General features: G+C 36.9%; 3 protein-coding genes across 12 annotated transcripts; 1 reads left to right on the top strand and 2 right to left on the bottom strand.

Annotated features, from left to right (window-relative positions):
- Positions 1 to 367: 367 nt before the first annotated feature.
- On the bottom strand, positions 368 to 73,662 carry wdfy3 (WD repeat and FYVE domain containing 3). 6 transcript variants are annotated; one of them, XM_089130203.1, is made up of 65 exons: positions 73,441 to 73,662; positions 60,174 to 60,384; positions 58,468 to 58,591; positions 56,832 to 56,941; positions 51,830 to 51,991; positions 51,550 to 51,742; positions 50,977 to 51,163; positions 49,168 to 49,334; positions 46,990 to 47,457; positions 46,396 to 46,494; positions 44,790 to 44,983; positions 43,682 to 44,139; positions 42,451 to 42,534; positions 40,567 to 40,738; positions 39,137 to 39,351; positions 35,991 to 36,103; positions 34,381 to 34,615; positions 32,552 to 32,652; positions 30,242 to 30,460; positions 29,370 to 29,551; positions 28,438 to 28,669; positions 28,143 to 28,303; positions 27,125 to 27,236; positions 26,749 to 26,939; positions 26,097 to 26,249; positions 25,103 to 25,176; positions 24,062 to 24,223; positions 23,738 to 23,832; positions 23,375 to 23,495; positions 22,833 to 23,050; positions 22,462 to 22,658; positions 21,689 to 21,823; positions 21,199 to 21,378; positions 20,835 to 21,068; positions 20,539 to 20,638; positions 20,083 to 20,243; positions 19,326 to 19,555; positions 18,256 to 18,365; positions 17,924 to 18,106; positions 17,619 to 17,776; positions 17,444 to 17,521; positions 17,024 to 17,251; positions 15,209 to 15,377; positions 14,731 to 14,891; positions 14,349 to 14,497; positions 13,696 to 13,816; positions 13,501 to 13,586; positions 12,580 to 12,660; positions 12,429 to 12,483; positions 12,227 to 12,346; positions 11,930 to 12,047; positions 11,742 to 11,848; positions 10,764 to 10,917; positions 10,573 to 10,664; positions 10,182 to 10,394; positions 9,718 to 9,865; positions 7,898 to 8,052; positions 6,942 to 7,100; positions 6,595 to 6,774; positions 5,815 to 5,997; positions 5,643 to 5,733; positions 5,090 to 5,455; positions 4,622 to 4,733; positions 4,269 to 4,466; positions 368 to 2,784 (listed from the first exon to the last, which is right to left on the bottom strand). In XM_089130203.1, exons 2-65 carry the CDS (start codon positions 60,351 to 60,353, stop codon positions 2,664 to 2,666), a joined length of 10,515 nt encoding a protein of 3,504 aa, XP_088986329.1. In that variant the 5' UTR covers positions 60,354 to 60,384; positions 73,441 to 73,662; the 3' UTR covers positions 368 to 2,663. The 6 variants fall into 6 exon arrangements, with proteins under 6 accessions (XP_088986329.1, XP_088986326.1, XP_088986327.1 ...); XM_089130200.1 differs by lacking the exon at positions 73,441 to 73,662 and adding an exon at positions 68,183 to 68,325; XM_089130201.1 differs by lacking the exon at positions 73,441 to 73,662 and adding an exon at positions 68,183 to 68,325 and having other exon boundaries at positions 5,090 to 5,452.
- A 138-nt stretch (positions 73,663 to 73,800) lies between these two features.
- LOC120461654 (uncharacterized) lies at positions 73,801 to 79,876 on the bottom strand. 5 transcript variants are annotated; one of them, XM_039649866.2, is made up of 10 exons: positions 79,766 to 79,876; positions 79,310 to 79,432; positions 79,204 to 79,236; positions 78,475 to 78,624; positions 78,268 to 78,388; positions 77,045 to 77,257; positions 76,890 to 76,973; positions 76,037 to 76,178; positions 75,712 to 75,874; positions 73,801 to 74,957 (listed from the first exon to the last, which is right to left on the bottom strand). In XM_039649866.2, coding segments are annotated over exons 3-10 (1,104 nt in total). In that variant the 5' UTR covers positions 79,206 to 79,236; positions 79,310 to 79,432; positions 79,766 to 79,876; the 3' UTR covers positions 73,801 to 74,728. The 5 variants fall into 5 exon arrangements, with proteins under 5 accessions (XP_039505800.2, XP_088986332.1, XP_088986333.1 ...); XM_089130206.1 differs by having other exon boundaries at positions 78,475 to 78,583; XM_089130207.1 differs by lacking the exon at positions 79,204 to 79,236.
- Positions 79,877 to 80,845: 969 nt separating this feature from the next.
- On the top strand, positions 80,846 to 99,850 carry cspg4ba (chondroitin sulfate proteoglycan family member 4Ba). The gene is made up of 10 exons (XM_039650110.2): positions 80,846 to 81,057; positions 84,998 to 85,161; positions 86,945 to 90,517; positions 90,958 to 91,431; positions 91,597 to 91,773; positions 93,182 to 93,380; positions 93,829 to 93,960; positions 95,453 to 95,625; positions 95,964 to 96,147; positions 96,658 to 99,850. The coding sequence occupies exons 1-10, from the start codon at positions 81,000 to 81,002 to the stop codon at positions 98,691 to 98,693; spliced, it is 7,170 nt and encodes a 2,389-aa protein (XP_039506044.2). The 5' UTR covers positions 80,846 to 80,999; the 3' UTR covers positions 98,694 to 99,850.
- The last annotated feature ends 11,294 nt before the right edge of the window (positions 99,851 to 111,144 follow it).

The following is a 111,144-nucleotide window of genomic DNA, read 5'->3' as shown; positions in this document are numbered from 1 at the left end:
TCAGATAACAACAGTCTTTAACTTCCTTGCACTATCAGTGCAGTGGTTTACTGGACACCCAAATTTAAACATTCATGAATGATTCGTTTCTCAAACAAATGAGCATTCAGGAGTGTTCCCGGAAACCAGTGATCCCGGAACCTCAGTGCTTTCACCAGAGACTTTGTTGTAGTTGTTAGCGAGCAAGGCAAACATGAGTTTTACAATGAATGCAGTCCCGATTAAACCACTGTTATTAAATTTGTTCAATTTAGAGAGTGTGAAATCACATTTGTTCTAAAGTCTTCCTATTGAAAATTAGATTTATATTCATTCAATACACTGGAAGTTAATATGAAAAAAAAAAAAACTCATTCGAGGACATTGGTGGTGATAAACAGCAAGTATTTAATTGGAATTAAATTAAAAAGTATGAGTACCATATGTATTGCGTCATAATAACAGGTATAAGGGTTTTTATGGGGGGCGGGGGTTTCATATAATTGTTTCTCAACACAAATATACAATGAACATTCAGCTACCACAGTTTTGCACACTAGATACTGTAGTAATGCAGTCTATCACAAGACCACCAAACAGGGACAATCCGTGAGTTTCATCAGTTCTGAGATCAGTCCTCAACATCCATACCTATAATATAAAAGTCATTCCAGAGTCATGGGACATGTTCTCTGTATATCCACCTAAAACTGTACACAAAACCTTCAGGATTGACTCGTTAGATAATGCCATAAAAATGACCCAAAGAAAGAAAGAAAAACAAAAAAACAAAACAATGCCAAAACATGTACAATACACTGACACAGAAAGTCAGCCGTGTTAGACATGCAACAAGTAACCAAACTTGCTGAAAAATTACAAACAAAACAAATTCATAAAAAAGAAAACCTCATAATTGCATAAATACTTTGTACAGTTCATCTTACTGTAAAGAAATGCACTCTTTCAAAATAATAGCCCACAACATAAAAATGCATCTGATAAAACAATGATTACGCCATGTCTCTATATGTCAAGGTGCAAAAAATAATTTCAGATTAAGTCGTTTGATCTTTGAGCTGCTTGTCGACAGCAAAATCCCAACAGCTTTGTGATGTTATGATTGCACACTGAATTACAGTACATTAATTCAGAATAATTCAACTATAATGAGTGCATATTAGGTTGTACGGAAATCATACATAAAACTGCAACTGTAACAAATTTTTCATCTTTTAAAGTTGTAAGTGTCGGACAGTTTAAAGGAAGAAAGTGAAACATATTCTCTCAATTAATTAAAGCAGCACTTTTGATAGGTATTGCCCACAGTATCAAAAGAAAAGCAACAAAAAACACATACAAACAAAAAAAAAGAAAAGATGAAACAAACTTTTTAGTTCATAGTCCTGCCAAAGGTACAGAGAAAGTAAGCGTCCAGTCCATCAAAAACTGTTCAATCCCTTTTTCTTTAAACATGATAACTTTCAAGCTACAGTCTTTCGTCAAATGTATGTGGAGTGAAATAATCAGTAACTATTGCTTTCATAATCTACAGACGTTTAAACTGGTGCAACATCGCAAATGGTTAAACTTTTAAAGATTTTAAGAATAAGAATGGTGAAATAGTGAAAAAGTCAAAAAAGCTAGAGTTAAATTAACATTCAAGTTATCTAATTCATATTAGTTAGTAATAATAACAGATAAATAATTGCATTAAGGACTGTCAGAAAAGTCCCAAAGTAAAACATCCAATATGACTCTTGACACTTCAGAAACATATTTCATATTATAGTCTATCAACTGACTTTCTGTCTTTAAAACATATATATATAAAAAGGTAGTGGAATCATTTAAAGGTTGAATGAATCCTGTCATTAACAATGATTTACAGTGGTCAAAATCATCGTTTTTGATCTAAATTCAACAATTACATACTTTCACTGACCTACTCTTAAAATGTATAATAATAATTACAAATCAAGGCAGTTTGGCGACAAAATTTAAACCGAAAATCTGTTTATGGCAACTGGCTGATACTGTGGGCAAAACTTTAACAGAACATATAAAACAAACAAAATAATTAAGCATTTGCATAACTAGACAAGCTAGTAATGTCAACCCACAAACATTTATCAACATTCATAGTCCCTAATAATATTCCCCCTGGGATGCTGTGACTTGTGACATTGACTACACACACATACACACACACACTCACATTTTTGTTCTTTTAAAGCCAAGAGTGATTTTTAACATACTGTAATACTATATTACAAGCAAAGTGTTGTTTTCATTTCCTCTTTTATCTCTTAATAATGACTTTTGTTTCACCGTTTCAAGTTAAAAATGCCATTGTAAGTATTTACAATATAAACAAACGTCATCTCGTTTCATCAGGAAGCGTTTTATACGCATTGCTTTTTCTAAAATCGAAACATTGCCGACTTTGTGGATGATGCCAATGAGAAGACGGAGCAAACTGCAAAAGAAAATGCATGAATGGAAAAGTAACTCGTCTCTCTTTAATGTTGACACTTCTGCAATGTATGAAATTATGAGCATTAGTGATCCCATTTTGGTCTACGTCAGTGATTTACCGATGGGATTTTGCACGCGGAGCGGTGTTGTGGGTTTTTTTGAGGGTGGTTGGGTGTTTTGGGCACGTGAGGCGGGGTGAGGGTGATCTAGTTTCTTGGGCTTTCTTCAGAGCCCCGCTCATGCTGCAGGTTGTAGAAACAGTTCTGACACACACGCACAGGAGACGAGATTTTCAGCCGCTTGATCTCTGACTGAAAGCGACTGCACCTAAAGGGGACGAGCAACAAATTGTGAAACACAGAAAATCAGCTGAAAATGATTTAGTCACTGAAATGATAGATATTCTAATCATCAAGACATGTAAAAGATGTAAAAAACAAAACAAAAAAAAACAAAACCTAAAATAAAAAAACAGTGGCCTTTTCCCAATGGGTATAAAAATTAAAAATTATATATATATATATATATATATATATATATATATGTATGTGTGTGATGCGATCTGGGAAAACCCATCGGATGTCGCGCTGGTACGTTTTGAGTAAAGTCTAAATAGATTGAATGTCAGTTTTTTATCAAAATTGGGTTTTTATTAAATTATTATTCCTTTAACATCTTGTTTATCATCTCTGAATATATCTTGGGAAAATTCACTAGTTTAGTGCAGAAAAATAGCATAAAATAATGCTGTAAAGACCGTGTTTCTCTTTAAAGGGATACTCCACCTTTTTGGAAATAGGCTCATTTTACAACTCCCCCAGAGTTAAAACATTTGAGTTTTACCGTTTTCGAATCCATTCAGCCGATTTTCTGATATTTAGAAGAATATCAGTAACCAGACAGTGTCTGGTCTCATTGACTTCCATAGAAAAAATATACTATGGAAGTCAATGAGACCAGAAACTGTCTGGTTATTGATATTCTTCTAAATATCAGAAAATTGGCTGGAAAATTGAATGGATTCGAAAACTCAACTGTTAAAAACTCAACTCGGTAAAAATCAACTGTTTAACTCTGGGGGAGTTGTAAAATAAGCCTATTTCCAAAAAAAAAAAGTGGAGTATCCTTTTAAGAACACGCAGGCGGAGCGCAGGGGCAAAAAACTAAATCTCCTGATTAGCTTCTCTTAACACTACAAAGACAGTTGACCTATCAAAATAAACCACATAACAGAATAAAGTCCAGTCCTGGGTGAACTACAACAGCCCGCAAGTTATTTATTCATTTATTTTTATCCAGCGTTATGGTGTGGTGTGATGCAGAGCACAAGAGAGAGTCTGAAGCTGCTCGTTTAAGACCTTACGATTGAGAGACTTGCTCGCCTCTCAATCGTCCAATTTCAAAATGGTTTTCACAGGTTGAATTTTGAGTTCGTAAGCTTTCGAATGATACCTAATCTATTATGATTACTAAAATATGTGATATGAAAAAAGGCATTAAAAAGGGAGCACCAGTCGTCGTGCTAGCAGGACGTGACCGTTAATTAAACCTGTTTTTCTCAAAATTCCGTTTATGAAAATCATAGCGATCAGCCGACTTCAGATAACCAGAACTTTTGTTACAGACAAACGATAAAATAAATAAAAACAGATTTAGAAAGGGGGCTTGAACCCAGCTTTAATATGGTCTCAAAACCTGTAATATGTCAAATTTCACCATGTGGTGGTGGGTTTTCCCAGATCACATCACATATATATATAACTTCAAATTTAGTCCATATATTATAAATATTATCACAATTAATCTCTTACTTCTGGCAGAAGACCTGGCCACAGTTTCTGCAGTGGTGGCGTCTTTCAGTGAGGGAGAACCGCACTGTGCATCCGGAGCAGCTGTCCACCTGTTCGTCCTTCACCCAGTGATCTGCAGTGGACCGTCCTGGTTGATCACTTACAGACCAGCTGAACACGCGGCCACGGCTGTCGCCTACCAGGATCTTACTGTGGTCTCTGAGTACACAAGAACAGCTCGTTATCAACCGTTATCTTGTTAAGAAACAATTCATTTGATGCCCTCTGAGAAAACACTGGCATGCCAATGTTAAATCACATCCGAAACCAGTTTTTCTTTCATCCACATTCCAACACAAACACAGAGCACCTACTTTGAAATAGCAAGCGATGTGATTTCCGCAGGATGAGCGTTGTCCTTGCGGTCAAACGCTGTGTGCATGGTGAGCTTGCTCCGGAACTCCAGCTGTCTCTCCCATCTGTAGCCTGTTCAGGAGACAAAGTAAACAGCAAAGAACATGCCATTTGGTCACATAAAAATAAAAAAAAAACACTATCATAAAAATCCTCCAAAACAAGAGAACAGCACTTGTATGACGATGTTAATGCTCAACTGATTAAATAGCCACACTTCTGAAATCTATGAATTTAAATGCATTTTGATTACTGTACATAAAATGCAATTCAGTATGGTCTTTTCATGTAAATTGTTATGTCTATAACATAATTTGTAGTAAAACAGTATACAATTACAACTAAATATATTCGTTTTTAATTAAAAATTATATAATTATAAATATCACAAGTCATCAATTGAAACAGCTGGTTTTAATCTACTGCACCTGGTTTAAGTTTGTTGTAGGACCGAGCCTCCATATTACTGGGCTGAAGAGGCTGTGGCACGGGCCCGTGTGAGGGTGCTGAATGCGGTTGGGAATGTGGCTGTGAGGGAATTCCTGGTCTAATCTGGCCCTCTGAGTAGTTTACAAACACAAAGCCGTCTTTCTCGTCAATGCTGAGCGTGTCCGACCAGCGGCGGGAGTCGTCAGAGCCACTGTCCACCGACCAGGAGGCTCCGTTGCGAGGCTTGGGTCTGTGGACGGCACTGCTGGGCTGGCTGTTTGAGGTTCGAGGCTTGGGGTCCTGACTGAGGCTGGCTTCCTCTCCCTCAGACTCACTGGTGTCATCGTCTGGAGCCTCACGACCTTCTGGAAGAAAAAGATTTATTATGAAAAGATCGAATAAAAGCCCAAAGAAATTCATGTAATGCATTAGGCAAAAAAAGCGGTATAGCAAAGTTAATTAATTTTGTTCATTTGATCTAATACTTTGCAATATTACAGCACAAGTGACAATGAACAGATGTCATTTGTCAGATGTCAGATGTCGTTTTACCTATCTCTCCACAGCAGTCTGGAACCTCGGGGGGCTCTACAGGGTCTGGAGCAGGGGTTTCTGGGACTTGCAGAAATTCGGTTCTCCAGAACTACAACATAAAGTCACTTTTCAAGAACTGTTATCTGTTGAACACTTTTAAACAGACAGAATGCATAGAAAGAAGACTTACCCTGACAACACCATCTGAGTGTCCTGTAACGATAACGTTCTGCGTGTCCCACTCGTTCATCTCTGAGACGCAGCAGCAGAGGATTTGTTGGCTGCGGCCGGTGAAGGTGTTGGTGCTGGCGATGGGGCTTCCATTAATGCTCCACACATGGATGTAGGTGCCAGCACAGGACACTATATCACCCTAAACATATATTACATAGTATATTAGTCATCACCAAATCACAATACTTCAGTTAGTTCTTCTGAGGCATAATTTTATTACGATGAATCTTAAAAAAACAAGAAACTAAATCAGGGATCTCTCTCCATCTCTCTTTTTTAAATAACTTTAACAGCATTTCACTTATTCATTTGAAATTAATTCATACTCAGGCAATAAACTAATACTTTTCTAGTTAATAGTTATATTAATAACATCTTAATTAATCTCACAAATAAATTAATTTTCAGGATTTTTTCAAAGGAAGCACATTTTTAAACGCATTACAGCTTACAGAGAGTTTGATGACTACATCAAATTAACTCATCAAATTAATAATTTTGAATTCTGTATTAGCCAATAATAACAATACTGATAATAGATTATTATATTTTATATGATTTGTTTAATTACGATTATTTATCATTAAAAATGTAATAAAATATTTTATTGTCCCAATATCCCATAAAAATATATTTTTTCCCCCCATAGTTTTCTGTATTTGCTTATTAAATGTTTAAACTAAATGCAGTTTAAACAATATTTGTGACTTTTCAGAAAGCATTATTGTGGGCTCACAGTAAGCTCGTTGATGCAGAGAGCCGAGACTGGGGCCCGATGACCCCTTAGCTGGGTGACGAAAGACAGCTTATTCAGGTCCCAAATGATGCATGTACGGTCCCGAGAGCCGCTCACGACAATGTGGTAAGCTGATGACGCTGTGAGACATGTAACTACATCTGTGTGGCCCAGAAGAGCCTGGAAACATACATACATATATTAATCAACATACAAAACACAAGTAGGTTTAGCAAATGAGTCTAAAAGAAAGCTTAAATATATTATTTGGAGTAAAATTAATCAAACAAGCAAGCAGCATTAAATCAAATACAAAACAAAAGCTATCATTGGCTAATAACAGTTACCTGTTTGAGTGTGAGGGTCTTGGCTTTCTCTTTGGAGCTCCCGGTCTCCCAAACACAGATGGCTGTGCTGAATCCTCCAGTAATGACCAGTTTGGGATTGGGGCAGATAGAACACAAGATCTGTCCCCACTCAGACAGACACTCATATACTATCACTGCCTATGAGACGAACGCAACACACGAGCATTAGACAACTAAGCCTGAAAACTATACACACTGTATTGAATAAACCAACACCACAGGCAAGTGTAACCGAACACTACAACTAGTGGGCACTACTACACAGCTAGTGAAATGCAAAATCATCTGAACAACATTGAGAAGAATGTTTCCCACAGCAATACTGTATATCTCTACAGAAATTATTTGAGTAGATAAAGATAGAAAGAAAATACTGTAAAAATTGTCAAATGCTTCTTATAACTCAAAGAAACTGTTTATAAATGCTTCACAAAATATAGAAAATATGCAGTCTACCATTCAAGTCTGGGGTCAGTAAGAAATTGATCAAAAGTGACAAAGAAACATTTTATAATTTAACATTTATAAATGTTATAAATATTATTCAAAATAAACATTTAAAAAAAATACTGTTTTTTAAACTACCAATCAGTTTTCAACATTAATAATTTATGACAAATGTTTCTTAGCAACAAATAAGCCTATTAGAATGAATTCTGAAGGATCATGTGACACTGAATATTTCAATATTACAGTTTTTACTGTATTTTCAATCAAATAAATGCAGGCTTGGTGAGCATAAGACACTTCTTTCAAAAAATCGACCCCAAACTTTTCAATTGTAGTTACAATAAAAGTAAACCTAACATTTTTTTTTATGAATATGCACTGCTTTGCAGAAGCTCTTGCCCCAAATGCATTTTATGATCTGACAGCCATTCGCAACAGCTGCTGAAAGCACTGCAAGTAAACAGAACTTGTATGTAGCAAATGACCTTGTCAGACTCATAGTTGGAGAGGCGGCAGCTGAGGTCCGCGTAGCCCCAGGCGAAGGTTTTATTCCAGGCAGGAGGAACCAACACCTTGTTCTGCTCAACAGCCAGAATGCCCTTGTCAGTGCACACGATCTGACCCACTGGCTCTTTCAGCTCTGTACGACACAAATGACACACACAGAGCTCATTTAAATGCTCATCGTTGTATGGCCAGAATTGTTCTCTGTATGACCAGAACTGTTTCAATAAATAAAAATGAAATTTAATTATGAATAAATAGTTATTAAATTAAATAGTTGACACTATATATACAGTATATATATATATATATATATAAATATACACACACTGTATATATAGTGTCAACTATTTAATTATATATACATATATATATATATATATATATACATACACAAAATGTATATGACAGAATATAAAATTAGTAGTAACAACAAAAAATGTGGGCTGTTTGGATCTGACTTTTGATTGGTCATCACAGAGGATGTAATGCTACTGTACACTAAAGGTGTAACAATACATTGTTATACCGAGATACTCCTATCTAAAAATGTGACGATCGTTGATGTAAATGATAAGATCTACAATATAGAGTTAGTTTTATCCAAGACTCAGCTTACAGTTTTTATAAGGTATTATTCACCCAAAAATTTTAATTCTGTTATCATTTACTCACCCCCATTTCGTTTAAAACCTATAGACCTTATGTAGCCCCGCCCCTTTTCAGCATTGCGCTCGTTGTCTTTTGACTTCCGGTCTGTATTTCCACAGCGATCTTGCATAGGTATGAATCAACTGCTCGTAAAAAAAATTCCCGTTCGACATTTGTTAAGACATCTGCTTTAGAATGCTTATGATAAACATTACAATGCTCAAGATAACTTTTGTTAACTCTACAATAAGTAAATCCACTTCACCAGCTAATTGGCTTTATGCCCAGCTGCACTACTTCCTGAACTTCAGCCAGCTCCTTGTTTCCTGTCTGCCATTATTGGGCAAACTTGATTAATTCAGGTGTGTCTGATTATTGTTGCCGTGACTACTGAGGTCAGGCACACCTGAATTAATCAATTTGTCCAATAATGGCAGACAGGAAACAAGAAGCTGGCTGAAGTTCAGGAAGTAGTGCAGCTGGGCATAAAGCCAATTACTCCTCGACAGCGATGCCATAGAAATATACAGAACCGGAAGTTCAAAGACAATATTTTAAAGATGACCGCGCCCACGTTTCTCTGGTGCATAAGGTCTATAAGACTTTCAAACGAATTAAGAGATTTTTATAAAACCTGAGAGATTTCATCCCTCCATTTAAAGTACCCTCCATGCCTCTAAAACTAAAAATGTCATAAAGGCATGGTAAAAATAATCAGTCGAGCCATCTAATCCAAATCCAAGTCGTCTGAAGAGACACGATGGCTTTTTATGCTGAATAGATTTACAACGATGCGCACACTGTAGTAAACACAGACATTCAAATTCTTGCGCACATGCGAAAACATATAAAAGTGATTTAATGCAGAATTTGAATTTTTGGATGAACTAATCATTTACAGTTTAAGAATAGACATTTTCACATGCTTTCTTGCGATTAGATACGTGATTGATTGCATTTATCATCTGAAGCCAAATATGTGCTCCAAACGGCACTCCTCAAAGTGAAAGCGCAAACATCATTTAAATCACCACATCACATTTATTTTTAGTAGTATGATTATTTAAAGCAATAGTATCATATCGTATCGAATTGTGACATGAGTGTATCGTTACATCCCTACTGTACACCTCAATCCATTCTGCATCACCTTTGACAGGAGTGAGTGAGGGGCGCAAGTTGTCCAAATGATGGAAGAAGATCTTGTCTAAGGTGGAGTTGATCGTAACAGGCACACCAGGCACCTCTCCGTTTGACTTGCTGCGCACCCGCTTTGGAGGATGAGGCTTCTTAAACAGCTACAATAATAGAAAAACAGAGGGTAAACTTGATGCTGAATAAATCAAAAACAAAGATGTACTGTACAGTGGTACCAAAATGAATATGGACCCCTAAGTCACACATAATGTATGTATTTAATTACATTAAACACAGAATATCAAACCAAATGGCATCGGCAAACAAACAAGGATAGAACTCTTTCCTTTCCATGACTTTTAACCAACTTGTGTCACTGTGATTTTTACCAGATATATGAAGTCAAGTTTGCACAGGTGTCCAATCAGAATAACCACCAACGTCATTCATGACATTTTCGAAAAAATAATCACAAACCTGTTTTGGGATCTGGCCGAAGTTGTTGATGAATCCAATGGTAGCGGTTTCTTTAAGTGGGTCATTAATGTTGTAGATGTCCACCTGGCCCTCATAGAAGAGATGGTGGAAGACATTCACTGCCTCCACCGCTGGAGGACCCTGCTGCTTGTAACCAAAGATCAAGTCGATCCATTCATGCAGATGGGAGCTGACATAGTCACACTCCAAAGCCTGAAAAAAACACACACACAAGAACCTGTTTCTGGAGATGGCCTTCAGTTATTCTATGACATTTAGGTTAAAAGTGGGATTAGGAGAACAGTATTAAACATCTGTATTAGGAGCAGAAGAAACATTGACACACAGAGCTTCTTTCTAACCACAGGCCCCATCAGGGACAATGTATTACCTCTCTGTGAACCCTAATGAACTCTCTTGGGTCTCCTTTTGCCCACGGAGGCAGAAGAACGTCTCCAAGCCGAATGCCATTCTGTTTACTCCCTTTAGGAAAGATTAACCAAATTAAATAATTATAGTAAAATAAAAGAAAGAGACTGTATTTAGGGTAGAGATGAGGCTAGTTGTCCAGCTCGTCCTCACCCAGGTCGAAGTTGTTGGAGTTGAGCAGAAACTCAGGAAGGTAGAAGAACTCAGGGATGAGTTCCTTCACATCAGCCATGTTGTGTTTGGAAGCAGAGAGCCAACCCTCTCGTATACTGTGAAACATTCGGTCGGCCAAATCAAAATGCCCTCCCTAAAAACACAAATGAAACTAACATGTAACCAAAAGCTTTAACTTCTCATGTTCAATCTGTGATGGCACAGTGGATAAGACACATGCCTTTGGTGTGAGAGACCCAGATTCGAATCCACTGTGAGGCACCAATGTGTCCCTGAGCAAAACACTTAACCCCTAGTTGCTCCAGAGGCGTGCGACCTCTGACATATATAGCAATTGTAAGTCGCTTTGGATAAAAGAGTCAGCTAAATGAATAAATGTAAATCTGGATCAACTCTAAAAGTCTGTTTACAGGGAAGTCCACATCAGAAAGATTGTTTCCAGCTGATGAACAATAAAAACATTGGCAGCCAATCAGAATCCACATTAGCGATTAAAGGAGCAGGATACATAACTTAGAATAATTAGAATGTTTTCATCCATTGGTGAAGATGCTAATATAGTTGTCATTATAATGTGGATGCTAATATGTCTAATAATAAAATCCTGTCAGAAACAAAAGAATATCTTTATTTATGCTTATAAACTTGGCAAGGGAAAAAAAAACACTGTAAATATTTGTGAGTGCAGCGGATGCTACATTTATTGTGGAGACAGTCTATGCTGTGTGGAGGCTTTATTTAGAAACATTTATTACAAAATCTATTTCCACCTGCGTAACAATGGGTGTATAAGAATGGAAGAACAATGACAAGACTGTCCTGTCCCCAATCTAGCCTCATAAAAAAGGTTTCTTTAGTAGGTTACATTTTTTTTCCATCTTTGCCCCACAGTTGGTGAAAAAAACTCCCAACAAGAATAACTAAACACAAGGTAAAGAGAATAAAGCAAGGACGAACCTGAAGCCGGAGGAAGATCTGTGTGAACGGCTCCATTCTGACCAGATATGAGGCCACGATCATTGCAGATGAGTAATGGGTGCCGTAATGATACGCCGGAGTCTCACCTGTGAAGAAACAAAAACATGTTTTAAAAAAATTTGCATAATCAACAACTCACAGATCATTAGCAGGGGTCTTTGATTCACCATTAGGATCCTCCCAGTCTTTGAATCTTTTCTTGTACTGGATCAGTCTGTCATCTGTCTGTGCTCCCATTGGTTTGGATAAGTTTCGGAATGTCTTTGGATTGTTGAGGTCCAGTTCCTGTGAAATAATTAAACATCTTTAACTAGCTGAGGAAGATTTAAGCTCAGACTTCAGAAGAAAAAACACAAAACTGGTACTAATGCTCAAACAGAATATAAATGTACTGCTAACAGTGTGGCTCCCTACATATTTTTCTGTAGTACTTTTTACAAGGAATGATCAAGCACATCAAGTACCTCAGAATCAAAGTCTGCCAGGATCCATGGAAAGACTGGATACTGCATCAGGTCATTGTATGACCTACCGGCCAATGTGTTGAGATGCATTAGATACTGGAAATTGCTAATTTCTCCTCTCTGCAAATAAAGGGAGTTTTTTATGAGCAACACTGCAAAAACAAACAAACTGACAAAACATCTTAATGCGAAGATACCGCACCTCCCATCTTTGGGTCACTGACTTCTCTCCGACCAGCGTACTAAGAAGACCAGACCTATTAACAACACAAAAACCCACACATATAAAAATGTTTATTTGGTAAATAAACTCAAAATACACTTCATAATCTTATAATATGATGGTAACTTACCCTTGTTCCACACTAGTGTTGGGACGTTGCCCAGAGACAGATTCTGAGCTGTCAGCTAGTGAGGGAACAACTGCCAGGAACCTAGAAAACAAGATTTAACCGCTTTTTTTTAAATCAGATATTTCCTACTGGAATACACTCCCGTTTCAATCTTTTTTTTTTTACAAAGAAAGTAATACTTTAATTCATTAAGGCTATATTAAATTGAAAAAAATTGACAGACATTTATAAAGACATTTACAATGTTATAATTAGACACTGTTTCAATTAAACACTGTTCATTTGAACTGTATATATATCAATAGAAAAGTTTTCAGTTTTCATAAAAATATTAAGCAGCAAAAACTGTTTTCAACTTAAAATTTGACACTGAAGACTGAAGTAATGATGCTGAAAATTCAAAGGGATAAATTATATTTTAGAATCTATAAAAAGAGAAAACAGTTATTTTAAATTGTAAAAAGATTTCACAAATTACTTTTTTATTGTATATTATTGTATTGTATTTGTGATCAAATAAATGACGTGTCTGTGAGGATACGAGATGCGTTTAATCAACCCCAAAGTTTGGAAAGGTAGTATGCATTTCTCTCATTTTCTAAATCTCGGAAGGACAAAACACATTGACTGGGTAAAATCACTTCATGAATAGCATCTTAAATGTAGTCTATTACAGTTGTTTATGAATGCAGTACACCTGTTCTAATAAAGTCAAACTTCACAATGAATTGGTGCTAAAATGGGGAGCTGCAGTTTGTGACAGGGAACCTGAGAGAAATGTCTGTGGAAGACATTTAGTTTGTCACCTCTTTCTATTCTTAATAGCCGACTGTGACAACATCTGACAGGACAAGATAAGATTTCATCTAATATAATCAAAACCTGTGACACCCACATCTAAAATAGAGCTGTTTTCAATACCTCTGATACACTTTGTTCCGGACTCCTTTTTGAAAAGCCAACAAATAATTTCTTCCATCCCCAGAAAACACTTCGACTGCCATGGGCTGTGAGGAAGAAAGCAAAATGTAACTTCATTATCAGCCTTAACATGAAAGCAGCCCAATGTTATCTGGGTTCAAGCATCGAATTAAGCCAAATGGATCATTTGCACACCTGAAGCAGGTAGCGACGTTTGTGCACCTCTCTGATGTCTTCGTAAGCAAAGATGCTGCAGCTTCGTTTTAGCTGACTCTTGCTCTGCCGGGCCCCTCGGGGGATGATAGGCTCATGCATACTGCACATGTCACAAAAACAAAGTGCAAACACTAAAGCAGTGGTTCTCAACCAGGGTGCCTAAGCAAAGCTCCGAAGGGGCCACAGAATGACTAATATTAATAAATAATTACATAAATTAATCTAAACATGATAAAAGAATAGAATGACAGAATGAATCGTGGGGTAGTTTTTATTTTGCTTTGTCATTTTCTTCAAGAATGTTAATTTTTATCAAGCTTGTATATTTAAGTTCAGTAATTTCACTTAAATGGCAATGAAGATTGCCATTTAAGTGAAATTACTGAACTTAAATATACAAGCTTGATAAAAATGATTATTCTAGAAGAGAATTTCAAATGGCACTTAGAGGCTTTTGCATCTGAACTCTTCATATATATATAATATATGAAATATATATATATATATGAAATCTGCATTTTGGGCCAGTGGTGGGCCAGGAAAAAAATATTGAATTTTACCAGATTATCAGCTACAAGTGAGTTTTTGTTATTAGCTACAGTAAGAGCAGAAAACCAAACTTAAAAACTTACTTTGCAGGGAGTGTCTCAATGTCTCTAATCTCTCTGGTGACAGTCATAGTGAAGCCGTCGATCACATAAAAATGCTCTTTCCCAAATAAGAGCAGTCCTTCACTGGTGTCCAGACCCTGAACCCGAGCACACCGGTACATGTGCTGGATCTATCATCACAAACATAGGAAACACATTCTCAGTATCATTCATATCAATCCAAATTATCCATGAAGTAAAATAACAACCTGACCTGTTTTAATTATTACTTCCCTCAAGCCAATTGTAAAGACCAAAATAAAGCTTTATCCAAAGACCCACATTTTCTAAACAACAGAGACTGCCAGTGAAAACAAATTGCAGTTGTTAAGCAGTGTGAGTAGGATGTTGTAGCCGTGCAGACCTTCTCTCCCTCCTCCAGCAGGCGGAGCAGCGTGGTGTTGTCGGTTTTCTGTTCCTCGTCCATAGATCCTGACTCCAGCAACTCCTGCAGCTGGTCTTGACTGTCCTCATCAGCCCCATCTGCTGTGGAGCGGGACCGTTTCAAAGGGGCCTTCACCAACCCTAAAATATAACACAGCACACTGAGTCTATTCATACAACACAATTTTAATAGATAGACCATCATATCATTCGACAGACAGTTTCTCCCATTCAATTTAAAGAGTCGGCAGAATTACCTTTTACTAACAAGTTAGTAGTAGTTGTACAGTATGTCAAGTCTTTTGAAAAAGGAGAAGAATTCACTGTATTGAAAATGGTACTTCTTTTCTATATGCTACAAACATCGACAAGCAAAATGTATAATCAATAAGTGTAAAACTCAATGTAGAATGTATAGCATTGATCATTTAAGTAGTTTCACAGTAACATATATTGACCTTTGACCCTCGCGATGGTGTCCTCTCCATGCTCAGGCTCCTGCTGTGTGGTCTCTCCCTCGGTGTTCTGCTCTATGGAGTGCTGGTACATCCCCGGGTTCCCTGACAGCAGCCGCATGTAATACTCCTTACTGTCGTAGCTGATCGCTCGGCGGTAGCGCACTGGTTTCTGGGAGGATGGAAATTTAACTCTTTAACAGGATTAATTCACTTCTTTTGGGTTTATATCAACCTTGATGGTAAACCTTTATAATGAAAAATACGCTCTTGCAAGTCAGTGACAGCCAGAGGAATCCAGTCAGAGGCATGCAAACCCACTTTGGACTCGACACAGTCACATTAGCATCAGTCCTTAAGAAAATCCCACACTGACAATTTACATTTATTGTGTAATTTCATATTTAGAAACCATTTATATATTGACCCACATGGGATAACTCAAGTATTTAAACATCTTTAGATCAGCAAGTTTTCAAGATTCAAATTCAGTATGCAAATTTCAAAGATTGATTTTGGTGAAAAAAACAATCTGCATGGACATGCTGTTCATCAACCTCCACCTAAATACAATTCAAGGAAACTATAGTTAAAGGTGGAGTATGTAATTTCTGCACAACTAGCAGCACCAAACAGAACTGCGATTTGTCTGTTTGAGTGGTCCAAATGGGCCAAACATATCAACACTGGCTCAACCAATGAAGAGAGTTTAGGGTGGGGCTACAGTATCTGTTTGCTGAACAATGGAAGTATGTAAAACAGTCCTTGTTTCTGCAGTTTTGTTTGGTGCCAGTAATTACATAATTCAACATAAATACCAATTATTACGTTGTAACAGCACTATGCAACGTTCTTGTTTGAATATTGTTGAACTTCACAACACTATAATATGGATTAAAAAGGATTAGCAAACGAGGAAAGGAGCTTTCCTAAATCTATTTTCTTAAAGGTTTCTCTGTACTGTTTATAAAATATATTCAACAGGAATGAAAGCAGAGAAAACATCTCCAACCAGCATTTTAAAAGCTCTGCAGAGGCGTAAATTCACATACACCTCCCTGTCATGAGCCAGGCACATGTAGAAGGTCTGGGGGGGACATTTTATTTTACAGTTAAGCATTCAGCAGCATTCAATGCAGTTGTTTGAGAGCATACAGCAAGACTGTTTAGTAGTTTAGGCACACTTCAGTTTGTACCTGGACTGTTAAGTTAACCACAGCGGCCAATAATGGCACCTGAGAGTGATTCTAAAAAGGGAAAAACTGGTTAAGGCAAGAGGAGCATATGAAAGCATTTAAGGGTCCATTTGTGCATTCATTACCATCACATGGCTAATGCTGCTAATTCAAGTTTGAGAGTTCACAAAAGATCCATTCAGAGCATATTATCAGCCATTAGTGCTATATACACGCTAACTTTCACTGGAACTATAGGTACATTCAGCAGACTTGTTTCAGTTAATGGGGTAAAATAAGATTAAACCTAATTGCATAAGATTATTTTCTATTTCGGCCAGTCAGAATTACCTTCTTTTTAAGCAAGTCTCAAAATCATTGTAGATGACTATCTCTAATAATTTAAATATATAATAATAATAATATAATGACTCATGCACGTGAAAGCCACAATATCATCAACTTTGACAACGCAGTGATTAATTATTAAAAAAATAAACAAAATCCTAAAAAGTATCGTTTTTAAAAGGTACAAGGTTAGGGTATTGTCCGAAAACCTATCTGAGATAAAAAAAAATACACTACAGGTACCTCATTAATTAAAAACTACAACAAAAAAGTGGTAAGAAGGGCATAAACTAACCTGAGTACTTGCGTTGGGCTCAGGATCAGGCACGTAGGGATAATGAATGTAGAACATGTCATTCCGAACCATTTTCTTCCTCATTCTACAGGGTCCCTCGGTCATGTCCAACTGAAACTTATCCAGATGGGAGCCAATAGGAGGCCCCCACAGACCCCTTTCCCGAAGCAGCTCATATTCAATCCCTGCCCACTCATCCATCACATACTTCAGTGCATTCTGCTGCCTCTGTGAAAAAACAAATGCATATTTGGAACAAACATTTTTATTATTTTGATTTTTTTTATTAGTGATTCCACTACAACAGACTTGGGAAAACATTTATTTGACGACTACCCCATGTAAAACATGTAAAATTATTATTGTTCTAAAAATAATCTATGTGACCTTTCTATATATGTTTGAAATTGTGCAGATTACCTCTTGATGCTCCTTGTACTGCATTGCTACCAAGTCCCGAACCACAGCAATGTGCGTGAACATCCACTGGAAGGTTTCCTGTGGACAGTCAAAACTAAATGTGAGTACAAACTGCCTGTGCAAGTTCGAAAGATCAGCTCAGTTCCACATTTGTGAAAGTTGCTTTGTCAGTTACCAGTGCGGAAAGGTTGTTCTTGTTCATTCCACTTTCCTTCTTGCTGCGACGGGAGCCGGTCAGTTTGGACAGACCAAAGCCACTGCTGACTCGAGACAGTTTGGACTGATTCGCTGGGGCAACAGTCTCACCCCTGCTGATGCATTTCTTCTCATGGACTAGAAGGAAAACAGAAGTTGTTCAACAGATCGAGAAAAAAAAAAAAGCAAATATAGACACAGGAAAGAGTGTGAAAGCAACACGCTGCTAAAATTGAAAGAATCTGCACATGTGATGGAATTGATGGAGCTGGATGTTTCCCTCACCCAGATGGCTCTGCCAGCTTTTAGCAGCAGGTTCCTCTAGAGCAGATCGGGCGGTGGCGATGTCCACATGTCCTCTGTCATTGACAGGTAGAGACACTTTAAAAATGTCCTCCAGCATTTGTCGCTTACTGTGCATGAGCTCCGTCCACACACGATTCACTGCCTTGAGCAGCAACTGACGACCTAACGCAAACAAAACAAGAAGGACAGAATAAGCTAGATATTAATAATGGCTTTTATGAGGGTTTGTAAAAGTGTGTAAGATATTAAACTCTATGCTTTAACTCTATGCACATATTTTTTTTCCCCAGAAACTTCAGAAAAAGAACAACCTTCGCTAACATCCTGGCTCTGGACGCTGTCCGACTCGTTCTCGGAAGGAACTGCAACATGCCATGTGGTCATTCGGGCCTCCGCCTCCAGACCAAAGCCCTCCACACTACTGTAAAAGAACATGAAAGGTGATACAGCATTCGATTTTCATACTTTTAAAGACACCAGGGTCTTTTGGCCAATGATTTATCAGTGCTACATCATGTGACGCATTCATCCTGTCAGTCAATAATATGAGTTTGAATGCCAAATCACAAACAGTAAGAATAATGAACTATCATTTCAGCACATCAGACACTCGAAATCAAATCAGTTGAAGTTATTGATCTTCCTGCGTCAGCAGAGCTCAGAGTATCAGCACTGCACGCTAATGTAATTCTGCTCACTGTCTTTGAGCTGCTCTCCTTTCTCAGTCTCTCTGAAGCCAAACGTCTGAGTCAGCCTAGATGCAGAGCCATGACAACGTGAACCTCCCCCTCAAATCACTCACAGTGACTCACAACAGAAAAGCAGAGAGCTGGACAATCACAAACAATCCGGAGACTGAGAAGAGAAATGATTCATTTTCACAGCTCCTACAGGATGTCTACCCATTTATCTTTCCATCTAATTGTATTTTAATTATTTATTGCTAAATTAAATTATTAATTATTATTGTATTATTTTTATTAATTATTTAATTATTATTATTTATTAATTATTTACTTATTATTAACTACATTTATTTACTTATTTTTCAGATCTTATATAAAAAGTCAATCAATCAAAATGCATTTCATTTTGCTAATTTTATCTAAATGCATATGTTTGCTTCACAGCTTGCTTGTATTACACTCTCTATTAATCTAGTATTATTTCTTTTTATTATTACATTTGTTTTTGTCAGCACACATCGAACCATCAACCTGTTCATCTACATGAATTTTGAATGAAAATGACAAAAGTCTAGATTTGAACCAGAGACTCCTTGCATGTCAAAAGGAAAGAGACTAGCATGTCCATCCATACGCTCTAAATTCATAAACACTTGATTTCACATAAAGTGTCTAAAAATATCTCTCTCTCTCACCTCCCCGTGTGCAGGTTGATCAAGCAGTGGGCCAGACAGGCCACAAACTCCTGGTCGTGGTTGCCGGGTCCCAACACAAGGTTTCGGTTCACCGTCAGCACACGAAGTGAATCTAGCAGGGTGACCTGTTGCGGGACAGTCTTGTGTGGTCGTGAGAGTTGGTAAAGTATTGTTCGGTTTAGACAATGGTAGATTGAGTCCAGAGACAAACCCTGTGATCGACGTTTAGACTGTTGAGGGACAAAAAAAAAGGAAATATATATATATATAAATGACATCCCATCACAATTTGGGTCCTTTAGATTGTTCTTAAATGATTAAGGTAAGTGTTTTTGAGTCCCTGGTGCTACATACAAGTATTCATTTATTTCAAAAACATATTCTTATTGACCCCAAACTTTCGAAAGTATATATTTAAGACATGTCCATTGAAGTACTCATTTGTATGGAATGTATTTGTCCATATTGTATACTCTCTATAGCGTGCCTCTTCAGAAAATTTGGATTAAACCGCTAAATTCATATGATTAGTTTTACGATCTCTTTATCTTTTTGAAGTGAAAGTCCTATGGGTTTGGAACGACACAGTGGTCAATAAATGATGACAGAATTTTTATTTTTGGGTCAACTATCCTTAGCCAAAAAATGTTACAGCAAGACCATGCCTTTGTATAACCTAGTAATTTAGATTTTCCTTTCATAATTCCTTAGACCCATTTTGGCAATAGGGACAAGTCTGTCACAGGACTGCACTCACCTGGGTGACCAGCTGAACTATGAATTCCACCACTAGCTTGGACTCTTTATTGAACATGCCTTGCCACAGCTTATCCACCACACGCTGGGTGAAGTAGAAGACGTTGTTGACCAGAATCTGGTAACTTCCTCCTGTTGTTATGGGCAATGATGCCTCCTCACCTGTTGGTGGAAAGACCCACAAACATAAAAGATTTGCAATGAAGAAATGGTTAATATCATTTTTACTTAGGGAACATAAAAAAAGGGGAAATGTGATGGAGGTCAGGGGTCACAGAAGTCATCATCAGGTTCACGGGCACACTGGTAGCTAAACAAATACAATTAAATATCTATTTTCACTTCCTCACACTCATGACATTGCAAACCCTGAAAGTTTTTCTAACATGAAACAGACTAGACTTGTTTTCTTTTTACTGCCGAGTGCCAAAAATGAGACAAAAACGAATAAACTAACCCAACAGAACATCTGCTGCAAGAAGCTGCTCCATCACACTATCCAGGATGTAGGACTGAAACTCCTTCTGCTGGGTTCTGGTGGAGCGCTCGGGTGAGGCCTGAGGACAGAGAGCAAAGTTTGCGTTTCAGCCAAACAGATGGACACTCCCACATTAGCTTCTAATAAGCAGCATGCGAAGTGACAAGACGATACAAAATAAAGCCAAAAATGACATGCACTGAAATTCTGTAGCTTAACTGGCAACAAATCAAATGTTTACTTGTGATCGAGCCGATCATCTGAGATGATTTTACCTCTAGCAGAAGATCAATGATGGGGGTTTGTTTGCTGGCAGGTGTCATGCACAGGTTGTCCATGATGAGGACCCTCATGAAGTCAAAGACGTACTTCTTGGCTGGGTGGTTGGTCAGGTAGGTTTTATTGCCAACATTACAGTATTCTGACTGGCTGCGGTTCATGCCTGTATCCGTCACAAAGGCTTTGAACTCTTCAGTTGGGGAGCTGGCTTCATCATCCAAATCAGTCACCTGAGAGAAAACATGACACTTTTCAGCAACTACAATAACCTTTACTTGTACCTTGAACAGCAAACGGACAAATTCTCATAGGCCTTAATGTTCCAAAAGCCAGTTACAATGACAAAGCACAAGAGCATACCATCTCAGAGTAGGGCCGTATATTGAAGGGGAAAACTGTCGCAGCAAGTGTACACAGGAAGTCTGGGCTGTGCCACATGGGTGCCAGATCTGGGATGTTGTGATAGAGGTAACGGAAAAAGTGCATGAGAGTGATGGGATATTCTCTCAGCCAGGAACCCTCCTCCTCTGACTGCCAAGGCTGTGGGTTAGAAAAAGAGAAATATCCAAAACAATGTCAGCTTACTCTATGAGCTTATTTTAAGTGCGTGGTCATGTGAATCAATTATTTTAACAAACCATTTTGCCATTTCCTTAATTTTCTACTTTGAGCATCAGTTTGTTATTAATTTGCCAATTCATCCAGAATTCTTCATCAGCTGTAGCATAAAATCTTTGATAAACTACCAACTGACAATTCAACAAAATCCAACAAAACAACAACAATCATCACAATGACAACAGTTGCTCCTCGGACACATATTTCTGAGGCAGGCGAGTTGGAGACTCACTAGGTTTAGCATGCTGCGCAGCATGGCCAGGAGCAGGAACGCTGCTTCAGTGCACATGTTGTGAATGGAGCCCACCACTGTAGCGCTGGAGGCCGGGACGCCAAATATAAACGACCAGATGGAGTCCAGGTCAAACTGTGTGAGAAGATGGGATTATTCAATAATTATTGTTAAATATTTATATATAATATAAATGATTCAATTGCATAATATTTTTATGAAATATAATTAAATTATTATTAATTTAAAAAGACGAATCATGAACAGTGGTGACATTACGAAGCTCTAACACAGATAAAAAACAAGTGCAGATGGCTAACATTTTTATCAAGCATGCATGATTAAATGGATGATAAAGTCAAAATCTCAATTTTAAACACTAGTATATTTTATATATAGTATAGTAAATAGTAAACTATATATAGTAAAGATCTGAGGCTAAATCTGTAAATAAACAGTTTTAGGATTTTCATATGAAATTATTCAGCAATATTTCTGGGACATTAATGATCAAAGAAAATTGGTGACGTGTACAAAAGATAAAAAAGTTCAATGTTTACACAAATTGCAAATAATACACTCAAATGTAGATGTGTGAAGTGTATGAAAAATGTATGAAGTGAAATTTCAGTAGTGGTGTCAGACGTGTGATCCGCATATATAAATTTGGTAAATAAACGCTAAATACACTTCATAATCTTATAATATGATGGTAAGATATATATGAAGACATTAAGTTTGATTAGTAGGGAAAAAAAGGTTTGCATACTGACATGTACCTGAAGGCTGTCAGGCAGCTCTGTGATTGGCTGCTGGAGGAAGAGGGCCATGAGCATGAAGTAAATCTCCGGAACGTTGGTGTGTTTGGGCAGTAGAGTTTGCAACACGGGGAATCCTGGGAAATGGCAGGCATCTCGGTTGATTTCACGAAGCGTCGACCTGCCCCCTGCACTGCGGCCCACATTAAAACCTGAAAGGAGATAAGAATAAAAGAAATGGCTCACAAATTAAGTTATAATACTATATACTTAGTTATTGTTCTTATTATTATTGTTATCAAATATCATTACTGTATAATGATAGTTGTTTTTTTAACATCTATATAATCATTAAATATGATCATATCGGCTAGGTCTCTTCTCACCCAGAACGGTGCCGATCTTATTAGTGAGCACAGAGTCGGTGTGCTCCAGCCACCCTCCTCCAGACAGGCCCTCTTTAAACCGGCTCAGGATGGATTGGTTACTCAGCAACACCACCAAGATCAAGAGAGCTGCCGTCACTGTGCTAGAGTGAATGTGTTCTTCCATAAACATCAGCAACCAATCAAAACCTAAGGTGCGCACAAGCTCATCACATGCTCTGTGGGAGGGAGCAGAAAGAATTTAGGGGTAGGGTGATTAATATGAAGGCGAAACTTACAAAAGTATGTCATAATGTTTTATGTCAACAGGCTTAAATGATGTTTTCTGCTATTTTTTCAAACACAAAGTACATACATTAAGTGCACTGTTAAGCAATAATAAACACCAGGCCCACACTAAATAATTTTGGACACATATCCCCCCCAAGATATCATCCCTAAACCAGCAGGCTCAGGTAACAATGTTACAGATGCTGTAAAATGCAGTGCAGCTCTCTGAAGTCTAATAATCCCCTCATGATTTAATAAGGAGCATCACTCACTGTGCATTAACAGTGTTCTTCTCTTTGCAGCTGAAGAGTTGTTTGAGCAGGATATCCAGCAGTCTGTTCCGCAGAAGAATCAGGTTGGACGACAGGAGGCCTCCAAACTCATCATCAGCTCCTGGACAAACACCCAGGAAGAAGATTCAAGGTGTGGTCACATTTAATGCTGCTTGGTGAAATTTGTGTGGGTCTTCCCAATGCAGATTTTGCATTTTCTATTCCAGTTTTTTTTTTTTCACATAAATTTAATGTTGACCAAAGTAAAGCTACTTGGATTGAAAGGGACTGATTTGTTAAGAGAGTGATGTTAAGATGAAATGTTTGATACTAATCTTATTTGAAACTTAAAAGATGACCAACCTCTATCGATCTTCTCCTCATTGGTGTTCTCCATAATGACAAACTTCTCACAGACTGCAAATGTTGGTAATGTTGAAGAGATGAACTGCCCAAACCTTAGCCATAAACAAATAATTGAAGAGGTTTTTATTTTTTTAAAAGATAATTATGTTTTAAATGTATTTATTCTTGTAATATCTAACCAAATAATTCTCCTCAAGTCACCTCGGCTTCTAAACACAGTCTATTCTGTGGCAACTAAAACTGCCCAAAATCAAATGGATCTGATTCAGATTCAGTCTTCTCTTTTCATTCATTTAAAAATGTCCATATCTTTGTGTCTACCTGAGGAGGTCATATGAGTTGGGGAAGCCCTGCAGCAGGAGACTGAGGACATTGCCGATGGCAGCGATGGTGGGCTGAGACAGAGACTGATCCCTCAGAGTCAGCAGCAGTTTGGGAATCAGCTGGAACTCCCGCAATAGTTTGCCATTCTTAGCAGCTTCACTGAGAACAGAAACAATTAAACACAGTGTTAATGATAACAGTTTAATTAATGTCTATGAATTTTACAACATCACACCCTCTAAGGCACGAATAAAATCACATTACCTCTCACACTCTCTCTACCCTTCTCTATGATGTAAATATGGCAGAAGACCACAAAAATCCATTTGATACATTTCATATACCATGTGATTCATTCACTACCGTTCAAATGTTCAAGTCAGTAAGATTTCTTTTCTATATTTTGAAAGAAATGAATACTTGTATTCAGGATTCCTTGAATCGATCAACATGTGATCAACAACAAGTAACATGAAGACATTCATAATGTGAAAAACAATTAAATGATTCTTGAGCATCAAATCAAATCATATTGTAAATGATTTCTAAAGAATCATGTGACACTGAAGTAATGGCTGCTGAAAATTCAGCTTCTGTTATCAAATGAATAAATTAAATTATAATAAATGTAAATATATAAGATAGAAACCAATTCTTTTTCTTCTTTCACAATATTACTGTTTTTAATGTATTTTTGATCACATAAAAGCAGCCGTGGTGAGCATATGTAGTTCTGTAACTGCTTCTGGGTCTCCATCATAATGTTAATGCTTAATGTGCACTAACAACCTTTGAAACGGCTTTAAAGTTTAAAGTTGAAGGGCCCTATTTATAAGCCAGGATTTGGCTTCTGGGAGGTCATTTTTTTTACAGAATGGTTCTTCTTTAAATCTATAAACATGAATTTGTTGTGTCCTGTTTTGTGAAGTAATAAAGGAAATGAAAGCTTAAAAAAGTTACATTGCACTGCAGAAAGGTTTGAATAAATTGCCCTGAATCAAAGACTCAGTAAGGAATGTTGAAGCACAGATGGATTACCTGGATTCAGTCAGAAGTTCAATGAAGTGCTCGAAGAGAGAGAGGTGCAGTTCATAGGGAGCATGAAGCCAAACCTGAAAGAACACCAAATTATTTAGAAAAAAGTGAATATAATGAAAAACTAAATGTTCTTGATCTTTTGAAACAAAACCGTTTCAGAACTGAAGACCACTTACTGAGCCTTTTTACAACTGGTCATGTGGTCACTCACTTCATGTGTTTTTACTAATCAGATATTTATCCAATTTGTTAAAACGATTCCATTTACTGTACACTTGGCCACATAATTGTGTCTCAGCAAAATGAATATAAATCCGATTTTAAATTCCCAGGCTATATGCAAATTTAACAGAGATCACGTAAACGAAAACAACCGACATAAGCTGCAGTTTATTTATCGCCACTTAATTTCAAGACCAAAATAGAGAAAGCGGCATCAGTACTGGTGAGTTTATTCACATCTCTTTTAATGAAATCGATTATGTTTTGAGCTTCAGGATGAATTGGCAAACTTTCAGGTTTATTTGCGACGGTTTGTGATTTTACGGGGGGCCATATTTGGGGCGATGCGTGTTGCAGTAATTTGGGAGGAATAAAATTTACATATGCGGCTTTAACAACCAGACGCATTTGTCTAGTTACATCTGGAACGCCTCTCAAACCACCTCCTGAAGTGATTTTTGAGTGATCGAACTTAAACTCCATCTCAAAATCGTTTTGGAGGGCATTTATACCTGGATTTTCACAATCGGACAGCTATCACAGAGAATGCGTTTGAAGTAACCAGTGTAAAACAGGACCACTGAAACTAAGTTGCAACAGAAACAAGTGCCTCTAGTTCAATTTTCAACAAGATCACTGATCATGTCAGTCTGAGATATTCATAGATCTTGACTAGGTGTTTAAAAGAGGTCAGTTATTCTTTGTACATCTTCTGGATGAGAGTAACTGAAAAATCACAGCACCACTAAGGCTCCTTGTGTGAGCTTCGCACCTCAAAATCACACAGCAGGTCCTGGAAGGCTGTGGAGTTCGGAATGATGGAAGTCTCATGGCCACTATCGACAGTTCCAACCAGAGAAAAGGTCAAGTGCAGGATATGGCTGTTCAACAGAGGCCGTTTCTTCTTCAGCAACATAGCCAACAGCTATAACAGAAAACGCTCAGTTAAAGGAGATCTTTCAGGCAATGATCTAAACCTGACAGGAAAAAACAACAAAAACTGAAGGTCCATGCAAAAGAATGATCTGCTAGATTTTGGTTATTCTACTCATTTCAGGATTCAGTGAACCGATCAGTTTATAACAGGCTGCAACCCAACATTCCGCCATTAATTATCCTTACACAGTGACACCACAATCAACATTAGCTCTATGAAACATTGCATTCTCTATACAGAGCCCATTAAAGCAGCAGAGAAATAAAACAATGCACCATCTGTTATGCTTAAACCAGTGCATGTCCCACCCGTACGAACCCCCACTTATCACATCAGTTGGCTGTCACCAATCACAACAGCCCAGGCTGTTAGCTGTTAGCATTTAATTTGCCACCTCATTGGCTCATAAAATCCTACAGCTACAGCTGCAGAGAACAGAGGACACCCTCAGTTCAAAGTTCACCGAGTAATTGTTATTGCAGCCCACCTGGTAGCCTTTGATACGCTCCATCTCCTTGCTAGCTAGCGGGTTGCTCTTGACAACACAAACTAACGCTTTTACTGCAGCATAGAGACCCTCTACGTCTGATGCCATGGCAACCAGGCCCAGAATGGCAGCTGCTCCTCCGATGTACTGGAGGTTGGTGGCCACTGGTTTGGTTACGAAGGCGCGAACACCTACATGGAACAAGATTGCAGCTATAAATACATGAACACTGAGTGATATTGATTATATTATTGAAGAAGCTGTGCTGTGCCTTTCCACTGTCCATTTATGAACTTTTCAAATGTTTTATTCTGCAAAAAATCCTCGCAGATCTCCACTGTCCTAATGAAAACAGCACAGACACACACACACTCACCCAGGTAACCGATGATTGCAGATCCAATGGTCCTGGCCGGTCCGTTTAGATGGCCCACTGCATTATGGATGAGCTTGACTGGTGTGGCACTTTCATGAGAGGAAACCCCAAGCTGAAAGGGGATGTATATATCACTCTTAGCAGATTTCCAAAAGTGATAATTACAGAGGGGTACAGTAGGCCTGCACCGCAAAGTTCTGCAGAATTGGAACATTCTGAAACTCCTTGCATATTTATTTTAGAAATATTTTGGCTAATTTTCAGATACCAAAGGCCAATACTAGAAATCAGATGATTCCATAAAATTAGTGAAGAAAGAAAATTTCTATAAGTCTGCCGTTTTTCACAAAAAGCTTAATTTTAATAAAGGGGTGGAGAAGGAAAAAAAAAAAAATATATATATATATATATATATACTATATATATATTAAATTCTAATAAATAAATAAATAAATGAGAATTCTGCATCAAATGTAAAAAAAAAAAAAAAAAAAAAATCTGCACATCCCATACACTACCTTTTAAAAGTTGAGGGAGAAATCAATCCTTGATTTAGCAAGGATGGATTAAATTGCTAAATTGCCAAAGGTAGCAATAAAGACAAATGTGACATTTTTCACATTTTCATTTATTTTTTTTCAAAGAAACCAAAAAAAAAAAAAAATTTCCACAAAAATATTAAGCAGCACAACTGTGTCCACCATTAAAAATAATAAGAATGTTTTTTGAGCAGCAAATCAGTATATTATAATGACTTCTGAAGGATAATGCGACACTGAGGGTGAGAAATAATGCTGAAAATTGCAACATATTAAAAAAACAATATTGCTTACAGCCATGATTACTTTGTGGTTTCATTTGAGCAGGAAGTCATCCATATGTCAATGTCAAAATATAAAATGTAATGCAAATTATTAATTGAATTGTTTTAATTTATTACATGAATTCATTCATTTATTGCATTAAAAATATATATACTTTTAGCATTAAGCAGCAGGAAGAGGGCGAGACTGCTTACCTGTTTGGCGATGGCTTTGCTGTCCAGTTTGTTGTAGACCTTTCGTATCTTGGCCACAGTGAGACTAGATACAGAGTGAGCAAAGAGACTGAAGGAGACCTTCTCTTCGGGGACCAATGCAACAGGACAGGGTGGCACAGCCTCAGTCTTTGAGTCTTTACCTGGAGATATGAGAGGAAACCCTGTCAATATCATCAAACCACAAGCACCTAATACCTGCATTTTGCTAAACAACACAAGATTAGTTACTTTTATTATCTAGTTATCCACCTAGTGTGATATAACAGATACTTACACGGCAGGTAAACAGCTTGGAAACTGCCTACATAATTGGGTCCCAGCTCATAGATGGCAGCCACACTGGCCGCAGGCAGCACCTCCTCCAGAAAGTGAGTGGGCCCCAGTCGCCAGACCAGAGTGGAGAGCTGGCGCTGGGCCGGTGGCGTGCCGATGTAGCTGTACACCGTGCTCATCACAGGTGGGTTTGTGGAGGCAGAGCCACCGGGACCATTGTGAACGTAGTGCAGCTACAAAGACAAACACAATGAGAAACAAAAGAGGAGAGTGTGACCTTATCAGTTTGCAGGGCAGGGCATTGTATTTTTTCAAATGTTATTTTACAATATTTTTTTAATATTTAATATTATAATTCTAAATACAGGTGTAAACAGGTTCTAAAATGTTTTGAGCTTGTCCACTTCGAAGTGATCTTCGATGATCTGATTGCTTTTCTAGTGCAGACACTCATGTGGTTTGGACAGTTCATGGTTTGAGGATGGAAAGTAAAAGCACAGAATGATGTGCGTTATTCCAACAATATGTATTTTAAGATCAACTAAAAAAAAAACAAACATGTTTAATATACTTTGACTGGATGGATTCATAGACTGAAGCTAAAACATCATACACTATGCAAATCTATGTACAATCGGCCACCTCCAATTTGCAAACTGGCTTTGATGTAATCTCGTCCAGACTTAAAACAGGGAAAAATCAAGTGTAAAAAAAGTATATTCCAGCCTTCAGACTTAAATCCCCATATGCTGCTCAGTGTTCATTTTGGACCCAACATATGATTTGTGTGACGAACAGGTAAGAAAAAGTATGTTTTGTGCTATGCTAAAAAATATGACCTTTGTGCATAAAAGATAATAATGCCACAGTAACGTTTTCCATTACTTAAGTCAAAACAAAACAAAGGTGTCCACATCAGGAGCAGGGCCACACCTTGACTGTGCTGACCATCTGGCCATCGATGTAGAGAGTCGCCATGCTGTTCTTCAGCATTCCTTTACTCATAACCAACACCAGGTGGTGCCACTGTCCCTCGGTGATGAGGTCAGCACAACGGAAGCGAGCACAGCAAGGCAGGATCTCATAGAAGGAAGACTCCTCACTGAAGTCATCCACTGTCAGGGGAGAGAGGAAATGATGTCACGTCACTAACCACAGACAAAGGAACTTTTCCTCTGCATTTCAGAAGGAACTAAAAATGCTACATAAAACACAACGTGATGACTTCAAAAGTCCCCCTGTGGTGAAAATCTAGTTTTTAATGTTGTTTATTTGTCCATGTGTTGTTTTCCATATGGTTTAAGAAAAACCATGTACAAACTCATAAGTCAACACCGTTGCTGAGTATTTTCTCAAACTGCGGTGAACCAAAGACATGGTTTGAAATTGCGTTGTTTCTGACATCACAGACCACTTTGTAACCAATCACGTCAACGTGTGATCATTGATGAGTGGATTTCTGAGCTGGTGCGAGTGAGTGGAGGCAGGGATAATTTGCATATTCATAGAATCGCGTATACTATAAATGAGGCAAGGGTGCCTTCCCTTTTCAAGGAAAAAAAAAACGTTTAAATATGTAATTTTGGTGATCAAAGATGATTTTAAGGGATAAAATTATTGACTACAATGGGACTTTGGGACAATATGTTCACAAACAACAGCATTAAATATGTGCTTTAATAATCTTACTTAATCTGCATAAAAAGGAACAGAGGTTGAAATGGTCATCTGATTCACAAAGATCCCACATGATTAAAACTTTGCTGACTAAACAGCTAGAAGAGGAAGTTGTAAGAAACACTTGCCGTAGGTCTGAAGCAGCTCTTCCTTGGTGGACACAATGAGAGATCGGTCCTTAGCAGACAGCACAATGGCCAGGCACACGTAGTGCTGCTCAGAAGAGGTGGCCCGTCGCACCACCGTGATCAGACGCACAGGGTGACTCTGGGGAGGCGTGCTGAAGCGCTCAACGCAAAACCACGTAGAGTAGCTCAGCCCAGATGGGGGTGGAAAGAAACGCTCGCCTGTAGAGATGGAAATGAGGATATTTCATATTAGGAATTACTTTCTCTTTTTGCATCTTTTTGGATACAGAATGAGACAGTAGCAGTGGTTCAATGCTATATGAATAATAAAGTTGATTATTTTTAGAAAACAAGACCTCTTTTAAATTCTGATGTTGCTTGAACAGGTTATGAATTGTCAAGTGTTTCCTATTAGACAAAGCATACAATGGGTTTCACCACTTAAAAAAACAAAACATTTTTGTTTATTTTTTTATTACAAATGGCACTATTGTTCAAACGTTTGGGGTCGGTAATTTTTTTGTAATGTTTTTAATAACTTTTGTCTCTTATGCTCACCAAGGTTGCATTTATTTGTTTTAAAATACAGTAAAACAAGTAATATTGTGAAATAGTATTACAATTTAAATAATGTTTTCCATTTCAATATACAATTTATTCCTGTGATGACAACGCTGTATTTTCAGCATCATTACTCCAGTCTTCAGTGTCACATGATCCTTCAGAAATAAGTCTAATATGCTGATTTGGAGTTCAAGACACATTTCTTATTATGATCAATGTTGAAAGTCTAATATATGTTTTGTATTTTCATATTTATATTAATCGTTTATTTTCAAGTTCAATTTTTTCATTTTATATGGTTTTGGGACCAATATCAATATCTTCACTGAATAAATCCTGGACTTTGCATAATGATCTATCAAGCACAGATTTCTGAAAATGTATCCTAAGCTACTTAGTTACACTAAATCCACTTTGGCTTGTACCGTTAAACCCAGGAAACCCCTGGAAGAGAGACTGGAACAATGAACTAGACTGCAGGGGATCTGAATGAAATGCTCTGAGGAATAAATTATGATGTCATCGACAAAAATAGGTCAGAGGATATGATGCAGGAGTGTATCTATAAATTCTGAAATCATCCATTTACATGTAACACAGAGAGAGCGAGAGAGAGAGAGAGAGGGGACACGAGGGGGAGAGAGAGCGAGCGAGGAAATTGGGAGGATGAACGGGAGAGAGAGAGTAAAATAAAGAAAGAGAGGAAGTGAGAGAGATGGAAAGGCAGCGAGCCCTGAATCACCTCATTAATACTACATAGGCACTTGTACACCCACTCAGGGCTGCAGTGAGCCGGTGGTGCTTAAACAGGAGCAAAGGCACACAAACAATTTCTGCCAAGCTCTGTCAAGTTTGCCTCTTTTCTCTAGACTCCACCATCTTTGTTAAAATTCTGTCAGTGCTGTGCTCCTGTTCCCTCCTGTCATGAGCCAAGACACTTCTAAAATTCTGTCAAGCTGCAATGCCATTATTTGCCATCCCACGCCACGTCTCTAAACTCAAAAACCTACACAAGAATGTTAGATTCGCAGCTGTTTGGAATACTTGATTCTGATTGGTCAATCACATAACAACTGATACATTATATATCACCATTGTCCATGGCAACATACCGGTGCTATTTATATCTCTCTCAAATCATCCATGGCATTCTTATAATCAACACAAGTTAGAATAGCTATTTGGCAACGTCTTGTGATTCAAAACTTCAGTACTGATTTTAGTATACTTATAAAGCTGAGCAGTTAAAGCAAGTAACAAAGACATTGTAGGATTTGGAAAATGGAGGAAGACTTGTAATACTGTAGCTCAGGCTTCATTTATTTAATAATAAAATAAAAAGTAATATTGTGTTTTTATTATTATATTATGTGGAATATATATTATATCCTTTGATGGCAAAGCTAACATTTCAGCAAGTACTACTCTGGTCTTCAGTGTCACATGATCCTTCAGAAATCATTCTAATATGCTGAGTTGGTACTCAAGAAATACTAGTAGTATTATTTTAGACATCGATACTACGGTAATAATAAGGAAGTCAATGGCTACTGTCAACCGTCTGGTGACCAACATTCATCAAAATATCATCTTTTGTGTAGGTTTCGAACAACATGGGGGTGAGTAAATTTATTATGTCAACATTTTCATTTTGGGTGAACTATCCCTTTAATAAAGATTTCCAAGAGTGGCTGCTGTTATGCAAATCATGGGGGTTGGGGGGATAATGTGTTTATGAGCACATACCGTTTCCCATGCCACTGACCACCGCCCCGTCACTGACTCCAGATGTGTTGGCATTGCTGGACGATGCATTGTGAGGGGCCAAACTAGGCAAAAACAAACAGCTGGAGAGAGAAAATGAGAAAATAAAAAAAGCATTTCAGTTCATCAGGAATCCCAGCAGCTCAGACATTTCACACATTTCACTCTCGTCTCTCAGTAACAGTCATAAAATGTGGGAATATTTCACATTCTGCATTAAGAGGAGATGTGGATGTTTATTTGTGGGTGTCATCATGACTTATGTAACAATGACAGAGTGTGCTCATCATAACAGCACTAAATTACATCGGTTACAAACATCAACAAATAAAACTGATTCAAACACCAGTAGATATTACTAAATGTCAGAGAAGCAAATAATAAAAATAGGTGTGACCCAATGGAAGACTCCTTCTTCATTAAACATTCTGCAGAAAACCACTCAAAACTGCTAAACAAGTCTCTTTGGAGGCTAATTAATCCTGACAAAGGAAGCCTCGCATGTCATTTTAATATTGAAAAAATGGTGGCATAAAAAAAGAAACATCCCAGTTGTATTAACAATACAAACATCCACCCAAAATCAGGGAAACATGAACACCCCTCACCAGACATGGAAGTGAGGAAGGGTTTCATTTAGGTGATATGACAAAACTCCCCTTTGAGAACATTTGGGAAAACATTATTTAGTGATAAAAAAGTAAAAATAAATCAAATGTATGTGTGTGTATACATACAGCACATAACATACACACCATCGCATACATGGGCCTACTATTAAAAATATTAATTGAATTAATAAAACTGATTATACATGATTAAATAATAATTTATTTAAATAAGATAAAAATAAAAACAATAGAAGTCGATGTATGTGTGCAAACAGGGGGGTTAATGTCCTCCTCCTCCTCATAACCAAAAAAGCTCTTATCCCAGCTGTGGCAGCACCATTAGGCTGGTCTGCACGGCCCAATACAGAATGTGTTTACATGAATTTTTCATGAAGGCAGATGGGGACCGTGTGTGTGCGCAAGAGTTTTTTCTCAGCATCCGCAAGATGAAATGTGGGCCAGTACAAGTGATTTTTACATCTTCAATTATTCTAAACTGCATGTCCTATTCAGAAGTAGGAGGAAGTATTTAAAGACACAGGAGGATCCTGACTAAGACACATCATTTGAGTTGTCTGTGCATTTAATGCAGGTTTAATGGGAATTTGTGGTATTTAAGTCGGTAGAACTGTTGCACAATTGTTCAAGCAATAAAAAGCCATTGGGAGACAAACAAAATTCAATATGTGCACAACTAATATTACTTGAAGCATGTGGGTTTCTCTATTATGTCTGCTGGGTGCAAAAACAGAGCCATTGACCCATTTCATACACATAAATCTCCCATTTAAGCAGCTAATAATTTGGAAAGAAGACAAATGATGATCATAATTAATGAAAAAATGAAATATTAAAGATCTGTTATTTTCAGTTTAGCCACGTAGCCTGACGCGATTATGTTAAACAGAAACAGATGGAGGCTCAGTGTGGATTCTTTGTTGCGCTTTGAACTGTGATACGTTCAGAGATGTAAGCGTATTTCAAGCCTCTGTTTTTCCGTGAGCTTTAAACTAGGTCAAGCTTTTAAAAGCACAACACCAGATAAATGTTTGACTGACGCATATATCTGATAAACACATTCTGAACTGAAGCCAATAAATCTCTGATGCCTAAATGGGTGTCTGCCTGCAAACAGTGACTGTGCAAACAATCTTTATCTTCAAAAGATAGACTAGGCTCGACTAGTGCCGACGGCCTTACCCGAATCCCTCTAATGACGTGTCGAACTCCACGAAGGCGGGCGTGACGGATGACCCGTGGAGACGGATGTCATGGGGCGTCGTCATGGAGACCAGGCACTTGACTCGGGTGAGGGGCACGGTGCTGCCCTCAGCTGATCGCACCAGACTTCGACTGATCCGGTACTGGCTATTGTCCTCATTAATTGTGAACACGCTATCCGGCCCAAAACCCTCCATGGACAGGGTCATGCTGTCTGGAGGTGCAAAAGGTCAAATGTACAATTAGCTGGTCCCGTAAACTCTCCTGCTCGCTTAGTATTACACTGTTAATTAGAATGAGTTAATGGTCAATTGTGATGTAAAATAACAGTTATTTCTGTTAGTGTAAGTGACTTATACTTCACCTCAACCATATTATTAGGAACAGGAATATGTGCTGTTTATATTTATTTTTAAAGAAACATTAGGAGGCACAAATCCTATGTATCTGTTAGATATGTTTGGTAAACTACTATCTAGCATCACATGTTCCTTTTTTTATTAACAAAATTTAACAAAATTTGTCTATTTAATTTCTATGTTTTTCTATAGTTTTATAATAAGTAACATTATATTTTAATTATTTACATTTATTTATTTATTGAAAACAAGAAAATCATTATCACCCAATATATTACCCAACACTGAATGTCTCAAATTTTGGTAACAGGGAAAAAATAAAAATCTCACATAAATTAAACTGAAAATAAAAATTAAAAACACTCATAATATTTAGTCTGCCCTCCTGAGGTTCATGATCAAAATTCGAAAATGTTTAAGTACCCATCTCATTTTACTAGCCACTAGTTAAAATAATAATAAAAAAATAAAACATATTTCATTTTAGGATATATTTTGTAGCCTATTTGTGAAAGTACCTTATATAAAATATTCAGTCAATTTATCAAGAATTCCCATACATAATAAATGTCATTTCACTTTCACCCAATGTTGATGTTTAAAGATTCAAGCAGTAAAACAGAAAGGTCAAAAACTGAATGCTAAAGGTATAAAAATCATGTGTGTGTTGAATGTTGTACATTTGTCACTGTACAAGAACCTTCCTGTGCCGTAACATCTTTTCATCCTGTTTAAATTAGAGTTCACTTAAATAACCTCATTCAGACATGATCTGCTGTGGATATAACCAACAAAAATATCTGGGTTTACTGGACCCTGGACACACAACAGTACTCCTCAGACTTTCTACTAAGCAAGCAGGAAACCTTTAAATTAGCGAGTTCAAAAAGGACTCGCTGGACATGGAGAGCTTGGAGCAAAGTAATTTCACTGGTAATTAGGGAATCTGGGAACTCATCTCCGGCAAAACCCTGTTCAATTGAACGGCTCTCAGCTGGCAGAGTCGAGGAGACTGAGAGGAGAATGTTTTGTTTGATTCTGATGGTGATTGATGGCATTTCACCAAAGACCACAGTCAGTGAAGCCTGAAGTAATGTCCCTCCTTTCACTGGCCCACAGAGAAACCACAGAGACAAGACCACGTAACACTGACACAAACTGTTTAAGGGATGGTACAAAAGCACACTGACAGTTCTAACAGTCTGTATGCATTCTTTTTTTTCTCCTTACTTCGCATTTCAGCTTCATAGCTGAGGGAGCTCGGCTTGTGGACCCGATACTGCTTCAGGAGCTTTTTGTCCCAGGCACCGCAATTCAGAGGATTCCCTAGTCGTAAAAATTCCCTGGAATATAAATAAAAACATTTTATAGCAACAGCAATAACCCACACAATAAACAGTTGGCTGATCTTCCAGCATAACAACACCACATTAAGAAATAGATTAAGACAAAGACCATAAATAATACAAATAAATGCAATTAAAAACATATTAAATAACAACAACAAAAAAACAATACACAGTTTTTCTTCTTTGTCGCCATCTCTGTTCGAAATATGCAATTGCAGTCATTTGCGGAATTATCAACTTTACACGAGTTGTGTCTCGGCACGGCACTGCGCGGATGAATCCAATGTTTGAGGAGAGTGTGAGACTGTCCGTCACCGCACAGGTGTAGATACTGGCATTCAGAATCACAGATTATACTTTTTGGAAGTATGACCAACTAAATAATTTCCACTGGAAAATGTCATCTGAACATGTAACATATGAAGAGTTGAGATGCAAAAGCCTCTAAATGCCATTTGAAATTTTCTTCTTGAAAAATTATGATTTTTATCAAACTTGTATATTTAAGTTCAGTAATTTCACTTAAATAACAATAGATAGGTAATCTTCATTGCCATTTAAGTGAAATTACTGAACTTAAATATACAAGCTTGATAAAAATGATCATTCTAGAAGAAAATTTCAAATGGCACTTAGAGGCTTTTGCATCTGAACTCTTCATATACTTTATTTTGTTGACCAACTAAGGGGAAAAAAGCATTGCAGTAAATCGTGCTGATAAAATCTAACAATCGCTAATCATACGTAAAAAACGTGCAAATTATCCTTTGATTTCAAATTGTTCATGTTAACAACATCAGCATTGAGTGACTACATTTAATGCCCTTCCGATATTTATCCTTGTTTTCCCCAGTCTCTTTTTTTCTGTAGCCACTCCAAAGTCTTTTTACAACGGGTGAGTCTCCAGTTGGTGATTGGCGTTTGAACCTTTCTGGATCCACCATCAAATTGATAAGTATATTTATATCAAGCGCTGTGAGAAAAGGCTGTAAATCTCCACCTCCAGCATCCTCACACACAATATAGCTAATATTGGCCGAGACTCTCTTATGTGTACAGATTGACGTAATGGTGCAAACACATGCTCGAATCTCCTGCGGAAATCCACCAGTACCACTGGAGTAAAAACATTACAAACTCACCGCTTTGAATTGAGCTAAGGCAAGCAGATACGTTTTGAACACTGGCTGGTTATGTACTTGCTCAAATTAATTTTGGATAATTTTTAAACCAAAAAAGTAATGGACTGCAGCTTTAATTAAATATTGTTATTATTATTATTGTATCTATTTGCAGAAGGATTTTTCCAGAGCTGACATTTAAACCAAGATACAAGGCATGGTTTGATTCCTCAAATGAGCTGGAATGAACTGCTGTTTTGTTTTTTATTTTGTGGTGAACAGAGTCTGCATCCTTCATCACGTCTGACCAGCCATGCGGAAAATTAAAATCGCTAATCCGTTTGACTTGGAGACCCGTGGAGAGCTTTGAATAATATTAAGATTTGTCAAATTTGATCATTTTCCTTTTATGCAAACGTGCAGCTGTGATAAGATTGGATCAGAACAGACTGAATCGTGCAGCCAGACTTTAACTGATTGGTACTTGTACAAACAAAAATCAGTTCAAAAGAGCTCACATGTGGGAGACTAATCAATAAAAGGCTGGGGGCAGAAACATGCTCCATTAAGAATCTATTCATAAATATTCATCACTTAAATAAATATTTCTGAGGCCTTGAGATGTACTGGACAAAGAGCTGGCCCTCTAATCTGCACTGTATCAGTTGTGTAATGTACTGTATTGTACTAGCAGCAGGGAGGGCCTCAAGTACAGCAGTGGTTACAAGTACAATGCAATATCACTTGTGAAGAAAACATCCACAATTTCAAATGAAAGTCGCTTGCTGAAGCTGGCCATTCTAGCGAGACCTTATCTCTGTATTCCCGGGACATTCATGCCATCGGAGAAGGTGTTTTCTGTCGGAGGTCTAACTCAACAGGCTGCGCTCCAAACTAACCCCACATCATGTAGAGATGTTACTGTTTTAAAATAAAAACTACACGTGTGGATTAAGGTAGGCCTGCTATTTGTATTTGACGAAAAAAAAATGCAATTTTTTCAAAGCTTCAAACTGATTTACTGATTTCTTTTTGTCATCTTAATTTGTAAATTATTAAGTTAAAAAATGTTTAGTGTAGGCCTATTTTATGTTTTTTTTTTATTTATATTTTTTTATTCTGTTTTTCTACATTTGAATGTGTCATGTGAATGTGATTATTATTATTAAAATAAACCCGTGAAAAAAAAAAAAAGTTTTGTATTTTTAATGGGTCACTACGGAGCCCCTAAAGGGACCTTTGCAAAAAAAGAAAAACTAATTGCGTGCGCACGAGAAATGTATTGCATGCTCTTGTGTGCATGCATTACAATTTCCGGTTTGCGTTATAGCATCATTAATGCAAATGTGGAACTAGGAATGATATGTACGGAGTTTATTTTTCATCAATAATCGCAGATTGCAAAATGGAAGAAGTATTTATTGAATTTTTAAAGTTAGTTTAAATTTGTATTCTAAAAAGATAGGATCAAATTGGAGTTTTATACAAAAAAAAATACATTCAGTTGAACTGAAAGAAGAAAGTGAACGTCTAGAATAGCTATGTTGTACATGGGTTAATAGTTTGGGTTCATTAATGTTACAAGTAGCAAATTATATTAATATAAAATTAAATACCCTGTTAAATAATGTGTTTGAGAGCCGTTTAGCACTTCGACTTTAGAAATGTTTTATAACATTTATAGCCTTTTATAGCTTTTTATATATAAAATATATATATCCTATATATATAAAAATAAATATTAATATATATTCATTAGGCCTACCTAGGGATATAATTATTTAATTCAATAGGCTATTAAAATATTTATCACTTAACAGTTAATACTTGGTTAACGAGTGGCGGTTGTCGGTCAGGAAAATTAACCAAAATGAGCATCCCTACTTCTGAGCAAACTTAGACTCACCTGAGCACCATCGGCTGTAGGGCCTGGGAGGCCAGACGCTCAAACATCCTTTGCAGCGGTGGGTGGAGTGGGTGATCTTCGTCTCCCAAAGCGCAGCTACATCGCTGAAGCAAGCGTGAGTGCAGACCTGTCTCACACAGGATCTGCTGGTTTCTCTCCGAATGCACCAACAGCTGCAGAATGTTAGCAACAGCTAGCTGCAGGTCCAGAGCATGCTAAGGAGCAGAGCAAGGGTGAAGGACACTTAGTAGTACACTTAATTCAGATAAACACTGACAATATGAAATTTAACATTCACATTGCAGTGGCACAAGCCAAACATAGAATGCTATCACTAGTCAAGTAGGTTCTGTGGACAATCATCATCACAGGGACAACAAAAACATCAGTGTATCAGATTCTCATTGTGATCCCTGCAGTCATATCTAAAATGGTCTTAATATTTAATTTATTTGATATCCTATGAGAACTTTACTTAAACCAAATTTCTTATAGGCCTGATTTCAGAAGATACAACCCTTAAATGAATGCTCTAGGACTAGGTTACATACAAATTCATTCATGTCATCAGCATGCCACATTTGCTATTAATTGCCACAGAATATAATTTCAATTTGAGCCAATGTGTTGTCTCTCATTCTTCCATTGTATGCATGTTACTCTCTAGATACTCTTTGTACCTCTCCAGGGAGCAGCTTAGATTCGTTTCTGTGGTAATCGTGGCAAACATAACAAAAATTCTGTAGATAGAGCTTAACTGGGAACACGCCTTTACACAAAATCCCAAGAAGACAATTTTATTCTGATAAAATCCCTCAATGTTGGCAACTTACAGTAGGTGAAAAAAAAGCATACTTGGCTAACAAATCATTAAACTAATAAGTGTGAACAAACTCAAAAAAAAGCACTCCTTGGTCATTTAAAGTTTATAATATGGCTGCATATTGAGACAGCCTTCATCCCACATTATCACTAAAAAGCTTACTGGTAATTTTTTTGATATTTAAAAAAAAAAATCATATGCTCACCAAGGCTGCATTGATTTGACCAAATAATTTCCTTCAGAAATCATTCTAATATTCGGATTTGAATATTCAACTCCTAAATATTTTTGGTGGAAACCAGGATACATTGTCACTTATGATCAATTTAATGCATCCTTACTGAATAAATTTTTTTTAAGTATTTAAAAAAAAAATCTAATTTTGCTGACCATAACAAACATTTTTAAGGGCAGCATCATAGATACAGCAAAGTACTGTATATGGCCATATTTGATGCTGACAAGCTCAGCAACACATTCTTATCAATCCTAGAGTAGCTACAAGTCAACATTAAGATTTTGCATTAGGCATTCCCATGTAGACACCAAACAATGTGTCAGTTCACTAGGTTTTGAGACAGAGCCTAAGTCTACAAGAAACTCGTACCTCAGGCTGTGTGTCAGAAGAAACGGAGGGTAGGAGGTCGATCATTGCCAGCACTGCTCCAGGGTGGATGACTACAGGGTCTGAAGAATGCTGGAACTGAATCCCCGAGTGCAGCTTCAGGTCCGTTATGGCTTTACTAGAAGCAGAGTTGGATGAGCTGTGGTAGCCATGTCTATCGGGAAAGAAAAAGATCACTTATTGTCTCTTCTTAGTCTCATAACTTAGTGACAGTGTGTGAAAAGAGTAATTCACTTACACATTTTGGCTTGGCCATATAATTTTCCAGATAAAAGCTAAAACGGTGAAAAAGCTTAGACAGCTTTTTGAAAGAAGGATTTTTTGGTCATAGTTACTTAACTTGCTCTTAATACAACACTGAAATTCCATTTAAATAATATCAGCTTTGATATAATGTTACTTATGAATCAAAACTCCCCTCAGAGAGTTTGAAATTACTGAAAAAAAGCTGTCAGCACGACCAGAAGAGTGGAATTTTTTGCAACTGCAAAGCTTTATGGGTAAGCAAAGTAGCTCAACACAGCAGATGAGATGGTGCAGAGGAAGATGAAAGCATGGTCAAGGAGATGATCAAGGAGAGGAAAAGTGAGAAGAAAATTACAGAAGGCAATCACTCTGATCAGAGGGAAAAGATGAATAACAGTATATCCCGTAAGTTTTCTACGACAAGCAATTTGTCTGTTCACACTGAAAACCAAAATGTAGCCTGGCACTGCACGATGACAGCCAGTTATAAAATATTTTAAGTTTAATGGACAACTATAAGGAGCAAGATTTTGAAACAATGACATTTCTGTCTAGGCAGGGCTCCATACATGTTATCAGCTAAATTTCCTGTAGCTTGTTGGGGCTTGGTAGAGAGAAAATTAGACAATTCCATGTGATATCTGTTCAGATTAATACATACTAAAATTCTACACATTCTTTTGTCTAAATAAATAAAAAAATAATAACAAGCATCACAAAATTATAAAGTACAATATAAAACAATTATATTAATTTTAAGCTCTGCTAAAGATTAAATTGAAGAGCATTCTTAAATTATTAGTTTATGATACATTAACTTTAGTGAGCGTTAGATGCTGTTAAAAGTAATCAAATAGTGAAAATGAACATGATTAATTAAACTCATTTGTTTTATTAAACATCAACAGATTTACACAACCTTTCAAATATATGTTGATGTTATAGTGTATTTACATATAATATTACTAAGTAATATTGATTAACTACATGTGCTTACTATAGGATTATCTTTATGGTTAGTTACTTGTAATTGTGCATAATGTACTATTATTAAAATATTATGTGAATTAAAGTTTTACCTTCAACACTGATAATAATTGCTATACAATTACAATAGTTTCTTAAACACCAAATCAGCATATTATAATGATTTCTGAAGGAAATGACATTTAAATATATATATATATATATATATATATATATATATATAAAATATTTTACAATAAGACTGTTTAACTGTATTTTTGATCAAATAAATGCGGCCTTGGTGATCTGAAGAGACTAAGAAAACTATTTTTAATCTTATCCAAGACTTTTGAATGGTACTGTATTTATGTGCATTGTGCAGTACGATCATTTTAAAATCTCTAATATTGCCAGATTCCCGGTAAGGTCCCAATATAGTACATAATCCCTATAGTAAATGGTGACAGTAAATGCTCACTTTAATTTTGGAGCAAATACAATCCCAGAAATAAAATAACCAAGGAAGGTGTAAGAGGAACGCGAACAAAGGAAGGAAGAGAAAGGGAAACAGACTGGGAAAATGGGTCCGGTCACTCGACAAGCACAGAAGAGAAAAAGAGAGGGAGAAAAGGAAGAGGTGGCAGAAAGCAGTACCTCTTCCTGGCGATTGCTGGCGTGCCCCAAGGAGAGGGCAAGGAGGTCTCCTGAGTCAAGCAGGGGGGCACCTGCTCGGCACGACTACAACGATTCAAAAACACGGACACGCGGAGTCACGACCAAACAATCAACATAAAGACAGACCAGGCGTTCACACAGCCATACAAACACAAACAGCAGGTCCATACCACACACACCCAACGTGTGCAGCAAGGCAATGCCAGAGGTTAAGAGAGACAAAGAAATGAGAAAAGAGCAAGAGAGGGAGGCAGTTAGTTCCTGTTGAATTACAGCTCAAGGCACAGCACATAGAACTCAGAAGAACTACAGATCATGCAAAACTAACAAAAACAAAAGCCCAAAGCACAGCTACAGTCAGCATGGGAAGGCCATGACTAACAACAACAATATATTAATGCAGCATTTCTCAACTGGTGGGCCGCAATGTACAGTTAAAGCTACAATAACAAATGTAATTCTACATTTTTCAAGACTTAATTTTGAAAGACGTTTGTGAAAGCTATTCACACTTCTGTCAGAGAGCCTGAGAAGAACGTTCTCCCGATTCAGTATCTGTGGTCAGATGAGATGTTGTCAGGCTATATGTCAGTGTCATTACTCTAACGTTATATTTTCGTAACTCGTTACGGAATGAAAAGTCTCTCAAACTTTTTTGTCCTGTCAGCCGTTATACTGTGCTCGTTGTGCACACTCTTCAATCGTAAATGCATGCTGTATATCACTTCAAATAAAACTCAAAAGAGACTGAGCTAGTTATGTTGTCAATTGAAATAACCAAAAATAACACTTTTTTTTTTAAGTTTGGATTTTTTTTGTGTGTGTTGTAAATATAATTTATTCTGAAGCAATTTTCTCATCAGTGTTCAGTCAGCTTTGATATATTTAAATCTGCATATTGTAATATCTGCACCTTTTCGGTGCAAATATTTTACTGCGTGTCTTTAGTAAAACCTGACAGTAGCGCAAGCTGTTCGTAAATCTTGCCCTTAATTCTTAAAAGTATTTTCATGTGTAAAATGTACTCAACTGAATCACACGAGACACCCATCCTCACTAAAGTCCTATTAAAATGTCTCAATAAAAGTGAACTGCTCCCTTGAAAAGATGGATTTCATTTTCTTTTTTTCAGCCATGTTACTGATATCTCACCAAAAAACATTGATCTTTTCTATCCATTAAGAAAAGAAAAACTTCCATTTATACACACCTGTCAAATGAGTCGGTGGCCATCTTGTACAGGTAGATGAACAGCTTGCTGCAGTGCTTGAGTGTGGGACACACGTTTTCTGCAGGTATGATCTCATCCTCCAGTAACCGCTGGAATGGCTGGGCATTTGAAGGAAAGACAGTTGCTGGACCAACTTTCTTAGCATCAGAAAAACATCCCAAAAGTCGCACTGCATCGGCCAGCTTCTCGTACTGGATCTCAGTGCGAAAGAAGTGTGAGTTGGCAGGGTCATAACGCATGGCTGCTGTTAGAGTGCAGAATACGGTGTGTAGAAGTTCGAAGACTTTGTTCTGGTTGACCTTCTCCCAGCCGCTAACAGGTGGAGAACAGAGAGAACGCTCCATGGCAACCAGCAGTGAGGTCACGTACACAAAGCCGCCCACCTTGCGGAAGACGGTACGTGTACGGTGGTTCTCGCGCAGCACAGCCAGCAAAGCCTAATGAGAAACAAAGTTTGTCAAGTAAATCCAAATTTAAATCATATGGATGGAAGTTAAGTGTGCAACAAGGATGCTCCTCACTATACAACTATTTAAAAGTTTTGGTTCAGTGATATTTTCTTTTCCCTTTTTTGTTCAAAGAAATTATATTTTATTCAGCAAGGATCCATTAAATTGATTAAAAGTGGCAGAAATCAGAATTATTTAAAGAGAATATTTAAACTTACTAAATATTTAAATTTACAAAAATAAAAATAATATTTAATATAGCTGCGAACAGCGATTACGGGCCCAAGCTGGTGGCACCGCAACACCGGTTTACAGACTTTAGTACAAGATTTACCAAACTTTTTTTTTTTTTAAGAAAGTGATATATATATATATATATATGATTTATCATTATTATACTATTATATTAGATAACATTGAATATCAATGGACCAAAATTTTATTTACCAAACTGAAACATTTTTATCAGTAGGTCTCCCATTCGGCAAAAAACTGCAGTTGTTTTTTCAACAATTTTTTCAACAATTTCAATGGGCGGATATTTTTTTCCTATATTTGCTCCATTGTCACTGCACCTGTAACCAACTTGGGCAGCATGTGCACACTTATTTCTTCTCAGAGTCTTGAATGTGCCTCACCCGCAGAATGTCAGTTTTGAGCTGTAGTTCTGTTGACGGTGCGGAGTGCATAAGGCCGAGCAGAGTGCCCATGTCATCATCTCCAGAAGACGACAGCACCAGCTGCTGAATGATCATCAGAGCGTGCTCACGACACTGACGATACTTCACAATGTTGTGCACACACCGTGCTCCGCCAAACTCACGGAACAAACCTGAGAGATTGAGATTCTATTGTTAAAAATTCATACGTTTTTAGACAAGCAGTTTTGTGATTCAACTTTATAGCTTGGCAAGATCTTTAATGTATTGTTTGTGTAAATATTAGACGCATCAAAACAGGGATGTAGATTTAGGATTGACTGATCACCTCATTGGCAGTGCCATGTTTGAAATTACTCACTTTAGTCGTTTTCTGTAACAAAACCATTCTGATTGGCTTCCAATGAATAAAGCATGAGAACATCTCTGAGACTATCAGCAGCCATGATACAGAGGACAAATGATTAGAGCTGAAGTTAAGAGTGTTCCTTAACCAGAGACCTGACTCATCTCCGAGAGTGAGACTACTGCAGGGCATGTGAGCAAGAAAATGAATTTTGACTTGCATAGAAAAGGAGAAAAAGTGCATAAAAAAAGGAAAAACTGGAGCACAATAATGCAATTATAATAAAAGCCAAAGAGGTTCACTGGAAAGTTTTTAAAAAAAGGCAATGTCAATAACGCAGTAACATAATGATGGTCCCTATGCAAAACGAAGCATTGAGAACTTTGTAAGTGTACAGACCGTTTAATAAGAAGATATTTTACGAAGACAGTTCACTTCGCGTATACAGACAGGAGCCATCTTAAAAAATAGTCTCGATAAGTCGATCCCCGAACGCCGTTCATACAGTTCAGAAGTTCGCTGAACTTCATACAGTTCAGCTCACTCAGCACGACGTTCGTGGTTTGACTTATCGAGACTATTTTTTAAGATGGCTCCTGTCTGTATACACGAAGTGAACTGTCTTCGTAAAATATCTTCTTATTAAACGGTCTGTACACTTACAAAGTTCTCAACGCTTCGTTTTGCATGTATGGAGCCTCATTATGTTACTGCGTTAGTGTGGGGCTATTTTGAGCCTTGTTAGTGGTATAAACTAGCGATTTCTTTTTACTTAGTCAATGCCCCCATTGCTAGCATTATAAGCTAAACAGTTTTTAGAGATAAAACTCTTTACATTCGATTATCATGAAAACAAATCTCAGAGAACGGTTGACTATGTACCGATGTCTTATTAGACCAAAGGTTCATTGTTCGCCAGAGTTCTCCTTTAAATTATTGGCTTTGCAATTCTGCGTAAATCTGCAGAGTTTTCTAGACAGATGCAGTGTGGCCGTGTGATTATGAACAAAAGTAGCTAAAGAGGAAGAGACATAACACCAAAACTACTGAGTCGGTCTAAATCCATGCCTACCGCGCACCATTTCCTCTTTCAAAACCCAGCAAGTTGGATCTAAATTCCATTCCCCTCTCTCTATACCTTCCTATCTCAGAACAGCCAAAAATGTAACTTTAAAAAAAGAAAAAAGTAAATCCTTCACAGAGATCCCGTTGAAGGAAACAGCTGTGCAACACATTTACCTGCATTGGTGTTCGAGCCTTGCAAGAGTACTGTAAGTGTCTCCATGACAAGCCAGGCAAGCTGCTTTTGCTCTTCAGCCACATTGTTCTTGGCATCACCTGACCACAGTGAGCGGGAGAAGTAAACAAAGAATGAATTAAAACCATTATCAGCACATTATTGTTAACTAAATACAAAACTGACACCTTTACAATGTGTTAACTGAAATAAAGCTGAAATAAAAATAAAAAATAAATATTAGATGAAAAACTTACAATCAATAAAAATCTGAAACGTTGTTCTGGCAACTAGCTGAAATAAAAATGTAAGTACTAAAATGACTAAAACTTAAAAAAAAAATATATAAATATTAAACAGTTATTGAAAAAATCTAAACTAATCAAATAAATTACTAAAACACAATAAAAATCTGAAAGAAAAAAACTAATATATATATAATATGATAACAAATACTATTGTAGTATAGTATAATATAATATACTACATACATATACTATATATATATATATATATATATATATACACAGTATATTGTGTGTTTGTGTGTGTATTATTCGTATTTATTTAAATGTAGTTAAAAAAATAAGTGTTACCCTGCTCGACATGGGCTTGCGTTGGGTCTTTCAACAGCGCTGCATATTTGTGGAGCAGGTTAACTAGCACTTCTAGCAGTCCAACTTCTCGGAAGACATCACTGAAGACGGGATGATGACGCCCAAGCTTGAGAAGAGTGCGAGTGGCTGTGATGCTGCATCCATAAGAAGTGCTCGACTTTAACAGCACGCTAACGCTAAAAAGCTCCTTGCATGGTACATAATTAAGCCCGAAGACAACAAACTCCAGCAGCTCAAAGTACTTGGACTGCACCTCCGGTAGCTTTGTTACTCGCTCTGCAAACTGTGACAGTGCATGCTGTGCCTCTAAGATGAAATAGTTGGCGTAGTCGGCAGCATAGATATTGGCGATGGCTTCAAGGATCATACGTGCTAATCGACCACTCTTTGCCTTCAAGAAGGCATTCTGAAGCACAGAAAAAGCATGGATGTTCCTGACCGTGTGGCCTGAAAAGAAAAATCAAACTATTAAGTAAACGGTTCATGGACAATGGGGAAAAAAACAATCAATACATTATTCAAAATGACTCCCATTGTGTTTCATAGAAGAAACAAATTCATACAGGTTTCGGACAAAATGAAGGTGAGTAAATAAGAAAAGTTTGTATTATTAGTTTAACACCACATACAAGTAATCCTAATGACAGTATGAATCTGTAGAAACTCCTGTGACCTTTGGTGGACTCTTGCATAGCTAGTAACCGTACATATTTTCATTTCCTCTTCATCTGTGCGCAGATTCCATAGAAGTCTATCTTCGTGACAACTTTTAAAAAGTTATGTTGTAAACAAGATGTCAGTAACATATAGTAGCCCATAACACTCATAACAGTGTTGTAGACAAGACCAGCTCATTCAAGTATGAGATTAAGACCAGAAGTTCAAGTGAAGACCAAATCCACAAGACCAAGACCATGAAAATAGGGTCTTGGACTCAAGATCGAGGACCAAGACCAAAAATTTTTTTTTCTTGGACTCAGATTCAAAGCCCATTTTCATAATCCCGCTTCTGTACTCTGTCTTGACTCAGACTCGAATGAGCTGGTCTCAACTAAAACACTGCTGAATTGCCTCCAAAAGTGAATAGGAGGTCTGCAACAGATGTCCTTTGTGCATGTTTCTGGGATGTCTCTTTGCATTAAATTAATTACTGAAATTTATTGCTTCATTGGCTCTTTCTGAAGTCATTATGCTCTTTAACTAAGCTTCAAGAAAAACGTACAGTATGCAATATTAACTAAGAACACCCAACCATCATATGATTACAGAGCAACACAAGTCAGTCCTCCAACCCTTAAAAACAAAGTCTTGTGCATTCAAACTTTATGAACTCTCTCTGCAATAAGCGATGATGCTGGCTGCATGAAAATGCCAAACTAAAAAGAAGGGAAGAAACTATCTCTGTGATTAGCTTGTTGGAAAAGAGGAAGTCTTGATGTGACTGGGTGCATACACAACATTATCTGGCGCCATTATTTTAATTACAGCATTTAATGGCTCTTGGCGAGGCATAAGACAACCCAAACAAATAACCTAACCAGATTACACAGTAGGTGTCAGCCGTTTGCCTCCTTCTGACCAATTAATGCCATTTACAGCCAGTGAACACTAATGTTTTAATTCTCCCTCAGAAACCACAGGCCCTTCTCCCTGCTTGACTAAAAGAGTCATCTAGCTAACGAAAGGAGGCAGCAGCAGAATACCGCTAATCTCTCACTTCAGAATACTGCTAATCTTCTCACTTAAATCTCTTGGTTCCGAAAGTCATTGATTACAGCTTGTTTAATTCATCCAGCTAGTTCTTAAAAAAAGGTTTGACCATCATAACCATACATTTTAAAATCTAATCTGATCTAAAATAAAATAAATATTTTGTAGAGAATCACAGTAATAAAAATGTGTATTACAGATGAAATTGAATGATTGCAAATATAGAAGCACACTAAATCTCTGAAGTATTTTACTTATGTAGGCCACTTAAGCCTCAACATTGCACATTTGCCATCTGAATCCTGTAAAGACCTCAATTTCACAATTTTTCCTGGCCGAAGTTCAACATCCCCCGGAATTTCACATCACCAACTTTCACACCCAGCTGTGCAGTGACATAAGTTAAGGGTCTAGTGCATGACCCATGTTATTTTACAGAGGACTAACCTTTCCCAGAAGGCTGTGGAACCACAAAGCCTGGAAGCAGGAAGGGTGCTCCGGTGGTGAGACCAGCTGGCTTCAGCTCACTGACACCGTACGTGGTCAGAGCGGTCACCAGGTTCACCAGGTCCTTTAGAGCATCTTTGGCTTCATCCTCTTTGGCCTGCTCCAACCTAAGATGTACAGCAATTATATCAGGGAACATCACTATTCAAACATATCTGAAATTAAAATGATTATACTGCCTCTTATTGCCTTTACATAACTAATCTTTTGGGTAAACTATCCTTTTTAAGCAAAACCAAAAAAGAAAGAGAACTCAAAAACACTATGAATACTTGTCTTTATTTTTTTAGGAATACTTGTCTTTATCAAGGAACCATTAAATTAATCAAAAGAGATATTGAAGAGAATTTTAATTTAACAATATATTTCCATTCCAAACAAATACTGGTCTTAGGAACTTTAAAGTATCCTGCAAAAAAAATCCCTGTTTCAGCATTGATGAAATTAATAAATGTTACCAAATCAGCATATAAGAATGATTTCCTGAAGAATTATGTCACACTGAAAACTATTAGTTATTTTAAATTGTCAAAATATTTAACAATATTACTGTTTTAATTGTATTTTGACAAAATACAGCCTTGGTGAGTCAAGTCAAGTAAAATGTATTTATATAGCGCCTTTTTACAATGCAGATAGTTTCAAAGCAGCTTTACAGAGATAACAGGAAAATAATGCAGCAAAGTTTGTTTTCAGAAGAAAAAAACATCACAGTCCAGCTTAAGTAAGTTCAATAATGTTTAATTTTGTTGTAAAAAAGTTATTAATTTAGTTAATTTATAAACAGTATATAAACAGGGGGTGGTGATGGGACAGTGGATAAGACACATGCCTTTGGTGTGGGAGGCACGGGTTTGAATGCACGGTGAGACCCCAATGTGTCCCTGAGCAAGACACTTAACCCCTAGTTGCTCCAGAGGCGTGCGACCTCTGACATAAATAGCAATTGTAAATCGCTTTGGATAAAAGCGTCAGCTAAATGTAAATGTAAATGTAGACGCTCTGGAGAAAACCGCTATGTCATCGCCCAGCTCAGTTCAGTTCTCATATAATCTCAGGCAAATCAATATTATTGTTGAATATTAAATTAAATGTTAAATTTAATGTACCCAACTAAGCAAGCCAAAAGCCAATTTCCCAATATTCTTTCTTTTTTTATTATTATTATGCAACAAAGCATATAGATCAATAAAACGATTCGGCAATCACCCTTCTTCAGTGAATCTCTCATTATAATATACTTATTTCAAAAACTTTAAAAAAAATCTTACCAACCCCAAAAGTTTGAACTGTAGTTGGAATAACTGTAGACATAACTGTAGAATATATATATATATATATATATATATATATATATATGAAGAGTTGAGATGCAAAAGCCTCTAAATGCCATTTGAATTTTTCTTCTTTAATGATGATTTTTTTTATCAAACTTGTATATTTAAGTTCAGTAATTTCACTTAAATAACAATTCATAGGTAATTATCATTGCCATTTAAGTGAAATTACTGAACTTAAATATACAGGCTTGATAAAAATGATCATTCTAGAGGAAAATTTCAAATGGCATTTGCATCTGACCCCTTATATATATATATTTGGTAATGAGCCAATGTAATAAGAGGGATAATGTACAGTCATCTGATCATTACTGCAAAATCTTCCTGTCTGGGTTTATATTTAGACAATGACCAGACATTAACCTTCACATTTAAACCATGTAGATTTAAATGTGCAATAAATAATTACCTGATCATAAGATCTATGAGGAAGGTGTAGCCCTGACACATGCGGAAGTCATCCAGCAGTATCTGAGAGACATCACTGGAGTCCTTCAAGAAACAGGAAAGCCCAGCAAACATCTCCACAATCTCCAGAGGAGAAAGGTCATCTGACTGCTGCATGTTCTGGATGCACGTCGACAAGCACTCTTTCTCTGCAAGAACAAATAGTGTCAAGTTGGTTGAGAATTTCTAAGGACTTTTTTGCCATAAACCAATACATTTGGTATAAAAATAATTAAACAACACCCACACTCACATACTTTAAAGGTGGCGTTAGAAAGAAAGGTTTGTTTTCTATATTAGACTCCTAAGGGCTGAAATTTGAATGCCTCTCAATTAATTGCAAAGCAATTTCTGACAAGAGATGCAACCACCAGACATTAACCTCTGATAACACTAAACGCACAATAGTGACAGTTAAATGGTTATGTAAGGTTAAAATGTTACTAGGGTTCAGTAAAACATTATCAGTATTATGCATCCATGCACAGCAACGGCAGAGAACCAGAGTGAAAGAAGTTGATAGTTAAATCATCACCGTGGATGTACTTGACGACATTGACGCTGAGGCCGTGTCTGGAGATGGTGGTGAGCACCTCTCCCGCGCTCTTCCTCCAGGGTAGGTTGTGGGGGGGACACCAGGAGGTGATGGCACTGAAGAGCAGCTGTAGATCATCCTTCTGGGCCAGCTCCTCTGCCGGAGACACGAAACTGCACAGCTTCACTAAGATCTGAGAAGAGAAATTCACGGTTTGTGTCAAAGTGTGTCTTTTATGGGTATTTTGTGGAGAAAACGCTATTCCTAAAGACAGACAGACCTGGACAAAGACTTTCTGTAGAAGAGCTCTGCGGTCGCCTAGAGGAAGCTCGGTCTGGGTAGCGGCAGGAACCTCGGGCATGTGGGGCAGGTCAAAAAACAAATATAGGCATTTGACCAGCGTCGAGGGCACCGACATGGTGGTCATACAGTCCACAGTTTTCTGCAGAAGCAGAGAAGGGGAGGGATTCAAATTCAGATGATGAGCAGATCATGTTTTTTGCTCCATTCAAGCACTGTCTAATGCAAATAACTGGCAAACCGTTTAATATTTCACAATTCTGGTCACAGATCTAACTGACCCCAAACTCGTGAACGGATTTGTAAATACTCAATTTACAAAAACAAAAAAATCGTTGTCTAAATCCACAATAAATTAGGTGAATTGATGAAAAGCAAGAGGATATAAGTATTGATTGTTTTTTCAGGGTCTCAGGTGAAACCCTGATAACCATATGGTAGGCCTGTGACATCCTCATCCTCACTCCGCTCTAAAGGGGCTCAGGTGGACGTGACTGAAAGGAAATGCTCCAGGTGGGTGGGTCACAGCTTCACTTTTCCCTGCCATGTCACCTGAAGCAGTCTCGCCTCTGACACTAATCAGAGCCGGATCCTGTTACCAGTGCCAATGAAACACTGAAGTGAGAGGATAAAATCCCATCAGACGCTTTTAAGGCAGGTCAGGAAGTTATAGGATTTAGCTCAATCGAGCCAATGATTCTCTCACACACATGTATTGCCCAAACACTTTTTTTCACTGCAAATCCAGTCTGAACCAGTGTGTGCACAGGATACCACACACAAACATGTCTCCCCACAATCGATCAGAAATGGCCATTATTAACGCTCCAAAGCTCTCAAGTAACAATTCTCATTTTGGTAGAAATTAATAATCATACATATTTTTTTCAGGATGAATAAAAACGTTAAAAGAACAGCATTTATTTGAAACAGATATTTTTTATTTAATGTCTCTTTTGACCAATTGAATGTTGAATAAAAGTATTAATTTATAGGGTGGTTAACTTTCTTGTTGTGAATGGGTCTTTGTAATGGAGGTTCCATTACACTCACTGCCTTCATAAGAATGAGACAGCAAAACAGAAGAGACTCATCACTTCTGCATTTTCATTGAAAAAAATAAAAATAAACCAAACCCACTCTCTCAGTCAAAACAAATCACCCTCTCTTTAGTAAAAATTAATGGCTTTTTACATTCAAATAAGAGTTAAGAATAATTAAGGCAGGTTACATTAATAATGCCTCATAGGCAAAATATCCATATGTAAAATCCACAGTTGGACTCCATAAAGCCCCGGATATGGTAGATGGTCAAGGCTTGGTATAGCTTGCTCTGTGGTAGTTTACCTCAGCACGCAGGCATACAGTGTGAAGTCAAGTCGGTGGACATTAACGATGATGTCAGACAGAAAACACCAATAGAAGAGGGACAGAGCAGGAGGATTTCTCACAGGCATCAATGCAAGAGGGGGGAAAAGAAGAGACAAGAGACGGCATCCGTGAGGGTGAAATGAGGGTGCATTGGGAATGTAGAGCATGAAGGGCGTCCTTACAGAGAGAAAAGAAAAGACCTTTGTTGTTTCTGAGGGGCGGGGGGTGTTGCCAAGAGCACCAGTTTTTGTCTCCAACTCACAGCTTGGAATACAAACATATTTCACCCCTCATGTTTCAACATGTTTCACCTCTCAAAACCAGACTACTGCCTGGAAAGAAAATCGTGCAATTCAAACTCATCCAGTTTTATTACAAGCCCTAAATTGTGCCAAATCAGTTGGAAAAGCATTCCAAGAGGTCTGCATTTAGATGGTGGAAATGTGTTTTATCTGCTTCAAAGAGCAGCAAAGAGATATCAACATTAACACAAGAACGTGTTTTCATTATGTATTCCGCGTAAACCAAAAAGAATAGACAGTGCGAGTAAGAGAAAGGACACAGGAAATCTACAAGTCTGCATTCCATATTTTTGTGCACAAGTTCTTCTCGAGGGATTGTATGACCCAAAATAAATATTAGAACTGTGGCTAACAACAGAGTTGAGGGAGATTTGAGTGTTGGCTAAACTTAAGCCAATTAAGTAGGATGAGATACTACATAAAAATAACCTTAAAATCACAAGGACACATGAACATAGATGTCTAATTATAATAGCATGTACACTACCGTTCAAAGGTTTAGGTCAGTAAGACATTTTTCCCCTTGAAGTTAATCCTTTTATTCAGGAAGGATCCATAAAATACAAAAATATTTTGTTTTCAAATAAACACTGTTGTTTTGGTCTTCACAAAAATGTTAATCAGCACAACTGATAACACTGACTATTTAAAGGGTTAGTTCACCCAAAAATGAAAATTCTGTCAGTATTTACTCACCCTCATGTTGTTCCAAACCTCTATGTGTTTATTTGTTCTGCTGAACACAAAGGAAGATATTTGGAAGAATGTTTTAATCAAACAGATCTCATTCCCCATTGACTACCATAGTAGGAAAAATACATACTATGGCAGTCAATGGGGAATGAGATCTGTTTGATTAAAACATTCTTCCAAATATCTTCCTTTGTGTTCAGCAGAACAAATAAACACATAGAGGTTTGAAACAACATGAGGTTGAGTAAATACTGACATTTTTGGGTGAACTAACCCTTTAACACTGATAATAATAAGAAATGTACCATGTGAATATCATGACCATCGCTGTACCATGGTACTGCCACAGCCCTCTTCATAAAGGATCTTATTAGAAGGGCTTCCATTCTTGTGGGAACAGTAGCAACAACATTCTCATTCCGTCAATACAACTACTAAGACTATGGGACATCCACAGACAGCCCTTGATGTAATGATACTCTGCCAATGATGTAACCATTCCCTTGTTACAGAGTAAGCACACTACATGACATGGATATACTGTAGCCCACACAATGCACTAAAAAAGATTGAAAATCACATGCTGCTAATGAATAGACTTCATCGTATATAATATATTCTCCTTGTTATGCATAAAATCTGCATTGGCATTTCCAAAGTGCTCCAAAATCTGAGAAACCCTTTGGGCAATTAGTCAACTCTCCCTGACACAATGACCTGCCCTGGACAGGAAATCCGCACCTCTAAGGTGACTGACATCAAGAGCTTAAAATAAATCTGAAGAGCTTTAGATGAGAGCAGGATCAGTCATCTAATGAATGACATGACAGGAATTTGTCTGTTTGATCGCAACACCTTAGCCACTCAGTACAGAGAGGAAGTGCTTCGGGGAGAAAATAAACAACTAGTAATTGGAGATCATTTATGTAGAGTGCAACTGTTCACGCCTTTTCACAAAGTTCCCTTCAAACAGGCCTTCATAAAGTGACCCATGACTTGGTGGTCATGGCCTCAAGCTGTCCAGGCTTAAGCCATCAACAGCTTGAGAAATCCATGACACCATCCTTACATCGTCACACCAGCAGTGGGTAAGTGGGAAGGCAAGACTTGTGCAAGCATTGTTGGAGAAGCCATCTTTCACTATAGAGTGAGTATTCCTCTTTCCTGCTCTTGATCAAGTCCAAAATTGACTAAAAACATACTTAAGGAAATTTAAACTAGTCCTGGAGGCCTCCACAAGGTTCTCCAGTCTCTCAGTCTAGGAAAAGACAGTGTCCATCCCTGAAATCAGAGACTTGTGTAACTTGAGATAAGGGGTCTTGTTCAGCTGTGAAACTACCATCCACAAGTTCAACAAATCACACATTTTTCTAGTATGGACAAGTGCTGGGTGCTGAAAGACGGATGGCTGATTCCCAAACACAATGCCGTTTATCTTTTTCATACACCACAGGACAAGGACGGGTCCTCAAAACAAAAATTTGGTAGCTAAAAACTTTGAAGGATGTGGCACACCAAGCCGATGCCTAGTTTTCCATTGTCACTAGTTGGAACCACATTGATCATGCTGAATTGGAGGAGGTGGCGGAAATCACTCTGATGAACTGTTCATACACTAAACACTGTTTTGTTGTTCAAAACCTGTATGGGTTTCTTTCCTCTGTTGAACACAAAAAAACATATTTTAAAGAACGTTGGTAATCAAACAGTTGACTGTAGCAATTGACTTTCATAGTAGGGAAAACATACTATGGAAGTCAATAGCTACCGTCAACTGTCAGGTTGTTGGTATAATTGTTTGTGTGTGTTCAACAGAGGAAAGAAACTCATACAGGTTTGGAACAACATGAGGCAGAGTAAATGATGAAAAAATTAATTTCTGGGTGAACTATCACTTTAAGTTCTTAACCTGCACAGATTGGCTTGAAGATAATTGTAGCTCCAATGCTCCTGTACTCAGGTGAGATTATATTTCATGATGTATTTTATCAAAATAATTCACATAAAGTTCTAAGACATTTTTTTGTTTTGTTTTCTAGAAAGATAAAATGTGGGTAAATGTAAAGTGGAATCCAAGCGATGTGGGTGGGTATTCTAAGCCACGTAATGCCAAAATAAAAGGAAAATAATGGCTAAATAAAAACAAAATAAATGCTGTTCTTTTGATCTCTCTATTCGTCAAAAAATTCTTTAAAAAATGATCCCAGTTTCCACCAAAAAACATTCAGCAGCACGACTGATTTCAACATTGATATTAAGAATTGTTTCTTGAGCATATTTCAATTTCATATTTCTTCTGAGGGATCATGTGGCACTGAAGACTGGAGTAATGATGCTGAAAATTCAGCGTTGCCATTACGATACATGAATAAATCACATTTTAAAATATTTTCAATTCAAAATAAAAGTTAATGTAAATTGTAATATTATTTCACAATATTCCAGTTTTTACTATATTTTGATCAAATAAATGTAACCATGGTGAACATTACAGACTTCTTTAAAAAAAAAAAAAAATACTGTATCTGTATATATTTTTCTAGTGCTAATCAAATTTGTTTTCATGTTTCATGCATTTTGTGATTGTTTCATCTGATGCACATTAAACATACAGACCTGTCCTGAGGAGGCCAGCAGGTTGATGGTGTTCAGAAGCATCCAGCCACGGCTCGCCTCCTCGCTCTGATTTACCTCCAGAAACTGGACAATGGCTCTGCTGGCCGCCTCTGTGGGAGGAGCACACACACACACACACAACCAGAATCACTGACGTGTTTAACAGTCTGTGCATGTGGATCAAATCCATTTTCACACGTCAGCTAGTGTGTGACTGGCCTCATCTGGGGAAGGACGCGGAGTCAATTAGAGGTGATGACATGCAGGCGGTTTCATTTCTCATTCATCCATTGCTGCCTCATTTTGAGATACAATACTGTGACACCCCAGTGAATTCACAAAGGACAAGATTTACTCAGAAGAAAACTATTTTCTGCTCCAACAAAAATGTAATTTTATGATTTTGTAAAATCCATAGTCATTAAAAATACAATAAATTTGACATACAGAATAAATACAATATTATTACGTTATGCTTACTTGCTATGACTACAGTTTGAAAAAAAGCAAGTGTTAAACACAAGATGTTTAATAGAGGGTATAAAACCAACTGAAACAGTTAAGCAATTACTCGTTTCAAGACATGCTTGGTGCGGGTTTAGTGAATCTATGCAGCATATGCAGATTACATCACAAGAAATAAACATTACAGTACATTATGTGCCAAGACAAGCTGCCAACACAGTGTGTGGACAGCAGAGTAACTCTGAGACCAAGCCCAGTCTTCCTCAGTCATAAACACAGCTATTAAAGCAAGAAATGAGCTAATGTTAACAAAGGATAATAAATGCTGTAACAAATGAGACCATACTATATTGTCAAGTGTTGTGTTATTAAAAAGTTAATATAAAAACCGGCTTTTTTATGCAATTTAAACGTTTCTATAACTCAGTTTGAGTGTTTATTATTGCATGAATTTGATTAATTAATTGCTTATTAATTTTTTTTTTTTTCGGTTTTTGGTTATAAAAACTTCAATTTTGGTTGATCACAAGTATTTGGCATAAAGTTTGTCCAGATCAACACTCTTAAGTGTATGTAATTTCCAAACAAATATTTATTTATTAAAAAAACTTATTGAAAATGAAGAAGTTAAAAATCACAAAACTTTGATTAAAATCGCTTTTAAAAATAAAAAAATAAAATATTTAATTACATAACAATCAATTTAACATTCATAATATGCTAATTTATGAATTAATTAATGCATTAAAATGAGAAAAAAAATAGGTGAGACTAGTTTTAACCCATCGGGAGTTGATTGGATCGGTATAACATATCATTTATATTTGAAGAGTTCAGATGCAAAAGCCTCTAAATGCCATTTGAAATTTTCTTCTTTAATGATGATTGATATATTTGAATGATAAATTTAATTTCAGTAATTTCACTTAAATAACAATTAATAGGTAATTATCATTGCCATTTAAGTGAAATCACTGAACTTCAATATACAAGCTTGATAAAAATATCATTCTAGAAGAAAATTTCAAATGGCACTTAGAGGCTTTTGCATCTGAACTCTTCATTTATTCATTTAGCAGACACTTTTATCCAAAGCGAATTACAAATGAGAACAATAGAAGCAGTTCAACTAAAAATAGGACAACAAACAGGAAATAGATAGTTGAAGTACCTGTTGATTTATTAGATGCTCTCCGTCTGATCTCAGTCACCATCAACCTGGACACTTGCGTAGTGAACTGCAGTAGGTCTGAAAACTTCTCATTCATGGAGCTCGGTGGAGCGTTCCCAAACACCTGTCACACACACAAACACCATTTACAGAGCTCAAACAACCTTCTTTTCATGCCGTCCTTTTTTCCCCTCTACAAACACGGGGACCTGTTGAGTTAAAGCTGAGATTTAATAAGCAATCGCTCCCTTGATGTCTAAAGAGCTGTGTGCTCGGTTTGTAGTTATTCATCTTTCATTGCAGCAAAGATACATTCACAGGAGCTCTGAAAACTGCTCTTGTTCAGCATTTGGCTCACAGGCTGAGTGTCCAATCAAATTTGTATAAACCACAAACATTCATAAGAGGCACAAGACTGCAATGCTTAAATCTAATATGTCAGCCATCTCGCTGTTTAAAGAAATCAAAATCTGAGACACTGCGGTTTTAATTCTGATTTGCATCGTTTAATGAAGTATGACAGCTTTGTAAATAGAGAGCATGTTTCATCCCACTTCTACAAGTGCCTCTACAGCAGGTCAGCGCTCTTTCGTGCACAATGATGAGGTCATCTGCAGTGTTTCTGCATAATCAATGCTGGATGATTAGCAGCACAATCATGCTCTTCTCCAGCCTGTGAGAGTCACTTGATGTCATAACGACTACTTAGCCTTTGTAAATGAAGTGATCACTTTTGGTTCACTTCTCCTCATTGTTTAGGTTAACATCAAAATCAAAGTGTGGACAATTTGGTTTAATGACAGGTTTTGAAAAAACAAAAAAAAACTCTATAGTGGTTTAAAAATAAAAGAAGATTTTTTTTTAATGTTCTTGCTTTCAAACAATATACAGTTGACTGATTGTGGCATATACATAATCACTACCTTTTAAAAGTTTAAGGTTGGTAAGATTTTCTTGTTTTTGAAAGATGCATCATAAATACAGTAAAAATAATAACATAGTGAAATATAACAATTTAAAATTACTGTTTTCTATTTGAATACATTTTAAAATGTATTTTATTCCTGTGATCAAAGCTGAATTTTCAGCTTCAGTGTCACATGATCCTTTAGAAATCATTCTAATATGCTGATTTGGTGCTGAAGAAATATTTCTATTATTATTAATGTTAAAAAGAGTACTTATTAAAAATATATTTTTGTGATAGTTTTTTGGGGATTCTTTGATGAATACAACGTTCAAAAGAGCAGAATCTATTTGTAAAATAATTTTTCTGCAAAAATATGAGTCTTTGCGATCACTTTTGATCAATTTGATGCATCCTTATTGAATAAAAGTATTAAATTCTCGCCCAGAAAATTCTTACAGACCACAAGCTTGTGAACAATAGTGTAAAAATTTAGGGGGATTTATTTTTTTTCAGGGGGGGATAATCCTGCTGTTGTTGTCTCGTCACTCCACTAAACTGTTGTTTAATGGTAACAAAAAAAGAAAGAAAGAAAAATCACCACGGGTTACATTTAGCATCAGCAATGCAATACAATCGTGTCTATTACACTTGTCACTTCTCTTAATGCATTTTGACTTGAGAGGCTGCATCTTTGTGAATCCCTCTACATTCAGTCCGCCTCTTATACATAAATCGCATTATCCTGATGCATATTAGGTGATGATGCTGTCTCTTTAAGTAAACAGCTCTCTCTCACCCGGTTGAAAACAGGCAGCATCATGTAGAGCTTCTCCTCCTGCTCCTTTTGTGTCATATGGCGCGGCGGGTGGCAGAGCTCGGAGAAGAGGCGGCGCAGGTGCATGAGTCCCAGCGCGTTGTCCTGCGGGCTGCACTCATCCTGCCGCGGCCTCCCCATGATCCTCTTCACCATATTCATCCTTAGAGGCTTCTTGAGGCCGAAGCCAGCCCTAAGAGAGCAGACACACAGATAAAAGAGGTTTCGTGAAATGGAGGAAATGAAAAGGGGAGGGTGAAGAGGGGGAAAAATAACAAGATGTCAGGGAAATTGATCGTCGACTGTGAAAGTCCACTTCTAATGTGACGTGATATGTTAGCTTCAAATTGCGGATCAAATTCAGCCTGTTTATTTTATTTATTTATTTTTTGCAGTGAACTGCTTCTGTCTGAGTGAGATTCCTCTAGTGAAGATTCTGCTGCAGGTACAGAAATACTGCAGGACATGCAAACAAAATTGGATCCAAGATATTATTCGTGTTCATTTCAAGGACACGGTGATAAAGCCAAACTAAATATCCAAGTATAAAGCAACAATATTTGTATTCATCTGTACAGACCATTTTTATCACTTTTTTTTTTTTTTTACCACAAATAGGTCTTGACAGCTGTCAACCTGTGCTATTGGTATACTTCATAAAAATGATCAATTCTGTTTTCTTTCAGTTATTATTATTATCATCATTTATTTATTTTATTTCCTGTGATCAAGCATTGCTTCCTGGGCAAACCGTGTTGACAAACAGTTATCTTCCTATGTCTTGCTGTGCTCCACGCAGTGAGTCATGAATCAGATCCAACTGGGTAATGGTTACAGAATTTAGGGAAAACAAAGAAACTACCAAAGAACTTTACATCATCTGCTGAAGCTGGCAAGCACATGGAAAATAGGACACGCATCTGACAGACATTTGCTTGAGCCAGTTAGGTGCTGTTATAAAAAATGTATGTTTCAGCAATGTCCTCAGCAAAAAGCTTAAAGGGTTAGTTCACCCAAAAATGAAAATTAAGTCATTAATTACTCACCCCCATGCTGTACCAACCCCGTAAGACCTTCGTTCGTCTTCGGAACACAAATGAAGATATTTTTGATTAAATTTGAGAGCTGTATAACTACCACATTGGCTCCCTAAGGGACTGCCTCTTGACGGCCCAGAAAGTCAATGAAGAAAATGTTTAAATATCCCAAGTGACTACCGTGGCTCAACTATATGTTTATCAAGCGACGCGAATACTTTTTGTGCGAAAAAACAAACAAAAATAACGAGTTTATTCGACTATTTCTTTTCTTCCTTGTAGGCCAGAAACGAGATTTCCTTAGATTTCCACGACGCATGCGCGAGAATTGCTACTTGCTTACACTACTTCAGATCGCAATTCTCGCGCATGCGTCGTGGAAATCTAAGGAAATCTCGTTTCTGGCCTACAAGGAAGAAAAGAAATAGTCGAATAAACTCGTTATTTTTGTTTGTTTTTTCGCAAACAAAAGCTCTCAAAAATATCTTCATTTGTGTTCCGAAGACGAACGAAGGTCTTACGGGGTTGGTACAGCATGGGGGTGAGTAATTAATGACATTCATTTTTGGGTGAACTAACCCTTTAACATCTGTGAGTTGAAGCAGATTCTTAGACGGAAACAACCGCAGACATCTACAGCCACTGAGAAAGTCAGCAACACTTGAAGGAGGGAAACATGAGACGATCAAGAGCAACAGTGACTGCATCCATCTAACTAAAAATACCTGCTCTGTATCCGGGTCCTTAATTTTTGGAAATTGTTCCATGTAACAAATGGTTATTATTATTATTCTAATGTGTCTGCTAAGACCACATGGAAGATTTTATGGCATTGTGATTCAGTAAAATTGTTTTAAAGAGTTAGTTCACCCAAAAATGAAAATTATGTCATTAATGACTCACCCTCATGTCATTCCAAGTCCGTAAGACCTCCGTCTTCGGAACACAGTTTCGGAAAATGTATAGTATACTGTCCTTGTCCAGAAAGGAAATACAGACATCATCAAAGTAGTCCATGTGACCATCAGTGGGTCAGTTAGAATTTTTTAAAGCACTGAAAATACTTTTTGGTCCAAAAATAACAAAAATTACAACTTTATTCAGCATTGAGACGCTAACGTAAGACGCTACTGACCGTCTCCCTCAGACTGTAAACAAAGCTTGGACGTGCCAGATACATGTCAGCAGAGTCACTGCGGTCTCGTGAACGCAGATTTACAGCAGAACCGGAAGAGAATAAAATGGTAAATGGTAAATGGACTGCATTTATATAGCACTTTCACAGACCCAATGGCCACCAAAGCTAGGGTTAGGTGTCTTGCTCATGGACACCTCGACATTTGGCCGGGTGGAACCGGGGATTGAACCATCAAACTTTCAGTTTGTAGATAATCTACATGAACCACTGCCGGCCGCCCAATGCTGAATAAAATTATAGTTTTTGTTATTTTTGGACCAAAATGTATTTTCAATGCTTCAAAAATTCTAACTAACCCACTGATGTCACCTGGACTACTTTGATGATGTCTTTATTTCCTTTCTGGACAAGGACAGTATAGCGTACATACATTTTCAATGGAGGCACAGAAAGGTCTCGGACTAAATCTAAAATATCTTGAACTGTGTTCCGAAAGATGAACGGAGGTCTTACGGGCTTGGAACGTCAACCCTTTAATAATAATCCAAGACTGTCCATTCATCTAAGCAGACCAAACTTGAGCAATTAAAGTTGTTAAAATGCCACACATGGCTCAGGATTGTGGGTATTGTGCATCAGTTTATACATCACTGCAGGTTTCACGCTTTTAAGGCAGGAAATTCCCACAAACATTTATTCAATTAGCTGGTTTAATGAACAAATTAATCCACACAGATTATCAAATCAGTAATTTTAAAACTTTCTGAGAGACATAATTTCACAAACAGCGAGAGTGATTGAACGCTACTGCATCTTTTCTTTCACTTTCAAAATGCGCACAAGGCTTCACAGCACCTCATCATCTGTACAAGCGAGCCTCATTATATATATATATAAATCAATGGGAAGAGATTTTATAAATAGTATAAATGAAGAGTCAAGTGCCCAACCAAAGGGAACACTAATCATCATAATGGTGGTGACTAAAACATTTTAAGGAAAATCAACATCAATTTATGAAATCACCTTATGTGATGTTCTCTCAATTTTTTTTGGTGTATTGACAAATTCAACATTCAAGATGACTTTGGGAAATGAGTGAATGCAAACAGAAAAATAACTGCAGAAGGAGGAAATGAGTGAAAACTCCATTAAGATTTTTCCCATCTCAAATAAACACACTCAATTAAACATCAATTAATCTTGACTTGGGTTTCTGAGTAAACAAAGCCTATTGTGTGAATAGTACACATTACTAGTTTTTTTACAGTTAAGTTAAGACATTAAGTAAAGTTCACTAAAAAAGTGTTTTTATAGTGTAACATAAGTGAACAGAGATTAGGATCAATTAAAAATGATAAAGTAATGTAATATTACATTGTTTAATGTAATCTCATAATCTGTGTGCAGAGCTGCCCCAGCACATGCTCCTTTTAGATGTGAGGACGAGATGGAACTCTCTGTATTTGATTATGGAGAGATTTTGTGAACAGTTTCCTGCTATTCAAGCAGCAGCTATATAGACCAACAGCTTAGAAAGCCCATGGATAAGGAAAAGTAAATAATGTTTGAAAATGACTTATATCAAATTTGGTTGACTAAGGCATTAGGCATTTTTTGTTTTGTTTATGTTGCAGACTGTCCAGAATGGGCAATGAGGACCTTGTGCCAGAGGAGTTTGTGCCACACTTGCTGTCTCCAGCGAAAAAAAGTCCAACCTGTGGGCTGTGGCCAGATATTGTCCATCCTTCAGACAGACTCTGCATTCATCATGAGCATCAAGGAGAACATCTGGAATGATCTTTCCGAATGTTATCAGGTAGAGTCACTGACATGTAATGATGACTTTCTATAAGACAATTAATCAAAAACACTAATGGTTATTTATTGTCATTCACATTTTCTTCTAAATTTGTGTTGGTTGTCCTCCATTTTAAACTTAAGGATGATGATATCCAGGCATTCCTGGAGGAAGCCACTGTGAAAGATCCCAGATTTAAATGAACAGGGATGATGAAATCTGGGAGAGGGTCAGGGCATCAGCAGTGGCAGCAAACACAAAGGCAGTTGAGAAGGTATTTGAATTTGACAATGCCTTTAGCATATATCTGTTGTGAGACCTTTTCTTTTTGCTTTGCATTTCTTGAAACGTAAAAAACTTCTCAAGCTGTCAGAGCCAAGAGAGAGACAGGGGCAGGCAGAAGAAGAGGATGGAGAAGACGAAGAGGACTACGTAAGATTATTGTAGCTAATTTTATTTTTTGTATTGTATTGTTTGTATTTTTTTTCTGTCCTGTACTTTTTTTCCCCCGCCCAGTGCTTTGATCATCTCTGGTTGTTGTAAAGCGCTATATAAATAAAATTGATTGATTGATAATTGTTATGAATGATGGTTGCAGCACATAATTTGTGTTTACTCTGTGCTGTGTCTTCTGATCAGATATTAAAGCGAGTTAATACAAACAAACAAATTTGTCCTTATTCCCTTACTAAATGAGAATCTATAAGAGAATTGATAAGGAATCGGATCGATAAGAAATACTGATAATGGAATCGGAATCGTTAAATTCTTATCAATTCCAATCCCTAGTGGGTGATGTCTTAAGTGAATGTAAATAGTAGAAAGAAAACACATGTGTATCAGTACATTGAATCCCTGCACTAGTGCTTAAAGTAAAAGCAATGTAATAAACCTGCAGCTGTCTGTCATTAATGTTAATAAAAGAACAAAAGATAGGGAGAAGAATTCATCTGTATTCAATTTATATAATAAAACATTCAATATATTCAATTTCTATAGTGCTCCTGTGCCTAAATACTGTTAGACCAACCTGAAAAACTATAAAGCATTTGTAGAAAAAAAACTCTTATCATTTGTATTTTATTAATTCGTACTTCAGCTTGTAACTTGTTTGTTTGTTCTTGGTTTTTTTTTTTTGTAAATTCAATAAAAGGTTGAAATCAAGTTTCCTTGTGGTCTCATGCATACATTTCATGTGACAAACAAAATTACCCCATGGTAAAACCCAAATAGCCTACATTTGCTTGAGCTTACATTTAGGTGAGATAAATGTAATTTAAAAAAGCCTTGTGCCCTGTGTAAAACAAAAAAAATGCTCAGCATTTCTCTCATGTGGCCAACAGTCAACAGTGGTTTTGCAACCCAATCATCGAAAACAGTCACAAATTGAAATTCCCAGGATCTGGTGTAGGCATCGCATTTGGAAAACTTCAAGTTTGGTCAAATCCATCTTGAGCAGGGTCCATGTTTCAGATCCATAGAGAATAATTGGTAGGATCAGCGTTCGAAAGACACCATTTAAGGGAAGCGAACACTGCGCTGCCTGCCAAATTCATTTTGCCCTTCATTTTATTGACATGTCTTTCATTTTATTTATCATGAAATAAACTGTCCGCCACTACAATTGTAGACGGTGTTTTTGTGTTTGAACATAAAACACGTTTTAGTGGATGCAGTAAAAAGTGTAACATGAATTATAATTGTTAACAGGTGTTTCAAAAATGAAAAAAAAAAAATGTTTTAATTCACCTTAGTCTACAGTATGTGACCTTCCTCAATGAATAATCCTGCCTTGGGACACACAGAGGCAGATTTGATGTAAATCGGTTGGGAGTAAGGTTGCTGGGACATGAAATCTTCAGTAAAATGTGGCTAAGCCTTTTACGCTTTAAGTCTTTCATGGCATTTCTTAGAGTGCTGCCAGCACCAATGACTGTCTGTGAAAACAAAGTAAGCTCCAAAGGACTGTTCGAAGAGGGAAAAAAAGGCATCGCTTCAGCCTTCTCAAAGCCTTTCAAAGACTCTTGGGAATATTGAGTGATGTAAACACAAACCCCACATTTCTGCTATTGTTATGGGTGATGGAAATGCAGAAGTGAGGGGAACATTTCCCACTGACTAGAGGCAACAAGTCAACAACAGGGGACAGCGTCAGCCATCTCGATAAGAAACAGCCCACTGGAATCCTGAACACATTTAACCTCCGAGTTCCTACTATGGATGTCTATGATTAATTGATGATTGATTAATTGTTTTGTCAATAATGATTAATCGTCAATAAATTTGTCGGTGGTCGATTAAGCAAGGTTATCATTAAGTGCGTAGTTTTGAGGCACGTGCGGCTCATGTGCAAAACTCGTGCAGCAGACACACAAGGAAAAATGACCTGACTGAGAGTGCAGTACTTAAAGCTAACTAATACAAAGCTAACTTTTTAGCAGACATTAATCTTCAGTGTCACATGATCCTTCAGAAATCTGATGATTGGTGCTCAAGTAACATTTCTTCTTATTATTTTTTATCAACTATTTTACTGATAGCTCATATTTTAATATAACTTAATATTTTTGTGGAAACGGAGCATTTTTTCAGAATTCTTTGATGAATAGAAAGTTCAGCAGAATAAATATTGTAACATTATAAATCAGCTTAATACATTCATGCACACTTTCTGAATGAATTTATTTATTTCACAAAAAACAAAAAACAAAAACAATTAAAGAAATCTAACTAACCAAACCTTTAAACATTAGAGTAATATTTCAAGGTTGTTGGGATTGCCATTTCATAACAGATTTACCAATAGCAACGAATTACCACATTTGTCATTTTTAAGTTCTTGCAAGTCGCCAAGAACATAACTTTTGAATCTAAGCAACCTCCAATATTTAGTTTAATTATACTTGCGCAATACATGCCGAGCACTTCTAAACCTCAGTCAAGAGTCAACAAGAAATGCATGCAGTGCTCAATACAAGAAGAATATCAATGCAATAAGAGATGCAACACTCAACAAAACCAGTACAAAGGCAAAAAAAAAATACTGAAAATAATGTTGCTATTGTTTCTAAATAGTCTAGTAAGAATCTCCAGTGAAATTCATCTCACCACAGGTGACATCATGCAGGCTAGACAGCAGTAATTGAGCATTCCAACGCCAACCTGATGATTGACGACCTACTACTTATCTAAACTGAAACCTTTAGGTCATCTTTAAACATGAACAAAGATAATACAACTTTTTGTCCTGCAAAGTAGTCCCCATTTAGGTGAAATCTTCTTAAAAGTCAGTTAATGACTGTTTAAATCTGGGAAGGATGACATAAACAGGTGACATAATAACTGTGAACAGTAACAAGCTGAAGTGACATGGTCCAAAATAATGATCTTAATATTTACCACCATCACTGGTTACCTCACACCAAATCATCATCTATCTCTTAAAGTCAAGCGCCCTTCCAGTGTAAACAGCGTTAAATGAGTCAGAGTCTAATGAAGCCCTTGGTTTCAAACGTGTCTTGACCTGATTCGCAATGAGCAGCCGGAAACCAGGTGTTTGGAGTCTTCAAAAATCAGTCACAATTCTCCGAAAAGAATGACTGCCAGGATGAAGCAGTGATGAAAACATTTACGCCCACAGTGCACAGTGTAAGCAGCTTATTACTTCAGAAAAAATTAAATCTAACCCCTTCTTACATCTGAAAGTCTGAGCAACCTCTTGTTGCTCCACACCACCATTCCTTCGGGAGAAACGCCACAATCGCTTCACTAGCTGTGCCAGTGCCATCTGTCATTTGTTATACCTTCAAATGCCTTTGATTATACAAGAATCTCACGTGGCATTCAAAAATAAGTGATTCTCTAACCGAAGCGCTGCCAGAAGCCTCAGAAGAAAGTAAGAAGCCATTTCAGGACCACCATCGCAGCAAATAAAACCCATGACACACGGCTCCAAACTGTAAACAAACGCCTTGTCACCATGGAGACACTGATTAAACATGTTTTTTCCCCATACCTACTGTTCTCCCGGTGCTCTGCAAGCATCCCTCGTTGTTACAGACGTAATTTCGATCCAGAGATTGCTGAGAAAACAACCGTTTGTAATTTGTGTCGTGTCGACTAGGAAAAAGAGAGGAGGCAGAGGACGCTGTGGGAGCGAGTGACGATTCACGCTCTTTGCTGGCACTGCCAGGAGACCTGTGTGTGTGTGTGTGTGTGTGTGTGTGTGTACTAGAGAGACAAGCCTGCAGGGACTGGCACAGCTGATCCTCCCTGTCACCAGCTCTACCACGTGGCTACAGAGACCAGTGTCATACCAGGAGATACCAAATAGGCAGTAAAGGGGGATTCATCGATAACATTTCAAGAGCAGATGGCGGTTATGAAATGATCACGTTGTAAAATAAAAACTAAAATCGATCAACAGATCAGGGTAATGACTCCAGTCTAGCTCTGGATATTTTAAAAAGGGGAAGTCAGTCATCTGATTTTGAGGAATTGAACACTGTCTGGAACAGCACCTACTAAATAACCTGAACCACTCGAAAATATCCAACATCTACAATCCAGTGCAAACATGAGATATCACTGAAGATTCAAATATTACATAAAGGGCCTTTTTTTCAAGCAGATATGAAAACAATAACGGAACAAAGACAATCTGATTGCAGCAAAGCACTGAAGTACAGTCTGAGGACATAAAGACCAAAAGCAGCTCACAGCGACATTAATGAAGAGAAGCTTTGTCCAAGCACAGAGCTGACGCGTAATCTGTAGAAGGGTTTTAACTGGCACTGATTCATGACACAAAACGCTTCGGCTAAAGCTCTTTGTATATATGCGAGTCAAGTTTCCAACAAATGTCATTTGGTCAACAGTAACAGCTTGAAGTCTGAATTGTGTAAAATATTACATGTGTAATGTGCGACACTGCTCACTGCTCAATAATACACACCGAGCAGCGAACACAGGACTCACTTCACTTGACATATTCATTTAGTATAACACCTAGTTAGTAGGCTAGCCTACAGTTTTAGGTCTCATAACATACATTTGGAAATAAATTTAAAAGGGGGGGGGGGGTTGATTGCGATTTCACTTTTTTTCATTTTAAATAGTGTGTAATGTTGTTGTTGGTGCATGAACAGTATCTGCAAAGTTGCAGCGCTGAAAGTTCAGTGTAAGCAGAGATATCGTCTTTTAAAAATCAGGAAGTATATTGCCTAGAAAAACGACTCGATTGGGACTACAGCTGGGTTTTAGACGTCACTAACCCACACATTTGCATCAACCCCTCCCTCCGGAATATGCAAAAAAGGGCATGATCATATTTCTGCGGCTCGTCGAGTGTGTTATGTTCACCCAGCTGTCAGGTCTTCTGTGTTCGAGCTTCCCACGGACGCTGTACTTCGTCCACAATGGATACAATTTATGTTTGATTATGTTCCTGAAAATGACGATCGTAATCTAGCTCTCTGTGCTGCGCATTTTACGGAAGACAGCTTCCAGAATCTCCACGAATTCAACACCGGATTCAACAAGAAACTGTTACTAAAACATGAAGCAGTTCCAACTTTAAAACCCGAGGCAGCAGTTGTTGGGCCACAACCTGTAAGTAGGCTAAGACTTCATCATTTTAAATGTATTTGCATGTATAATTTCAGACGTAGCCTTGTGTTTTATTTTTTTTTCAAATGCCAGCACTGGCTTTATAGCCACTCGGCTACTAGTTATGCTATTTTGTGTCTACGACAAACGCGTACAAACATGATGGACCTGAATTTTGTATAAGTACTATGTTGTAAATGTATTTTTCATGTATATATGTTTTATGACGTTATTTTCAATTTAATCAAGACCGTAAACTAATGTCAACGCTGTTTGTGTTTAACATTAGTAGCCAGTCAGTTGCTATTGTTGCCAGTCAGATGCTATTGTGTAAAAGAAACGTGTATAAAGTTAAAAAACGTAGCAAATTATCATTCAGAAACGTTTAGTAAGAGCCGTGTGTGGTGAGGTTCTGTTTGACTCTTTCATCGCTGCTTTCTCAAGCTGATTCTGCTTTAAACTGATACTGTTTCGACATGAATGATCCAGAGCGCAGGCACGTATCGCCCGTAAAGGTAATGGGCGTTAACCTTCCGGACAACGTGAGAGAGTTTAGCCAATCACAACACAACGGCCCAAACTAACCAATCTGAGCCCACTGCCTGTTTCTGAGGGAGTGGTTTCATAAACTCAGGAAGTCGACTGCTCGATCGAGGACAGAGGAGAGCGCGGCTGACAATAAACGTGAAGTTTATGAAAAATAAAACTATTAAAAAAAGAAAAACCACGAATACATGTTATATTGCACCCTATAAATACAATCATGCAAAGAAAAAAAAGCAGTCAACCCCCCCTTTAAAAGTAAGTGATCATAGTTTCACATACACACATGTGTGTGTTACTATAGAAATATTCTAATTGATATGTTTAGTAATACTGAAAAACCCTAGCCTGGGTTTCCCCATACTGCTTTGCCGTAGCACGATATTATTCACTATATTATTTTCCTCATCTAGGAAACCAATCACAGAACGGGGAGAAAGCAGCAAGACGACGATGACGTCTATGCATCACACTGAAGCAGTTTGTTTATACCTATGGATCCAACATGGCAGCAGACGCGAAGTTACCTTTCGATTCAGCTTTACGGCCGTTTCACACCGCAAGCATTGGTGGCACTTGAGCAGCGCGTCAGCGTAACTACATCGTCAGTGAGTCTCACTGAGACTTGGGTCTGACGTTAGCCAGGCTAGAAAGTCCCTACATTTAGTAATACATATTTTAATATGAAAATAACGGGCTCTTTTTATTATGTGAGCCATGATAATAATAACTGCATTTAAACATTGTTTAAAATGTGTTTTTTTTACTTGAAAACAACTACACAGAAATTGGATGATAAAAAAAAAACAGCATGAATTCAATTTTAGCCAAACTTGTAGTATTGTGTGTGTGTTGGGTACATTTCCCATCTCCATTTCCTGTCAAGACAGAGATATTGATGTACACTGGCTTCTTATGCTAGACTGAACATTAATGCTCCCTGCGAATCTCACTTAAGATGGTCAAATACCCTGGAAGTCCACTGCACGTGACATTATCAAGCAACATACCTTTAGTTATACATCCTGTCTGATCTCACAGCCATTTTTTACATTAGATCTACTAATGACTTGGGCTAAATCTTAAAGGGATAGTTCACCCAAAAATGAAAATTCTGTCATCATTAATTACTCACCCTTATGTCATTTCAAAACCAGTTATTATTCAGTTCATCTTCAGAAATGAAGATATTTTTGATGAAATATGAAAGCTTCCAGTCCATCCATAGAAAGCTACACAATTGACACTTTGATGCTCCAAAACATTCATGAAGAGATTGAAAAAATAATCCATATGAATTGTCCAAATTTTCTGAAGAGACACAGAGTGAATATAGGCTTTTATTCACATATAAAAATTCATCAACTCGCACATCAGTTGTGGTAAACGGAAGCTCAAGCTTGTTCACCTGACGTGTGAGAACCAATGAGGTTCATTCTGGTGTTCTGCCGCACGCTTGATCTTCTGCAAGAGATTTGCTCTCACGCACCAAGCAGGTTTGGGTTGAGCATCTGTTATGTTTGCTAATCAATGTTTATGTGAATAAAAGCCTAAATTTAATCTTTACATCATATAAAGTGATCGAATCTCTTCAGAAAATTTGGACTAACCCGCTCAATTATTAATAGGTTAATAGATTAGTAGGGCCTAGTTTTACGATCTCATTATGAACTTTTCAATGGAGGGACAGAACTGGCAGAGTTTATTAAAAAAAATATTTGTATTTGTGTCCCGAAGATGAACGAAAGTCTTAAGGGTTTAAAACGACATTGGGTGAGAAATTAATGACAGAATTTTTATTTTTGGGTGAACTAATCTTTAAATGAGATGCACTTTATTGTAATGCCATCATGTATTGACATTTAAGAAGCATTTACATTGTTCCATTCGTGAGTTTTAAAACAGCGACAAAGTAAAACAAGGTTTAATAGTAAAAGTAAAGAAAAATGTATAGCATTTAAATGGGGGCAATTTAGGTCATGTTTGACTAATTTGGCCACAAGCCAATATTATGATGGCCCTGGGATAAAATCACAGATTGAATGACTTGCACAAAACAAGGGTGGTGTGTTGATATAATAAAACAACAATAATAGTATCTAATATTATTCACAGTTCTGTATACCCTCACCAAAACACACAACACAAATGAAATGGAATGAGCAGCCTGGAGGCCACACACAGCTGTTCATGAATCCATGACCTCTACCTGATGCAGCTGTCCACCACTTCACCATTAATGTTACACCGTGTCCCAATAATTCACCATGGCCTTCATATCACAACTTGAATGATGATGTACTGGGATTAGTTTCAGCCTTCATGAAAGTCCATGTGTAAGGTTAGATAGATAGAGAGAGACAAACGGACCGACAACTGAAACAGTGTGGGAAATTGGGCTGCGTATTGTCAGCCAAACAGTCAACAACACTACACAGACTTCACCATACACCGTAAAAAAAAAAACACAGAAAGGTATTGTTTACGTTATTAACGATTTATAAAATAGACACCCTATAATTAGAATTAAACGGGGGAAAGAAAAGAAATAAAGGCCACCATGTATTGGAAAAGTAAAATTGGAATTACATTATAGCGAGTTGAAAAACAAATGAACCAGGCTAGAAAACAATATATTTTTATATTATAAACAGACATGAAACACAAATAATTTCAGTAACGTTACAGTCGGGATGAGGCGATTTCTTTAGTGACAGTACGACAATAACATCTCAATAAACATACCCTGAATAACGTCAAAATAAGTCATAATAATCCCGCATGAGATTAACTCTAGGTAAACAATAATAAACGATCGTATTTGTAAATTTTCTCCACATGAGTGATTATTCGTCAGCAGCTAACAGGCTAGCGGAGTCCTCCTCTCCTAGCCAGAGCTAGCCAACCCCGGCTAAACAACCAATACACGCCGAGTTGTGCGCTTCATTTTTACACCGCTGGATAGCATTGACTGTCATTTATATAAAACGAATAACATATTAACATTTCAAGAAAGATGCAAAGAAAGGGAGCTGTATTTTGGAGGAAGGAAGCTAGCGCCAGTGGGCAGTGTGTATGTGTTTTGCATGTCTCCAGTGTATCCGCAAATCCATGAGAACTCACCAGACCAGGCGATGTGTTCAAGCGTCAGTGAGAAGCGCTCTAAAGAAATCCTCTTGCGCTCTTCCCATCCATATTTCACGGGTGATGCCAGTGCTTTCTGAAGCGGTTACTGGTTCTGTTAGATCAGCTAGCTAGTGGCCATATTTAATCCTCGACATCCCAAACAACACAGGCTTGAGCTCGTCCCAGCTCCAGCACTACTTCAGATCTCAGCGGTGTGGGAGACGCTGCCTCCCAGTGCTCGCTGTAGTACTTTAATTACACGGGAAACGGCGACTCCTGCTGGCCAGAACGATGCAGCTCTCTATTTGGAGGAACGTTTTTTTTACTCTGGTCAGGTAATAATCGAAGGCCAATCTGTCAGAATTTATAGTTTTTGTTTAATGCCCTTTACTGCCACAGCAGTAAAAGAAGAAAGGAATGTAAATTGTACATGATGCTGATGTTACAGTTTCAGTGCAATCAATATGTAAATATATTCACTTGTATATTTAATCAAACACATTTCTCAATAATAATACATCCTACACTTGTGCTATAACGTTATGTTACATCCATTTTACATTCCTAATATATCATATGCTCCCACAATAAGGTTGAAAGTATATTCAATGCTGGTCTAAACACCCGATTAGGAACATAATTGTGTCCTTGGCAACAACATTTCATCAGTCATGACAAAAGCAAATATAAATCAATAACATTTCTGCAGCATGCACAGCTGAAGCATATGTTATTTAATCTAAGATCATGTGGCATCAACTGTGAATGGCAAACAAACAAAAGAAGATCAATTACCAAATTACTAATAGAACACAAAGAGAAACATTTATGCATGATTCAAATAAACATTATAGAAGAATTTACACAAGTAAACCTAAAATATATGTATAAAAATGTAGTATTTCTCCAATATGCACATTGCATTTTTGAATGCGAAACATAATTTTATCTTTATTCATTAATTATTCCTATTTTAACTGGAACAATCTCTTTCCGTTGCATTTAATTACACTTTAAAGGTAGATTTTTAAACAGATTTTTTTTTTTTTTAAATGAGCAAGCACATAGCTAACGTTTTCAACTTATTGAACACATTTTGATGGAAAATTAAACATTTCAGAGGAAAACATCATCAGAACTTGAATGTAAACTTACAATTAAACTATAAAAAACATATAATGACTTAAGGATAATGACTGTTTGGCATATTAGAAAATTATATTAGTAATTTTATGATTTTATGACTAATAGTAATAAAAATAAGAATACAAAAATTTAAATCAAGCTAACCCTGAAATTTTCTGTACTCCTGTTTAATACAGCCATAAACAGAATGGTAAAAGTGCCTGTCCGGAGACATAAGGTCAGTGACCATCTCGGTGTGGTTCATTTTAGGTATTAGATAAAGAGACATACTGACAGAAAGAGAAGTCAGGAGCTCAGAGAACATCACTGATGATTCCGCCGGAACTATGATGTCATTGGTTCCATGGAGCAAACCCACCGGAGGAACGCTGCAAGAAAATCATAGCAAATAATAAAGTGTCTACGTTAAATCTACAATAATGTAATGAATTGCTCTGACCCTCACACTAGCAAACATAACACGGAGCAAAATAAACAAAGCAAGCAATACAAAATCTTGTGCAGTGTGCCTGGTTGTGGAAGAAGACAGTGGCTGCATAAGCTTCCTCTGGATTCCAATAAGACTGCATGGATAAACTTTATTTTTAACAATGTTCCAGCTGATGATGGTAAAACATCATCCGTCTGTTCGCTTCATTTCGCTGACGATTGTTTTGTAAACAAGACTAGATTTGCAGACGATTAAGAGTAAAGAACGGTGCTGTGCCGTGTCTACATTGGATCTGACAGGAATTGTGCAACACACGGACTCTGGGTCGAATCATTCCGGTTGCCATTTTACAAAATTGCACGTTTTCAAAACAATTTGCCCCAAGCGCTCCGACGGGTGAGTTGAAACTCATTATAATATGCAAAACTGTTATCCACTCACAGCAGTGGGCGTTTACTTCCAAGTCTTCAGTGCGAGACGCCCATAAAAACCACGCGTTTTTCAGATAGGCTCAAAACTTGGGTACAAAATAGCCTATTACTTATTCATTTTGATGTTTTCGAATTACATAAACCAAGCAAACGTCATAAGTTGACCTCAGACAACAATATAATAAAATTTAAAAACCAGTTCATGACCCCTTTAATGTATTGCTGCTTCAGCAGTTGTTAGATATGCAATAACTGTCATACCGTTTCAACTGATCCTTATTCAATTTCTTGAGTAATGATGTTGGTGAATAATAATCAAAGTTCTCCACACCATCCATAGCTTTGTGCATAGTTGACACATATTCAACAGCCCGCATTTTCTCATGCTTATAATGATCCAATATACTGTAAACACCACTCAGACCTATTACAAAAACAAAACACACAACATGAATGAAAAATATTGCTTTTCTTGATCAAGTTTTTTTTTTCTCCTAAAAACAAACTAAATTAACAGGGCAACTGCTATGTTAAATAATAAACAATCATAACACAAGACAAAGATAAATCTGGAGCATTGATTTACCTATGATTCCTTTAATGGACGATACAAGATCTCTCTGTTTGTTGGTCTCAATGAACAATTCTTCTACATTGTTCACCAGAAACAGTGTGGTAATGGAACACAGATGAGCTCCTGCTGAATGACCTATTAATATTATGTTGTCCTGCATTAAAAAAAAAAAGAGTAGGTTTAGAATTAGATGGAGATTTCTACATCAATTTAGCCTAGGTGAAACTGTTTTATTACAAAATAGCATAGGAAATATACACTAGGGTCGCTAAGATTTCAAAGATTTAATCTCTTACGCTCACATACAGTAAAAACAGTAATATTGTGAAATATTGTAACAATTTACTGAGATAACTGTTTTCTATTGTCATATATTTTAAAGTACAATTTATTCCTATGATGCCAAAGTGGAATTTGCAGCAGCCATTACTCCAGTTTTCAGTTTCAGATAATCACTCAAAAATCATTCTAATTTGCTGATTTGCTGCTCAAGAAAAGTAATTTGATCATTTTGTGTAAAACATAATGCATTTTTTTAGGATTCCTTGATAAATAGACATTTCAGAAGAACAGTATTTATTTTGAAATAAAATTGTTTGTGACAATGTAAAAGTATTTGCCACTTTCTATTTATGTATTGCATTTTTGTTGAATAAAAGTATTGATTTCTTCTTTTTTTAAACACACCTCAAACTTTTTAATGGTAGTGTACAATGAAAGCACATTTTGAAATAATAAAGTGCTAACATGAAAAACTTAATATTACAAAGTGCATTGAGTAATGCCAAACTGTTAAATTGGTATATGTGATGCAATTTTAACAGTTTTTACAAGATTTAACATTTTCATTGAACAGGAAACTTACTTGATCAAGATTGAACGCATGTCCCTTTTCTCTCACCCAGAGCAAACTGTCACAAATGTCTTGAATCATACTTAACACATTTCCCTAAAAACAAAGCACACATAAAAAAAAAACACACTAAAAAAGTAAATAATAAATATTTCTAGGTGGTTTACCTTTGGAAATATGGAATAATCAGGACATATTACAGAGGCATTAAGCTCTTTTGCCATCTGTAAGGCTAACAGGCAGTAAATAGAGCGGTCTCCTGAACCCCAGGCTCCTCCATACACAAATACAACCACCGGTACAGGAGCAGCATCAGAAAGACCCGTGCTTGGTGAATAATATAAATCTAACTTATTCCCTCGGCGACCAAAGGGTATGCCCTAAAAAAAGGAAAGAACAACAATGAAATAAAATGTGTGTTACATCCACCAGCTGGAGTGCGCTTAATTTCCACAAGAGGGCAATCCTCCCTTCTCATTTGCTTTCCCATCATTAACTACACTTCCCATAAAACATTGCCTGGACTCATTACTTCAGTTCCACCTGTGTGTGATTAACAAGTTTGTGTTTGTCTTTCATAAGATCTGTGTTTTCAATCACTCATTCCAAAGTATTGTTTGTATCATCACAGGATATCTGAGAGCTTTTTTTTGGTCCCGATCTTCTGCCGGTTTACCTGTGTCTTGGACCCTGTTGCTATCTGGATTGTTTGCCCTGTGGTTTTGACTCTTGAGTTTATGAAAGAAAAATATTCGTATTTAAACCTTTATAAAGTAAAATAATAACTTACTCCGCCCAAAACGAACATATGAGTGTAAAGAGAAACTTATGCGAGTAATGTGACATATTGCTGATATTTACACCACACCATGACGCACAACTCTACTTCTGACGTCATGAGTTGCGTAAGTTGCACTTTATATGCACATAGACTGCGTTTGGCTGTTTGGCCAGAAGCTAGAATTTTACTTTATAGCGTGTTAAATGTAATATTTTCATTTTAAATTGAACTACTCCTTTAAGAAACTACTGCGTTTGGTCTATGGACAGTTCATGACAAAATACATTTTCAAAACATTTTAATAATAAGATAATATATTAAAATATTACGATCGTTAATATTATGTTGCATCACAAAACTCTAAAAGAATTATCACTGTCCTATGTTTCTTTAACTTTCTCTCTCTGTGCCTCTTTTTTGCATTATATTGTTGCATTATTTTTGCATTATATATCTCTGTAAAGCTGCTTTGAAACAATCTGTATTGTAAAATGCGCTATATAAATAAATACGACTTGACTTGTACTGTGTAGCTCACTGTGTGCCCTGTGGCTAACTAAACCACACCCTTTCCTCACATTAACAGGAATATATAAAAATAGAACTAACTTTCACATAGTGCTTGTTATTTTTGTCATTACTGTACCACAGTTTCCACTGAAAATACAGTTTGCCATACTGTAGATACTTCAGCATTTCAAGCACGGCTCTTGTCAGGCAGTATATGCGTCTGTTGGGAGAGCAAGAAACATATGCATTATTAAAAAAAGCCTACAATTAAAGCCTAGTAGCATCAAAATGTTAATGATGAGTCACCTTGGTTTGACAGCCTCTAAATATTTCTGGTACCCTGGTTTACTGGGCCAGCCATAGAGCCACTGGGCAACCAGAGAGATACTGTAAGGAAGACCCACTAATAATGCCCCTGCCACCAATGGAAGAGAGAGATAGCACTTCAACACAATCCTGAAATAAGAAATAACAACATCATTTATTTCACATTAGGGTATAATTATTCAGTATAATTATGGACATTAATAGTATGTACTACTCACCAGAACTATGTATGACTCTTCTATGTTGTATGACATTATTTACATGATAATTGTTTATGCTCAACAAGGCTGCATTTAAAAAGCGGTAATATTGTGAAATATTATAAACTTTGAATAACTTTCTATTTTAATATATTTTTAAATGTATTTTAATCCTGTAATGTTATGTCCATTTCAGTCTTTAGTGTCAGAAATCATACATGCTCATTTGCTGTTCAAGAAACATTTCTTATCAATGCTCAAAACAGGTGTTCTGCTTGTGCTTAACATGGAAACGGTGATACATTTTTTCAGGATTCTTTGATGAACAGAAAGTTAAAATAGATTTTTCTTTTAGCATTTAGCATTCAAAACGTTTTAACAATGTAACAGACTTTACTGGCACCTTTGATCCGTTTAATGTATCCTTGCTGAATAAAAGTATTAAATCACCTCAAACAACTGTATGATTCTTGTATGTTGAATGGCATTATTTTAACATGATACTTACATTATTTGTATGCCAGCTGCTGGTTTCTTATACCTGCAGTAAAATGACTTTGATTATAGAAAATATACAGTACATATATGCATCAGATACTCTATTACAAACCTACCTAGGAGAACGACTTTTTCCCCGATAGTATGTATTCTTTATGTCAACAGCGCCTCCTACATGAAGATACAATCGGTGGGCTCTCTTCTCTCTTCATCCAAACGAATGCACCAGAACACAATTACTTTAAAATATAAGTAAAGGTTGGTAAGGGGATACTAATATTGAAGAGATCAAGAACAATATGCATAATATATAGTATCTAAAAACGTATGTCTTGTGTTAGCTGTCTACAGTCATCAAGACTTTCCAATTACAATGTTCTTCAAAACATAAGGATTCGCAAGGCTTGATTGTGCATTAGAAAAGTCGCAAGCAGAGCAAAATAAACAAGGTTGACATTGCATTTGTTACATAATGACTGTATCTTGGATTTAGCTACATACTAGATAGTTCAACATGTATTGAAACCAGAACATTAGTGGTGCAAAGAGAGCATTGTGCCAAGGCAGATCACCTGCAGATGACAGCGTCCCGTAAGCCCAGATGGATGCATTCGCTGCATGAACTTCCCTTCCTTTCTTTTACTGTCTATGGAACTTCCTGACTACTTCTTTCTTTAGCATGCGCTGATAGCATACTATGCTTCTTATTGGCTCGTGGGCTCACGTGGGCGGGACAAATATGCTTGTCAAATCGCACAACTGCCGTTTAGATAAAAAAGACGTCCACATTTATCTATAAATTAACATATAGAAAATAATTGTATTGATATATTTTAACGTGTATTAGTATGAAAGCTTACACGCTCATATCATAGTCTATATCAAAATAACACAAACATAAACATTTGTTTCTCTCATTGGTTTAAGCGCTTGTCATTTAAGATGTTCCTACTGATGTCCAATAAGCACGCGTACATTATGATTATTCATATATCAATCAGTTTCATCCAATTGTATGATTACATTATCTCAAGATATCATTCTGTCATAATAAACCAACGTGAATGGTTGATGAATTTGTATTATATATATATATATATATATATATATATATATATATATATATAGTATTTATACTATATATTTTTTGGTTATGAAGGTCACATTAAAATAGGTTTAAAAACGTTTCATCAGCCTTGCCTTTATTTGCTACTTTTCAAATGCATTATGTATAGATTTTTGTTTAGCCCTTGTCCCAGACCCAGACATTTCAATCTAAAACTATGAAAATCCTAAATAAATATGTGAATTTAACATTAATAAAATTTAAATAATTTTACAATTTAGTTGCAGTTGGTATCAAATATAGTGTGTTTGTCTTGTTTCAAAACTAAAAATAAAACTTGTTTTATTTTCAGTCAAAGGCTTTAATATAAAACTATTTAAAAAATCTATTACAAAATATGAATTATTATACGTGTGTTTATATATATATATATATATATATATATATATATATATATATATATTTTTTTTTTTTTTTTTTTTTTTTTTTTTTCAAGTAATGCGGTCTTCTGTTGGCGGGGTGAGGGGCAGCCTTGTCTATGGGGGCAGCGCGAGGACTCGGAGGCGGAGTTTCTCCTCTCCTTGCTTAACGTTACTGCTAGTGCTCAGAAAACAAGTTACTTTGAGAAAAGATTTTAAAGTGAGGAGTTACCGAGCTGCTATGAATTTGCTAACACAATGACTTTAAAACAAACTCTTTCTCTATTTCAGGCGGAATGAACACTCTGCATTGATGTTAAAATGAGAACGATCCTTTTAAACGGACTACTCTTGATCTTTGTCGGAACCGCACAGGGGGGTGAGTTGTTTAAATTGCTGAAGTATGGCTAATGTAAAGCTAGTAAGAAGGGTATTTCACCATGTAGCCTACATTTGAGTTGGAGGATTCAGCAAGACCAAGCGAACGATCCTTTATTTTCCTCAAATATCAAAGTATGGCAATGACTTTTTGAACAAGCAGACTTATATCTTATGGCTCCTGGCTGTCTGTGTAATTAGAATGTCTTGTTGTAATATTCTGTTTGTGGAATAACTGACGTTAATACAAAGAAATATATTCAAATATGCATGATTGCAGTTGACTCTTCCATACCCAAACCATGAACCCAAAATTATATGTTTAAATTTTTTGTGTACAGAATTTATAGCAGTCATGATTGCACAGATTTGTGGCTCACGGATATTCCATATTCACAGTTTGCCAAATGTAAGTACTAGGTACTGAAAAAAGCCTTTTTGTTATTAAAAACAATTAAATCCATGCTTTAATGCTAGTGAATCATTGCATTATGAAAGCAATGCATATTATTAGCTTGGATGTTTATTCAAGTGGTCATGTTTTTACTAACTGTTAAAAAAAAAACAGCTTTGCACAACAGAAAAAAAACCTTAGAGCAATCCAGCATTATTCAAAGAGCAAATGACTTAAATGCTGATTCCTGTGGTGCATTTGAATATAATATAGTGTAATTTGCCAATTATTGCATCAGTTGCATTTGTTTAATGTTGAGCAATTGCACAGAATTATCAAGATGTCTGATGTCTTCTGTGGTCTTAGTTTGGAGTGCAGTGTCCAGACTTATAAAATCCCCAAGATGTCAGATTCAAGCTCTCTTTGTGCAATGAAAAGAGACTAAAGAAAGTGGCATTCTAGTTTTCTCCGCTCTTACTGTTAGCTCAGGTTTGTTAGTATATCTCAAACCACAAAGATTGCGGTCAATGTTATCATGTCATTATTGTAGATGTACTTTTGATCAAATGTGTTGTCTTAATATTGCTCCTTTGCATTTTTAGACCAATATGGTTAAGTATGGCTTGACATATTTTACTCATCATTGCATTGTAAAAGTTATTGTAATCTTATATTCCAAAATATAATCTTCATTTCCACAATTACATTTGGCTACTTGTGCCAGCCATGCAAAGTTCAGTGAATCACATTGAACTTTGCTTGTTACCTTGAGCATTGTAAACAAAGGACTTATAAATATTAATTCGAACAAAATTTCAACTAGTATCACAAATGAATAATGGCACCACAATGAACTTGCATAGTTTCACGGTATTACACTAAACATCAGTGTGGCATTTCAGTCACAAAGTAGAAGTGTTCTGTACCCATACAAATTGTGGGGTGTAAATACTATAGTGCAAAGACAGGTTGATGAGAGTGTAGAACGCATTAGTGCAGATTAAAGGGTGATGTGGACTGTGGAGTGGCTGGGTTAGAAAACAGCTGCGTCCATGCAGGCCTCCATCAATGGACAGCAGGGCTAAGACAATGTGGCCATGTCAGAGTCTTTTATGTTGAGAACAGGGTGCTGTCAGGGCAGAGCATGCCAGCACATGTACATGGGTATCACAGTGTTTCCCTGGCGCCATCCAGACTGTCATAAAGACAAGTGTTGCTGTTTTTATTCATTCAGTCACTTTTATTTATTGTCTATGTGAAAATCTAAAAGTAACTTTAAAGGCATAGTTCACCCAAAAATGAAAATTCTGTCATTTTCTCATCCATGTCGTTCCTTGAAGATTACACATCATATCAAATTAATTTAACTTTTATTTACACATTAAAAGCAACAGTAGCCATTGTGCTGTACAACAGAATACATATTTAAAAGAAAACTAAAACAAGAAAGATTGCAAAACAAATGATGAAGGGAGTTTACATAAAAAAAATCAGAAATCAGTTGTAAGCCTGTGAGAAGAGGTAAGTTTTTAACTGAGATTTAAAGTCTTTAAAATTTAGTGAATACTATAGTCTTATAGGGATAGAGTAAGACTGTTCCACAATTTTGGATCAACATTAGGAAAAGCATGGTCACCCCTTGTCTTAAGTCTAGATCTTGGAACTATCAGCAATCTTTGTTGAGATGACCTTAATGATCTTGCAGAGTTATTTAATTTCAAAAGATCCAGAGAGATATTTTGGAGCTAATCCATTTAGAGCTTTAAAAACAAAAAGCAGAATTTTAAAATCAATTCTATAACAAACCGGTTGCCAGTCACAAGTCTGTCTGCTGCATTTCGAACCATCTGAAGATTGCTAATATTTTATTGACTCCATTTTATTGATTCCATTTAAAGAGAATAACAATCGTCAAGTCTAGATGAAATGAACAAAGGGATCACTCTCTTAAACTGCAACTCTTAGCACTTAGATAATGATCTTAATTGGAAAACCCTAGATTTAACTACAGTATTTATCTGTTATGTTAATTGAATTTAAGAGCAGAATCAAAAATAACAAAAGTTTTTCACAGAATGTTTTACACAGGGGACCAAATCTCCCAGGTTGCCCTCAGGAGTAACAGAAACACCTATGAGGGCCCAAAAAACAATAACCTTAGTTTTTCTGTCGTTTAGATTGAAGGAAAACCAGGACTTGATATCAGACAAGCATGCTGATAATGAGCTTAGGTCTTTTTTTGTAATTTTTCTTTAGGGTCAGATAAATTTGGGTATCACCAGTGACAGCTTTAAAGTGAAATGACACCCCATGTTTAATAGTCCCCAAAGGAGGAAGCATATAGAACGAGAACAGCGCAGTGGCCAGAATGAAGCCCTGAGGGACTCCATAATCCAAAACAGAAACATCAGAAGAGAACCCGTCAAGACAAACACAAACAGAAAATGTTCTGGCATTCAGATAGGACTTAAACCAATTTAGAGTGCAACCTTCAATACCCCCATACATTGTTCAAGACATGAGATAAGAATGTTGTAGTCCACAGTATCACATTTTTAAAAAAAAAATTTTACCTTAAAATAATGTTTTCAAAATCGTTTCAGTGGTTCATCAAGTTGTGAAATTCAGAAATGCATTTATGCCACCGCTTTGCTGTCCTTTATCTAATATATCCACGCTATGTAAGATTGCCTGATCGGGTCGCGTTTCTGTAGTCCAAATGAGACGAAAACTACAAATTTGATTTGCTTTACGGCAAGCATTAAGATTGCCGATAGGTGATGCGTAGGGCTGGGTGGTATGACGGTGTATATTGTTACCGCAGTAGAAAATGTCAACCGTAACAGATTTTTTTAATTCCGTGTATACCGCGACATAAATAAGTGGGCGTGTATAACTCCCGTGCAGCGTTCGTGAGACTGAGACACTGAGATTTGACAAAGAAACATGCCGGAGAAAGTAGATCAAGAGGATCCACTAAGGAATTACGTTTTCTAAAGGGTTGTTGTTAACGTGATATTTTCGGGGGGAAATGCACAGCAGTCAACTAGAGCGGCGCCCGTAGACTACAGTTCAGTGCGGTGTGTAAGTGCTATGGTGGGGCATTCAAGGAAATCGTGAAATATATCATCATTACCGTGAAATAAAATTAGCCATACCGTGAAACAGAATTTTGGTCATACCGCCCACTAGTGGAGCGTACTCGACAGTAGACTACAACTACATGTAAGATACCTACCAGCCGGATAGTTTTGCATTGTCATCATGATAAACAGAGAGCATGTGTAAATGAAAACAAAATTTACTATTTTTGGGTGAACTATCCATTTAAATGTAAACAAATCTTCCTACAACCCAATTCATTATAAAGTCACCAGTTTAAGTGTAATTGAAACGTGATGTAGTTTAAAATCACAACATTGAAACTCATTAACAATTGGAAAAAATGAACAATTTGCATGAAATCATGGAGCATTCAGGGCAAAAAAATAAGATAAACAATAAACAAAATAAACACACATCATAGGTGATGTTCTCTTATCTGCAGCTTCGTTCTTTGGTGATGGATTTGTGCAGTTAAAAGGGACAGAGACGTCTAGCCGTAACACACTGCACGTTCGTTTCCGCACCTCCAGCCTGAATGGCCTGCTTTTCCTGGCTGCAGGGCAGAATGATTTCCTGTTGCTGGAGATGAACGCTGGCAGACTGCAGGTGAGTCACATGTTGCTATTTCACCCTCAGCAATGTTTAGATCATCTACCACAATAAAACTACATGTGGAAACATGTCAATTCTGTTTGGGCTTGAAAATAATCTAATTAGAGCTATTATAAGGATTATGTTAAATTGCTGCAACATTTAAAAAAAAAATATATATATATATATATATAATAAAGTTATTTCTGAAAGTTTTTTTTTATCAAGACTTTCAGTAGACAATAATTCAACACCATCCTCTTCAGATGAAATGCAGTGGCGAATTTTATACTGGCCTAGTTATGATACTGTGTTGCTTCACCACAGAATCTTCCACCTTCTTTAAGGTATACAATACAAATCTGATGATTGCACTGACTTAAGGACTGAAGAATGTGAGCTTAGTTGACATTGTAAGAGAAGTACTGTAGATACATGACTGGAGGATCTGCTAGAATTGAATATTATTAAATCAACTCTCATAATCCAGTTCAAAATCCTTGCATGAATTTCTGAAATGGATTTTGGTTTTTACATTTCACATATATCTTAGGGCTACAACAGAACAGATTGTGCTGAACTTTTTGAGGTCTGATTTTCCTGTAATTGAAAGTATCTTTGAACCCTCACATTTATCATATGTCATTAAATTGTGCTTTTGCTATCCTTTGACTTTGATAATTGCTTTCAGTTGTGGAAAAGCTAGAAATATTCAGCAAGCCTTGACACGTTTGTCTTAGCTGTCTTATGTAAAGACAGTGACTTTTCATGTTAAAGAGGTTATATGCAGCTTTTTCCCCAAAATAAACGTAACAATACCCCTTTTATTTGACCATTTATGACTAAAACATCTCCTGATGAGCATACTGCCACCTTGTCCGCTCACAGTGGGTGCACCTATAAGCCTGTATCCTATTTTTCCTATTTTCTGTCGAGTCAGACTTTTCCCGCGTTGTCTGTGGATGTGACGTCAAACACATTCATGTTAAACGTTTCAGATCACTCTGCCACAACCGCTAGTCAGCAAGTAGCCTACACTCGCAAGCAGAACACTTTATCTCAAACAATGTTCTTACCTCTGTAAACATAATGTTGACCTCCTTGCAGCAGTTGACTAGTGAAGTGTGCACGTAAAAGCGCGCGTTGCGAGAGCAGTTCTGTTTTTTGGCCACAGGTGTCAGTCACGAGTTTAAATTTCAGGAAACGCATGTAGCCTCTTTAAGAGTAAAATTAATGAGCTGTAGACAAATGCTAATGCTTAAAATATTTTTACACATTTTCTTTACAATTCAGATAATAACTCCTTTTATAGTAAACATTTTGTTAGACCTAAAACTTTTTGATTCCATTATATTGTTTCACCATTTATATTGTGTTAAAAATATTATAGATATTATAGCAACATCAACATGTTATTGACAAAATTAAATAATTGCCATTTATAATGTCACTTTACTGAAACATAATATTGTCTGGATTTTTTTTTTTTTACTTTAAATATTTTAAGTGTACTTTAATGTTAAATACTTTGTTAAATACTTTTTTATGTTTTCTGTATTAACCTAGCATGATTTTTTTTTTTTTTTATTCTGATTAATTTGTAAATACTTTTCAGAATAAACATCTTAAATATGCTGAAACACTTTCTTCGTTTTTCAAAAATTTTCCACAGAGCTACCACCACCTTTCAGTTTAGTGTATAATGTATTTTATAGTGTACAGTTTATTTTATTGAAAAATAAAAGTGTTTTTATGCATTATTTTGTAAGGATTTTTACATTTTTTCTGTCATTCACAGGTAAGGATGGATCTGGGCTCTGGAGAGCAGGTCCTTCTCTCAGACAGTGGAACCCAGCTAAATGATCTGGCCTGGCACACTGCAGAGCTTCTCCATGAGTTATATAATGTCACACTGACTGTGGACAACCACTCCAAGACCAGTCTGCGAATGCCAGGCCCAGAGCGAGAGCTGCACATCAACGATGGCCTTTATGTGGGTGGTACTGGAGGTTTGGATCAGGCTTATCTTTCCAGAGATCTCAATGGCTTCCGTGGCTGCCTCGATGAAGTAATATTTAATCAGCACAATCTCCTTTCATCACTGAGGCCCTACTCTGGGTACAAGAATGTCTATGAGGTTTCCCTAGGATGCAGCCCTCAGTTCTTTGCCAATGAAGATGACCCAATCAGTTTTTTCAGCTCACAGGCTTACATATCCCTTCCACCTTGGACAGCACAACATGAGTGGGCTTTTGAATGCTCAATACACACGTCAGCTGAAGAAGGGATCGTCATGTACAGCTCAGCTCGACAAGGAGATTTTGTCGCCCTGGAGATCCAGAAAGGTCACCTTGTTGCCGTGGTTGGTAAAGATGGAAGTAAAACAGAACTACGTTCCCTCACCTTCACTAGTGACAATAAATGGCATGTCATTAAGCTCTTTTTCACTCCAAAAAGTCTCCAACTCACAGTAGATGGAGAGACTGTAAAGTCCACAATTAGCTCCAGATCAAAATCCTTTTATCCGAAAGGTTTCCTTTTCCTTGGTGGAATCGATGACGGCACACGTTCTGAGGTCAGAAAGGTCGGTCTTTCCTCTGTAGCAGGGAAGCGTATTAAAGGTGGCTCCTTCAAAGGATGCTTCAGAGACATTAAAATAAACTATGCCAAAATGGGTCTTCCCAATGCTGTGGTAACCAAAGACATCTCTGTTGGCTGTGATCCTGAAAAGGAGCTGGAAATAAGCACCACAGTGGGCCCAACAACCCTTCCCATGACCCTCGTTGACTCTGTCACTCAGCTGCCACCCACAGATGTGTCCACCCTAGCCAAAGGTCTTGTCAAAAACTATGGACACAATTTTCTACAGCTTAGGAACCTTGTTGTCCCGGAAGGGGGTCGAGGAGCCTTGGATTCTAAGCATATTAAAGTGAACCTCGATTTCAAGAAGCTTGGCATTCGTCAGTCTCAGATCATCTTTAGGATTGAAGAGCAGCCGGTGCATGGTCAACTTAGGCTTGATGTAGACCAGGAGCAGGCTGAGCAAACATTCAGCATGCTGGATTTGTGGCACGGCAGGGTGATGTACATCCATGGGGGATCTGAAGACCCACAGGACTACTTCATGTTCTCTGTATTCTCCAGTAGCAGAAAGGAAGTGCCAAGCTATCTGAAAGGACACAAGCTGTACCGGTATAATGTCACCGTCACGCCAACCAATGACGCTCCGGAGTTGAGTCTACCTGAGGGGAATCTGTTTGTTCTTCTGGAGAACTCCAAGAAGAGGCTGACCACTGATGTTCTGAAAGCCATAGACATTGACAGCAATTACACAGACCTTGTTTATTCTGTGTTAGGGAACCTTAATTCTGATGCAGGGTATTTGGAGAATGAAGACAATGCAGGTACACCAGTAACTTCTTTCTCCCATTCAGCTCTTGTAGAGGGAAAGATATATTACATCCACACGGGTGTGAGGAACTCTAGGATTGTGTTAAGAGTCAGTGATGGAGAGAAGGTGAGTAACACAGTGGTGCTTAGAATCATGGCTGTGGAACTTGAGTATAAAATCTCCAATAACACGGGTCTGGAAGTGACTCAAGGAGAGATGTTTCTGTTAAGCACCAACCAACTGGCCGTCTGGACCAATGCATTGAAGCAGGTGGTTGATATTCGTTATGATGTAATTGAGCCACCAAAATTTGGTGAGCTCCAGAGGATGCACTCAAGTGGAGAGTGGAAAGTCACCAGCTCGTTCTCTCAAAGAGTTCTTGAAAAGGAGCGTTTGAGGTACCTCAGCACCCACCAGTCCATTCAAACAAGTAATAGCACTGACCACTTCAAGTGTAAAGTAACTGTGGCCTCCAGAGCTACTGAAGAACTGGTGTTTCCCATAAAGGTGAAGTGGATATACTACACAATAGAGAACAATGAACCTGTTGAGCTGGACAAAATTACAAGAGCTGTAATTGACCCTGAGCATCTGTATGTAAAAGCACACGGTGTAAGCTTGTCTGAGGATAAGCTTTGTTTTAGATTGTTGACTTTACCAAAAAGAGGAATAATTGAAGTGGATAATGCCAAGTTAGATGTGAATTCCACATTTTGTCAAAGGGATATCACAGATCTGAAAGTCGAATACAAACTTGTGGAAAGATCATACGAGGACACCAGGGATGAATTTGTTTTTGATGTATTCTCAAAGCATGCACATTCTGCTAGTCACATTTTTAAAATCAATATTAAAGCAGATGTCAACAGCATTTTCTTGACAAACAATGGGCTGTCACTTCTTGAAGGTGAAAGAAAACTCATCACAAAGGATGAATTGTTTGCTGAAACGCTTAGCACTACGGAGATTTACTACACGATCACAAAGATGCCGCAACATGGTAAGCTAATGCGAATCAACTTGTCCAACTCTACCAAAGCCTTTGACAATATAATGTCCTTTACCAATCAGGACGTTCTTGAGGAGCGAATTATGTACGTTCATGATGACAGTGAAACAGCTCTTGATAGTATGACCTTCACAGCCTCCACAGGCCCAGTAACAAAGCTTCCTATAAGGGATAATGACATTGGTTCCAAAGAAGGCATCTTTAACATCTCGATACAGCTGGTTAATGATGAGAAACCCATCCGCATTGTAGACAAAGTATTTAATGTCGTCAGAAATGGACAGAGATTACTCACACTCGATGACCTGCGCTACCATGATGCAGATTCAGACTTTAGTGATGGGCAGCTTGTCTACACCCGGCGTGGTATCCCAATGGGGGATTTGGTTCTTGTGAATGACACATCACATAAGCTGTACCAGTTTCGCCAAGAAGACTTGGAACAGAAACGAGTGCTGTTTATTCACCATGGGATGAACTCTGGCCGTTTTGTCCTTTTTGTGTCAGATGGCAAGCACTATGTGTCCTCTCTGTTGGATATTAGCACACAGGATGCTTATTTAAAAACTGGCAACAACACAGGCCTGTTGGTTCAAAAAGGGCAAGCCAAGACACTTAGTAATGCAAACTTTAGCGTGGATACAAATCTTGACATCCGAAATGACAATGAAATAATATTTAAAGTCCAAGAGCCTCCAAAACACGGAAGCCTGTATTTAAAAGACAGCAAGACAGAGTCATTCACCCAGAACGACCTGAGAAATGACTACTTGTCCTATCATCATGATAACAGTAAGAATCTTCTTGATGTTTTTACACTCCTGGTGGAAGCAAAGGACCTACGGCTTGATGTTAAAATCCATGTGAAAGTGTACCTGGAAAGCCATCAAAGGCCACCCATCCTCCTTCATAATAAAACTTTGCTGGTGGATGAGGGGAAACCAGTCAAGATTGAAAGCAGTAAACTCAAGGTAAACATCCACATCAGAGCTTTTATTGGGAATATTTAGGCAATATATGACTGATTTAAGGGACTCCTGTTATAGATTGATATCCTTTACCTATTTGTGTAGTTGTTTTGAAGGCTCATTCACTAGAGTGAATAAGACTTTTATTTGCTACCTATGGGACCATTTAGGATGAATGACTTTAATGAATCTGAATTTCTGACACTTGAGAGAGGATAAATTCGGAGTAGCATACTAGAATGCTATGCTAATTTGCTATTCCGTATTCAGCCAGAGACAGGACCGTTTCACTACTTATTGTTGGGAAAAGTAGCTTGTAACTGGAAAAAATCTCCTGAAAATAAAAACGTATTTAAGCAAGTAGAGTCACTACTTGTAGTTAATTGCTCCCCGACGCTGGATGTTGCATGGAGAAATAAAATATTATGTCTGTTTTTCTTCAGGTGACTCATGAGGCTAGTTCATCTTCAGAAATAACTTTCACCATCAAAGTTCCTCCATCTCATGGCTATTTACGGCAGTTTATTGAGAGTAAATATCAGTACCAAGGAACACTAGAGGATCCATTAGTGACCTTTTCCCAGCGAGATGTTAATGATGGCAACATTCAGTATGTACAAGTGGCACCTGGCCAAGAAAGTGATTCATTCACCATGGAGGCCAGCAACGGGGTCGCAGAGGTCAGTAACATCATCATGTCTGTGGATATCATCCCATGCCTTATACCCATTGAGGTGTCCAATATCACTCTGAAGGAAGGGGCATCTAAAGCTCTCACAGATGACATCATCAGAGTAAAAAATCCACATTTCTCTGGCCTTAATTTTGTGTACTACATCTCAGAGGGTCCCCTGCATGGCCGCATTGAGAATTCACGTTTCCCAGGGATTTCCACAACTTACTTTACAAGGAAGCAGGTAAATTTTTTCCAGTTTTGAACATTATATTGGGAAAATAAATTATGAAAAGGCATAAACAATCACTTAAAAATGTTTTAATAATTATTTTATACTTATTTATTTACTTTAGTCACTTTTTCTCTTTGTAATGTATGTACATATATTGTTATTTTTACATGGCAGGTGGAGCAAGAATTTATTTATTATGTTCATGACAACACAGAGACCTCGGAGGACCGCTTTACTGTCACAGCAAATGACACAGACCTGCGAAAACACAGTGCACCATGGACTGTGCATGTCCAGATCACAGCCGTCAATGACGAGCCTCCAGTCATTACAGCCAACAGGGTTCTCAGGGTGAGATTACTATTAATAAACTCTGTTTATGACTGAGGTTAGCTGAGGTTCAAGTCCCGAGAATGTTTTATGGAGTATGAGAACTCTGGAGTAAAGGTGTTGAAATTTGTTTTCAGTTTTAATTTTGTATTGTCTGTTCTTTTCCCTTTTGTTTTCCATCAGTCAAAGAAGAATAGAGACAAGTACACACTTGTTTCTGTGACTCATAAGATGACTAGTTGTAGGCATGAAAATCATTGGCTTTAACATCAAGAGAAGTCTTAAGTCACAGATCACAGACCAGGGACAGTCGAATGTGCTGCTCCACATGCTTCAGATTCCTCAGGATATTTCAGTGTTGTGCTTTTAAACTTCAGGGATTTGTCTGCTAAAAAACTCTCACAACAGTAATTACAGGAGGTTTTCTTCTTGCTTTAATTATTCAAATGACACAATTTCAAATGATTTTGCTTGTTGATTTTAAACATTATAATTTAAATATTTACAAAACCCACAAGGTGGCTCATCTCTGCTACTTTTATAATGCATGTTTGCTAATTTTTATTACAAATGCTGACAATCTGGTTTATGTATTTCAGTGCTTTTTATTCAATTACTCAACAGGGTTTTAGAGAAATTAGAGGTGTCTTACCTATTAGGTCTTTGACTGCATTCATGTTTTTTATTAAAAAGCGACTTCATTCAGATGTACATTATTTATAATCGTTTCTCTAATCTTTTATTTGAACTTTTTTTAAAGCTACACTATATAACTTTTAGCCCTCTAGAGGTTAAAGAAACAGTTTTTGAATGATCCATAATCAATTTAACAAATTTTCTACTTTTCACGTGACACGTCCCACAACCAGTGCTACTTTTATCTATGTACAGATATGATGTGACGCATGCGGGTGAATGCCGTATGCGTGCAATTTCCTGAGAAATCTGTCCCGACAGCACAAAAAAAAATTAAAAAATTGATTATTTTTTCTATACTCTATATATATTTTTTTCTTCTAAATGAGTGTTCATCCTGATTCTTTTGAACATCCTAATCTACTTTATACAAAAAAAAAAATGCTCTTCTACTGGAGTCAGGATGTGTTTTGATGAGCCTTATCTGTGTTTTTATTGTTCTTTGGTATCTGATTTGCATTCAGATTAGTTGAGTTAAGCTTTCCCTAATCTGTTTTCCCTAAACTGATGTAAGATTCAATCAGTGTACCATGACTTGGTATGAATAAAGCCAATATGTGAAACTCAGGAGGGTGTTTTAGCAGAAACATGTTATTCAGGGATTTCAGGGATTGCATTTAACTTTAGATTTCCTTAACAATATGCCAGTTACCATTCAGTGATCTACAAGCCTTTCAAGCTCTAATCTGTGCCTCATTATTTTTTTATTTTTTTTTTTTGATTGTTTACGTAGGTGTGGGTTGACTCTGTCACAGAAATTACCAATGAGGATCTGAATGCTGAAGATGAGGACACGATCCCTGAGCAGATGGAGTACATCATTACCCAACCCAGCAATGGTCACCTGGCTCTGAAGACTGCCCCTAACAGGCCCATTATGAACTTCACTCAAGCTCACATTGACCAGAGACAACTGCTTTTTGTACATAGTGGTGAGATATCATTAAACCATCTTAATTTATTTTTTAAAATAAAGCATTTTTCATATTGTCCGATTGTGTGTACAAGCTCTGTGTCATTATGTTTCAACCACTAGAGGTCAGTGTTGTGCTTTGAATCATAACACAGCATTGTTCCTCCCGTGTTTGTCCATTTTAGGCGAAAATTGGTTCGAGTTAAACTGTGTTACAGAATAATTACTTTGCTATGCAGTTTGGACATGTTGTACTTCCTCCAAGAGTGTGTGTGTGTGTTCTTTTTTATTTTTGAGACACCATGCTTAATATAGTAAGCTATGCAGTGCGATAAAATAGATCACATAAAAGGAGTTGTTGAATTATGTGGCATCAAAGGTTTAAAACGTTTCTTTGATGCTGCAGTGCATTGTGAACAATCTTCAGATCCCTGGAAATGATGTTGTTTGCTCTTTTTTCTTCTTAGGCCCAATGGCAGGAGGCTTTAACTTCCAAGTGAACGATGGTGTTAACTTTGCTCCCAGACAGATATTCAGTATTACAGCTCGTGCCCTGGTTCTTACTCTAGAGAAGGCTGGACCTCTTAAGGTGTTTCCAGGTAATGATGATTAACAGCGGATGAACTTCAGCAGTAATGTGGGTTATTCTGTCACACACAGATTATCTATAGTGAAATAGTTTCTGTGATTTCAATTATTATAAAATGTATAATAATTATTACAACATAAACAATTATTATATATAAACAATTATTATATAAAATTAGATTTTATTAAGGATAAACATAAAATCATTGTAGAGAGTATTTTCTGTAGTACTTCTTAATTTTGTATGGAATCTCAGGCCGTATAAGTACCTGAACAAAAAGGGCTCTCCATCTCTTTTTATGGAGTTAAGAGTAAAATAACGTCATGTTATTCACAGCAGTGAGGTCAGCATCTGGCTGCCTCTCATGCCAAGTCAGAGCACCAGATTGACGCCTCCTTTCCGCTCTGTATAAAGTCAACAACGCTGTCTCCACCCACTCGTAGACAGTTAAGACTTCTCAGTCTCTGTCTGAGCATCAACACAGTGTTTCATGGTTTTATTGTGTTTTATGGTTTCTCAATCCTTGTGCAACCAAACCATGCAATAACAAAACGGATTTAATTCTCGTGCTATAAATAGCTCAGTGGAGAGCCTTTGAAAGTCCCTAAAGTTATTGGACTACAGTCATTTGCTTCATTTTAGAAACATTTGCTCAGAATGACACATTTGAAGAAAAAAAAAGCATTTTCTAAGAAAATAACAGCTCCTGCACTTTCAACTTCTACATTTTCTGCTTTCTTTCAGTTTTGTAAATGGTAGCATCTGAAATGGCTTCATACATAATGTTTCACTGAGGTTTGCCTAACTTCTAATGAACTGAATTTAGTAGTTCATCAATCTTTTGTTCCCTTTTCCTTTTAACATTACTTTTCCAGTTTAACATTACTTTTCCAGTAACAGTTACTTTTCCTTTATTTCTAATCAATTTTTGTAGCTTAACATGGACAGGAATTTAAGTAGAAATAATTGATTATAAATGAATGAATCAACAGTATGTTTGACTAATAAATGCATTATTCTGTTAAAATGAATGCCACTCTACACAAATGCTTCTCAATGCCACATCCTGTCACGCTATTCTTGTGACCTTTGTGTTCAGCGCATCTTTCAAATGGTTAGACACAACAGCAAACTGTAAATACAGAATGGATGACCTTCCATTAAAGTCATGAAAGGAGTTTGTAGATTAAGCAAAATCGTTCCTGCAATATAGCTCGAAGTTGGTCGAATTCAGTCAGTCTAAAGTGCTTTAACACAAGTATTCTGAAACAGGATCTCGAAATACTTCCCTACCCTCAATCTTTGACCGTGTTTATACTTCTTAAGCAAATATAACTTCCAAATTTGTTTTTGGTTGTAATTCCTGGTTCAGAATATTCACATTTCAAAGCCCATGAGCTACTTTACACCAGACAATGTGGTTTTGTTTATAGCATGTACCAGACCAATGTGTTGTTTTGAAAGTTTCCGGGGCTATTCTTATTGTCTTTTTTTATATCTAGGCTCCATTTGCTTGATTTTAAACAACATTCTTCAGGCCGTAACAAATGATGATTCTGGCATCACAAATCGGACCATTTATTTTACTGTGATCAATCCCCCGAAATTTGGAAAACTGGTCAAATTGCAGGCAGACAAGACCACAACAGATATTTCATCATTCACACAACAAATGGTGAGTGCTTCCAACCTCTTTTCCCCATGTGAGTGCCATGCATATCGGAGTGCAAGGCAATGAATTATAAATTTACTTTAACTGAGCATAAGCATAATCTGAGGGCCTGTCTTGTTTGAAAGCTGAATGTAACATGTCCTAGTTAGCCGGCACAAGAGGATTTGGTGCTAATATAAGCTTTTGCTGATACTTAAAGACACATTGTTGATATTCTGAAAGAGAATTAAATGCGTTACTGTATATCAGGAAATAATATTTTACAGTAATGTCTAAAAAATGTTGAGGATTTGGGGGGATTTTTCATGTTTTAGTTACTCATGGAACTGTAATCATTACAGGTGGATGCGAGTGAAGTAGCATATCAGCAAAGTCATGGGACCTCTTTGGGATGGGCAGCACTAGATAAGTTCTCTTTTACTGTGTCATCTCCTCCTGCTACGCTTGAAACCCAGACGTTCGACATTGACATTTCGTACGAAAATGTTGGACCTGAACAAAGTTCTGTGCTTCTTAAAAATAAAGGTACAGTGTGAAAATCTGACAAAAACAATTCATATTAAATCATTTACAGTCAATAAAGTTGAGCCCCGAAGCATAAAGAATATTTCATTATTTACACCACCGTCCAAAGGTCTGGGGTCAGTAAAAAATAATATATATTCAGTATATGTGTTTTGAAAGAAGTCTCTTCAGCTCACCAACGCTGATTCTTGATTTATTTGATCAAGAATACAGAATATTGTGAAATAAAATAACTATTTTCAATTATATTTCTATTTTAATAAATTTTAAAATGTAATTCCTATGATATTCCGATGATAGCAAAGCTGACTTTTCAACATCATCACTCCAGTCTTCAGTGATGTTTCATGATCCTTTAGAAATCATTCTAATATGATCTGATTTTGAGCTCAAAACACATTTTATTGTTATTATTAAATATAAATGATGAATTACATATTAATATCCTAGAAATTGTCAAGTATACTCTAAATCTGACATTCTAACTGAAATGTCATGGCTTTTTTTCAGGTGTGGAGGTATCTGAAGGAGATAAAGTGCTAATTGACAAATCAATGCTGGACGCATCCAATCTTATAACTAAACAACCTGAATCTAAGCGCAGTTCTTATGAGGTTTGGTACCAGGTCACATCTCTCCCACAGCATGGTGTCATCGTCGTTGGGGAACGAAATCTTACAAAAGAAAAGCCCAATTTTTCTCAGTTCATTCTGAATAAGTACGGAATCACATACCATCACGACAACTCCGAGACCACCCATGACCATTTTGACTTTGATGTGTATCTCAACCTAAAGAGCAAACCACCACCCCGCACCCTAGATACAGAGGTCGTGTCAGAAACATTCAACATCACTATAATCCCCAGAAATGATCAACCACCTGTTCTACAGACCAAAACCCCCAGCCTCAAAGTTGTACAGGGGGACACCATAGCTATCGGACCCAACAACTTAAGGGTGGTTGACCTGGATAACCCACCATCTGAAATCCAATACACTGTGATAAGCAAACCTACCAATGGATTCCTAGCCATTGCAGAGCACTTGAATGAGTCCGTGGACTCCTTCTCTCAGGCTCAGATCAATAATGGAGAGGTGTTCTTTGTTCACGATGGCAGTCCTTTATCTGGAGCGTTCTACTTCAGCGTCACCGACGGCCATCATCGTCCATTATATAAATTGTTCAATCTGGAAGTCATAGAAATCACTGTTTTGCTTGTTAACAACACAGAGGTGCTACTGGACCAGGGACACACTTCTGTAACACTCACACAGTCACACCTCGCCGCAGTGACCAATGGTAAAAACAATACAGTGCACTATAAAGTCACAGTACCACCACAGTACGGTAAACTCCTACTGGACAATGAGGACGTCACTGTTTTCAGTCAAGATGATCTCCAGGCGGGAAAGCTAAGATATCACATGGTCAACCTTGAGTCGTCCCATGATAACTTTGAGTTTGCGGCCTTCACAACAGAAGCGAACCTAACTAACCAAGTAGTTAATATCACCGTGAAACCTCTCATTAAGTACACAGAAGGGGCAACGTTTCCAAACGGAATTCGAATTAAACTGAAGCCACATTTGCTAAATGTGTCTGAACTGGCTTTGTTGAGTGCTAATGACCCATCGTTTGAAATAACATCACCACCTCAGAATGGCAGGATTGTCAGGGTGGGCAAGGGAAGAAAAGCCGAATCTGTGAGATTTTTCACTTTTAGTGAACTACAGCAAGATAAACTCTCCATCGAGTTAAAGGCAAACCTGACGGGCGTCCATGAAGTAAATGACTCTTTCGGATTTGTGCTTAAAGCCAAAAACGTCCAACCTGCCACTGGGATTTTCGCTTTCAGGATCGTACCTCATGTTCCCACTCTGGAGATGTCAACAATGATCCCAGTGTCCACACTCAGACCTGTTTTTCGCAACCAAACCGCTGAAATTAGTTTGTTTCCAACCTCAACACTTCCACTGGTGCGTACGACGCAACAGGTGACCAAATCTGGGTCAAGATTCAAAGGTCGCAACCGTTGGGGTATTTCAAACGGCAATGACATGGGTACGACTAACCTGAAACCAACCCATGGGGTGGAGGAGATTTATCCCATAAATAATAACCCAGTGAAAGTAGAGTCAGTTTCCCAGATGGGCTTCTCCTTAAATTCAATGATCATCCTTCTGCCCCTTCTTGCTCTTCTGCTTCTGGTCATCATTGTGGTCGTGTCAGTGCTGCTCTTAAGAAGGAACTGGAGAAAGAAACCAAAGCCTTTAAAGAGTACATCAGGTCCTCCAGCTCAACCGAACAACCCATCCCATCAAGACCAGCTACAGTGGCCTGCAACTGTCCCCATTGTAACCGTCACTCCTCTTACTCCAAGAAACGCTGGAAGTTCAGCCATAACTAGACTTCAACCTGGAATTAAAGACTCCTATTATGGGCAATCTGTGTCTCTGTGCTCTATTGAAGACCTAGAGCCTGAAGTTTCACAGCTTTGCAGGACCACCAACCCCACCCTGCGAAACAATCAGTACTGGGTATGACCTTCAGATTCATCTCTGTAATCTCTGATAATCACTGACTGAAATGTGATTGAAACATTACATCTTCTAGTTATGTGGCCCCACAAGACTCAATTATCTATTTGGTTTTTGCGTATACATGTACTTGCAGCCTTGATGTTTGCAAGTATTGTTCATGATCAGCATTTTCCCAAGAACTTAAAAACTAGAGAGGAAAACATCCAGATGAAAATTTGGGAGACAGATATATTCTTCTGTATTGTGCATCTGTTGTTGATTAGATGGAAGCAGATCTGAACACAAGTTTGTGGTCAAATTTTAGGAAAGCGGCAGGGTTTAAGTGGTTGAAGTGATTGGAGAAGTCCAACATGTGCCACCAAAGAGAAGTGTCCTTTCACCAGAAGATCGAGTTATGACATGTTGTTTAAAAATTACAACCTCAAAACAAAAATGAAACGTATACGTGGATGAATCATTTAGAAAATAGTGTGAATTTGTGCGAAATGATTTTGAATCCTCATTGACAAACTTAAGTATATGAAAAAGTATATATATACTATATTCAAAGACATTTGTGAAGACACAAGTGATTCTGGGTGTTTTCAGAGTAATTTTTGTGTCTACCTCAAATAACAATATAAAAAAACTATGTATTACACTGAATTCATTTCAATGGGATAACATTATGTGTTACTATGTTTTGTATACTGAAACTATTTAAAGCTGTAAGGATATTTATTAATGATTTTAGAATTTCTGAAATATTATGACATATATTCCAGCACTGAGAAAATATAGGTGTGGTGTGCACACTTCAACAACACTACTATGTATATTTTTGGTATGTTTTACTTTATGTGTGTTATATATTTGTGTGTCGTAATTGAATATTTATGTAGCCTAAATGTTTTTTTGTATTCTCAGGAACGTCCTCTTAGAAGTTATACCATACGTCATCTTTTAATTATGCTGTAGCATTTTTATGCCCAATGTATTGTACAAAAAATGCCAATGTGGATTTCAAACAACCCGCAAGCTGAAACTAAATCCTTTCTATTTACAAGGTTCCGTCCTTCAGCAAATGTATATTTGTCACTGTATATTTTTCCTCATTTATGAGTGATTTGTCGGATACACTGAATTGTTCTGTCAATAAATGGAACATGTTTTGCAATCCACTCCAGTTTTGACTCCTGTTCAGCTCTTAAGCAGTACTAGTACTTCATAAAGCATTTTAATTCAATATATCAATATAGACCTTGACTCATTTAGATGGATATTGGGACTTTTTGCCTTGTACACTAGAGCTACTCTTCTTTTGGATGTGAATAGAAGGCACACAAAGATTACAAAGATTAAAAACAGCGAGGTGCCTCTGGAGATGTAATTGCTATGATACGTCATTCCTCGTATTTAATTACTGTGATTTCAGTTAATAGGTGCTAAAAGTGTTTTTTTTTTTTTTTCCCAACCACTTTCCAGATGCATGCTGAGAGCTCATTTGGTAAAAATCTCAGAGTGTGCTTGTGGTTATATATATATATATATATATATATATGAATAAAATTCACTATTATTGTAGTATACTATCCTAATAATAAATACAATAAGAATAAAATATTTTCTGTCATGAGCAGCATGAGTGTGATGGAATATTAGATCCTATTGTTGCAACTGGTTTGTATTACAAACAATGCAAGCTGGTGACAATCCACTGAGTCTGCCAAACGTGAACCCTGCAATGTGCTGACTTTATACAAACGTGACACTGTGAAACTGGTTCAGTTAAGAATATCAATGCCAGGATGATTCACACTTGATGTGCATCAGAAAATGGCTGATAAGTCACATTGACAGTCACTAATTCTGTGATTTAATTCAGTCCAAACAAGATGCCAATGCATGACAAATCAACTTCAAAACTACTATTCATTGAGTCATTGAAAAGGTTTGACAGAACAATAGCTTTATAATTAAGTAAAATTATCTCTTTATATATTGCATTTCAGTGAATATGCTCATATCAAAGAACAAAAGGCCAGCCCTCTTAATGAACCCCATTGTGTAGAAACTATTATCTGTACTGCTTTTTCCTACTTTTCCTTGGTGGAAAGGCTAATTGCTGTAATTCCAGATCACTAGAAAATGAGCTGATTATGTTTGCATTTGGCTCTAGTGACTCATGACTTGTTAAAGAGGGTCCCAAGAGATGGAAACATAATGGGTTTAAGCCCTCCAGATCATAAAGCGCTGCCCAGCAACAGAGGAGGCACTCTCTGAATTTTTAATTTGATTTCATGTCATCCGTGATGAATCATACCAATAAGAGTGTTTAAGGTAAGATATTTCTGAGCCCCAGCATCTGATTTGATCTTTGTTGGTGTACTTTCAAATGTTTATTTGTCAATTCTAGCAAGTTTTCAGATTTGAAATTTATAGTCCAGGTAAATTTGTGGAAAATAATGATGACGTCCTTCACTGCGCATTTTTATCCAATCAAACGTGAGAATATCCCACTCACTTGTAACCAACTGACAAGCATCAAATCATGTCTGTGATATAACTAAAGCCCATTGGCTATTTAAAATCGCTGGTGTTTCTGACATGAACTTCTGACGAACTAACTAATGTCTGATGTAACCCATCACGTCATGTGTGATCGTCAACAAGTGGGCAGGTCTAATTTGCATATTAATAGAACCGCATATACTAAGGCAAGGGTGTAGAGTTTCATTCAAGCTATTTTAAGGCAATTTTTTTTAAAGGAAAAAACTTTGAAATATGTTATTTTGGTGATCAAAGATGAGTATTTGAAGATGGATTTAAGGGATACAATTATTGACAACAGGGGACTTAACAAACTAGACCTTAATACAGCTAGTACCAATCTATTTAAGTAAGCAGTAGGCCTACTTGCATGTGAAAAAACATTAATTTATAAAAATACAATGGGGAAACCAATTCTCCTAAATAATTTCGGATTGACTCGAGCGTGTTCTACAATCAGTTCTCGGCAATCTAAACTAATGCTCAAAAACACCCAAATAGGGCCTTAGTAAACTGAGTCTAAATGTAGTATATATGTGAAATGTTACATTTGAAGACAGAATTTCACAGTTGGATATCATTAGCCTACTGTTGAGAACACCCTTAACATTCACTTACAGTAAATGAGTTTACTGAAGAAGAAGAAGAATACATGCTTTATTCTAGAGATGAACACGCCTTTGGACAAACATTAAAGTTTTACTGCAATTTTGAACCTTCCCTGAACCCATACCTCATTTCTTATTCCAGAGATTCAGGTTGATGGAAATTGAGGGTTAATCAGGGTAATCTTGGACATTTGTCACTAAGATCACTAAGATCTAAGTGTCACTAAGATCTTGAATGAATGTGAGTGAATGAACGGAATGTATGAAAGGAATGTTATTCCTTGATGAGTGTTTTTCTGCAATATATATATATATATATATATATATATTATTATTATTATTTTTTTTTTTTTTGTCTGAATACACAGTAACAGTTCCTCTATTTTTTAAATGCCGGATCACCAATATGTATAACATTTGTAACAGAGGTGGACAGTAACTAACATTTAGCCTACTTGAGTACTGTACTTTTGAGTATCTGTACTTCACTTTGAGTATTATTTTTTCTGGAAGCATTTTACTTTAACTTCACTACATTTGAAAGACAAATATCTTTTTACTCCACAACATTTTTGTCAAGGTCCTTGTGTAGAAAGTTGTAATGTCAATCAGGGGATGATTTGCAGGGGTTGGATTTTGGTTGGAAATTAAAGTCGTGTTGACGTCAGAACCCAATTGATGTCAACACGATTTTTATTTTCAACCACAACAATACAATGTCTGTCTGATTTTCATTTTTCAATTTTGGGTTTTGTCTTCTAAATTTTGAGTTTTGGGTGTCCGAAACCCGTGTGGAAGCTATTAAGTGCGCTTATTCAATCTCACATTCAATCCCACTACTGGAACTGTGTTCTAGAAATAAATTTGATATTGATATGAGTGTAGGTGCAGGCATAGATTCAGAGGCATAAGGTATATATACTTACATACTGATATTTGTCATTTTCGAGAAAGTAGCCTGCAGGAATATACTGTGAATTAAATCCAAATCACACCCTATACCCTCAGTCATTATTCCTTACATTAGTTCACTGATATAGTCCAATTGACTGAGAAATTAAAAACAAATGAGTTAATTTAGACTGAACACCTACTGTTAACAAGCAGAATCAATGAAGGAAAGAAGAACAAGAAGAACAGAAAAAATATGAAATCAACTGAAGATAAAAGAAGATGTTAAATCTCTGAAGATCTCAGCAGAGGATGATTAAAGGAGCATTTTACCCATTGCAACATTAATCTTTATTGAAAGTGGATCATATATGTAGTCGAAATGTAAAATCATTTTTTAATTTGGTGCCCTCTTGACTGAGAAAAGACAGAAAATAACCAAGGGGCGCCTTTGTGTTAAAAAACTACAGTTCCCAGAATTCCCCAACATTGCACAGCTCCGCAAGACACACCCACTAACCCACCCACCGGAACAGCGCAAACAGAGACGCAAACACACTCTTCCGTCTACAACGCTAACATTAGCTGTTACCAGAGTAAGAGTTTGAAATTCATTTCAAACAAAATGTCTAGTTAGTTGGCTGTGGCGAACAGGACAATCGAGGGATGTAAGAAGACGGCGCGCTGCGCGAGGCCGGTGGCGTGAGTGATAATGAAAGACACCTGTGAGGCGCGCGCCGGTGCGTCTCTCACGAATAGAAGGAGCGAATGCATAAAATGGGGAGCGACGACGGCAGATCGAGAGAGAAACAGGCCTGATTTTATGTTTTGTTTTTGTTGTGTGTAACGCTGGCTTACTTTCGTTTTGTATTTGTTCAAATGTTTAAATGTTCACCGGTTCATGCCTCTTTCTTCCCACAACATTAAACCCCGTTCACGTTACATTTGTAAACACATGAACGTTAGTGAATTACTCCGCGTTTGTATTCATTTCTGTATGGTGATTTACTGCATGATACCTGGATGTTCTGAAGGCGAAACTATCACAACACAAACGTCCGTGTGCTCGTCTGATTCAGAGATTTCCTCCAGGAGAAATTGCCATCGTTGAAATTCTCTGCAGCAGAAGGACTCTGTGTCCGTAGGCCGTGACACGCAGCGAGAGTACAGGCAACAGCAGGCCGCCGAGCTCGACCCAGTCCGGGCGTCTCGACCGACAGCCAGGCGTCTCCTGCTCCTCCATCAGCCTCAGCTGCTCTAAACTATACTGCGGCTCGTAAAGACAGCCACGAACATCGGATTCAAGCAGCAGACTTTCAAAAACCCTCTTCTTCCATATCATGTTTAGTTTCTTCCATTATCATAACTTCATATCTCCACAGGGCTTGTTAGCTTAGCTTCCAAACAAGATGGCGGATAATGGATATTGATTTCAGTTTCTGCAAGTGAAGTCCCACCCACTGATCTGTAATAGGCCTGTGGGTGAGTGGGTGCCACACCCTTGAATAATAATGAGCTAAACATTGTAGTCTGTTGACATTTCAATGAAATGTGACTTCCTGCTTATCGTGACGCAAAATGACGATTTTTACGTCACGATAAGCAGGAAATAAAACACTTAAATCCTTATTTCTCCCATCTCAGGGGAAAATAAGGGAATAAACCATGACCATTCAAAAATATGACTGGGTTTCTAAAGATACAAAGCTTAATGCAAATGGGTGAAGTGACCCTTTAAAGAACTCTACAAACAGCATTACCAGCTTCACTTATTACTTATAGGTATTTGCAGTTTTAGAGATATACATTTTCAGTGGATTCTAATGAAATAAGTTTACAGTACTATCAGTATACATACTCGTTTTAAAACTTGAACTCTTTGAAGCAATTGGTTTCCCAAATAATATGAGTTACCATGGTATTTTTACAGTAACACACTGCAAAAAAGCAGAACTGTATATTAACAGTAGAGGGCTGTAAAATAAGAGTAATTTGCTGGCAACCACAGCTTCCAGTAGATATTATTTTACAGCACTTTTTTTTTTACAGTGATTACTTCTATACTTTTACTTTGGTAAAAATCAGCCTTTACAACTCTCACTTGTAACGGAGTAATATTTGTCCAGTGTGCTATCTGTACTTTCACTCAAGTAAGGAAGTTGTGTATTTTGTCCACCTCTGATTTTAAACATTAGCTCATGGTTGGTGTATCAGCTGATTTAAATTCATTTCATCATTTTTAAAAATGCAGAAGGAGATAACAACAAGATGAGGCAGTCAACTGCAATTAAACCTAGACCTCAAATTATATTTGTTTTGTCCAACTTAAATAAAAATGAAATACAACCTCATCTTTGTCTTGTGAAAAGATGCTTATTGAATTAGAGCTAAGTCACACTTTTCTCAGGTTCACACACTTCTTTAAAAACTGTGTGGTTGTGTGTGTGTGTGTGTGTGTGTGTGTGTGTGTGTGTGTGTGTGTGTGTGTGTGTGTGTGTGTGTGTGTGTGTGTGTGTGTGTGTGTGTGTGTGTGTGTGTGTGTGTAATCAGGCCTCATGGCCAGGAGCCAGAGAGAGGAGGAAGCAGTCAGCGTTTTTCAGACATGAATGAGGCCCTGCTGGAGAGAGCTTCCTGTGTGGGGGTATAAAAACAACACGCCAGTGAAATATTCCCACATTCCAGACCTTTCCAGGTACACATGCACAGGCTCCCCTCAATTTAAAAGGACCACAGACTAGCAGCAGGGTATATTTCATGTTGAAACACAGATACATCTCATCAGTAAAGGGGCAAAATGTTTTGATCAAAGTTACCAGTGCAATAAAATACTGCTGATATACAAATAACAAGCTGCAGTTGTTTATGATTGTTTTTAATTATTTTTGGGGGATTTTTTAAAGAATTGTATATGAAGAATTTTGGTACAATATTTTGGTAAATAAAATATAAAAATGTATAACTATTATCTGGAAGTATTTACTCTTTTCAACACTTCATTTTTTCTATGTCTTTTTGGTGTTCAGAGAAAAAAAATCCAACTAAAATAAATAATTATTATTATAAATATAAAACATTTTTTTTTCCAAAATTCCTTTTTTTTTTTTTTTTTTTTTACTATTTTTTTCTCTGAACTCTTCAGTGAACCACTAAGCAAAGAAACACACACACAAACAAATACCCTGGTTTAAGTATAACAGTGTGAGAGTGGGCAGGTCGAGTTAATGGTCCACTGTGCGCTGCCAGCACATGGGATCCTCTTGGGATATCACTGCTTGTTATGTTTAAGGGCTGGTCACTGAAAAGTCAATTCTGACTACATTTTTGGAGCAAAGAAACATTCATAAAGAGATTGCTTGAATCGTCTGTATTTTAAATGTTTTTCATAGGTCTGAACTGTGTTTGAAACTGAACATTGATAGTCATCTGCATGGGGTCATTAACTGCCAAAAGTATTTAAAACACAAGGAAAGTGGGCTAAAGGTGTTTGATGTATGGGTGATTTACAACACAGAGACATGGTGCAGCCCTATCAGGGTCTTGTGACTTGTTTCAACCTTTACTCATTTTTTGTGATATATATATATATATATATATATATATATATATATAGCTATATATATATATATTCTTTTTGGATGAATCACAAGCAACAGTGAAGTTTGTAATAGCAGAAGTTACACATTCCAGTTAGACTTTATTTTAGGCTGTCAGTGTTATTATATTATTCAAGCACTGAGTAATATTGAGCAACTACATGTATTTATAGGGTTAGGGTAGGATTAGGGTTTGGTTGAGGGTTAGTTGCATGCCATTAAGCTAACTTTACTCTTATTACTAGTACATGTACCATATGTAACAATATCACTGTAAATAAAGTGTTCCTCAAATTCCTTATTGATGTGAAAGAAACAGAAGCTGCGATAGTTTTTTCTTCCTTATTGTGACGTATATCTGGGTGAATGGATTCTCGAATACGACAAAATGTAGGGTGAGATTTGTTTTGTCCATGGTGTTTTGTGGTTTGCTATTGCTGTGATGTCATGTGAGTGATAGATGCCACCGCTGTCACACCAATAAACATGTCATCAGAGAAGAGATGCCTTTTCAAGAGAGGAAGCTAATTTGATTAAAGATTAAGTTAAAAATAATGATGAACACAAATAAATAATTTATAATAAATACTGCAATATTCTATTGAAAGAATTGTCCATTTTGATTTCATTTTTGACTTTATTGTCTAGAACACCTGCACTAAAATGATTAGTTCACCTAAAAATTAAAATGATGTCATCATTTACTCACCCCTCATGGTACTTCAAACCTGTACTGTCTTCTGTGGAATAGAAAAGAATATATAATGAGGAATGTGTTTTACCCATGTAATGAAGGTAAATTATCTGTACTGTGTGGGTTAAATGAAAAGGAGGATGTCACCACACTCTCTGCAACCACTAGTTTGTCTTAGGATGTATAACAGATGTATTTTACAGTATAACCTCATCAGACTGTGGTATGGCTTTCTGGGAATTTCTATGGTCAAAACCAAGGATATGAACGTCAAACACTGGAATGTGCTGTCATGCAGCTCTTAGGGGAGTGCTTTTCCAGGGGTTTCCAGTAATGCCCAACCTGTAGGCTATAAGAATGGAGTGCAGTCCACATCCCCCTAGCAGGTCAAGTGTGCATCAAAGTCCTGGGATTGATTGGAAACAGAAGTTCCTGGCACTGCTCAGGTCTGCACAGCTTGCAATTGACCAATAAATACAGCAGCATGTCAGTTAACTCCTGCATAATTTAAGATCATCAGCACATCTTGTCAGTGAAATCTAGTAAAATGAGCTTCCAATTTTGATTAGCTTAAAGGGATAGTTCACTTTGAAATTAATTTTTGATATGTTTTAGCTTACCTCAAGGGCATCCAAGATGTAGGTGTCTTTGTTTCCACTGTATTTTCAATTTTAACATTTTTCGGTCAAACCGTTGTTGTCTATCAGTCATATAAAGCAGGTTTAGGGGGTCCTCCCTTGGTCCACCTCAAAGAGCATGCACAGAGAAGTCAAAATTAAACATGATTTAATGACTCGTAAATGTAAGTACACGTTGATGGCCTAAGACACGAAACGAGTGATTTGTGTGTGAAAACAAACAGTATTTATATCGTTTTTACCTCGTGTAATCACAGCCACGTCCAACTGATCTGAAGGCACAGGCGCCTTGGTCTGCGCACGCGCCGGAAGTGATCACTTGCGTGTGTACGTCACTCAGTGTTTACACAGAGATTTCGGAAGTTTTACCTTTCGCTGTGAAGATCTAAACATATTTAGACATACAGGAAATCACAATGGAAGATGATTTCGATATATCTAAATATGCTTTGTGAAAGGTAAAACTTCAGAAATCTCTGTGTAAACAATGAGTGACACACACACGCGAGCGATCACTTCCGGCGCATGAGCAAACCGAAGAAATGTAAAAAATTTTATTCAGCAAGAATATTTCTATTTCAAATAAATGCTGTGCTCTTAATGAATGCTTTTGTACTTTTGTATTCATCACAGAACACTTTACAATAATGTTTCATTAGTTGATATTAATTACCTTTAGTTAACAAAAACTAAGAATGAAGAATACTTCAGAATATTTTAATCTTAATGTTTATTATTATAATCAAAAGTTATAAACATTTTGTGAGCTACTAACAAACAATGAACGACTGTATTAACTAACGTTAACAAATGTTAATAAATACAGTAATACATGTACTGTAGTTTATACATGTATAGAAAATTGTTAGTTTTAGTGAATAATACAGTAACTAATGTAAACAAATTAGGGATTATTGTAAAGTGTTACCAAGAAAACTGAAAAAAGCATTACAGACTATGTTTTTTCAACATTGATAATAATACATTTATCTTGAGCCCCAAATCAGCATATTAGAATGATTTCTGAAGGATCATGAGACAATAATGCTGAAAATGCAGCTTATATATTTAATCTTCCCTAAGATTATATACCTTTACAATAAATAATTCCTCATCAAAAAGTTGGATCTAAAAATTGATTTTAATACGTGAGAGAATATCAGGACTCCGAATTATATACCGACCATAACACTGATTACTAAGTGCAGTAGGCATTATCAAGATATTCATGTCCTTGAGGGAAAATGATAAACATATATCAACCATGTTACAAGGACAAATATTCACTGCATTTGTGTTTCTCAAATAGGATTTGATAAGGTCTGGCTGGCATTAGAAAGCAATTTGCTAGTTAGACTTACACAATAAGCTGCTATGAGATTTAATGTCAAGCTGCAATGTGTTTAACATTCTTCAATTATTAGGGAGGAATTTTAATTTTGTTTTCAGATGTTTTCCTTCTGACTTGCAGGGGCATTCCTCAAGAGGGTGGAACTTAAATTGACTTTAATACGTTAAAGGATCTCAGGACTCCAATTTAGTTATGAACTGGCGAAAACTCACTCTCATCACATGAGTTTTATGACTGCCCTGGTCACAGAGGTTCCTGAATAAAAATCTTAAAACAGAAAATAAAATCTTAATTATTATTTTTTTTATTATCATGATTCCTTAATATATTTCGCAATTATTTATATTTCATTAGATGGAATTTAAAGTGAACGTGGTAAGTATTCTTTAAATCTGATACCATATTGTGATATCAACCCTCAATAAGTTCCTTTGGGAGGAACTTGTGTTCCTGCAGTTGCAAACATCTGGAATGCATTTCCTGTGAAGCCGTTTAAAGTCAGCGTTTAGTATTCTGGCACCTACAGCACTGCATGCCTCTCAAATGTGTTCTGTGGCAAGTGTTTAATATGTGTATATATTAGTGCTGTCAAAACGATTTATCATTTCTAACATAAAAGTTTTTGTTTATATGTATGCATATTCTTATATTTATATATACATATGACATATTTATATACATATTCATAGTCTTATATATGAAGAGTTCAGATGCAAAAGCCTCTAAATGCCATTTGAAATTTTCTTCTAAAATGACCATTTTTATCAAGCTTGTATATTTAAGTTCAGTAATTCCACTTAAATGACAATTAATAGGTAATCTTCATTGCCATTTAAGTGAAATTACTGAACTTAAATATACAAGCTTGATAAAAATGATCATTTTAGAAGAAAATTTCAAATGGCACTTAGAGGCTTTTGCATCTGAACTCTTCATATATACAGTACACATATAGTATATATTTATTAGTTGGTGCAGGAAACTGTTCATTTAAGTTAAGTGAGGATAGTAAACTTTGATATATTATACCCCAAAATAAAGTGGACTACCAAAAAATTGATAAAAAAAAAATGGAACCAAAATTTATTCAGACACTTTGACCTTTACTATGTTTTGCTTGAGTGTTTTTTCTTTATGTGCTAATACGACCTTTTTACACCACCGACTGAACAACATCAAGCATTGCTTTGTAATCGGTTGACCTAAATGGGTATTATTTAATTGTGTAATTAAATTAAAAAAAATGATTTGATAACTCTTGAGTTCTTATCATATTTTAATAGCATTTTCTAATCTATAGCGAATAAACGATAATGTGAGAAATGTTGAAGGTGTCTCAAAAAATTTTGGTCTACTTGTATGGGTATGAATATATATACACACACAGGCATAAATTATATATATATATATATATATAATAAAATAATACACATTATATAAACACAAACTTTGATGTTATATGCGATTAATTGATTTGACAGCACTAATATATAATATATATATATATAATATATAATCTCTAATATATATAATCTCACAATGGTGAGTACAGCCCTCACATTTCAGCAAACATTTTAGTATAATCTCCTTAAGGGTCAATACTATAGAAATGAAACTTGGATAGATTTGTATGTAGTCAATGTGCTGCTTGTATAGCACTATATATTTACTGTCCTCTGAAAATATCTCAACATACAGCCATTATTGTCAAAACAGCTGCAACAAAAGTGAGTACACCCTAAGTGATAATATCAGTACGTAGTTTAACCATGCAAAGCCACATGTCCTATTCATTACGTTCATGTTTTTGTCTGCTTGACAGGACCATACAAATTTGTGTTTCTTGTATTAGAGCAGTTAAAATTTGTGCTTTGAGTACAATTCTCTCAAACTAACCACTGGATGTTCAACATGGCACCTCATGGCAAAGAAGGATTTGAGAATTAGAATTGGTGCTCCACAATTATCGTCTAGGGTATAAGAAGATTGGTAACATCCTGAAACTGAGTTGCAGAGTGGATACACACAAATCTATCCAAGTTTCATTTCCATAGTATTGTCCCTTAATAAGATATATTAAAATGTTTGCTGAAATGTGAGGGGTGTACTCACTTTTGTGAGATACTTGTTGTGCAAAGCATAGTCACATG

The sequence above is a fragment of the Pimephales promelas genome, chromosome 4 (assembly GCF_988280905.1).
Source record: "Pimephales promelas chromosome 4, fPimPro1.hap1.1, whole genome shotgun sequence".
Lineage (NCBI taxonomy): Eukaryota > Metazoa > Chordata > Actinopteri > Cypriniformes > Leuciscidae > Pimephales > Pimephales promelas.
This window is presented reverse-complemented; position numbering and strand designations above follow the sequence as displayed.

Excerpts from the sequence above, each read along its gene's own strand:
- wdfy3 (XM_089130200.1), bottom strand. The coding sequence starts at position 68,211 with ATGCTTGCAGAGCACCGGGAGAACAGTAG. Across the intron at positions 15,378-17,023 it reads AGCCCAACGCAAGTACTCAG|AAACCAGTGCGCTACCGCCG; the intron begins GTTAGTTTATGC and ends CCATCCTCCCAG. Across the intron at positions 5,734-5,814 it reads ACTCAGATGGTGTTGTCAGG|TTCTGGAGAACCGAATTTCT; the intron begins GTAAGTCTTCTT and ends TTTATGTTGTAG.
- LOC120461654 (XM_039649866.2), bottom strand. Across the intron at positions 77,258-78,267 it reads ATAACAAGCACTATGTGAAA|GGCATACCCTTTGGTCGCCG; the intron begins GTTAGTTCTATT and ends TCCTTTTTTTAG. Across the intron at positions 76,974-77,044 it reads ATTATTCCATATTTCCAAAG|GGAAATGTGTTAAGTATGAT; the intron begins GTAAACCACCTA and ends CTTTGTTTTTAG.
- cspg4ba (XM_039650110.2), top strand. The coding sequence starts at position 81,000 with ATGAGAACGATCCTTTTAAACGGACTACTCTTGATCTTTGTCGGAACC. Across the intron at positions 91,432-91,596 it reads CTTACTTTACAAGGAAGCAG|GTGGAGCAAGAATTTATTTA; the intron begins GTAAATTTTTTC and ends TTTACATGGCAG. Across the intron at positions 96,148-96,657 it reads TGTGCTTCTTAAAAATAAAG|GTGTGGAGGTATCTGAAGGA; the intron begins GTACAGTGTGAA and ends GCTTTTTTTCAG.